The sequence below is a fragment of the Triturus cristatus genome, chromosome 10 (genome assembly GCF_964204655.1).
Source record: "Triturus cristatus chromosome 10, aTriCri1.1, whole genome shotgun sequence".
NCBI classification, from domain to species: domain Eukaryota; kingdom Metazoa; phylum Chordata; class Amphibia; order Caudata; family Salamandridae; genus Triturus; species Triturus cristatus.
In genome coordinates, this window is record NC_140593.1 from 1145219568 (window position 1) to 1145349842 (window position 130275).

The 130275-nt window shown below is 45.1% G+C and overlaps 1 protein-coding gene across 2 annotated transcripts; it reads right to left on the reverse strand.

The window, feature by feature from the left end:
- Positions 1 to 452: 452 nt before the first annotated feature.
- EARS2 (glutamyl-tRNA synthetase 2, mitochondrial) lies at positions 453 to 69893 on the reverse strand. Of its 2 annotated transcripts, XM_085629505.1 has the most exons (10): positions 69652 to 69785; positions 61061 to 61229; positions 47769 to 47924; positions 41562 to 41751; positions 32844 to 33316; positions 30562 to 30670; positions 28093 to 28246; positions 20953 to 21083; positions 18890 to 19022; positions 453 to 9958 (listed from the first exon to the last, which is right to left on the reverse strand). In XM_085629505.1, the coding sequence occupies exons 3-10, from the start codon at positions 47782 to 47784 to the stop codon at positions 9875 to 9877; spliced, it is 1290 nt and encodes a 429-aa protein (XP_085485631.1). In that variant the 5' UTR covers positions 47785 to 47924; positions 61061 to 61229; positions 69652 to 69785; the 3' UTR covers positions 453 to 9874. The 2 variants fall into 2 exon arrangements, with proteins under 2 accessions (XP_085485631.1, XP_085485629.1); XM_085629503.1 differs by lacking the exon at positions 61061 to 61229 and having other exon boundaries at positions 69652 to 69893.
- Between the last annotated feature and the right edge of the window lie 60382 nt (positions 69894 to 130275).

Below are 130275 nucleotides of genomic sequence, written 5' to 3' on the forward strand. Positions count from 1 at the left end.
GGGAGTCACATGTAAGTTAGCCAAGTGGCCGGTTTCACTGCAAAGCACTAGGTAACTGGGGCATTTGGGCTTCAAAGCCCACGGCAGAGGGCTAATTTAATGTTAGAGGTAGCCCTGTCAAATTGTTTAGTCTGATATGTTAACAGTGAAGCTAATGTAGAAGTGGTGCAAGGCTGCCGGTTAGTCCTCCTACCATGGTTTTTAAATCCCATGTGAACTGTGTAAAAGCTATGCCACATCCCACACTGGCAATTTCACACTTCTGTCACATTCTGCAATTTCCACCATGGACGTACTTAATTGCCAAATATGTCAACTGGTGGTTTATATGGCATGTTTTAGAACACAAGCATTCTTTTACTTTCAAGGGGTCTCAATATGCCAGATCTTAGATCAGTAAGAACGAGGGAACCCTGCAAATAGATGCACTTTTTTTTTAAAGCAGATTTTATTTCCTTTTCCATTTACACATACATTTTCATAGACATCATTTTTCTTGTCCGGTGTCAAATTATTGTCAACTGCTTACATATATTAACATTTACCTCACAAAAATATGCACTTTCCTACAGTTTCCAAGCAAATTAATACGTGAAATGAATATTGAAGGCTTGATCTAGTTAAATGCAGCAGTAATCTTTCATCATCAACGTGTGTGCTGTGTACTTTACAGAGAGACATCAGATGTAGCGCCTCTCTCATTGGAGGCAGAGCACACCATTTGGGGTCCATTCATTTTCTCTAGAACAGTGGTACTCACAGACATTTCCTCAGGGGCCGAAATGCACTGCCTGGGTTATCACCGGGGGCTGCACAGATGACTGAGGGGGTTTGATTTACGATCGGGCAGGGTGATTCAGGGGCAGAGCTAAGGTTGGTGTGACATGGCATGGCATAGCATCTAGGGACTTTGGTGGACAAATTGTACCATGTGGAGAGAAACCGTGCATGGAATTCACAAAGGTACTTTAAATAAACTGTTACAAAGATTCAGCAAATGCTGCATTGTGAAACAAACATGTGGATAGGTTTGAAATGTACCAATTCCAAAGGATGTTCAAGTAATTCATAGAAAATGTGCCCCTTGTGGTATAAATCACATATTGATGTTGGAATGATAAGCTCTGTCAATTGAACGTACATTCACCCCAACACTTTGTAATATGTCTTTATTCCGATAAAAAAAAAGTATCATTCAGATTAGGTACAGAATACATTCTGATTATTAGGTATGATAATCAAATTAATATTAAAAAAACAGGAAAGTAGCTGAGGTGTAAGTAGTTCCTTCATATCGCACATGAATACATTCAGTGAAGACATGCAGAGCGTTCTCCAGTGTGCGCGAGTTGCAGTACAATCTCCCAATCTGGATGCTGCATAAGGAGTGTTACTCCGATTTGAAGGGCTTTTAATGAATGCAAAACAGTAAGTACAAAGGCACACAGAATGCGGGAAAAGTCTTTTCCAGGACACAGAGTTTATGCACTAATTTTACACTTCATGTCCGCAATTAATTTCTTGTACTAAGGAACCTTTTCAGAAAGTGCAAGTCTCAGGAGGAGATCTAGATGTGCATCAGTCAGTTTGTTTCTTTGTTTATTTTTTACACCCATTGTGGAACAGGAACACTCGCATACATATGTGGAGCCAAACATGCAAAGAATTTTCAAAGAAGGTAAAAGAGTAGAGAATCTCTCAGAGCGCACACTTTACCAGAACTCTTCTGGTTCCTTCGCCAAAAAAGAGGACTCAAACACAGAGCTGCATTGCATATCTATTAGTGCCATCTCAGCTTGTGCCCTTTTCAAAAAAGGAAGTTCAACAGCTACAAGATTCCTTGCACTAACCATCCATGGATTTTCTACAAGTCTGAAAAGTTAAGTGAGAACTCTAAACTGAGAAAATCACCCCTTAATGTCCCCAGACATTTCCTCCAGATAAGCACACAGATTGGAACGCAACAACATTTCCTGAGCTTTTTCAACCCTCTGGGTTAAAGCCTGCAACCTGGGGAAGTGTGTGAGATCACCATCTTCCAGCTGCTCTCAGAACAGGTCAAGTTTACTTTCGAAGAAGTATATGGCACTTATCATTGAGGACACAAGTTTCTGTCTACCTTGATGTGCCAGAATGATAGTGTTGAAATGTGAGAACAAGTCACACAGAAAATGGAGCATGGTGAGCCACTGCAGGGTATACAATTCTAGGAAGGACTGTCCTCTACTGATTAAAAGTTGTTCAATTTCTGGAAGCAAAGTGATTAACCTTCCTAGAACTCTACCTTTGCTCAACCACCCTACTTCAGTATGTTATAACAGGTCTGCATATTCAGTGTCGGCATCCTTCAGCAATAACTTAAAGAGTCTGTGGTTGAGTGGTTTTGCTCGAATAAAATTAACAATTCTTACTACTTGCTTCATAACATCATTTAGTTGTCCTTGCTTTATTTTCACGCACAATGCTTGCTGATGGATTATGTAATGAGAATAAATGAACGTGTAAGATGGAATTGTTTTTCTCAATAGAGATACAAAATCCCTCTCATATCCAGTCATGGAGGGTTTGAAGATTGTTAAATGGCAGGTGATTAAATGCGAATAAATTACACCCGCTAGTAAAAACATCCTCTCCCCTTGTGTGTCCACGCAATGGACAAAGGTAGAGGAGCTCTTCCTTTGGAATGATTTCTTCTTACAAATACCTCACCCACATTACCTGAGCCATATCACCTACATCTGACTCAAACAGCAATGCTAAAGAAAGGGGACAGTGTGACCGCACTGATGGCCTGTGCTAGAACATGGTCACCCATTGATTCAATTCTATGTGCGCATGTGGAATCGGACAATTGTAATGCACCTATTTCCTTCATAATGTTGGATTTATTAGGATAGTTGGCAAATAAAACGTCTCCCGCCGAAAGAAAACATTTCTAAACCGGCTCTGCCTCAGTAAATAGTTTGTTTTACAAGCAAGTAGCATATGTGGAAAGATACCTCAGTTACAGCTTCAGATTCCTTAATCTGACATAGAAAGAGCTTTTGTTGGGATAGAATGGCTTGCTTCAGTGATACCACTTTGGCAGAACGAGGTTTTGAGAACACTGGGAAGTTTTCGGTGAAGTCAGAAAGGCGGGTTTTATAGTGCCGCTCCAGGTTATATCTTTTGAGGACATTGACCCTGTCTTTGCAAAGGAGACAAGTAGCTCCCTATTTTGGACATTCCACGAAAAGATATTCTTCTTTCCACAAAGACTGGAAGACCCCGTTTTTACTCTGTATGGATCTGCGTCTTTTGCAAACCTTTGTTACCAGGCTGTATGCCATTTCTGTTGGGTTCCTTATGAACACTGCAGGAAATTAGTATTTGAATTCATGACTGATGGCACAACCCTGTCTCACGACCGATGGCACCACCCAGTCTCACGACCGATGGCACGATCCAGTCTCACGATCGATGGTACAACCCCATCTCACGACAGATGGCACGACCCAGTCTTAGTTACAGAGCTCTGCACACAACCAACGAGGTGACACTTGACTTGAGTGCTGCTATTTGGTGGGGGGGGGTTGGGGGGTGCAAGTTTGAAAATACTTTTTGGTGTTAAAAAATTGAAAAACCCACATTCAGTCTTCAATTTGTGCGGCATGTTTCAACAGTACCCTATGTGGGCATATTTAGATGAATCCATGCACTTAAGCTTATAAATAGATATTAGTGCTTAACAAATGAAACATCTTGGTATCACATTTCTCATGCACAGCCATCCCTACTTGAGAGCATTGGTGCAATGAAGAAAGGAAGACCATGAGACCACCCTTTCTTAATAAAAATAAATTCACATTTGTACAGTGCATCCACTTCCTCAAATCCCTTCCCCCCCCAGACAGGTGAAATAGTGGCTCAGCAAAAAAGCCTGCCACTTCCATGAGTGAACTGAAGTCTAGAGGTCCTGGCAGGCCACATATGACTGCCATTTAACCGCATAGTAATATATACGCTCACCCCCACCTTCTCAAACATTACGAGACATTTTAGGAAGGCTGTGGGGGGGAGGGGGTTAAGATGCCTTTTTGGTTTGTTTTTCTAAAGAGTTTTAAAGAACACACTGAAAAAATACACAGAATGAACAATGAGGCACTTCTGAAGTTCTGCCAGTAAGGCACTCTGAATATATTCACACCCTTATATATACTCTTCAGCAGAGGCAAGAATTCAAATGTTTTATGAAAAGGTACGAGATATTACATAGCATGGACCCTTCCTTTACGCTTCAGGGCACCAAGAAATCTCAGCTAGAGGTGTACCCGCTTAGGATATTATACACTGTTCCACCATAGAACAGTGGGTGGAGGATCCACTGAAAGAGCTTCTGTTTCCTGGTGGGTGACCACATGCACTCATACAATGTCCTATCCTCACAGCTTCCATCATCTGAAAGACTATTGAGCAGTATCCAATCTGCCAGAGGGTTGTTTGACAAGGCAAAGAGAAAGCCATTCAGATATCTACAGATTTACACCAATATGAATACCTCAAGACTGTCACACTACAGAATAGAGATCAAATTACAGTATCAAACAATGATAGTGGTAAAAGTCCTTGAACCCAGCTCTTGATTTTATTCAGTGCCGCATAATTGCAGAAAAACCAGACTTGCCACATAATCATCTGCTACATCATTTGCAGGCATTAACAAAATCATTTTTTCTAGCTCAAACACATCAAAACTTCAAAAAACATTTCCACAGGTGTTGCCTGCAGGGGCAGTTTCGTCCCAAAGTTTGATGGGTCATCTTTCGGTTGCTAGGTTAGGTGTTAAACTGATGTGAAACCTTTGCCCACAGTGTGGACATGCGTTTCATCAACAAAATAGTGAAATAATACGGTCATAAAATGTGGCAGATCGTGCAGCACAATTTGCCTCCTTTGCAAAAATGTAGTCAACACTATTGCACAAGCAGGTCCTTCCCTGCCGCATAATTGCAGTGGTCCTGATCATAACCTACAAGCAACAATCGCGCCTGTCCATCTCAGACTGGGACATTGCAAAACCATCCGGATGCAACACGCATGAATGATGCCTTCCAAGGCAATGACAAGAAGTCTAGGAAATTATTACGTGAAGGTGTCCAGTTCAAGGGTCGCTGCGCACCGGAAAAGAAATGCAAGATTGAATCCGGACCCAAAGCCTGCCCCAAAAATACATCTACCAATTTGGTAAAAAAAAACAAGAGGACTCCGTTTCCTGCAAAGCCACTAGAATTGCTACCTGTAAGTGATTGACATCTCTGTAACTATGCAGTAAACAATAAAGGATGTGGCAACAGCTGCAGAAGATAAGTAAAGCAGGAAAGGACAATCCAGATAACTGTTATCAACATCTTCAGGGTCTCCCCGTTGGATCCGGGTCTGTGCTGACGCTTATCTTTGCCAAGACAAAGTTCTAGTTTAGCCTACTATAGGTCAGCATGTGTAGAAGACCAGGCTTCCTATGGCTCGTGTTTTGAACCCCTGAAACTTCCACCACAGGGTGAAAATGAAGAACAGGTTCTGCTTATGGTGGAGCACAACCAAGACTGAACAATGGTCTCTTACATGCACCAGCCAACCAGGTTAAGGTTCACTTATTGGTGCTGCAGTGAAGTAAGCAAGACACAATACAGGACTACTAGTCCCTGAAACCTACACACATTGTTCAACACTATCATAAGTGATATATAGTAGAACAAAGAGATACCATACTTGCAGGCGGTGGAACCTGATGTGTACAACTCTCCTCAAAAACAAACTTGCGCAATGCTGGCCCGTCAAAGTCCCTTCCAAACTCAATCATGAAACTGTGCTATGTATGTATAGATCTTGTTCTGTACCATGGCTACAGAAACTGTGTTTATAACAGATCAGCATTTTACAACTTGTAAGAGATGGTGCTGCTCCCAAAAACGACAACTTCACAGTACTGCTGCAGGAAAAATGTTACACTCCTAGATACGGGGAGCTTCAGCACTTCACCAAACCCTCTCTCCACCCTCTTCACTGTTACCGGGCGCCTCCCACCCCCTGGCAAGCTTACTTACCAAAGTGAAACTATGGCTGCAGATCCTCGGTGCGAGCTGCCTTTTCTTTTCAAGTGCCCTTCAACAGGCAGCTTTATATCAGAGTGGCTCAGTGAGGCAACACTGCGGGTGAGGCACAGCTGGCAAGGACGCGGATGAGGTGAGGCTGAGTGCAGGTACTTGCGGAAAAGACAGCCAGCAACCTGCGTGGCATCAGAGGGGCTCGGCGAGGCACAGCTGGCAATGATGCGGTGATGTGAGGCTGAGGGCAGGTAATGGTGATGGAAAAGAAAGGCAGCTACCTGCATGCCCCTTTTTAAAAGCTTCTTTCTGCCGCACCGGAAAGCAAGTGACGTCACTCACAGAGGCCAATGAGGGCGGGGGGCACAGGTGAGCATGCGAGACACTGATTGTCCGCGCATGCCCCTTTGATGCTTTTCAGACAAATGCGGTCCCCGAGGAATCACAACAGGCAGAAATGGCAATGGCACTGAATCCTTGACTGCTGTAGTTTCTAGAACCTAAATACAATCAGGAGGCAAGTCAACAGTGGAGAACTTCAGATGCAAGGTGGCCAACCTTAAGCATGTTACTGTGTAGTTAAATATTCCTGGATCTAGGAAAACAGAGTGACCCTTCATTAAGACATGTTTTGTTTACTTTCGTTTTAAAAAGTGTTCCACGTTCGCTTTTTCCAATCTTCAAGTCTAAAATACACCAAATTACTGTTCATCTAGACCCTTAACAATATTCCGCTCAGGCATAATGTTTTGCAAGCCAAAACTTCTGTCCCTATTTTACACGCTGAAGTGCATTTATGCTGGATGCTGGGAAGCCCAGACACTGTTGCTCATATGTGCCAATCACAATCCGCTCGCGCCCCACTCAAGGCAATATTCAGCAGCCAGACTGACCAACCGCTAGTGAACATATGACTGCATGGCCCCATTCTCCATCAGCTCTGCTGCATGCTCCTAAACGCAAGGCACAAGGTCACATTATGCGGTCTTGATGCCAAAACTTTCCATCATAGCAATACTCTTTATATGTCCGAACACTTATGCATCTCCGATTAACAAAGAAGTTCAGAAGTCAAATGTCTCCACGAATCAAGACCACCAAATTCAGAACATTTTGCACAGAAATGATTCTCAGTGGGCCCACAACTACTGAGTGGAACTCTTTACCCCCAAGTATCAAAAGGGACCATATCCTCCGTCTCTCCTGGGAACATTTACGAACCCGCTCTCTTCCTGGATAGGCCATCTATACAATCTCCCCCAAAAACCTATATATTGTTTCAGTCCAATTGATTATTTTTCTCCTCCACACTTCACTACTGCCGTGCAAATTACTACAAAAGATCCATATATTTGCTCATGAAATCTTCTACTCCTATTCAAATTCCCACTAATCCCATGCACTAGTTCTGAGTAGCTGGAACCGTATCATGAACAGCTGTGCTGGCTCAGCACAATGTTGGCGGTGTCTAAAGGTCATACATAGAACTCAGAATTTCGGCGAGAATTAGAGACACAAAACCTGCAGTTTCATACTCGTGTTGAACAGTGCATTTCATGCTTTAAGTAGGAGAAATTCTGAACTATATGTAGGAAATTTAGACAAAACAACTGATTTATTCAGATGCCATTGGCTCTGCACTGAGCCAGCCACAGCTCTTCATGATCCAGCCCCAAGTTATTTATTCTTTATTTTAGGGGAACTCTGTAATTCTGAGTAAAAACCCCATACACATTCTGAAGCAGGTGTGCTAAATTAGCCTTTTAAAAAACATGAATAGAAATTCAAGCAAATTTAGTGATATTTTGCAAATTGGTCCGGAAACATACTTTTACATTTATATTCAAACAAAAATGGAAGCGATCGCATAACACTGCCTTATGCGTCAATATCAAAGTCAGGCCGTGGCTAGCAGAAGAAAGGTGTAAGGATGGTTCCCGCGCCAGTAAATTTACAGTACTTTCACCCGAGAGCTCCGTTTAGAGAACGGCACACAAATTCTGGCAACTGTGCACTGCCCATTGTAGCCAACCAGCCAAACTCTGCAAAATCGTATTCCTTGAAGACGGGACTAACAACTTTGGCATTGAGAACTCACTCCTCTTGTTCTTCAAAGCAATCAGCAAATATTGCTCACTGTGGTGTTGTGTACCCTCGTTTTAGGATCTTTTTACTCCCAGCTGACTGGTGTGATTGATTGTTCTTTGTTTGTTGGTCTGAATCAGGACCGTGGGAATGCTTTTAAAGCGAGATAAACTGCTAGCAAATCCAACATGTTTAGATGTAGTTTGGTCTGCAGGCAGCCAGGTTACTTGGTTTCGATTCCTGCCAAGATGGCTTCCCCGGCCTTGGATGGAAGAACTTGGAAGAGCACACACTCGCATGGCATTCGCTCTTATGTACGACCACCACAAGGAATGTTCTGAGAAGTTCACAATCCAAGTCTCACAGAGGTTACACTTTCTGTTTGGAAACTAAATTATGTTGTCCATACCAGAGAAAGCCTGAACCGATGGAGTAGCTGTGCTGGGACGATAGATGCAACCCTCTTCAGTGATGCTTAATCTTCCTAGTCTACCATATAGGCGAGAATAGACGAAGCCATCTTGCCTCAGGGCATAACCACCGCCATGCATCTGGAGAAAAGAACCTGATTTACCAATGAACTAAAGCATCCTCTCAAGGTTAGGCGTTTGACCACATTTAAATCTTGGCGAGGCACTCAGCCTTTCAACCTTCCTCAGACAATAAACAGAGCAACACTGAGTTGGGTAACAAGAAACATCTGTTATTTTAGCGCCAAGATGTCCCAGTGAGTGTGTAAACACATTAGGTTACGGTACTTAGCAGTAACTTCATTCCTCCTTTAAATCGCAGTTGACCAGGCTGCTGTAGGAGTCGTGGCTATAAAGGGGCACGTCCAATTCCCTCTATGAAGGGTTTGTTTTAAAAAAACATAAAACAGGGAATTACATTTCTAAAATGATAAAATATTTTAATTGTGTACGTCATTGTTAAAAGTGTTCTGCATTCCACTGGAATATCTTAAGCCTCTTGAATTGGTATTGATTCCATAACACTATTTACATAATTCAGAAATGGCAGAAGGGTAGAATTAAACACTTTATAAAAAAACAGGTTATTATTATTATTAAAGTCGAACACAAAATAAATAAACAAAAGGAAGAAGAGGTGTTTGCAAAGAAGGTGAGACAGGCCGTTTAATGTAGCAGTGCATGTCGCACACAACTGTAGTGGCCGACACAATTTCAACGTCATGCCTTTGTTGATTGGCGAGATCAGAGACGCAGGTCTCCTTTTTGGGGGGAGGGGTGCAACAGGGTGGACTGCTGTACACTTTGGTGATGTAGTAAGCAGTACAGAAGCATTAGACAGGGGAGTAAAGACTGTGGAATAATTAAAGGTCTTGGAGCAGAAAGGGTGTACAGGATAATCCACGTCCAGTGGAGAGCAGGGTGAGATTTCTCTTCTTTCTTTTGGATAATGCTGTGGTGGATTACAGACTCTGAGTTAGTTCCACACATGGAGGCCTGGTGATTGCAAGATGTTTTGCCATTTCTGCATCCAGGAAGCTGTGATTGATACTCCTTCCAACAGATCAGCTTCTCATGTAATTAGATCTGTGCACTAGTCTCTCATCTTGGAGAGTGCCATGGAGTTATGCTCAGTATGCAAGGTCAAGATCAGTCGCCAGTCGTATTCCATCCACAGCCTGGGCAGTATCCATTCATAGGTTCATGTTCTGAACAGAACCCGGTTCTGTTGTCACACTAGCTGGACAGAGCCCTCTGTATTCGTTTGCAGGATTCACGCGGACCCAGGGATACCAGCATTTCTGCAACACTTGGACCAGCCTGAAAGGAAAGTGAGAGGGTAACTACACAGCCGATAAACCAATAGAAGGCAACAGGATCTCATTATCTAGAGGCAGCAAAAGACAAACAGAGTGATAACTTCAATTCCTAAATTCACCATATCTTCAAATTATTATGCCTAGCTCACTGGAACAACTTCAAGATTGTAGACTTACCACAGGACTAGGATATGCTCATCCTTTTAAAGCACTTATTGTAGATTGCCCGAGTTCCATACAATTTGTTCTCTAGGAGTCCCCACTGCACCGACGTGGATGAAGCGATAGGACCCTGTAGGTCCATCTTTGATTCCCAATGCAGAAGACAGTCACCATTTCTAAGGTCAGCAAGACAACACTCTGGCAACCAATGGCCGTATAATACCGTTAGAATACACCAATATATATTCTCCTCTCACTTCGGGATTTAAAAATGGTTACAACTTTGATCCCCTTCCCAATCCAGGTCACATCTAAGCTGGTACTTGTTCACACATTCTTACTGAAAACTTTCATTTAAATATGGATCACTGCAAAGAAACCCAGTCCTGTCCTTAGAGAAACCGCTCATTTACACACACAAATATCTTTAGCATTAGATCCACAGTCCCTGCCCTCCGACCCCACGCTTGGGCTTATGGGTTAATGACGCAAACTTACAATCCTTCACAAGCTATATGGGGAGATTCAGTTATACAGCTTCTTGTACCCCTTTCCAGCCCATTATACCACATTTACTCTAACCCCACCTTATTCAGGCTCTATGCCTCAGAATGAGATAAACGCCCAAACCTTAACAGTAAGGCTTATGTAGGAAAAACCTCAGACTCCAAGTCCCTTAACTCTTATGGGTTCTGGGTGATAATAGTTCCCATTACATTTAGACGGAAAGTTAACACTTAGGTCAGCACCATGAAGAAGTAAAACCTGCACTTTAGAAGTACTGAATACAATACCATAAGAGAACATAACGCAGAACACTGGGTCTCCTTGCAGGGGTCACAAACGCTGAAAAACTCTCAGATAATGGAAGAAGCTAATAGTTTGACCCAACATAGCACTTCTACCTTGCTCTTTCCCTGGTTCAGCTAATGTGTCCACATCCCTAAAAAGAAAAGGATTATGGTGCTATTTCCCAAAGCTTTGAGAGGTCCCTCCTGCACCCATTTATAGGGAACGTGTGCCACTCACCCGGACTCAGCCCTTTCAATCAGCTATGCACTTTCAGTTCCACCAAACCTAGTGGAACTAGATGGTAGGTAGAGCATGTGCAAGCTTTTCTTTTTATATGTCAAGCTCTTGGGACGAGCCCCAAGTGTGCAGCCATGGGCTTTTTCTTGGGCTCCTGGGGCAGTCATAAATTACTGGGCGATATAAAGTGGTTTAGCACTGGGGTCCCTGGGCCATATTAATGATCCACTGAAAATAAATAATAAGGTTACTCCTTTGCAGGAACTGGACTCTCTCAGTGAGCAGCCAAAACTTACGTCCGTAACTGAAGGAGTTTTGAAACTCAGAATAAAATAGGACACAATAAGTAACTCTCAATACCTTTAATTTTTACTCAGTTACTTACTCCACAAACAAAACTACTTTAATGAAAGTTACATACAATACTATACTGAAAAGTTGAAATTACAAAATAAAACCATTAACTCCTAGCATCTTCTAGCCCAAAATTGTAACCTCAAATGTTTTTATAACTCCGCCGCTAGTTAACAGCTTCCAGTTAACATTAAGCTCTAAGGGTGTGTCATCCTTTGGTGAATGCACTACATTGACTAAAGTTTGGTCTGCATTATTCTGTTCTTGCAAGTAAAAAATGGGGGTTTACAGGATTACTGTAAAGTAGCTACCTGTGCATTTGACAAAGATGCTCGGAGTAAAAGGTCTCGCCTAAAAAAACTAGTCCCAAGTCAATGGTTTAAGCAGTAATATCTAACAAGCATTTGCAATGCAATAGGTCTCGCATTTGCGAGGGTTGAAGCTATTGGCATTCTAAATGACAATGCCTTTTATGTATGTGTTTTAAAAACCAACACATAAATAAAAGGCATTGTCATTTACAATGGCAATAGTTCATACTTTCATAACATGAGACCTATTGCATTGCCAATACTTGATTGAGTTCTTGTCCGGCAGTAACCTGAAAGTTGCCTGCCCATGTTTACAACTAAGTAGCGTGCTTCCTGCTGCCACAGTTGAGCAACCCCATTCATTTAAAAAAAAGAAAAACAAAGTGCTGTTTGGGAATCACTGCTGTTGTCACACAGTAGAGTTAATGTTGTTCCCCCCCTTGACAGGCAGCAAAAAATTAATTGGAATCTTCAAAGTTTATAGGATCTGTACAATAAGTATCTGTGCTTGTGTTTACTGAACCATTATCAATTTCAGGGAGTGTTTCAAAAGGTGACAGCAAGTGAGGCAGTGCTCTGTGATTTTTTGTGACGGGCAGGGGTTAATTGAGTGATAAATACAAACAAACCAAATATTCCTGAATAGTGCACGCACGGCTTACCAGAGAGCAGGAAGCTTTTTTTTCTTTCTGTCAGCTTTAGGCAAGCTGCGTTGTGCAGAGGGTGGCGGTAGACGCAGAAGGAGATTAAACGAGGTCAATAAAAAAAAGGATACAATTGGGGTGAAGAATAGAAAAAAACAGCAAGGTCAATAGAAAGGGATTGTCGAAGGCAAGTTTGGTAAAAAAAAAGTAGAAGCTCTGAAAAAAGGGAAAATAAAACAGAGACAAGCCAGTGCTGAAGGTTCACTGCGAGGCAAAAGTAGAAAATCAACAAGCTCACCACCAAGCAGATATTTGCAATAAACCGTAGAGAAAAAAGTCAGAGGCAACTTGAAAAGAATTCTAGAAAGTAAGCATACCCATAGAGAGCAAAAAAAGGGCTATGACGCCGTCTGACGGAAACAAGAAATAGCAAATGAGTCTTGCAGCAGCAAATTAACCAAAGAAGATCACAACAACAATATCCAGAAGGAGGGCTGGGAGAAAGGCACACGGATGAAATGAGCCTGACTGAGTAGTGAGGAGTGTGGGAGGGCAGGATGGAGGAAGCAGTGAGGCAGCGGGGAGAGATGGATGAAAGGGAAAGCAGATAGTAATCAAGGTGAGAGGACAGACAGATTTTGAAGAGGAAAGGGGGGGCGAAGGGGGCCGCTGTTGAGTGTGGGTCAAAATGCAATAGACAGCAGGAGAAGGATCTGCGTGAATCAAAACAACGCAGAGTTGGAGACCAGGAGGAGTACAGGGCTGAGGGAGACTGCAGACACATGCACTGAAGCACTCTCAGTGCATTTGCAAAAGTAGATAAAAACAAGACGTGCGGCCGCGAACGGGAGTGCGCGCGAAAACAAGACGTGCGGCTGCGAACGGGAGTGCGCGCGCGCGAAAGTGAAACTGATCGCGGTCCAGATGGCGCTTTGGACGGTGAAAGCTGGCGGGTGAGCGCGCGTGAACGCAAGCGCTAGGCCATCATAAGCATGGGCTAGCACTTTCAAAACTCCACTTACTAAATGTCTTGCCAGAGCAATGCATGCGCTGGCTCAGACGAGACCTAAAAATGCTAATATGCCTTAACACAAAAATCAACAACAGAATTAAACAAAGCAGAAGGAATGTTTGGTGGTGTCCTTGGTGACCTGTTGTCTAGTCACTGGTGCCTAGTGGAGACCAGTGGCGGCTGGTGACATTTGAAAGTGGTGATGCGTAAAAGTTCTGGATGAGTGCCTTGTGGCGAGCGAACGCTGCCTGACCATCATATGGTTGGGAAATGTTTTTAAAGGGTGGGGAAAGGATGCTTTTGAAACCAAATTTGAGAAAGAAACATGGATGAATAAAGCAATTGTGATATTGTAGTTATAACATCAGAGATTTTAATGAGCCATTCCAAGGTCTCTGTGACCTTCATAGGGTGTGTGCGTGTAATGGTGGTGCAGCGGTCCCCCATTACACTCATGGACTGGACCCACCTCTTGGTTTCCCTCAACCTTAAGCCATGCTTGTGTAATGTAGGAGAAAGAGTGCCCCATATCACCCAGAAAATAGAACCATCGTGAGTGAGTGTGAGTGTGTGTTTTTTTTTCTTCCCCCAAATAGCTCAGGGAATTGACCCAGCTCCTGGTTTCCACGAGCCTTTTGCTGTACTTGTGTATTGAGGGAGCAAGGGTCCCCCATATCGCCCAAGAAATTGGGGCACGTCAAGGTCTCAATGCCCTTCATGGTGTGTTTGTTTACTGTGGGAAAGAAGGGTTTCCCATCACTCAGGAGATAGAAGTACCTTGGGGTCACCAGCTTCTTCTCATGTTTGTGTAACCTGGTAGCAACAAAGAACCCCTCAGTAAATGGTGAAACCTTGAGATCTCCGTGAGTTTCAAGGCATGTTGCTGTAATGAGTGAGCCAAAAGCCCCCCCCCCCCCACCCAATAGTCTAAGGTGGAGGCACCTCCTCATCTGCTCACAGAATCCTTTCAAGAAATCTTTCAGGTCTCCATAATCTTTAGAGGTCACGTTTTTACAATCTGGTAACCACAAAAGACACAACAGGAAATTAATGAGCCTCCCAGGTCACGGTGAGCTCCATGCCATGATGTGTAATCTACTCACGACAAAAGACCCGTCAAGATATGGTGGCACCTCCATGGTTTCCATGAGCTTCCAACACACCCGCAGTTTGTCGACCTGCACACAATGAGCCACTAAGATCTCTGATGATAAATATATTTTTACTGTTACACCCACCAGGAAAGCAAACCCTGAGATAAAGTAACCCCAAAAAATAAATAGGCCAAAAGAACACAAAAGTACGTTTGCAAATGCACACGGATGGACACGAGTGGCCAGTGGAGTTTGATTCTGTAATAAATCCTGTGTAATTGGACAGTCTGCTCTGCTGCTGGCAGTGCTGTGTCTGCAAAGAGGTACTGTATTTTATTACATTACCCCAAGTTCTCAGAAGCGATGAAAGCACTGCATCAATAGTCTTTATTGCTTTCTAATCTTCCTGAGGCTGCCCTCACCAGCTAGTATTTTATTACAAATCTGGTTAGAGTTTTTTTTCCTTGTTAAGGGTTTGTGTCGTATTTGCGTACTTCTTCTGCAGCTCATAAGGGGAGGAATTCAGGCTATGAAACAAGTGTAAAATTAAATTTAAAATAATTAAATTTCTAAGCTGGTAAAAAAAGCACCCACAGACGTTGCTATTCAGAGGAGGAGAGCGGCATGACTTATTGCAGGCGGGTGATGAACGGGTTGTGGCAAAGGCCAGGCTGTAGACACCTGTAGGCCTCTGCCTTGAGAGCAGGCCCGAGACGGGCAGTGAGGGTGTGGGTGGCGGGAGAGCACACTGGTCTGGCTCTCTAGCTGCCCATCGGATCCCGGCATATGCCTGGCGAATAAGATGGGCAATGGACACATCAGTGCACGTGCATCGCTGCAAGCTTCAAGTGTGAATCCGGTATCGGAGCTGCACGTGAGTAGTCTTTCACATGCATCTCTCTGGGCCAGCTTGTTCTTTAATAATCTTTTACATGCATGGCTCTGGAGCTACACATGTGCAAAGCGAGCCAATCACATACATGCCTCTGGGCCAGCATGTTCTGAGGGCCAAATTCACAAAATAATTGCACTCAAAGACCTCAAGATGACCTGCAAAAACTAACTAAGAAATTCACTATCCAGTCCCTCGTGCCTCGTGACTACCAGATTGGCCCTCCAGTCCCTGCCCCACCCCTGCGGCTCCTGAGTCAATCCTTGCACTACTCCCTTGCTGTTGATGTTAGGCAGCAGCATGAGGATTGGCTTGGGCAGGTGTGCCAGTACTCCTTAGGAGCCTTGGGGGCTGTGGCAGCAATCCCCCGGGCTCCTACATTGCGCAGGTAGGAAAGAGTTCAAGTGTACATATCAGGCTGGTGAGAGCAAGGCACCAGTCAAATCTGACAAGTGCACTTCACCCAAGGAGGCTGGCAGCTGCCCTGCGTCACTCACACTGTCAATCATCCAAGGAGGCTCCCACCCCCCACCCTCTTCCGCCGGTCCTCACTGACTCATGTAGCCATGCCGCGCACTGCAGCAAAAAAAATAATGGAATCGCCTGAGGATAACAAAACAAACAGGTGGACAACACCCCCATGCCCCAATGAAGAAACCAACGCTGGTGGAGACCGCAATCCAGTTTAGGGCCAAATTCCTTTAGTTGGAAACACGGTTATAAGAGTGGCCCAGTACCCATTATATGTCCATACAGGGCCTTTTAGTGTTCGATCCCGTATCTTGGGAACCACTCCTCACCATCAAGTTTAATGGGGCGTACACTGAAGTCATGGAGCAGACCAGCAGCCACTGGCAACTGCTCTTTTAGGGCATAGTGGTGACTGTGGCTTTAAGGCATCCCCAGAACCATAAAGTTAAGAATGACGCCTCAAAAAATGTTGCAGCTTCTGAAACCCCCACCCTGCAGTTGAAGAGGAATAGAACCCACAAGGAAACTGCAGACCGACAGTCTACCGGCCTAAGAGGATGGGCAGAGCGATATTTACAGGGAAGCTGTGGACACAAGAAAGGGCCAAGGATGATCTTGGTTTGACTCAAAAGGCAATTTAGCAGCTCCACGACCAGCATTCGTAAGGCTTCTCTTGGTCAGCTGGACTGTTGCCGCCTTGCGTCGCAGTTCCTTGAGCTGTCCTCATAACCACCCCTCCCGTCTGCTGGTCGCCTGGCTCTCTTTCCTAGGAGCAGGTCCCTCTTGGTAGACACAGGATAGAGTACACTCTGGCAAGGGAGACCAGCATTAAAGCTAAACGACTAAGCCGACAACGGCTCCTCACTCTCCTCTGTTTTATGGACGCAGACCAGTTAAAACATGGCGCCCAAGCGCACTGCTCTCTAGAAAACAGCAAAGGCCATGGGCAGCTCACAGAAAGCCAAGTTGAAGACCTGCCTCCCAACAGCCTCATGCCATTCTTCTGCCACAACCCCTTGCCAGAGGCCTTGCTTGAATTATTACTGTCAGACATAATAAAAACAGATTCCTATGAAGGTTATGTTTGGGGCCCGCCAACCAGGACCTTCGGGTCTTCCTTGCTCAACCTACTTTCATCCATCACTCCCATGTGTCTGCCAGTAAACCATTCACAGACCCAACCCTCCTCCACCCGGCATGTATGCTAGTCCTTGACAGAGGAACTCGTACACAAACAGCATACACAAAACACAAAGGTAAAACAGTCAGCCACTCTCTCTCTCTCTCTCTATCTCCCACCTTCCCAGTCCCAGTTTTATCAGCACTCACCCTCGCGTCACTTCACGCACTCTGACCAACGAAACGCCAAATCAGTGCAAACAAGCAAACATTTCAGCACTAGGAATTTCACGAAGAGACATACAAATCATGGGGCAATTCCATGCACAAAGAAAGACTTACTACATCAGGCATACATGGCATTCCACTTATTTAAAAACAACCGCATAAGGCTACTGATAAAAATCACAGAACACTAGATTACATATCAAGGGCAAAGCACAGCATTTAGCTTTCGCTTTTGTCCACTGTGCCTGGCTCAGGTTCCCGCTTGCCTTCTCTACAGTCAACATTTGTCAGTTCCTGTTCACAGGGGTACACCTTCACTTGTATTTGGAACTTGGCTTTTCAGCAAAAGAGCTCCATGCAAGGGGAGCCTGTATGTAATAGAACACACAGTATATGGTTACAAAAATGCAGTCTGCACAGTGCCCCATTAACACAGGAGTTTTATTCCTTAACACTGACAAATTCCCTAGTGACCACATAGTTGAAACATTTTTTTTCCACATTAACGCACAGATTATATGCCTCATGGTTTCTTTTTAAACCAGACCATATAACTAGATAACCTTTTCATTTTCAGAGGTGTGAGCCAATTTTCCATTTTTAGTTGAGTGAGAACATGATGGCTGGTTTTCAGGTAGGAACTGCTTAAAGCAATGAAAGGAGGGACATGAGATGCACGAGGCTGACCCATACTGGTCTTTTGAGCAGGGTCTGTCATTTAATATGGTAGTGACTGATTGGGGAGGAGGTCAGTCAATTGTTAGTTCAACTCAGCATACACTACTAGACGGGTCTGTTGCACTTTCCAAGTCGGATACGACTACCAGGCGAGATCACACTGACATACTTTGAAAATCGACTGATCCCAGGTTTTAGAAAGACTCTCAGAAGGTACAACTTGCTCCAAGAAAATTCTGGAGTTAGACTACCTGGTTGCTTCTCCTTGGTGAATAGAATTAATATAAAACCCAAAACGCCAAAGGATTTCTAATTAACTATTCACACTGGTGAATGATCAACATCGTGGATGGTGAATGATCATATTCCTGTATGGTGAATGATCATACTCCTGTATGGTGAATGATCATACTCCTGTATGGTGAATGATCATACTCCTGTATGGTGAATGATCATACTCCTGGATGGTGAATGATCATACTCCTGGATGGTGAATGATCATATTCCTGTATGGTGAATGATCATACTCCTGTATGGTGAATGATCATACTCCTGTATGGTGAATGATCATACTCCTGTATGGTGAATGATCATACTCCTGTATTTGGTGGGTGGGGCCCAGATGTTACTGTTCACTTTCAGAAGAAACAGTAGCAGGTATAAGGCCCACTTGTAACAGGTTTTGAACTAGCAGAGAAAGGTCCTCCCTTTTGATTTCAGTTACACTAAGTACACACAAACGCATTAATATCAGTAACTTACATTGCTAGTCTTAGTAGATGGGGGGTACAGAGGGCAGAACATGTATTCTACAAAGACAGAGCCGAATGAGCACTGACCCCTGCGCCTCTTCCCCCAGAGCACATTCAGCACCCCTGGTTTTGTATTCCTCAATAATGCTCTCTGGCCGGAAGTCCCATTCACCCTTCGTACTGTACCTGCTGCCCGCTCAGTGCCAGCCGGAGAAGCTTCATGACGTCACTGTACTTTGTCTGCACCTGTCCCTGCAGGCCCCTCAGGTGAGTGTTCAGCGAATCTGTGGTCAGATCCGCGGATCCTGCCTGGAGCATCCTGGAAAGAAAGAATGCATTGTTCAGTGTCTTGGAAGTGCCTGGGAGAAGGCAACATGCAAAGGAGCTGGGGGGGGGGGAATACATCCAGCTGCCGGCAAAGGCAGGGAGTGAAGAAGAGAGGGAAAGAAGGAATGAGGCTGAGAGGGATGGAAGACTGATAGATAGATAGATAGATAGATAGAGAGAGAGAGAGAGAGAGAGAGAGAGAGAGAGAGAGAGAGAGAGAGAGAGAATGCACGGCTCGACACAGATGCAATAGTTACAATCCACGTATGTGTTAATGGAGATTATTTCACACCTGTGGTGACCACATTTTCAGGATCCAAAAAAGTAACATCCCACAGAAATAGAGGCAGGACTACACTTCCGCACTATCTAGAAAGAACTGAAGTTAAGGTATTCAAAAGAGAATATAATTAACCTCAGAGATCACAACATTTGCTTTTTTCTGGTAATAATGCAGTAAAAAATAATTGCATACGTGTCATTCAAATATGTAGCCTAAACTAATTACAGGACTTGTGCGTCCATTTTGGAATTCTGCTTGAACACCACAGGGCACCCCACCCTAGGGGGATTGTTTACAAGCCAGAATGAGGCAGTGGGGCAGAGGACATCCTATTCCTAGGCCGTTCTGTACAAAGAACGTCACGGATGACAAAGAAGCTTTTTAACAGGCTTTCATGGCCCTCTCGAAACAAACACCAGCAAAGATATTAATTTAGATAAAAGTGTGATAGCACTGGAACATATGTGGAAAAACAGCAATAACCCAGCAAACTGGCAATATCTGCACCTTATGGCTTAGCAGACGACAGGTCAATGATCGGCACCCGAACACTGCTTTCTCATAGATGAAGCAAAGCATCCAAGGGTCCTACTAATATCTGTGGTGAAAGGGCACAGATTGGGTCCAGGAGGAATGCAGCCGCGACAGACCCACAAAGACCCCCCGCCCCCCCCCAAAGCTAATGCATATGTATTTGATGTGTGTCTGTTCTTTCTTATTTTCTGTGAACTTGTTGTAAAGCGCTCTGATACCCTCGGGTCCTGCCAGCACTACATAAAACTCTCCAAATAAATAAATGCAAAGGTCCTACTAACATCTGTGGTGAAAGGGCACAGTATGGGTCCAGGAGGAATGCAGCCGCGACAGACCCACCAAGACCACACCCCAGCCACATGCAAAGGGTCCTACTAACATTTGGGGTGAAAGGGCACAGTATGGGTCCAGGAGCAATGCAGCCGCGACAGACCCGCCGCGACAGACCCACCAAGACACCCCCCCCCCAGGCATTCCTGGAAATGCCACTGGACACTTGCGATTGTATGTGTGGCTTGCAAGGCTCCTGCATAATTACACTGATCAGGCACAGGGTATTGGCTCAGCTACAAAGAGACTTGGTAAGCCGGTATAAGGATGTCTAAACCTTTAGTTCATGTGGATAAAGCCCACCTCACGCCTGTTGGAGGTTCAGGAACAAACAACAAACCAAGCCAGGCTTGAGGCAAAGCATGGAGGGAAGACTGGTGATGTGTGCTTCGAATGACCCTTTAATCACAAGTGGACTGGAGGCAGCATTCATAGGAATCAGTGGGAGGAGTGATGGACAAAGTCTGAAAAAGAAGAAGAAAACAAACCTCCCCACAGAATAACAGTAGGTGTTGCGAGACCACAAAAAGTGAAATAGGATGGACATGTAGACCAATGCAGTGGACAGGAAACTAAAATACAAACTGACAGGACAAAACGGGTGGCCTATGGGAATGGGAGTATGCTTCGTCAGACCGGCCTTCCGCCCTTTGCGCATCAGCTAAGTGAGCACAAAACGCTGATAGCATGGAGTGTGAAACACATCAAACCTACAAACATGCAGGATTGCCAAAAGCCAACATCAACCTTCCATCTGCACTGCATGTATACTCACCCCACCACTAGCCCTGTGATCTTGTCTATCTCCGCGGAGATCGTCTCCAGCTGCTCTCTGGAAACCGAGGGGCGCACCCAGAGGTATGAATAGGAGGGCGACACCAGGTCCGTCAAGCGAGTTACGTGGCCCTGAAGACAAAGCAGACAATGTTACTCTTCTATGACGCAAAGTCTGCTATTTGCAGATGATGCAGTAATTAGGACAAGAACCACACATGGTCTGTTAGCGCGACTAGACAGATTTAGTGTGCCATGCAAGCAAGATCATCAATGTTCAACGAGGGCTAAACTAAACACATGGCATTCAACGCAGGAAAGGGCTCTCTATACCAGTATTTTGTTAAGGGGGGGGGTCAGCACTACAGGCTATAAAGGCATTCCATACTGTCTGATGTGGAAACAATGCACAGAACCATAAGACCACCATCCTTGAGTGATTCAGCAATTTCTGTGGCGGGTGCACTAATAAAAGAAACTAGAAGGATCTCTCTTACTGTTTGTATCAATGACTGTGGAAAGCTGGCATTTCAACGGCTTCACTCTTTCGTGGAAGAAGACAAAGTGCTTTGCCCAACTCAGGCAGGCTTTGAGTGCAGTCACAGCACAAATCAGAAGTTACCTCAGTTTTGGATAATTTGCATATGATGGCCAATGGCTTGTCCTCTCTGTCAATCAATCAATCATTTGTAGAGCGCACTACATACCCGCGAGAGTCTCAAGGCGCTGGGAGGAGGGGGAGGGGCGCTACTGGTCAAACAGCCAGGTCTTGAGTAGCCTCCTGAAGGTCAGCAGGTCTTGGGTCTGTCGTAGGTTCAGTGGGAGGGTGTTCCATGTCTTGGCGGCGAGGTGGGAGAAGGATCTTCCGCCGGTGGTTGTTCTGCGGATGTGAGTGCGAGGTCAGCGGAGCGGAGCTGGCGGTTGGGGATGTAGAAGGAAAGTAGTCTGTTGAGGTAGGCTGAGCTGGTCTTGTGGAGTGCCTTGTGTGCGTGGGTGAGGAGCTTGAAGGTTATCGTCTTGTTGACAGGGAGCCAGTGTAGGTTTCTCAGGTGGGGGGTGCTGTGGCGTGGTACGTCGAGGATCAGTCGTGCAGAGGCGTTTTGGATGCGTTGCAGACGTTTGATGAGCTTGGTCGGGGCTCCCGCGTAGAGGGCGTTTCCGTAGTAGAGTTGCTGCTGACGAGGGCCTGTGTGACTGTTCTTCTTGTGTATGTCGGGATCCACCTGTAGATCTTGCGGAGCATGCGGAGGGTGTTGAAGCAGGAGGAGGAGATGGCGTTGACTTGCTTGGTCCCCAGTGCAGTCGGCCACCAGGAGTCGTCCCGGGCTAAAGGGTTGGAGCAGAGGATGAGGACCTCCGTCTTGTCCGTGTTCAGCTTCAGTCGGCTGATCTTCATCCAGTCGGCGACGGCCTTCATTTCTTCGTGAAGGTTGGATTTAGCGGTGATGGGGTCATTGGTGAGGGAGAGGATCAGTTGAGTGGCGTAGGAGATTATGTTGAGGTCATGCTGTTGGGCGACGTGTGCGAGCGGGGCCATGTAGATGTCTGTAGCCTTTGACACTCGTGTCATGGCTGTTCTGTTCCTGGCTTTCAAGAATCAGCCTTTAGGTGTCTTGTATCGTTCTGCACGGTTGTCAGCGATTAGTTAATTTCCACTCTGCCTTATCCTGCATATTGGCGCGTTCCTTAATTTTCTATATTGACTCTGCTGTTTTTAAACCTTTGTAACCTCTCTGGTCACGGCGTAAATGGATATGGAGGTCCATTTCTATACATAGGTCAACAAGAAGCAAATTTTATTTAAACTCTACCCTACGACTGGACATTATGATTTTGTTGCAAATACTCCTCTGTTTAAGGCATTGTCTGGCTCATAACTTTCCTAAATTGAATCTGGATAAAACTGAGGTATTGGTCATTAGGAATTATATAGACATAGCAATCATTTTTTAGGCCTATCAGCTCTGCCCCACCCCTTGCAACATTGGTTAGTATTGTAAGGGTTCTGACAAACTCCAATTGCACCTTAATATCACAGAAAAACAAGGCAACGAGTACCTGCTTCTGGCAGCAAAAGATCCTTAAGTAAATTCTACCATTTATTAAGGTGGATGTACGCAAGCAAGCGATTACTACTTATATCCTTATATAGCTGTTCGACTGCGCCAACTGCTGCTATTTGGCTTTACTGAAGAAAAAAATCGTCATGAGATCGTAGATAACCCGTTATCACTGGCATTTCTTCCGGGGAGCACACTTCACCTATATGAAGACAACTTCATTGCCTGCCAATTCTCTTTAAATCCATGGTCAGGACTGTTCATAAGTGCCCCAAAACTACTGGCCCAAATATTCAGAGGGCATGCTTGTACACTCAATCTTTCTTCAGATGGCAAATTCTGGCTTTCTTTTCCTAGAATCCAGTGAGCCTCTTTTGGAGGAGGAGCATTTTCTTATGTCACCGCGGAAGAATGGAATCTGCTGCATGTTGAACTGTAAAGCCGAGCATCAGCAGTCCGGTTTAAAATAGAACTAAAAACTTTTTCATCCAAGACTGCTTTTGACACTTAGAGGGCATGTGAATTAGTTATCTAATGGTAAGAAGCTCCAGCATTCAGTTGCTTTACAAATAACTGAAATAAATAAATAAGCTGTAGGATTTTATTTTGCGGACGTATTTTACTTGTATGGATTTTATTAAAAGTATCCCTGTGTGTGTCATGACAGTTTCTTTTGAGTGGTAATACACAGCTTGACAAATGCCCGAGAACGCTAGCAATACATGTGTTGTAAAGGCAGAGAAAAAAAAAAAACACAGCTTTGGAAGGTTTTCTAGAATTTTGGTATGGAGATAATGTAATGTAATTTTATTTTTATAAAGCGCGACTTACACTCCAAGGAGCATCTTGGCGCTGACCACTCATGTCTAGGAGGTGTTTGGCCAGGGAGCTAGTGAGGCACCGGTAAGACAGTATCTGGTGTCTCTGAGGATTGGGTTTAGACTAGGGCTAAACAGGCTGTGTCTGTGAGTTTAAAAATCCATGTCTTTAGAGCCTTTCGGAAAAGGTTCTCTGACGGGATCTGGCGTAGTTGGAGTGGTAGTTTATTCCAGGCCCTAGCACCCAGTACTCCAAGGGATTTTCCTCCTTTCGTGGCCAGTATAAATTTGGGAGTCACCAGCAGGTTCAGGTTGGAAGATCTGAGTGAGCGAGAAGGCACATATCTTCCAACCCTTTTTGACAGGTAGGTGGGACCCAGCTGGTAGTAGGACCTAAAGATGATTACTAAGATTTTGAATAGTACCCTTTTGTGGATGGGCAACCAGTGCAGGATCCTGAGTGCTGCTGATGCAGACGACTTCCTGGGCCATCTCAGCACGAGGCGGGCGGTGGCATTCTGGACCATCTGCAGTCTATGCAGTACTGCTTTACTGGAGCCTGCATATAGACTGTTGCAGAGGTCCAGGCGAGATGTAATAAGGGCCACCGCCACCGTCTTTCTGGCTGTCAGTGGGAGAAGGTCGAAGAATCTTCTGAGGCCTTTGATTATGCTAAAGCAGGACTCTGCCACAGCACCTGCTTGTTGCCTAAATGACAGGGCCTCGTCAAACCTAATCCCAAGGTTGTGGGCCGTACTAATGGTGTTAGGGGGGGGACTTCTGCATCTTGTGGCCACCATGATTTGGGGGAGAAAAGGTTTTGTTGTCCGAATGGTAAAATTTCGGTCTTGCCCGAATTACATTTGAGATGATGTTTTCTCATCCAGTCGAATGTGGCGGTAAGACAATCTCTCAGATTTTCCTCTGCCTTTGTTGTATTACTGTCTAATACGAGGATGAGCTGAGTATCATCGGCATAAGATATAGTACTGATGTTAAAAGAAGTAATAAGCTCTATCAGGGGGGTCATGTACAGGTTAAATAGTACTGGGCTTAAACTAGAGCCCTGTGGTACCCCTGTTTTTAATGCTTTCTCCCCTGAGCAGTATTTCCCTAGTACCGTGACTTGCTTCCTGTGGCTGAGGACGTTTTTTAGCCATTCAAGAGCAACTCCTGCTATTCCTGATTCAGCTAGGCGGCCAATTATTACGGAGTGTGAGACCGTATCAAAGGCCGCCGATAGATCGAGCAGCACCAAAACAGCCTTTTTTCCTTGGTCCATGGCTGTCTTCAGGGTCTCCACCGTGTGTAATAGTGCTGACTCTGTGGAGTGTATAGCCCTGAACCCCGCTTGGTTGGGATGCAAGATATCGTTTTCCTCCAGGTACCTAGTTAATTGCTTATTCACTTCTGCTTCCGTAAGTTTGAAGAGAATTGGGAGCAGCGAAATAGGACGGAGGTTTGAAAGTATAGTGGGGTCTACTAGGGGTTTCTTTTGCAGAGGTTCGACAGCGGCTAATTTCCATTCAGGTGGAATGGCGGCAGTAGCCAGGGATGAATTAATGATGGCATTTATGCTCGGGTTTACTGTGTCCACAAGGGCATGTAGCAGCAAGGGAGGGCAGGGATCAAATGAGGAACCGGATTTGCTGGATAGAATAGCCTGACGGGTTTCTTTCAGACTGACATGGGTGAATTTGTTAAGGTGGATCTTCTCATTGTTAAGTCTTATGACTTCTACGAGGGGGGGTGCTGGTGGATCTGGGAAGTCTTTGGTGAGATCGGATATTTTCTGTTCGAAGTAATTAGCGATTGAGTTACATAATGGAAGCAAAGGGGGAATCTCTTGTCTAAGAATCCTAGGGTTCATGAAGTCATCGACTATTTTAAAGATTTCTTTTTGTTTGATAAAAACAGAAACAGGTTATAGTGACATATGGTAGAATCAAACCTTATTCAGATGGGGTTTAAATCATGCATTTGCTGGAATTGTTGCACTTGGTGAATACAGCATCTCCGTAATGTTGCTTCTGTTTCCCTTTCATTTGCCAACTTCTTATGCCTTGCTTGGAGTTCCTCCTCTGGTCAGAGACCTCATGATTGTTAGATCCCACTAACTGGCAATCATTGGGTAAATAAGTCACAGTGAAAACATTCAAACTATGTTTCTTTATTAATCCCATGTCCACCATGCTCAATTGCCTGTCACAGTGTCCCTACAAAAAGGGACTATCAGGGCAGAGATCGGGCACAAGAGTTGAAGAAGACTGCAAAGGCTTGTCACGTGAAACTTACCCGGCTCACAGATCGTCTCATCATAATGGCCAAGACATTTCTTGGTGTCATCTGCTACAGGCAGTATAGCACCCAGAACCACATCAACATACCACTCACCATACACCCATCCCCCACCAAATACAACAGTCACCTTCTTTTGCTTTAATGACACACATTCTGAACTTCTCCAGAATCCAGACATCATACACCATGCATTCAACTTGAATGCACACTTCAGCACAAAAACATAGATCACACCCACATCAGCATACATTTTAAGTAGGGCTCCCGGTTTTATGATATTTTTTTTTGTTGCCATTTCTGTCTGCATTTATCCATATTTATTTTTTGCAAATTTTAGCTGTATTTATCCATATTTATTTTGGGTTTGTGCAAAAATTAAGCTGCAATTAATATATTTACACATTTATTTAACCAATAAATTTGCACTTATGCTTGAATGTCTGCCAGGTTTCAGTGCTGTGAACACCCGCAGAAGATACATCAATGCACTTATATGAAAATATGCACATTTCAGTATCAACCTTGTGCAAATCTACTGCTGTTGAAGCCTCTTTACTAAAATGACTTTCTTTTTAAAAAGCCTGATCTATCAATCCACACATCTATTGGCCTGGCAGTCATGGCAGACAGTATTTAGAATTACTCACAAATTAACCCAATTTCCGTTTTTATCCACATTTTTAAAAATAAATACAGACAAGAAAATGCATTTTTTCTGTCTGTAAAAATCAGTCAAAACGGACCACAGGGAGCATTAATTTTAAGTCACCCTCATCCACTCGGGCTACAATAGCACAATAAAAAACCACAGTTGCAGCCTGGCCCACAGAAATGAACCCAGACTCCCATGATTAATTTGAGCCAGTGGTTTCCGGTGCTCAGCACCGGCACTTAATCATCAACACTGGCGCTTTTCATGAGCCTCAGTTAATGACACATTCATTTATGGTAGGCATGGGGAGATTAAGTGATTTGCCCAGAATCACAGGATGTTGAACCGATGCCGAGACTCTAACCTGGTTTCCGAGCTCAGAAGTCAGCAGCTCTGGCCATTACGCCACAACTTCTCTCCACTTTCATGGTTAGTACTTGGTTATGTTTTAGGCTGTGCCAACAGAAGAAATGGGTTGGTGCAAGTCGCCTTCTGACCAAAGCCCCGGCACTTATTTGTTTACAAATTAGCCTCTGCCAGACTGGTTCTTGCCAGTGCAACTTCCATAGTATTCACCTTGAGACATATATGTCCTTCAAATAACACATTACCAAGTAAACCAAAACGGTTCCCTACCACCTCTCCTTCTGTAAAGGGTGAAACCTGTGCTACCTCAGAGTTCTGAGCAACAGTCTAAGCCCTAGTCCTTTCTCACACGCACGGATACAAGACTCTACTCAGCACACTCCCTGCCATTTCACTGACCCCCACAAAGGCCTCCTACAAGTTGCAGCACATCTCAAATGCTTGATTTTTACCACATTCCCCAAACACTGAAGGAACTGCATCAGTTCCTGCTTCAACTCCACATCATCACGACCACATACATCACTTACAACGCCACCATAAATGCCAATGCTGCCTATGAAAATAATCACCTCAGGTGGACAATAAGAAACTAGATACCGAGACATCACCAGGCTGGAAATAACAAAATGAAAAACTGAAAAGATGGGAGGACAGGACTTTTCCAATAACACATCCAGAAGTTGAACAACATCCCCATCAATATCAGAACTTCTCCTACTCTTCCAAAACTCAGAAAGGAACTATAAAGACACACTTCTACAGAGATCATCTTCCTATAATTAAGAAACCACTTCTCCCTGAACAGTGTGCCTTTTCGCAAATGATCATGGTGGAGATCAGGATTTACAACCCCTGTTCAGTGCTCCGCTGCCTACGTAGGCTTGCCCTTTCCAAACAGCATTAAATTGTACTCAAATACAACTCCCCTCCACGGTACATACCTTCCTGAGAAGCAGGACGCGTTCAATGTAATCAGTCTCCAGCACCTCTCGGTCGGTAATGCAGTCACTGTAGGCCTTCTCCACTTCGGTCCTCAGGACTAAGCACAGCTCTACGCGCAGACCGGGATTAGAGATCCGACGAGTCAAATGAATCCTAAGGACACCAGAAAAAAAGTCTACAGTTTCTTTCTACACATATTGAGATGGAAGGATGGGCTGTACAAGGAGGCCTCTCTTGAATGAAGGTCAAACATCAGAAGTCAGACACTTTCACTGCCATCAAACACCACCATGTCAGACGATTGGTTCAGAAGGAGCCCTACAAAAGACAGTCCCAACTCCCAACACTAAAACTTATCATTTGGTAGACCATAACGACAACACAAAGACTCACCGAGCAACGAGGGCATGTAATGGTCAACTTGTTCATGAACACTGCTAGAACAAGTCAATGGAACAAAAGCAGGCATTCCCATGCCCAGCGAAAAACAGGAAAACAGCACTGTTTGCCTACAGTGGGCAGACAAATGCATATGGGAAAACACTTGGGGTTAATGTGGTTGTGTGGAACATGGGCTTGTGGTTAATGTTGAACTTGAAGATTAGATATCAGACAATTATATTTGGGTCATTCAAAGTAACACTTGCATTACCTACTGCATGACTGAAAGACCTTGCTTGGGAATCAGCATCACCCTAACCGAATCTGCTTTATTTATCCTCATATAGGACTCGGTCAGGAACAGAGGCCATGAATGAGCAGCTACGGTATCATCCTGAAAGTGTTTCTGTATGCTCAGTGCTAGTGGCAGGAGCCATACTTTAAACCCCAGTAAAGTTAGGCCTAGCTTTGGTCAGCTCATCACCCACTCCTCTTCCAGAACCCAAGTCATACTCCAACTCCAGACTTATAAGGCTCCCCGAAACACTAAAACCTCTACTCAAAGTAAGGAAATTTCACTGGCAACACGCTCGCACGTTAAGGATCAACACATTTTATAGAAAGAGGGCGTGAATGGGGGAGGCTCAAGAAAAAGGTGAGATAGAGAAACCCACCGACAATTGCTTCCAGGCAAACACTATCATAACAATGATTCACAGACCATGGGCCAATTTCTTTTACCAGCCCCACACCCAGATTACCATGTAGAACCTTTGGTTTTGCTTTGTTCGCCATAAGTTGGCAGGGTATGCTCAGACGTGAGTCCCTTGCTCACTTTGCCACTGGATTCAAGCAAGCCTGGCTGAAGACGGCTGAAATGCCAGAAACTGGTCCTAGGAAGCTTGTTTCCGGTCCAGGGAGGACCTGGCTTTGCAGTTCGGGCTGGACTGTTCCCATGAGGCACAGGGTCAGACTGATTTGCATATGGCCATGTCTGAACTAGGGTGGCAGAGTGGGCTAAAGAACGGTGGTGGATTAAACCCAGATCAGTTGACTGGGGGTGAGTGCTTGCAATGTTCAACACTCCGTCATAATTTCCTTTGGTTTTGCTTGGTTTACCATGTAGAACCATCACAGTGTGAATACTGGGAACTTTGTGCCCACCTCCCACAACACGGCTTGTTTTTTAAAATATATATTAAATTTGTTAACTGAGGTATGCAAGCACTCTACCTGTGTGTGAATTTTATAGACTGTGGAGAGAGCTTTCCCACCATTTCAAAAGAGGCGTGTGCCTCATTTTTCCAACATCAAAAAAACTCCTTGTTTAACTATGTGCTAGTGGAGACCAAAACACCGCCTTATTATTTTGCTGAAAATCGGAATCATTCTACCCCTCTTGGACAAATCCTGGATTGCTCTGAATACTGCTTTCAAAGAAGGAATTTAGAACAGTCAGGGGCACGCTTGCACAGGCTAGTGGTGTCCTCTGCCAAAGGAAATGAGACAAATTTATTTATAGGTGGCCGGGCATTCTTTTTATTGATGCAAGATGCCAAAATGCAAAAATAAAAATAGGGGGTTCATGGTGTGAGAGGTTCTTCCAAGAATATATTTTCTTTAATTAAACCAAATTCCCCTCATCATCAGAGTTTGAGATTCTCCATTACCTGAAAAAGATCTGATAGGGCTCGGCTTGGACTTAGCATTTGACTTTGACCACAACAGTACATCGGTTCAGAAAAAATGCGAGTAAATAGATTGAATGATTAGCCAATGTCTTTCCATCTCCTAAAGCACTTACTTGTTTGGTCAAAATACCAAACAAAAAAAGAAAAAAGAAACCGATAACCCTTGCATATAGGTCCCATAAGAAGAACACTGCACCTCTAAGATCTTAATGGTAGGCAATCTCCTGGGGTTCACACGTAAAGAGATTGCCAACTGTGCTGAGTGAGTATACTCAATCTTATCTATAGCACTGGATGATGATCACTCATAGGCAACACCTCTGACCTGGCTGAAAAAGGACCATATTGTGAGCGAAAGCAATGAAGTCTTCACACAGCCAGACCTGTTTCACTGACCTGTTCAATTCCGGCAGCTTCTCCAGATCCAGAAGAGCAGAGTGGCTCATAATCCTGCTCACATCAAACTGCTGAATGAGCTTCTCTAATGTTCGACCCATCTGGTTCTCTGCGAAGAAAAGTAGCTTTATTTACAACTGGCCATCTAGCCTCCTGCTGCCTCCCAAACCACTCCTTTTAAAGATCTATGGGGAAAATCGCTCCCTTCCCTCTCCTCCCCAAGCACCACTTGCACTAGTGCCCGAGGATTTCAAAGTTGAGTGAAGGAGACCGATATCTGGCTTGTGCTGTGGATTTATCATAACTTGTTTTATCACGCAACCCAATCCGGATTGAGACAACAATGAGTAATGCTCAATGGACTCCAGGGACAACATATACACAGCAGTACAAGTGAGTCAGAATCTTGCAGCACCAGGCGTTACTATGATTCTCTTGGATCAGCAACACAATTAAGCTCTTGGAATAACACAAAGCACCAATATCATGCTTGTGAACCAAAAGGGAAAAACAGTTCCCTAGACTTCCACGAAAAACGACAACACACTGCCATCATGCAAATGGATCGACAGAACAAAGCAGTGACCTCAAGCAGCTGGAGCGAGAGCCTGCAAACTACCATTACTACTCATCTACATCGCAAAGGCACATGAAATTGTTTTAACCACACAATTATCCTTCTACCTGACGTTCAGTAACCTTGTAGGTGGCGTACAGTCCTGTGTCGGCCCAGAAGGAGGGACAACATCTTCTCTAATGAATATCTATCAAGAGCTGTTGTCCTCCTGCAACCTGTGCACTGATATTTCCTAATGTCCATACAGCACTCAAGACCATAGAACAAAACGCGTGGTATGCTACCATTACGCCAGCAGCCTTACTTCCGGTGTTATTACATCGTGAGGTAGGGGTTCCCGCCATTATGTCAGGAGTCTTTTACATCGCAGGTAAGTCAGTACATTAATGTTTAGACATACTTGAAAATATATATCGGAAATTAAGTTAAGTGTAAATGTTCAAAATAATTTAAAATAAAGAGAATTTAATATTAATCAAATAACAAAAAAAGCAGTGTAAAGATACATTTTTAAGATCATTCGGGTATTAAGATTTTAATTAAATTTAATTGATAAAAAGAACCGAAATTAAAGTAAACTGATTATCAATTTAAACGTAAAATAATGCTATTAATGAATTCCAAAGTACATGTTCAAGATAATTAATTTGAAAATGTTATTTTCAAATATTGAGGAAGAATTGAAAACATGTTTAGGATGCTTTTAAGGTTTGTTGCTTATTCCTCAGAGAAGCCGTAAATTAACTGATTTTTAATTCGTAATGCAAGAATTTAAATATATGGCATCTTGTTAAGTCTTCTAGTGGATCATGTTTCTTTTTGGCAATAAAATGGACTGGAATTGTGCTGACAGGAAGTTTCCTAAAATGACAGCGATGAAAGATTGCACCATTACATACATGTACAACAATTGAGGTTTGGAATGGGCCCACTTGGGTAATACTAATGTGATTATAGACTTAATTAAAGTAGACATCTGATCGAACGCGTGAATATATTGGCCCAATGGGGCCATACCTATGAAGGGTAATGAATTAATATATTAAGTAACTGAAAACAAGGATGATAAAATAATTACATTAGTGTATTAACGAAGTAAACAAACACCGAATGGCAGTTTGTGTAAAATAAGTTAAACAGATCCTGAATCAATTTTTAGGATATGAGGAGGATATGAGGTTAACAAAAACTAAGATGATTTATTGGAAAGAATGGAGGGGGGGGCGATATAATGTGGATGAAAATGCACTTCATGAATTCCACTCCACTATGTATGCACTTTGTGCAGAACAAAAGGCACTGCTGTCAAGCTACAGAAAATAAAATGCTGAGCCAATGACACAACGCGTCCTTAGGTGGAACACTAAGCTATCAACAGACCTTTCTAAAAGCAAGTACATTCTTGGTCGCAGGGCTCTAGAATGATTTACCAAAGGAAATTCAGGATTGGAACAATTATTGAATGCATGTTATAAAAGCTATAAAGCCGTAGTAATCTAACAAGGCTTTTCTAGAATGTGAACAAATTAGTTGACAATAACTTAGTTCTTGCACTATGCTGTTATTGTTGATATGAGAAGTGCTGAGACACAAACAGAGAATAGGTACAAAAGTGCCTATTTCAATAAATAAAATAAAACAAGCATGGAGGCCTGCAAAATAGCCGTCCACAGTCACTGGTCGACCCTCCAAGCACTTCTAGTACCTGTGAATCCAGAGCCAGAGTTCGTGATGAGATCAATTAATGCTTCAGGCAGGTAACCACTTTTGACAAAGTGTTCCAAGAAAATGTCCCGCTGTCGCTTAGAGAGTTTGCTGCCATCTTTATTTAGTAGAAGTGGAAGGTGGGCGTATTCAGGAGGCCGCCAGTCGAACGCCTTGTACAGGAGAAGATGCTTTGAGGTGGAAACTAGCCACTCTGCCCCACGCAAGACGTGGCTAATGCCCATGGTGTGGTCATCCACCACGTTTGCCAAATGATAGGTGGGAAAACCATCTCCCTTTAGAATGACAGGGTCACCCTCCACGACAGCCACTTCATGCTTAGTCCAGCCATAGACAAGATCCTGGAAGGGGTCAACACCCTCCTCCAGCCGGAAGCGGGTGGCATAAGGCAATCCCTGGGCTAACTTCTTCTGCACCTGTGAAGGGGTCAGGTGTCTGCAGCGGTTGTCATACCTGCGTAGCAGAGCAAAGGAGGTGGTTAGCAACAACATAGTCTCAACAAAGCAGAGACATAATGTGAAATACAGGAATTGGCAAACAATGATTATATTCTAGCCTGCAGCAGATATACCAAACAAGGGTAAACACACAATGGCTAAATCAGTGTATGCCTCTGAAATGAAACACAATGCAACAAAGATCGAAAAGTTGCAAGCAGAGCACCGCCATCATACATCAAGATTTAGCACACAATGGTCACCATGATGCGACAGACGACAATTAAACAGGTGACATTACAGTGTAAACAGGAGCGACATGACACAAAAAGAAGGTTGTTTTAATCAAAGAGAACTAGTCTCTATAGACGTGATGGAAGTCACAAGGGTGTATGATTGATGATGTATGAGTAAGGAAAAGTGTGTTTTCTTTTTATAAAGCCCTCACCCACCAGCCTAGTTGGTGGCATGCTTCATCATCGGGCCCACCCGATTACACCGAGTGCGTCCCGGGTGTGCTTCTACGCCTGTTTACAGCGGAGTAGGTATTTTTCTGAGTGTGCAGTGTTAGTGACGTGAGAAGTGAAAGGTTTAAAAACTGTCCAGTGGTCCCATATACCCAAAAGGATTTACTTTATTGTTTGGGCCTCTGGCAGTGGTAAAAACAAGGCTTTGGACTCCACCTACATCCAAAGCCTTGTTTTTACCACTGCCATCCTTAATACGGGTGTTCTACATTTTATACGAAAGAGAACCTTGAAATATATAATGATCTACTATTCTGTTTAGCCTTGAGAAAGTCCTTTTGGACGAAACACGTGTCGGCTGCCTGTTTCGGATGTTATGGAAATCTTGTTTGATATGAAATAAAAGACATACAAAGGAAAATAGAGACCATTTTATGGACTTCCATCTTATATACTTGGGTGGCTAAAGCCAGCTGTACAGATTTGGACTTCTTTTTGTGTGCCTCTGCATTTGTGCATCTTGTATACAAACCTCCAGTGGGACGTCTTTCCACCTTGAGAGTTGATTTAGCCTCCTATTGGCAGCGGGAGGCTTTATGCTTGGAGACCACTACAGCATACCAAATTCCGGAGTAATCACTTTCCGACGGATGAAAGGGGTAGATGTGCATGTGGAAAGTGGCATTTCTGCTTTGTTCCTTTCTGTGTAATGATTTGAAGTATTTTAACATGGAGAGAGCACACAGGGCACTGGTCCCTCCTCCGCGACCTAGTGCACCCCTGTGAGCCATATTTGCACGCTTCAACTTTCAGGATAGAGACGTGATGTTACAGGCCACCAGACAAGAGAGAAGCGCCTACCTACGAAGGGCACCAGATTGCCATTTTCCCAGACTACACGCAATGGGTGCAAGACCAACGACGAACATTCCTAGCGGTTAAAAGAAGATTGAGGGACAATGGATTCAAATACAGCCTTTTGTTCCCTGTTAAGCTGAGAACGCAGCAGGAGAGCAATGTTTTTTCTATCGGCAGCTGAGGCAACAGACTGGTTGGACGGTCTGGGGAGGCAGGGCACTTGGAAGGGCAGAGTTTTTTAGGAATCAGCCCAAGCAAAGCCCACTGAAAGTCACAACTCTCAGGGCAGCATGGTCACAAAGACACAGCAGGCCTCGACGGTCACTTCGGGCCGGGTCCTGGTGGGTTCAGACGGAACTCTTTGTATGGCTGATCCCTTTTCGGAGTCTGATACATCTACAGAAGATCAGCTGGTGCCTCCTACGGACCTCCAATTGAATGTATGCTGAAAGGTCATCGGAGAAAGAAAAAGGACTCCTTATAATCACAGATAAGTCATGTGGGCTTGGTTGAGAAGGGGGTCAGATACAATGGAAAGTTTCATTATGCCATATGTTTAATGCCGACAGGGTGGACACGCCCCTTTCAGAGGTTGAGGCATGTATGAGGAACTGGAAAATTATGTCTCTCACCTTGACAATGGCTTGACCACAGGCAAACCACTTTAAACTCACAATTTCAAAGTTATATTGTACGATGCCAGCTGGTATTGTTGAGAGTGTTAATGTTTGTCCTACACTGGCTGGCCACTATCTTGGTAGAAATTGGGTGGGAAGGTATGGGGCGGGGGAGGCTGTTCCTGACACCTTGTCAAGGAAGCCTGGGGATCGCAGCACTACCCAAGGGGTGGGGGTTAAGAATGTTGGGTTTGAATGGGGAAGGTTTTCATGGGAGGGGGTGGGGACCTAAGTTTATCAATGGTTTAGTTGTATCAGCGTCACACTTCAGGAGGAGTTGAAGGTGAGCACAATGGACAAGTGAAAAGAAGTCCCTGTTACGGCAACTATGGCTCCCTCCTTGATTAAGCAAATTACATGGAATGTGCGGGGACTGGCGATGTTAAATAAGCGGAGATTGGTGCTTTCTTATTTAAAACGGTATAAAATTGCTGTTGCATGTTTGCAGGAAACATGTATGTGGGGGATACGATATCATGTATAAAATGTAGGTGGAGGGGGCAGCTCTACGTGACGTCCTATTCTGGGTTCACTTGGGGGGGGGGGGGGGCTCTCATCTGGATGGCTCCTGGGGTGCCGTTCCAACACCTACATCATGTTGTGGACCCGCAGGGTTGTTCTGTGGTCCTGCATGGAAGGCTGGATGGGCAGGAGGTTTGTATTGTTAATGTGTATGCCCCTAACTCAGACTGTCTGGTTTTCTTTCCAGCGGTGATGGCCGCAGCAACCCCATACCTACGAGACAGAGTGATTCTGATGGGTGACGTTAACTGTGTGCTTGATGGGGAGCTGGATCGGGAGCCCCCAGACAGAACACTAAACCAAGACTCACAGGCACACTGAGAGACACACTGCAGGTATTGGGGCTGCGAGATGTTTTTGGAGAGAGAGCAATCCCTTGGGGAGGGCTTTTTCCTGTTATACGCCCGCTTCCAACACACATAGTCTAATAGATCAGTGTTTTTTAACTGATGAGATGTCCACGGAAGACCAAGACATCTCATATTTACCCAGATATATTTCGGATCATTCCCCGGGGCTACTTACGCTGGATTTAAGATGCCCACAACCAGCAATACCGACATGGAGACTGCAGGTGGAAAGATTGCCGGACCCACCATTTGCCAAGACAATAGAAGAGGGACTTACTAATTATTTTAGGGAAAACTGGGGGACGTTGGCCAGAAGAGCTATGGAATGGGAGGCGATGAAGGTGGTAGTGAAGGGCCTGTGTATTAAAACTTCCTATGGAGTGAGACAGCATCTGGAAAGGGATGTGAAACTACAGGAAAGTGAATTACAGAGGCTAGAGCCCATGCTCCATGCACATCCCCAACGTATAGTAGAGTGGAGTGAGACCCGTAGTGTATGATGGAATCCCTTGAGCACCTAGGTGAATGTAATCGAGAGGCATATAGGCAGCGGCTCCACATGGAGGGGGACAGGTCAAGAGCGTTGCTTGCGAAACTGTTGAAAAACGAGAAACCTACACCCCCGTCGTTCAATTGATGGATCCAAAAGGGAACATGGTTTCCAATCAGGCAGCAATTTTGGAGGTGCTAACTGCACATATGGAAAAGGTATATGCCTCTGGGGTCTCTACCCCATTGGAGAGAATAAATGAGTTCCTCTCGAGGGTGGAACTGCCATGTCTGGACGATGAGGCGGGAGACGAACTAGAAGATCCACTCACTAGAGAGGAAATCCTGAGTGCGATTCAAAGATTGAAGCCTGCCAAAAGTCTGGGCTCGGACGGGTTACCATCTGAATTTTATAAAACATATGCTCCCCTTTTGGTTGACCACCTCTTGGAGGTATACAACGAAGCTCTGCAACAACGGATCCTGCCAGATAATATGAGGGAGGCTGTGGTCATCATGATCCCCAAACCCGATAGGGACCCCCACTTGGCAAAGTCATATAGGCCGATCTCGCTTCTTAATATAGATATGAACATTCTGAGTGGAGTGATGGCACAACGCCTTTTACCCCATATTTATTTTTTGATTCAGCCTGATCAATCAAGATCTACCCCCAAACGTAGCACTGCAAATAATCTCAGGAGATTGGCCCTGGTGTAGCAGTCTCCTAGAATTGAGGAGGAATATGCAGTAGCGCTGCTCGATATCGAACAAGCGTTTGATTCTGTGGACTGGAGGTACGTGTGGGCAACATTGAGAGCAATGGGGCTGGGTCCAAAGTTCTTACGTTGGCTCCAACTAATTTATATGGCCCCACAAGCTAGGATGCGCCAAGGGGGACCGATTTCCCGAGCATTTGAACTACAACGGGGTACCAGACAGGGGTGCCCCTTGTCACCTCTATTGTTTGCGGCAGCTATAGAACCGCTGGCAGAGACCTTACGTTGATGACTAGAGGTATGGGGGATACGACTGGGAGATACACACCATGTGGTGTCTATGTATGCGGACGACACTCCAGTATATTTGCATCAACCAGCCCAAGCAATCCCGAAAATGCTGGATATACTGTACCAATTCGGGGAGGTTTCAGGTTTAAAGACTAATCCTAATAAGTCCAGGTTGCTGCTGGTGGGATTTTTGACACAAAAACCGTGGGATGCACTTCAATAGGCGGGGCTCCCGTGGGTGGATTCTGACCCTAAATATCTGGGGATCAGACTAGTAAATGATCCCACGAGATATCTGGCTCTCAATACAGGGCATGTGATCGAAGGTATAAAAGGTTCAATTCGCTTCTGGCAACAGTTACCGCTGTCCCTCATGGGCAGAATTGCAATTATTAAAATGATAATACTTCCTCGATGTCTGTATGCCTTACAGCACTCCCTATATGAGGTACCAGCGCACTTTTTTGAGACCCTGAACGCATTACTAATAGAATTATTGCGGGGGCCCAAAAGGAAAAGAGTGAGTCTTGAGACATTACAGAGAACATGGCAGAAAGGTGGATTGGAAGTCCCACACTTAGAATTATATTACATGGCATCCCAGATTCAGCATGCAATACACTGGCTGAACGAGAGTGACAACTGGGAGAAAACATTACTGGCAGGCACATATGGAGGGCACTCATTGGCAGCACTATTGATGTTGGGGGTGGGCACCCCACGGTCCGTCCCATACATAGTCCCTCAAGTGGCACGGATATGGGAACAAGTAGTTAAAAAAGTTGTGAGACACGCCCCTTATGCCCCAGATATGCCCCTATGGGTGGTACAACCATTTGCCAAAATAGAGGCCTCAATGTCGATCCGAAGATGGAAGGAGGGCAGGTGCCCGACGATGGGGGATCTCTTCCACAATAAACAATTCATTACTAGGGGAGATGCGGAGTCAATGTTTGAGCTGGGGACAGGACAACATCTCCAATATGGGAAGATTAACAAAGTTGCAAGAGAGATATGGACTTCTACCCGAGATGAACCTGCGGAAACCAGGGTTTTACAGGTTATGCTATATATGGCGCAGGGGAGACGCTTCATTACGCACTTATATAGGGCGTTGCAAGAGGATCTGACAAATGCAGCCCTACCGGTTCAAGTTAGATGGGACACTTGGGGAGCCCCTGGCTGAAAAAGACTGGATTAAAGTACATGAAGGGGTCAAAGCTATACATTTGAATGTTAGGTTTAAACTAGTCCAATATAACTTTGTACACCAGGCATACCTCTCCCCAAAAACACTTAGTAGGATCTTTCCGACAAGACCTGATAGATGCCCCAGATGTGGAGCTGCTGACTCGGATTTTATCCATATGGTATGCCCGATGCGGTCTCAGTATTGGACTTCAATATTGGAGAAAATAAAGGAGACGATGGGATGGTCCGTGCTAAAGGCATACGGGAGGTGTTACTGGGTCTCCTTCCTGCTCCAAAGAAAAAGAAACTAAGTAGGAAATTCGTAATGCTTGGGTTGGCATTAGCCCAACGACGAATTGCTATATCATGAATGGGCACTACTCCGCCGCAGATTGAATCTTGGTTGAAAGATTTGGAGGAATGGGCAGCGGCGGAAGCGGTAAGAATGAAGAGAGTGAGACGTGATGAGAAACTGGAGGACGATCTGCGGGCTTGAGCAACCATGCTGGCAGATATAAAGGACTTACAAACACTGGCAATAACATCCCCTATACGCAATCCCCCACAAGACAATGACGCACTGTACCTCGTTAGACCTTAAAGAGTCAAAATAGGGAACACCAAGACCTAAACGGATATAAGGCATTTAAAAAGGAAGGTGAAGTTGAAAAGTTGCGGGTAATAGTAGGATGCAAGGGGGAGGGATTTGGGCAACTGGGTAATTGTATAGTTATCCTTGATTCAGGAAACGAGTTGGCATATCGGAACGCATATGAACCTGTTGTAATAATGTTTAAAAATGTAAGCGGACTGTGCAAGAAGTTGTACTAAATGCATGCAGATGTCTGATGTATGTAAATTAAATAGTGCAAGTTCCTAAAATGACAATAAAGAAATAAATAATAATTTTTAAAAAACCTAATCCCTAAAGCTTGGCCCCTGCAACCGATTTACTTACCTGCCATTAGTGTGGCTCCGAGCGCCCCCAGTCTCCACTGAAACGCATTCGTCCGAACTCTGATTTTGACCTCTGGACCAGGCCACCCCTGTGCCGCTGGTGGTGCAGTTTTGGTACTCACCTTACCCTTGCCACATGCTGACCTTTGGTCCCGAAGACTGGAACTCTAAGTGCAATACTTACCTTTTTAACCGCAATATTGTTTTCCTACAGGATAACATTAAACTGTTCAGTGCCGATTTTTGAAACTGAAAAGTATTTTTTTTTAAAAAAGTACTCAACTTATTACAAAGGTCTTGATCTTAATTGAGTACAAACAAAGCTTATTTTTCTAAAATTGATGTGGATCTCCTTTTTGAGTTGTGTGTCCATTATTGGTCTATGTTGTGCAATAAAGGTCTTACACTGCACTGTGTTAGGCCTAATGCTGCTGTCCACACTACCACTAATAGAGCACTTTGGGTTTTACAATGAGCCCTGTACACTTTTGGGGAACCCCTGGACTCTGTCACAGTATAACCACCTAGTGGCATACCATATGCAGAGCCATCTTGCTACAGATAGGTTGATGCATGGTGTCAGACAAGGTACATCAGATATTACCTAGGAGTGAGGGAATGCTAGAGAGGATGCAGGCGAGTGGGAGGCACTATATATCTGGTGGGAAGGCATCCAAATGCAAGACTATTGGATAGAAGAGCTGGCAGATATAAACAATCACGGGCTACCAAATAACAGAGGCCCATCACGGACAGTCATGGGCTGGAGATCAAGATCAAGGAAGGCACTGACTAGGAGAGAATGAAAATTGATGTTTCAATGGCTGGCATGTGCCAAATTGGTATCTGCAGGTTTCTGGAAACAAGTGACGGAGCCAGCAGTCTTTAACTGGCTAACCAAACTGAGGGTAATAATGGCAATAGAAAGAATTTCCAAGCGTATAACAAAGGACAAGGATACTTCCTTGCCCGTGTGGCAACCTCAGCTGGATGACATGGGACAACAAGTTTAATGCCGACCCAGGCTGCGAGCATTAAGTCTCTTCAGTTAGGTTCCATATTCCTGGCGACAAGAATGAGAACTAGCCAACGTGATTCCTTAAGAAAAACACAAGGAAAGGAGTAGGAAAGACCTAGCCCGATGAAAGGCACTATAAAACTGGAGTCTCTAGGAGAGGAGGAGGGAAGAGGAGTGGGATGGGTTTTGAAGAGTGGGATGGGTTTTGAAGAGTGGGATGGGTTTTGAAATAAGATAATTTATTCAAGGCAATGGACAAAAGAGGTGAGGTTCCTCGCAATTGAGAATTCTGGTGAACATATGGAATGTTGAATGGAAAAGGTTAACAGGTAAACTCTATGATATTTTCCTTGTTTATTAGATAGTCTTCCTCCCCTCCTTTCCTTTTCTTCTTCTTGCTCCTCCTTCCCCACAAAACAAAATACCTTTAAAAGCTTTTTTCCTAAGTACATTTCCTAATTCCTTTATGGCATTCCTTATATATTGTTAGACTTCAATGTATCTTGTTTTATCTCATTGCCTGATGATTTTCTTTTTGTATTGATGTTTTACTTGGATTATCATATTCAATAAAGCTTTCTAAACAAACAAAAAGAAAAGGTTAACACATGGTATTAGCACAAATCCATCATTTTGGATACTGTATATTAGTAAAGATGGACAATAAACAAGCGTCAGTCATGTCTTTGCTACCACACTTACAACACCCTGATCCTCTGTACCGTGGGGTCTGTCGGCTCCGGAGGGCTTCCCGTTTCAGCAGTTCCAGCCGCTGAGGGGTGCAGAAGCAGTGATAAGCATGTCCGCTCTTCAACAGTGTGTTAGCTGCCTCCTGGTACAGCTCAAGGCGGTGCGACTGGTGGTATGGTCCAGAAGGGCCACCTTGGCGAGGGCTTTCATCTGGTGGGATTCCTACAGAAAGAAACATTTAATGTACCCATAAATACAGCAAGCTTCATGGTAACAGACACCTTGAACACAACACAAGTCCTTGATTTTTAGACAAAAGGGCTGTTTTTGGAACCTCTAGCTTTACTTTACACATTCTAAGCCTGGGTCGTAATGACTAGAAGTCATCAAGTGTACCGCTGACCAAAAACTCAGGAACAGATTAAAGAATCACACAACATGAGTCCTACAAGCAACAATGCATAATTTACCATTATAAACAACCACCAGATAGAAAGCTACTGAAAATCTCTAGTCACAATGCTGCCATTCAGGGGCCATATGTGTGCACTTTAAAATACCTCTAAAAAATGCTTTGTAAAAAATTAAAGAAACATACATGTCCTGAATTTACAAGAGTAATTTGGGCATGCTCTTAATACACTCTTTTATTCCATGTCTACTGTTCAGTCTTTTCAAAAGTTTTCTCAAGTAGGATTGTGTTGATTGAGGAGCTTGGGGTTTTGGTAGCCAAAGACATGCTGGGGAAAAGTTCTTGTATAGGTGCTATTATGAGATCTGCACGTTCTATGTTAAATAAAGGAGTTCGGTTGCTGGCTGTGTGTCGGGTTACTTCGGATGAATAAAACTACAATTAGGGAATTCGTGGTGATTCAGCGTACCTGATTTACAACAGATTGCAAGGGGTAAGGGGTGCAAAGTCACATTCGAGTCCTGGTGCTTCCTCACTTGGCTAAATTAGACAGTCCTAGGCAAAACACAGTGGTCCTCATTCAATTCAGATTCTGATTCAAAAGCTAAAGGTGCATTAATAGCATTCTGTTTCCTTGCATATATTTCAGCAGGTGAAACCAGGTGGAACTGGTAACTTATGTGAGGAATACCTGGCACATCCAGAGTTCTGCAGCTCGAAGCGGGTGTAAACATACAATATTGCCACGCTATCCCCAATTCGAAGGTACAGAACTTGGAAAACACAGGACATAATGCACCCGAAAAATACTACAACCAGTACTATCGGGATTTACTGGTTTTGATATTATATCTCAAAATAACGTGCAACTCCTTTCTTCAGTTCACTTATCAGTCAAAACATGGGGGTGCCTAATAAGTGATTTAGTTAGAAGAGGATGGTGTGCTATACAGGAAAATGTATTCACTCAGTGTAGGAGAGTAGGATCTGCACTTATGTTGCCCCCACTTTTTTTCTGATGTATACACTGGTTTCTGGCTATAGTCTGGCTGGGTCCATGCTAATCAGGGCCCCAGTCTCTCTGTTCTCTCTAAACGACTTGGTGTGCATATTAGATGCACTAGTGATTGGATACTGTGGTACCTTATGAGCCCCTAGTATATGGTACCTTAGGTACCTAGGGCATAGGCACTTCACAGGCCTACCAGGGGCTGAAGCATGTATTATGCCACCCCTGGGAAGAAGACTCAATCTGACACCACAGGCCTGCTACTGCAGCCTGGGTGAGGTAGTGTTAGCACTCACTGAGGTATAGGTTCCTATATCTCACCATACACACACATATAAACCTATCAGTCACCCCTAAGGCAGGCCCTATCAATCCTGAGGGCAGGGTGCTTGGTTTACAATGTGAGGGGGTGCCTCTGCATGACCAGGACCCCTCTGCAGCTGGCAGAGTCTATTCTCTGTGGCTGTTTGTGGATGCGGTTAAACCATATACTCTTACATGCATTATAAATGCTAACTTTGGAATGACTGCATCAAAACATGTCGTGTTTGGTGTCAAACAACTTGGAATCATACCCCCACATCGGTCCATGATGTGGGAGCATGATCCCACCCTTCTAGAGGGGACGACATGTGCCTACTGTGGTAACACGGTAGAAATCTGAAAGAGCCCTGGCATCACAAAATAGATGCCACCAGCACAGACACTGGGCTGCCCTCCTGCTGCTGACTGAAACTCGCAGTGGAGGGGGCCCAACAATAGGCATCCTGTCACAGGGAGTTGTCACCACCTTCCAGACAGGATTTAGTGTATTGGGGCTGGGTGGGTGCACTCCTAGAGTGCTTTGAAGTCCTGCACTGGGGGAGCAGTAGTCTCCTCTGTGCATATGCCAGCTCAAACCGCTTCAGGGGCTACCTGTCCTTGCTCTGGCCCGAAACTGGACAAAGGGAAGTGGGTGTAACCACCTCCTCCCCTGACCCTCCCAGAGGAGTGGTCATAGAGCTAGTCCCTCCCCTATCTTCAGTATAAGATAGGAAACTTTGCCATTGCAAATCAGATAACCCTGGACAATGCTCTACAAAGAAGAATCCTGGCCCTTCGACGTTCCACTACCTTTGGAAGACGGAAGAATCTCCCTTGGAGTCAAGGAGTGACTCCCCTGCTTGGCAGGCACCAAAAACTTGAATCAACGGTCGCAAACTTTCCCGCTCCCGCTGGAGACCGAAGTCCCTGCAGCCCCGGAAGTGGATTTCCTGACTTCTCGACGGCCATTGTGAGTCCCCAGCAAAACTGTGGCGAGTCGACCCCACGAGTGACGAGGAACAGCAATACCCAGGTACCGTGCACTATTGTCTAGTGCAACCCCTTCACGACGTTCTACGAACTTGTGCTTTGGACCACTTGTGGCCCAAGCCTCCAGCAGGTTTTGCAGCGAAAATCAGAGGCCTACCCCGTCCCGAGTGACCGTGGGCTCATGTGAAGCATTTCCTCACGAGGCGTCTTCGCAATCCCTTACCCGTTGGCTTGTGGGTCCCCCGAAGACTTTATCGAACAAAAGAGCTCCCCTGGCTGCTCCAGGCCTGCCCTCGCTGGGTGAGTCCCTCAGACCTTGTTGGTCTGCACCATTGACTAAATTCACTTTCCACGAGACTTGCTGCTTCCAAGGCTTGTTGGCTCCAATCCGGTTGCCAACACCGCAGTCAGCTGCAGACGTTGTGGGACACTCCGAATCCAGCTGCTGGTCATCGTCGATCTCTCCTGGACCTCATGAGTGAAGAGTCAAAACACCCTTGATCACCTGAAATCACCCGACATCCGTGGGCATCCCTCTTCCTGGCCCCGGGTCACTGGCAAGTGACTGTGAACACTGGCCCTTCAATTTTCAGGTCATCTGCATCTTGAATCCAGCCTTGGATTCCACCGGACACTTCTCCAGTCTTCGCAAGCAGCAAATATTTTTTGGACTCCATAGAAAACAGCGACGCGACCCAACACCAAAAGACACCTATGCACCCGGCTTCCCTGGGTGAGGTAACTCGTGCACTCCGGTGCTCTAGTGTGTGATGGCCCTCCATCGAATTACTTACCTTGTAAGTGGCTTGATTGTAGACTTCCTCGAAGTACCCTTAAACTTTAAAAATCAAACTGCGACTTGCTCCATTGAAATCAATAGGGAACCCGCGGCTGTGTTCTCACACTGCATGCGTCTCCTGTGGGTCTGTTACTTACCTGCTTTTGCTGCATTAGTGAAGCCCCAGTGATTCTACAGGCCCTAGGCCTTGTCATTCTGCAAGTCGACTTTCCTAAACCTCTTTTTTAGTATATGGTCTAGTACGCCCCTAGGGCCCTAGCCATATTTGTGCTTAACTTATTGTGAATTGTTGATATTTGAATGTGTTCCTGACTTCTAATCTCATAAAGAGATCACTAGAGTGTGTCTAGAAATAAATACATATATACCTGTGTGGTGTCCTTTCATTTGGTAATTCAAGAGATTATAAGGTAAAACAAACTGCTTTACATTCCTCTGAGACTTAGCCTGAAGGCTGTTCTCCACCGCTACCACTAGGATAGCTTTCTTTAAAAGGTTGTCTTCCTATCTACCATAAGAGTCGAATTGGACTGGTGCAAGGTGGCCACTATAACTAGTGATAAGCATATGCCAGGCCAACTTCTCACACTCAGGAGTCAGTGCGATACGTCATAAGCGCTGAACAAACATAAAGCTCTTTACAAATTACTACCTTATCTGTGAAAACAGTGTTACACTGAGTTTTAAATCAAAGTAAAAAATAAAAAGTGCCTACTTTCATCCAGTAAACCTGCCCATTTATGCTGAACGTGCTTTGTTGAAAACGGCTTAAAAACGTTTTGACACCATGAAACATTTCTATCTGGACCAAACCCCCTTATGTCAAACTAATTTTCGGAGGTGTGTTTACTTCAGGTTTGAATTACAATTCATTCAGCAATACTGTGCATTATAATCTCATTCTTCAACTCATGTTCAAGGCTCATTCACAGCCGAGCACAAATTACCACTCACCCTGGGCTTTTCCTACCAATTTACCATTTATCAGAAAAAAAGGCATATGGCACAATAAGTATGTCAGCACAAGCGTTTCTGCACTTTTAACCATGGAATTACCACCAGCCATCTGTTATGCGATGAGGCCAGAATGCATTACTTATGTGGTAAAAACGTATCACGAAACAATTTTACTGCTAAACTGTGAAAGTCTCGAAATAGTTAAATAGTAGTAGCTTTTGTAGCGTATGTTTCTTCTCATTTTTTACAACATGCCTTGTACTTAAATGAGCTCAATTACGGATTTCTGCAATGAAAACCAAAGCCGAAGCGGTCTGATTTATCCAAGCAATTGCTAAATACATTACATTTGTAGAGCTTAAATGCGTTTTATTTTGACACATGTACAATTGTATTCGTTGTTCATATCAGATTATGCGTTTGGCTAGTAGCAGATCATTTTGGCATGGAAAAAAACCAGCAGTGGCTTCTTTCCTTGGAATGTGTAACTATAAAAGAACCTTCCAACACAATATATAAGGTAACTTTAAGGACTCGTGCACTTGTTACATAAATCTGTAAGCCACAAGTTGGGATTCTGCTAGGGAACTCTGCATCTCATCGTTCCAAAATGGCTCATAGCAGTAATTTGGCTACTAGTAACATCACATATTTACAGAGCTTGGACAAAGAGAGAACGCTGTGGTCGGGTTCTATATGAAACATCATTAAACACTTATTAAGACTGCTACTTAGCAGCCCCAAATAATTCTCCTGCATGATCAAAATGCCTTGTTACTGACATTGGTCAGTTCAATTTATGCTTGAATTTAAATCAGCAGCATTTTTGTGCAACTTTAGGCTATATTGTCACCACAAATACAGGCCAAGCCCTACAACATGCTAATTTTGCCCTTAGGGGAGAGGATGTAGAGCAGTCGACCTCGAAGCTGGGGAGCCGGGTTCGAGCCTTGGCAGGGACGCTCAACATCCTGTGATTCTGGGCAAATCACTTAATCTCCCCGCCGCTTAACAAAAATGAATGTGTCAATCTATAACGAAACTGGTGCTCATGTAAAGCGGTCTGATACCTGATATCTTTCAGTCGAAATTGCGCTATATACAACTTTTAATTAAAAAAAATAGATTCATTAAAAGGTGTCCAATAAGGAGCAGATGCTGTTCTTTTTATAGTGCGTATTTACTTTAAAGGAGAGAGGTGTAAAATTATAATAGGCTCTTCAACAAAACATTCCCTTACTTAGGGGTTCGATCTTGAGATTAAAACAAGCACCTCGCAACATTTCATTCCAGGTCCTATTTGCCTCCGACAAACAGTCCCTGCAGGGCCTATACTAGGCATGTCACTGGCGATTCTGCAGTATTGCAGTGTTTGAGCTCTCCTAGCTGTAGAGATATATATTTATAATTATTTGTAGAGTCCTTTCACAAAACACTGTAAATAGCAAGGATTTAGCATCACGAGTGGTGCATGAGAGGGTGGAGCACACCAGGAGCAGCCCAAACTGTGTAGAGCGGGTGGAATCTTGACACGCGTCCCCACAATAGCTCTCAACCCTGCAAGAAATAAATCTAACAAATAGACATGCAATCATCCTAACTGTTGGGGATGCAATACTGAGCAGTGGAAACAGAATTTATTTTATGTATCGTCCATAAATTTTTGGACCACACAAAACTAAAATTGTTTTGGAATGTTGCTGGTTTTAAATGAAAAAAAAGTATTGGTGAGACAGTCGCTGAGCTCCTGTTACTAAGTGTTAGAGTACCTGCCCATTCCAGCATATCTTCGATGGCCTCTGCAGCTCCGGGCACCAGGCGGCTTTGGTCTGTGTCTTCCAGTCGAAGGATAAAGCTCCCGCTCTGCTGTTTGGCAAAAATGTAATTGTAGAGAGCTGTACGAAGACCACCCAAATGGAGGAAGCCTAAAAAAAAAAAAAAAACAGAAATCACACATGGAGATTATTAGCTGCATGCCATGATCAAGATCCCTGCAAATATGTGGCAAATGTTGTAAACCCATAATTATGTGCAGCCACAGAATCACAAAAATCCAATGGCCCGCAATATTGTCCACTGTTTTGTCAATACTTTATTGATGAAGAGGTCAACCGTAACATTTTAATTTCAATCAGTGGCCACTGTTAGCTTCATTTTGAGAAAACTGTTTTTTTTCAAGCCACACTACCACAAAAAATAAATATGCAATTAAAAAAAAACATAATGGGTGCTCATGTGTGATATGTTCCTATATTGCCATCTCGGGGTTCTTATAACCTTGGCTGTTTAGTTTCCATGGTTACAATTATATATATATATATTTCAAATAAACGAGGACGACGCCTTGTGCGGTTTTAACTTTTATTTTCTGCCATTACCAAACGCGTTTTGACTGTCAAGCAGTCTTGCTCACTGGTAAAGAAGTTTAAAATGTGGCCATTTTTTAAAGTGCATAACGTGCAATAATACAACTACAAACGTGACTGACATGGAAAACAGACTCGTAGTTTGTCATGGCAGTTACATTAGATTTCTTTTCAGACTTTTGTATCCACAGTTCAAAACAATTTCTAATGTGCATTGAAAAATCATGTTATTTTGCATTAATCATGTTTAGCAATTTACATCACGTTGCATATTATTAATTCGATCGCTGCTAATGCGCTCTTTATTCAAGCTCAAGTGAGCTTTATTGACACCATCCTTTAGGCATCAACCATTATCGTATTCCAGCTCCAGTGAGCCTGTAATTATTAACTTACGCGCATTTATGCAACTTTACTAAACTAGATTTTCTGCATTAAACTCCTATCAAGCCCAAGTGGGCTCCAACGCACAGAGCTATCTAAGTGGTGGGAGTCCAAATCACTGCAGCGATATCTCGAAGTGCAGCGTGTGCCCAGAGGTCTAAGAATAATGGTGGCACCTAGCTATGAGGAACCAAATCCGGAGATGCTGAGGGAATGGGCTGCCAACAATAATGACGCCTCACGAAGGATGCTAGGAATACTCATCAAATACGCTGATATAGATAGAAAGAAAATCCTGGCGGAAATAGAACAAATAGCTGACGACTTAAGCAAGGAAGAGGATCAAGATACCATCAAACAATTCAAAAGTGAAATGAAAGATAGGCTTAAGAAGCTGGAAGTCTCTATAAAAGAACAAAAAGCCCAGAAGTTTTTACGAGACAAACAAGATTATGACAGAGGACAGATTTATACTTTCGCCAGGAAGTTTGATACTATCCGATAGCAAAAGTTGGGGAAGGCAAGCAAAGTGGGAGTGGAACCTCGCTCAGAACAAAGCAGCCTCCAAAGTTCAGAGGTTGACACAGATCTTGACGAGGAGGTCAATGCCCAGAGAGCGATACCATCAGTAATATTTTTTACGCGAGGAAAGAAAATACAATTTGCGTCAAAGGCCACCAACACAGAATTTAAGCATAGCAAGAGGAAGAGGCAGAGGTGGAAGAGGCAGAAGGGGGCAGCCTGTAGAAGACGTAGAGCCAAGGAAGAAAGGAATCAAGCAATAGAGGAGAATAAAGAGACAACAATAGTAAATTTGACAAACATCATTCTTACAAATGAAGAACAGGAAACCCTTAAATTAGGACTTTCATTCTGCCCGGAGGCAGATCTGGATTATGTGCAAACGAGCATTGACTTATTCAAATTCATCAGAATGTTAAAGCTAAAAAAGCATTTTTCATCTAATCCATCACTGAGACATACAGAGGCAGTGGGGGCAGTAGCAAACTGCGAAGGAAACTTAGCAGTGAGTGACATGAATTTAATGATGGAAATGAGAGCTATGGAAATGGAGAGTTGTGATGAGAACATCATAAGTGCAGCAGATGTCGCTCAAGAAGAAAATATTAACATTTATCAGGATGCACCGACGGGATTCAGACAGAGTTCTAAATTTACTCCAATGACAACGAGAGATGTGACTGATGTTTATAATGACTTGGTAATGAATGAACTAAATAAATTGGGACAACAATCATATCAGAATTGTAATAAATCAATTAACAGTAAACAGAGAACTTATCATGCATTGATCAAGAAATTGTCTGAATGTGATAATTGCATAGTGCGCAATGCGGACAAAGGGGGTATTATTGTCTTATGGGACAAGCAGAAATATCCAACTGAGGCATACAAACAACTGAACAATAAGAACTGTTATGTAAGAGTTGAGGAGACACTGATGTTGGTTAGCAATAGCCAATTCAATGACGAGTTGAAAAAGTAGTATGACCAAACCCTCTTGAATCATGATGAGTACTTGTTTTTAAAAATTGATCAACCAGTCACTCCAATATTTTACTTAATCCCGAAAGTGCATAAGGACTTAAAGAACCCTCCCGGCCGCTCAATAATTTCAGCTATGGGCAGTGCATTGGAACATACATCCAAATTTGTAGACTCGTTTCTGAATCCCTTAGTTAAAACACTTCCCTCCTATATACAGGACACGGGAGATTTCCTTAGGAGAATTTAAGATCTTCCCTGGGAAGATGATTACTTATTAGTAACCATCGATGTGTCAACACTCTACACTAGCATTAGGCACACAGATGGCCTGAGAGCAGTGGGGCACTTTTTGGGCACAAGATCTATTAAATTATGGGCCCATACCCAGATGATAATCAGAATGGTTGAGAAATGTCTGAATAGCAATTTCTTCCTGTTTGATGGACAACTATTTCACCAGACCTGTGGTACTGCGATGGGCACCTGCTTCGCCCCCAGCTATGCTAATTTGCATATGGGCTGGTGGGAGGAGCAGGTGATCCGAGTTCAGTACCACAGGGAATGGGACAACCATATTATGCATTGGAGTCGGTTTATAGATGACTTATTCCTAGTGTGGAAAGGCACGGAAGTCGAAGTAAAATCATTCATTGCTAAAATACAGAAGAATGATTTAAATCTCAACTTCACGAATGAAATCAGCAGTGAGAGTGTCAATTTCCTTGATTTAACAGTGTATATTGAGAATGGGAAAGTTGAAACTAAATTGTACAGAAAGCCTACCTCTGGCAACACTTTGCTGCAGGCTCAGAGCTTTCATCCAGTTAATTTGAAAAGAAGCATTCCGTATGGAGAGAGTTTGAGAGTCAGGCGAAATTGTAGTGTGCCAGAGGAAAGTGAGAAAGAGCTAGATACTTTAACGAAGAGATTCAGAAGCAGAGGCTATCCAGATGATTGGATTGACAATGGGATCAGCAAAGCATCAAGGAAGAAAAGAGAGGAGATATTATTTGATGCTAGCAAGAAAATTGGCAAGTGTAATGAAAATCAATGTAGATTTATTACTACATTTAGCAAACAGCATGATGAATTGAGAAGAATTCTTAACAAACATTGGCACATAATAAAAAATGATCCACTGCTAAGAAAACAGGTTACGAAGAGACCACAGATCACTTTTCGTAAGGTCAGGTCCGTCAAACAGGCATTAGTAAGCAGTACCCTTAAGAAGCGGCAAGCTAAAACAACATGGCTGAACAAAAAGCGAGGATTTATCAAATGCCTAAAATGCAAGGCATGCGTACATGGAATTAACACGGATCAGTATAGATTAGGCCTAACAAATATGATGAGAAAGATCAAGGGCAAATACACATGTAAAACCGATTATGCAATCTACGTACTGCAGTGCCCTTGTGGCCTGCGCTACGTGGGGAGCACGATCCTTAAAGTCCACAAGCGTGTCTTACAGCATTTAAGGACGATAAAGAATGGGGATAGATCTTACCCAGTGGCCCGGCATTTTGAGAAAGTCCACAACAAAGACATTAGAGGTCTGACGTACTATGTAATTGACTCTGTAACAATGAATGTAAGAGGAGGAAATAGGGTGAAGAAGCTGAGGAGACTAGAGTCTCGCTACATTATAGAGCTCAATTCAAAACAACCAGGAGGCCTGAATATAGAAGAGGACTTGCACACACATTTATAAGTACATTACAGTAAAGCGTCGCCCACGATTAGATTTTTATTTTTATTGTTGTTTTACAAAGGAATATAAGCATGAACAGACTCGATGTAATTATCACACAGAAAATGGTCATATATTTTGATAACAGTTATTTGTGGTGCGAATTGAGCCCACTTGGGCTTGATAAGAGTTTCATGCAGAATATCTAGTTTAGTAAAGTTGCATTATTGTGCGTAAGTTAATAATTACAGGCTCACTGGAGCTGGAATACGATAATGGTTGATGCCTAAAGGATGGTGTCAATAAAGCTCACTTGAGCTTGAATAAAGAGCGCATTAGCAGCGATCGAATTAATAATATGCAACGTGATGCAAATTGCTAAACATGATTAATGCAAAATAACATGATTTTTCAATGCACAATAGAAATTGTTTTGAACTGTGGATACAAAAGTCTGAAAAGAAATCTAATGTAACTGCCATGACAGAAACTACGAGTCTGTTTTCCATGTCAGTCACGTCTGTAGTTGTATCATTGCACGTTATGCACTTTAAAAAATGACCGCATTTTAAACTTCTTTACCAGTGAGCAAGACTGCTTGACAGTCTAAACGCGTTTGGTAACGCCAGAAAATAAAAGTTAAAACCGCACAAGGCGTCGTCATCGTTCATTTGAAATATTTATGCGACATCTCGAGGAGACCAATAGACGACGCAACTCTCGCTTTGGAGGGGCAAGGAATGCTCGAGGACAACGAGGGAATGTATGTGTGTATATATATATATATATATATATACACACACATATATATATATATATACACATATATACACACACACACACACACACACGTTGGCCTTGGCCCTTTTTTCATGGCTATCCGCAAAGTTTTTGCCTCTTCCTCCTATTTTTTCCTGACCTGTGGTTGTTGGCTATAGGACTCTGAGCACTTTACCAATGCTAATCAGTGCTTAAGTGCATATACTCTCTGTGGAAATTGTTGTTACAATTGGTTCTCCCTGATTGGCATATTTGATGATTTACTGGCAAGTCCCTAGTACAGTGCACCGAAGTGTACCAGGGCCTGTGAATCAAATGCTACTAGTGGGCCTGCAGCACTGACTGTGCCACCCACATCAGTAGCTATGAAAAGGTAACTCAGACCTGCCACTTTAGTAGTGTCTGTGAACAGTTGTTAACTGCCATGTCGACTTGCCAAGTGCACCCACTTGCCAGGCCCTAACCTTTGCTTTTTCTACATGTAAGGAACACCTATGGTAGGCCCAAGGTACCCCCTTGGGCAGGGTGCAGTGTATGTGAAAAGTAGGACATGTACTGGTGTGTGTGACATGTCCTGATAGTGAAATACTGCCAATTTCGCTTTTCACTATTGAAAGGCTATCTTGCCCCATAGGATAGCATGGGAGTTTATTTATAATATCTTATAAATATAACTTCCCATGGAACATGATGGAGAAATAAAGTTTAGGCTCTCTGAACTCAGAATTTAATAACACATATTTTAGTAAAGATGGGTTTTAAATTGTGTGCTTGAAAATGCCACTTTTAGAAAGTAGGCATTTTCTTGTTTAACCATTCTGTGTGCCTCTGCCTATTCGTGTATTGACTGTCTGGTTTTGGCGTGACAGGGGCTGGGGAGGTGCATTCTCTCAGACAGCCAGGTTATAGGTTACGTTTAGAAAACCACGACGTACCGCGTCCGCGAGTCATGGACAGTAATATTTGATGCAATTCAGATATTTGATATAAAAATAACCCGTAAATCGGGTAACACACGTTTTTGAGTCGTCACATGCACTCCAAAACTGGGCGTCACGCCCACGCCATGCCGGAAGAGAACCGTACAGACCCGGGATTTAAACTCGTAGGCTGATGTAGCCTAGGCACACCACTGCGATAACCACCCGTAACGGATATCGAGGAAATCAAGACGAATTCACATGAAATCTCACAGGTACTACACCATCGGCACGTCTTCGATGTGTACTTTAATCGTGACACCAGGGGTTTACACATGCTCTTGAAGATATATCGGCGTTATCGATTTATGCATTCATTTTACCACATATGTTTACTTTGATTTTCCCAAGCACAATCTGCCTTGTCCGTTATCGGCACGGTCTTTGTCACATGTCACACCCGTTTCACGCTGAGCAAAATTAACACGGTCCGGATGATATAACTTCAGTTCTTAAAACGATACCCACATCTATTTTCACAGTTTTATTTTTCCTCCGACATCACTAAGCACCTTGAATGAATTTATTGAATAGGCGTAAAAACCACTGAGCACCACTTTTATCATTGTACTGCAGTATTAATGAACTGACATTTCGCATTCAGTTGTTGTTGGATTGAGTTGGATCTATTTTGTTTACTTTGTTTCAGGGAAGACCACAGATGAAGGGCTGGTCCTGAAATGCATAGGGGAAATATATACTCTGTGATGGATTAACAAAATGTTTGGACTGTGGAAATGTGGATTTTCCTGGTCAGTTATGTCCCCTATCTTGGACCCCAACGGTTCTATGTGCATGTCACAAGTACATGTATGTTTCCCTCCAGTTCCAGTTATGAAGACGCAAATACATGTGCGTCCACCGTCAACATGTCCTCTGTCAGATCCGCCATGAATGGGCTGGATATTCGATTCCTAAGTATGAAAGGCCACCGACTTTTTATGGCTAAGTTACTCCATTTTTACAGTTCAGGCAAGTAGGCCCGATTCTGTCCTCAAAGCCTTTCCCTGCTCTCTGCCTCTGACAGCTTCAGCTTGAGCTCGCATCTGTATCCATGAACTTTGTCCTACTCCCTGTGCGGCTAACGGTGCCTGCCTCGGCCAGTTTTGCCTGCCTGCCAAGAACTGTATTTCACCTTCGAATTATCTGCTTCCCCCTCAGCCGATGCATTCCTGCCTAGTAGTTTAAGTAAACATTCTTCCAGTTACCAAGCAAAAGGCCCGGCTTCTCTGTCTTTATGCAAGTAATTCATAGCCCTGTTACCATGGAATATTCCTACCCCCTCGCATTTAGTGTAGACACTTAGACGCTTGTACACGCACACACAGTCAGTATAGAATAGATTCTGTCCGAGAGCCCTTCCCTTGTGGATAACACAGTTCTTTAAACATAGGATATTAGATATGATTTGGGATTAGGTTGACATAACCCCAGACTTTTGTCTCCACATGTAGAGCTAAATGTCAAGTCCCTTTCACCCTCTAGTTGCACGTCTATCACACGTCATGCTGCTGCACGCGCATCTCTGCCAAGTATTTCTGCTGACATTGCGAAATCATCTCCAGGTATCCACCCACACATGACAATTTACCCATTATCATCAAGTGGACGCCCACATGGACGCCCACCTTCACGCCTACTTACACGCCCACATGCTCTTATCTCATTCTCTCTTGCTCTCTTGCTTACGTACAATTGAGAAATGTATATATACTGTACTCTGTGAATAATGTTTTGAGAATATTGAGAATACTTTTCAGCCCCGTCCAGATCCTTTTTTGGTGATGGAGATATTCTCCCTTTGACTCGAGTTATTGGAATAAAGCCCTTTATGAATCTGATACCACAGACTCAGCCTCTTGCTTTATGCATGATCTTATTGATATCTGAAAAATTATGACAGCGTGATATTTTATTTACCACAGAATGGCGCCCGAACAGTTTAATCTCTTTCCCCACACGCCGGAGATGAAGGTCCAGTTTTGCCCCCTTCCATAGCCGTGATGGACTTCAAGCGTGCACGTCGCGGGTTTTCCCGCCAACTCCCTCAGGCCACCGAAGGGGACAGACTGTGACCAGGCATCCATACGAGGCGGTGAGGAACGCAGATTGTCTACCCAGAGCCCACCTGCGAGAGAGCTGCGTCCGAGGTATACAGAGGCCCACCAGGTTTTCAAAGTCCCGATGTCCAGAGGGTCCGATGTCCGCAGTCGTCGAGTCCAGTCCATTCTCTGAGGCCTTCCGTTTCAAGGAGCTACTCGGTGAGTACCATCGCCGGGGAGGCGTGTTGACGCGCACATAGGTTGTGCCGGTCAAGACGGATTTGGGTACACAAATCCGGTCTGCACTGTTTAGCAGTGTATATGTACTGTTTAGCAGTATATCAAGTATTCCGAAGTATCTAGTTATTGTCAAGAATTCTGCTTGGTGATTAGTTATGCAGACTGTCATCATTGTTGGTCATTTTTAAAGGTTAAAATGTTTAATGTTTAATGTTTAATGTGTTAAAATGTCCTGCATATTGTGGTATGAATGATTGTTCATTGTTGTGCTTTTTGTATTAAGTGTGTTCAAGATTAAGTATCAGATCAGTTGTCAATATGCCGCTCTTTTCGAAGTTAAGACAGATTACTACTAGAAAAGGGGTGCTTGAAGAAGCAGTTCCTATTCCTCCTAGGGACACTCCAGGGCACTTTATTTATCACAAGCATGGCTTAGACGCCATATTATTCCTTGATCTATGGGTGGACTACACCAAAGAGTTACCAGAAAGTCAGAGATGGCCCGTAGCTGGGACCTGGGATGCAGAATGTATCATGAAAGTCGAAGAAGAGTTGTGGAAGAGGAAAGCTAGACAGTCACAGAAAGACGCTGTTGAATTATGGCGTAAAGAATAGCATAGACGCACAGAGTAAGCGCTCAGAAAAGAAGAGAAAAGTAGGGAGGATTCAGACAAAGCCCGAGAAAACGTGTTAGTTGAGGAAGGTATCTGAGTAAAAGCAGAACAAGTAGACAGACAACGAAACACTCTTATGAAAGAGGAAATGTAGACCAGCTTGGAAGGATGCCATTGAGTTTTTGGCGCACGGAGTGACATAGAAGGACAGAGTAAGTGTTTCACGAAGCAGAGAGAAGTGGACTGGTGTCTGGAAAAGCCAAGGATGAGATGTTACAGGAGGAATTTGAGCTGGTAAAATGAGCGCAGGCTGACAGAAAAAGAAATACTGACGTTGCTGGTATTTATCCCGTCCTTTCAGAGGACCTAGCAAGAGTGGCCCCAGTAAAAAGACCAGTTATAATACATATATTAATTACATAGTAGCCCAAAGGTTCTTGAGCCCCCACCAAATGAACAGCGCATAGCTGGTGTTTACATGGTCCAACATTTGACTACGTTGTCAATAGGAAATTGAGAGGGGTGCAGCTAGAGAAGGAGCAACTCCTGTGATTTGATGACACCCCTAATGTACAAAGTGTTAACGAAAAATAATTAGTGACAAGTTTAGCTTGGAAAAAGAATTGAGGGTATTTCGAATTTGCAAATTTTTCATGAATACAGGTTTGTGTTCTTGATGGTCCAGTGAGCCAATGTGCTGGGTCAAGTCGGTAAGATTATGACCCCCTGAGTGCAAATTGTATGTAAAAATAATTTTTCAATTGAGCGAATTATTGCAGTTTTTATGGAATTGAGTAGTCTTTTTGTCTTTGACAGCTTCAGAGTGAGGAGAAGGTGGGGGCCGTGTAGAGCAGAATGTGATACAGAAATCGGAGACAGATTCTGACCTTGTAGCCAGTGTAGGTGGGGGCCGATGAGAGGAGCAGAACAGGGCACTGCTTAGAAGGCTTCTCTGACATCGCATCTGTGTAATGCCTGCAGCTGGAGAGCCTTGGGGCCAGGAGTAGGAAAAACAAAAAAAAGATGGCTGGCAGCCCAGGCTCAGGCCGCGCTGAGGGGCTATTTTTAACTTCTCTGATAAGACAGGGCAGCTGAGAAATGTAAGTCGAGAAAGATTCCCTTGTTCTATTCTGTGCAAAACAAGTGCCCCGAGGAAATGTCTATGGAGAAGATTTGTTTTATTTTTTAGCAATTGTTATATTGCTTCTGGTCAGAAAGTAAAATGTTGCTCTTGCTTGGAATTTTAAGGGCTATGTGCCTATATAAAAACGATTTTCAAATTCAGACATTTTTGAATTGTGGCCACAAGCTGCCACCAGTTGCATTGGATAAATGATCCAGTGGTTACGGGTCTGTGAGGAAAGATGTGGGATGCATCTTCGACTAGGACATGAGGGTACATTGTGTACAAAGATGCATAGCTCATTTTTATAAAAAAAAAAAAAAAAAAAAAAAAAGAGACAGGTTCGTGTGTTCGTCATTTTTTGATTATTGTTGCTGATCCTGTGTGTCAGACTTGACGCGGTCATCATTGGGATGACCCACTGCCAGATGGGGTTGTATAGGGCAGGTAAATAAGTTATTGATTATAAGCCTGACAAATTAAGCAGGCCAGAATGTTCGCATCTGAGCTGTAGGTACTGTAATTACGCATCGCTGCTCATTTATATATGTTAGTGTAATTATCTATGCTTTCTGTGCCCGGTATACTGATGGCTTGGCACAATTACTAAATTTCACAGACATGATATTACCATTATCATGCTGTCAAAATAGCAGACAACACGTTATCAGTGTATGTCTAATTGGTGTTGGAGATGAATGAAACAAAAGAAAAAGGCTCTGCAAGACTAAAATATTTTTCACATAACTGCCTTTCTCTTATAGACAGGCAGCCTCGGTCATATGTTTCCAGATTGGACATTAAGGAACAGTTATGATCTGTGCACTCGCATTTTAACTCTTGAAAGGCCTGTTTTAAATAAGGACTGCCACCACAGAGTGACAAATAAGGCTCGGTATTTAGGGTAATGAGAAAATATCTGACAGGATTTCCTTTTTAAAGTTTGCTTTAGTAAGCTCATTCTTGTGAGTGGTGGCCCCAAAAGTTGACTTGTTTTTGAATTAGGCTATTTATTGTATAGGTGGAAATTATTGCACATTGACTGATTTCTTTAGCAGATAAATTAGTAATTATCAACATTAACAACTGTTCTTAAACTTGGTTTTCCGAATATTTAGGTAATTTAGCATTCCTATTAGGGCCTCCTAGCATTAATATTGACTTCAGGTTGGTGTAGGTTCATGTAATAGGGACATTTGCATATGAGATGTCATTTGGCCAGCTTATGAGCTAACACAATGAGGTTTGTACATTAATTTGAAGGATTTCTCGCCGTTTCACATACGCTGTGTATCTCCTATAATTTTGCTTACGCCCAGTAGCTACACACAGGGATTAATAGTGTTGACAAGACACAGGGTTTGATAGTGTTTGACAGCAGTGAAATCTGTTTCAGATTTCCTCCTGTCAAAAAGGGGGGGAAGGAGGAGAATATTGGCTTTCTGCTGGCCCCTGAGGAGGTTCGCTTCCCGCTAGCCCCTTAAGAAATTAAGCCCCTTAGAAATTAGCCCCCTTAGAAATTAAGCCAAGGAAATAGGTATGGTGTTTTCCCCTTTTTCTCATGTTTTATTGTGATCTTTCAGGGGAATTAGTCCAAGCCCCTAATACAGCTTCTACTAAAGTCCTCCCTTGGACACAAGAACACACTGTGGCATTTGAAGAATTAAAGAGAGCTTTATGTCAAGCACCAGTTTTAGCAAACCCTGATTACAACAAATCGTTTATGTTTTTGTGACAGAACGGGATGGAACAGCACTATCTGTCCTAACACAAGATCATGCAGGAAAACACGAGCCCTGTGCTTATCTTTCTAGTACATTAGACCCAGTAGCACAGGCTTTGCCTGCGTGCCTAAAATCAGTTGCAGCAACGGCCTTAGCCATAAGACAAAGTGACTCGATAGTGCTGGGCCACCCTCTGACAGTACAAGTACCACACGCAGTAGAGGTTCTCTTGAACCGGACACAAACACAACACCTGACTGTAGCTAGACTGACGGATTATGAGCCAACGTTATTTCAACCACACATAGAGATCAGACGATGCAACATACTGAATCCTGCTACCCTTTTGCCCTCCAGTACAGAAAGCGTTTCACCACACAACTGTGTTGAAGTAATACATACCGTGACTAAACCAAGACAAGACTTGACAGATGTTGCACTCCCAGACCCCGAGCTAACACTATATGTTGACGGCTCATGCATGAGGACAGGGGCGGGAGAATTAGTGGCAGCATATGCAGTGACTACTGATACTGTAATAATAGAGACTAAAAGAATAGACATATTGTCAGCACAAGCAGCAGAGCTCATCGCCCTGACACAAGCGTGCATAAGAGCTAAGCACCTGAGAGTAAACATTTATACCGATTTTCTGGCGAGAAAGAGGTTTCTTGACCTCTCATGGGGCCAAGATACAGCATGGCCCCCTTATTCAAGCCCTACTGGAAGCAATACATTTACCAACAGCCATAGCTATCCTAAAATGTAAAGCACATACTAGAGCCACAGATACCATTTCCCAAGGCAATGATCTGGCAGACCAAACTGCTAAACAGACAGCTCAGACCCCACTAGACATGACAAAATCACAGATACTATCACTGTCCAAAGCCATGACAGTTAGGGATCCTTCCAAGGATGTACAAGACATACAGACACATGCTACTATGGACGAATTAAAGAAATGGTCGGAACAAGGAGGGGTACTGACTGATCAAGGTTGGATGACAAAGGGCAAATCCACATGGTTTCTTCCTGATACCATGGTACAAGTGATTATAAATACCGCACATAGTCCTGCACACTTAGGAGAGAAAGCAATGATAGATAGCTTACAGAATATATGGTTCAACAAGCACCTGCGTGCAGCAGCGAAACAAAAGGTCAGAACATGTATGATCTGTTGCCAATTCAATGCAGGTAAAGGCATTCCGATGGAACAAGGTGGATTCCATCCACCTGACCACCCTTTTGAAGTGCTCCAAATGGATTATATCCAAATAAACAGATGTAGAGGTTACAAATATGTCCTGGTACTAATGAAGCAGGTGTCCCTTCTTTTAGGGTATACCTGGAAATTCCATTGTGTGCGACATCCTGAAGCAGCAGGCCTTGTAGAAAGACATAATCAGACATTAAAATTTTGCGCAGACAAAGGTATAGACTGGATGGTAGCCCTGCCGGTTGCCCTCTTTTACATGCGAATGGTAGCTCATTCTAGAACAGGCTTATCTCCCTATGAAGTGGTCTTTGGTAGACCACCAAAATATGTGGGCACTACAATGCCTAAAAGATTACTTATGTTGACAGTAACATGCTGACAGATTACCTGGCTTCCTTGATGTCTGCACTACTCTCTTGTTGTTCGCAGGTTGCTGCCGCCTTCCCTGACAACACCCAGGTCAAAGAATACTCCATCGCTCCTGGATGACAGGCGCCAAAGTCAGTGCTCTGGACCACGGGGACGGCCGTTAAAGTCAAAGTGCACCTTCACCACTCTTTTACAAAGGAAAAAAAAAAACTTTGAACTTGGATTTTGAACAACATTTTCTAGAGGAGAATGCCCAGAAGTTTCCACAAAGCTAAACCTTGATTCAAAAAGTCAGAACCCGTTTGATCAATTAAGTCCACTAGGTGGTGAAGCGGTTGAACATGTATTCTGGCTCGCATAAGATCTTGGACAATAACAAAGCAAAAATAAGAGAGCTAGATAAGAAGCAAATAGATGTATAGTGACTGTAATTTTTCAATATCTTAAGAGCATCACGATAATATGTATCAGCTTAATACTACATGCTATTTTTCCTCCTATTGCCTCACTCTTATACTCCTCCACTAATGATACCATAAAGCACACCATAAAGCACACATTTAGTGATCTGCCATCCTATGAGCTATCATATCGACTTGCCTTACGCAACAATACCTTTATTCAGATGCTGCACCATTCACATCAGACTAGCAATGCTACAGACTGCTGGGTCTGTGGCCGACTCCCCCCCTATCAGAACTATAAGGGAGTTTTGCCCCTTTATTCTCTATCCGTTCACACACAATGGCTCCTGTGGAGCATGGTTTAGTTTGATTAATTCCCTAGATTCGAATTCCGCAGTTTATCAAGACAACTGGGTATGGGGAAACCTGAATTTAGTTTTTGCTTAAAGTCTGCTACCCTAACAAGGAGGGACTTCCCAAAAGAACAGGAACTGATCTAAGAAATGAAGTATATGGATTAGGTAATTTTACACTTAACCTCATGATCCTGAACGTTGAATCTGAAGCTACACCAATCTTGCCCGCCATGTCCGTATTCCCAGTAAAAGAGGAATTATGTATAAGAAAGAATGGCTCCATACACATGGGCCATAGTAAATGCACCACTGTAATAAAATTCAGTGATCAAGGCAAGTCTACATTTAGAGCTTCTCGTCATTCCTACTTTATATGTGGCCAGACCGCATATATACGCTTACCTCTAGATTGGGATGGTACCTGTTACATAGCATTCCTCCTACCACCTGTTTTCCTAGCTCCTCCTGATTATCATAAAAATACTCATTTAGTACACAATAGACAGCAGAGAGATCTCCCAATTGTCGATTACACTGAAGCAGCATGGGAAAAATACACAGATTTCAATAAAGGTTTCTTTCCCTATATAGGTACAGTTACCAATAGTAAGCTGATACGTAGATTAACCAGAACCCTTGAAGCAGTAGTGAACGAAACTATTTCCGCCTTAGGCAATTTAACAGAAGAGCAGTCTGCTATGCGGATTGTTGTGCTTCAAAATAGCCTTGTCCTTGACGTTATCCTGGCCGATAGGGGCGGAGCTTGTAGGGTCATCGGATCAAGCCATTGCATTTTTCATACCAGAAAATTCGCCATCTGTATATAAAGCCATAACTCGCCTTCATAAGATTGTAAGCCAGATACACCAGAATCCAGGCACCTGGACTTGGTCCGGTTGGTTTTGGAGTGTATTATCTACCTTTGGATGGAGGGTCCTATCCTTCCTAGGTATTGGCCTTCTCATACTATTCAGTTGCTGTCTATGTCTACAATGTGGACCAGCGATCTGTGGTCTGTGTGCCACATCGTGTATTCCACCACCAAGATTTCATTCAAGATCACGGAAGAAGAAAGAAGAACAAATGATGCTATATGAACAGATCAATGGATTGATGAAGATTGATATCTCTTGAAGGGCAAGTAGGGGACAAGGAGGGAATGTGGAAATGTGGATTTTCCTGGTCAGTTATGTCCCCTATCTTGGACCCCAACGGTTCTATGTGCATGTCACAAGTACATGTATGTTTCCCTCCAGTTCCAGTTATGAAGACGCAAATACATGTGCGTCCATCGTCAACATGTCCTCTGTCAGATCCGCCATGAATGGGCTGGATATTCGATTCCTAAGTATGAAAGGCCACCGACTTTTTATGGCTAAGTTACTCCATTTTTACAGTTCAGGCAAGTAGGCCCGATTCTGTCCTCAAAGCCTTTCCCTGCTCTCTGCCTCTGACAGCTTCAGCTTGAGCTCGCATCTGTATCCATGAACTTTGTCCTACTCCCTGTGCGGCTAACGGTGCCTGCCTCGGCCAGTTTTGCCTGCCTGCCAAGAACTGTATTTCACCTTCGAATTATCTGCTTCCCCCTCAGCCGATGCATTCCTGCCTAGTAGTTTAAGTAAACATTCTTCCAGTTACCAAGCAAAAGGCCCGGCTTCTCTGTCTTTATGCAAGTAATTCATAGCCCTGTTACCATGGAATATTCCTACCCCCTCGCATTTAGTGTAGACACTTAGACGCTTGTACACGCACACACAGTCAGTATAGAATAGATTCTGTCCGAGAGCCCTTCCCTTGTGGATAACACAGTTCTTTAAACATAGGATATTAGATATGATTTGGGATTAGGTTGACATAACCCCAGACTTTTGTCTCCACATGTAGAGCTAAATGTCAAGTCCCTTTCACCCTCTAGTTGCACGTCTATCACACGTCATGCTGCTGCACGCGCATCTCTGCCAAGTATTTCTGCTGACATTGCGAAATCATCTCCAGGTATCCACCCACACATGACAATTTACCCATTATCATCAAGTGGACGCCCACATGGACGCCCACCTTCACGCCTACTTACACGCCCACATGCTCTTATCTCATTCTCTCTTGCTCTCTTGCTTACGTACAATTGAGAAATGTATATATACTGTACTCTGTGAATAATGTTTTGAGAATATTGAGAATACTTTTCAGCCCCGTCCAGATCCTTTTTTGGTGATGGAGATATTCTCCCTTTGACTCGAGTTATTGGAATAAAGCCCTTTATGAATCTGATACCACAGACTCAGCCTCTTGCTTTATGCATGATCTTATTGATATCTGAAAAATTATGACAGCGTGATATTTTATTTACCACAGGACACAAATAATTTGTGGTTATAAACTAAATACCTACAAAACCTTAAAATGCAGAATTTATTCACAACTGTGATAAAAGAACTCTTTGAAAAAAAAATTGAGATTGAATACTTCAATGCTTGACTGGATTAATGTGGCAAAGCGATTCTTTCGCTGTGTGAGAGTCTGCAGGTAGTGACCCTACCCCGTAGGAAAGGGCAGCAACTTTGACTTTGAGAGAAATCACACATCCATAGTTTTCTATGGATCCAGTTGCTTCAAACCTTTTTAAAGTAATTTTAGTAATACCTGTATGTTGGATTTTTGTAGTTTTGGTCTTGTTGAGTTTAGATAAAGATACTTTCTGTTTCTAAACTGGTTAGGTGTCCATTTGTGGTGTTATCACTGTATTACTGTGTGTTTTGAGTACAAATACTTTACACATTGCCATTGGGATAGGCGCGTCTGCTCGTGCCAAGCTACCCAGGGGATGAGCAGAGGTTATCTAAAGTGTGTATTCCCCTTACCCTGACTAGAGGCAAGGGTCCCTATTTGGACAAAGGTACCTACCTCTGGCAACCAGAGACCCCTATTTCGAATATATATATATATATATATATATATATATATATATATATATATATATACACACACACACATATACATACACACACACACACATACTTCTATATAGCTATATATATATATATATATATATATATATATATATATATATATATATGGTTGTTTATACCAATAATCGATTTGAAGAGCTTTAAATTAAATTTTTTTAAATGGCACCAGTATCATTACCAAAGCTTATGCTGAAATGCGTAAATAACCTCAACGAATAAACACAAGTTGTGTGAAAATGTACTGCTGGAGTGTCAATCTCTTCATTTACGTGGAAGAGGTGTTTCTTTGAATTATTTACGCGCCGTCGATGATTGGGAGCATGCTGGCGACCCCAACATAACGGAAGGAGGATCTTTTTTATATATGTCACACACGCTCGCACATACACACAACTTGCGCAACCCACCATGTTGTTCTCTTGATAGCCATTTCGTTTGTTTCTGCACAAATGACAAATTGCTATGTAAGGTGTGTACTGTGTGCCTTGGTAACCATAACTAGTACATTAGAATTGAATTCTGCATTTAAGCAGAAACCATAATTTCGTTTTTAAATGTGTGTTTCCAGTGAATTCATTTTATGATGTACTTAATTTCCATAGCCAGCTGTGAATGGCCAAAAGAACTGAGCACAATTTTCTGAGGGCAGCCAACCCAAGAAATGTTCTCCTATCTCATTAGGTACGGGTTAAAAAAAAAGTCTGTTTGAGGTTTGTCCACACACAGAGGCATCAAATGCAAAAACAATGAGGTGATGGATGAAATGTTTGAATTAATCTCAGCCATTCGCTTAGGGCTGCATCCTAATCCATTGTTTTTCGCCCACCATGCCACCTCAGTTTGTTGCTGCAGTTGCTGTCCTAAGTGCGACGGGTATGCCCAGACGTGTGTCCCATCCTCACTGTGCCACTGAAATCAAGCTATACCTGGCTGATAAGGCCTTATGAGGGCGAAACCAATCCTATGTTGCTTGTACTCCGGCTCAGAGAGGACCTGGTTTAGCAATTCGGGATGGACTGTTCCCATGAGGAGCAAGGTCAAGGCTGATTTGTACATGGCTGGGTCCAAACTGAGGTGGCATGGTGGGCAAAAACAATGGATTGGGATGTGACCCCGGGCAATTGCCAGTGGCCGAGATTACTTCACGCATTGCATCCATCATCCTGTTGTTGATGCACACACAGAGGCAGGCATGTAGCAAGAAAAGAGGCTATGAAGGGTCTGAGAGAAAGCAAACAAGGCACAAGAAGCATTCTTTAGAAGTCTATGAGCAAATGGTTTAGGAGTTTATTGTGCATTATGCGTGTTTCAGAAAGATCAATGGGGAACCTGTGAAAATATGAGTTACTGAAGAAGCATAAAATGCTGGAAATAAACATGTGAGCAAGTTAATGCAGCTGCCAGAATGGTCACCGGAGTTAAGAAATATGACCACTTATCTCCCGCACTCCGAGAACTAAAATGGCTCCCAGTCGAAATGCGTGCCAGCTTAAGAACTGCTTGCCTCATGCACAAAGCCCTGCACACAGGGAAACCGGAATACCTGGCCTCCAAACTCAAGAAAGCCGGCCAGACAAGAAACCTCACGAGCTCCAATATCCTCTTACTCATCCCTATGAAAACACGCAAACAAAAAACCGCTGCACGATCCTTCGCTGGAAATGCACCCAAAATCTGGAACTCCATCCCAGTCAATATCAGGACTATACCTTACTATATAAAATTCAAAACACTTCTAAAAGACCTCTACCTCAACCATGCTTTCCCGAACCGAGAATCGCCACTGAAACGCACAAGCCTGAAGTCTGCAGTCACCTGACAATGTTCCTCCACAACCTACCTCTTCCTGCACTTTACAACCCCTTGGCAATGTTCCGCCACTACCTACCTCATCCCCACTCCCCTACCACCCTCCTCGTTCCCTCTTCCAGGAAGGAGGTTTAGCCCAAGACATTGTGCACTCATCGATGCTATCTCAGGACCGCCCTACCTCAATGACGCACAGCACACTGAGTCTTTCGAACTTTTACGTTTACCTTTGCCTTTTTAAATGTGTTTTCTGCTTTAAATCTGTTGTAAAGCACTCAGATATCCTCGGGTCTGGCCAGCGCTATATAAAACTCCTTAATAAATAAATATAAATAAATACACCGCAAAAGTTTCAAATGGAACATATATCGCATGCATGATTACTACAGACATTTATGTTATGATTTGGGGCAAAAGCAAAGAAAGTAATCCTGAGATGAAGAAAACAAAAGAAGCAGGTGTTCATTTATCACGGACTGCTTATCAGGAATATAAATTCTGATGGTGTCTTTGGGGCGATGAATGTTAAAATGTGTCCAGGTTCTGGAATGTGTCCAGCTTCTGGTTTAATACGATTTTGTAATAAAACGCTGAAGTCTTGCATTTGTCACCCTTTTATGAAACAATATGGTTTCAAGCATTCTCTCTGCGGATAAAACTAGTGCATTTTAAAAAGACAGCAGCCAATTTATTTGCCTTATAATAGCATTCACATCATTAATTCTTAGGGTTCGTTCTTCACATAAACACTAATTTTGTCTAGTTATCGCAGCACTGTAAGAAGTTTAATTCAAAACATAACACCCTTTATCGAGAAATTGAAATTTCTGCTCTATGTTATTTACAATTGAGGTGGTACAAGGTGGCTGAATTTTTGCTTTGGTAAGCCCAAATTTATGAAGCCTTTGCGATTTCCTTGTGTCATGCAAGGACAACACAAAAGTTTAAGTAATATTTACAAAGCCATGGAAGGCCTAATTAGAGTGGCCTTGTAAATAAATGTAACGCAAGGCAGCTGCATATGATAAATTACTTAAACTTAGGAGGCCTTCCATGGATGGAACATGGGCATTCCCATGAATCCACTCATGGATTTTGGCGCATTCCTAAATTTACAAAGACTTGTAATCCTGGGACTGTGTCAAAAATGCTATGCCTTCCCAAGTGAGGAGTAATAAGGAGAAATATCTTTATTTCTCCCCGCTATTTCTTCTTTACACCTGTGCTGCATTTTGCAGCAAACATAGAAAGAAGACGATGCCTCAAGGGTTTGGTTTTGTGCAGGAAGGTGCCCCTTCCTGCACAAAAATAATCTTGCCTCTAACGTAGGCACCCTTGCACCAGCATGCAAGGGTGCCTGTGTTGGTGCAAGGCAGCACACAGTGCTCCAGCGTAAGGAGAGAGCAGAAATGCTCTATATATTTGTAAATATGATGAAGCATGTCTGCTCGCTCTCTCCCTTTCACGCAACACAGCAACTTTTTTTGCAGTACTGCGTTACGTGAAAGATTAGTAAATGTTCCCCTGTGTCTCCACAAAGCTAGCAATGCAAAGCACCAAGAATCATACAGAGGAAATGTCCTAGAAAGCACCAATAGTTCCAAACAAACAAGCTTGGAAAATAGCTTGGCAGGTGACCGACAATCACATTTTTCACACAAAGTTTGCAGCATAAACGACAATGCTAATGGGCTCAGCTTCTACGTTCGTCCACAAACTTGAGTGACTGTGTCAAAACTTTACACATTGAGTAGTTTGCACACTTGCCCAAATTTAATTTACTTTGCCTAAGATTTGTTTGAGGTGAATTGTCCTGAAAATCTGCTTTTTTTTAAGTCTGGCGATATTTGTTTTTTGTTTAGTCAGAGAAGCAAAGCCCACCAAAACAACACCTGGCACTAATGTTATCTTTATTTTGCTTTTGAAACGTTATCCTCATCTTGATGGTACAGCTTCAGTTCCTGCAGGCTGTTTTAGCTGCAGCAAAGCCTCCCCAAACCTAAACAGCAAACTCCGACCTGAACTTTCAGTATATCAAGGCACCCTATCAGTGGCGTCTCTAGATATGATTTTTTGAGGGTGCGCTGAAGGGGTGACAGATAAAAAAAAATCGCAACAGGCACCTACTCATTAAGATTGTAAACAAGTGTGATGTGATATATATATATACACACAGTAATTTAAACTCTTTAAGCTGACTGTGAATTAAGCATTACTAGTTTGTGAAAGGGGCAGTGGTGTTCGGAGTGTCTCAACCACTTCTGTTCTCTTCACACCACTCTTCTGCAGCCAGCCTCTCTGTTAATGTTAAACACACTCTTTTTTCTCCTCATATGTTTCTGAAACACGCAATCGGCTTATCTCACATCTCTTCTCTCTCCTCGTCAGCATTTTTTTGTCTCTCTTGCAAGTACTTCCTTGCATCTCCTTCACTTCACAGACACACAACACACCCACTCACATGTAAGCACTGCATTTTCTTTCGCTTTAGCACTGCACATCCTTCGCACACATTTGCTTATGATATAATCACAATTCCAACTGGTACATGTGACCATTATTCTGTGCACTATGCAGAGAGGTTAAGGATTGGATGGGAATATATCCCGAACACCTTTATGATCCATTGACAGGCAAAGTGAGAAATTCAGATGATGCTCGACCTGAACTTAGCAGCTGTCAATCGTGGCCCAGCCACATCCCAAACTCATACAGCTACATAGAGGCAACTCGTTTCACACTACCCACAACACAGGAGTAATATGGTGCAAGAAAAAACTAGAGAAACGCACCATCCTGGTTAAAGCAAATACTGTTAGGGCATGGAAGAGTCAGGAGAATGTGGAATGTAAACAGGAACAGCAAACACTCTTCTTAGGCTGAGAGTGCAAGCCTGTTTTTGCTGGCAGTCACCGGTAGGAGGGATCAAGAGGTAGGACATATACAGATGGGGCACCAGTCCATTCCAACCTTCCTCGTCCACACGTCCGGCCCCCGGCTATGCCACTATCCCCATAACCTGCCCTCCTCTCCCGGTCTTTGTTCCGCTCGCTGTAAAAGCCCTTCCATACCTGTGGGGCTGGGAGCGAAGCGTACTCTCACAGCGTTGTTGGCAGCCACTGGACCCGCTGCATACCCCCGTATCACATGTCCTCTACATACAACCGCTCTCAGCAACCGACGAAGGTCGTAAGACAGAGGTCCCATAGCCCCGCACTTTCCTTACAAACGCACCAGGTCGGGTCACCCAGAACCTGCACTACAGACATGCGAGAGATTGTGACTTCCGGGAGTGGACAACAACTGGCCAATCAGAAATAAGCGCTACATATGTCTCCGCCCTCTTAAAGGAGCAGCAGTTGCTCCGCTACGTTATACAATGGTCAGAGGACGAGCAAAGAACTAGAGTGCTAACTTCACTTTTATAAATGCCAGCAGGCTGTAGGAAGAAGTCGCAATCCTCTTAGTGGAGTGCCAGCCCGCTGTGTTTGATCTGTTCGGCAGCATTCGTAGGCATTCATAGTGCTGTTCTTGCTTATTTATTATTGAGAACGCTCTGGTCCTCGGAATTTCCTGAAAAAGGACAAATTTCGAGTAAAACTCTGTTCCTTCCTGAGAGTAATTATCAGAGTTGCTTTTATGTCTGATATCACCCATGGGCAAGGTTTATGAGGGATACTAAATGTTTGCTTCCTGGGTATCTGTTTGTTTCAACACCTAGTCTTCCACGTTGATATCAGGTAATCGGGTTTAGCAACTGGCACTGACAAGGTCATAGTTGCTGCCTGTCTTCTAAGAGTGGCTATATCATTAGATGGGACTGAAGTCCATGTGGAATGATGTGGCATAATGTCAGTAACCTTCCTACTAATGCAGAGTTGCACAGACGGACATTCAGTGGTCTGTGGGGTGCCTTGGTATTCCATTAAGAACCCGAACATGGCACAATCTAGATTACCACCTTTTAAATATGTTAGACAGTATGAGATTGCTAATATTCCCTTCACGCAAGTGTTAGCGGCCATTTAGAGTGTACGTAGTGGGTGCTACATAGTTTGTCTTCCATATCAGCTTTGCTGAATGCAAAAGAAAAATGGCCCTGTTATTTTATTTCTCTTCATAATTCCCTCCCGCCCCCATCCTTCACAGGGTGCTAACCAGTCCAATGTCTCTTTAGAAACATTGTGTCTTTATCTAAATGCCCCGCATGAAATTTTACCCAGAACTTTGTTATGAACACAGTCAAGAGGCCATAAACTGTTAGGGTTTATCTCAGAATACCCTCAAAATGATTGAAGACTGGTAACCTGATGAAACACAGAATGAACTGCGTCAGCCAGGCTTTTACAGTAATCCAACACCATGTCATCAGTTATAGGCAACAGCTTGTTGACTGGTATGAACACGACGCATTGCTCTACCCATGATGATTTCATGGGGGCTCAACCCTGTAGTTCTTTCTGGAATTGATCTAATAGTCATGAGTACTAGAGGTAAGACATCAGGCGATTTCATACCCATGGCTAAACACATTTTCCCTATCCTGTTTTTGATAGTACCATTCGTTTGTTCCACCACACCAGAAGCCTCTGGGCGATAGGCACAATGTAGTTTTTGTCGTACATTTAATACTTCAGAAATCAATTTTATGATTTCATTATGGAAATGTCTTTCTCGATCTGAGTCAGTTGTTACTGGGAACCCGAATCTGGGAATAAGTTCCCTCAAAAGCAGTTTTGCCACTGTGATTCCATAATTTCTTCTTGTTGGGAATGCTTCTACCCATCTAGAAAACAAACAGACCATAACTAGAACATACCTCAACCTGTTACAGGGAGGCATTTCAATGAAATCTACTTGCATTCTGGTAAAAGGCCCTCCTTCTCGACCTATCGTTCCCAGACTCACTACTGTCTTTCTTCCAAGGTTGTATTGCTGACATATAAGGCATCTCTGACAAAGACTCTCTGCTACAAGTCTAAACTTTGCATTGTACCAGGTCTGCTTAAATGACCTGATCATGGCATCTCTCGCTATGTGTCCCTGACTATGATACATCCGTGCCATGGCAGACATCATGCTATCAGGTATAACTGGTCTTCCATCCCGATAGACCCACACATGGGCCTTTTCCCTTGGTGCACATTCTGCTTTTACCCACTGTTTCATTTCCTCATCTCCTGCTTCTTCCTGCAATCGTCTTACTTCTTCCCAGGTACTCATAATGTTAGTAAACATTAATGTGCAAGAAGTCACTTCTTTCTCCTTTGCCCTATTGATTGAATTCTGATTACGTGCACAGTATTGGGCCATATCATTGGCGTATTTGTTGCCGATGGCGATGTAATTGCCAGACTGACTGTGTGCAGCACACTTTACAACAGCCAATTGCCTAGGCAGCTGTGTCTCCTCAAGCAATTTTCCAACCACCTCAGCATTCTTAATGGGAGTTCCACTTGATGTCAAAAATCCTCTCTGTAGCCATATTTGGCCAAAGTCATGCACCACACCAAATCCGTACTGGCTGTCAGTTATCACAGTCACGCTCACACTTTTCCCAATCTTGCATGCTCTAGTCAAAGCAACAAGTTCAGCTACTTGGGCTGATTTTACTCCTTTCAGGTAGGATGCTTCCATTACTGCTGCAACTGTGCATACTGCATATGCTGCACTCAACATTCCATCATCTGTTCTCAAGCAAGAACCATCTACAAACATCACAAAATCCCTTTCTGGTAATGGTACACCTTTTATGTCAGGACGTGGTTTGGTACAGAAGTCGAGTACATCCAGACAATCATGATCCGCTTCGTCTCTGACTTCCACATTCTCAGCATCAGGCAATAACGTTGAAGGATTCACATTCAAGCATCTCACAAGACTCACATTTGTTGCACCTAATATGACTTTCTCATACTTAGTCAGCCGACTATGTGTCATGTACTGAGTGCGAGTCCTCGTTAAAAGGATTGCCACATCATGAGGTACAAACACTTTCACAGGATATCCCATCACGATTCCTTCACTCTGTTCCAAACTCCGACAGGTAGCAGCCACTGCTTTCAAACCCCCAGGTAAGGCTACAGCCACTGGGTCTAGCATTGATGAAAAGTATGCAATTGGGCTCCTCAGTTTTCCATGCTTCTGTATTAATACTGAAAGTGCACATCCATTCCTCTCACTGCAATACAACTCAAACTCCTTCTCATAATCAGGCATTCCTAATGCTGGCGCTTCACACAAACCATCTCTCAATCGTTTAAATGCTGCCAATTCCTCTTTGTTCAAATCAATGGGATCTCTCACATCACTTCTTGTCAAACGTACCAAAGGCTTTGCAATCAGGGAGAAATTGTTTATCGATTGGCGACAGTATCCAACCATTCCAAAAAACATTCTCACCTCTCTTTGTGTCATGGGAGCTCTCATTCCTTTTATGATCCTAATTCTGTCTATCGTTATCTTCCACAGTCCCTTTTCGATATTGTGGCCTAAATAATGTTCTTCTTTTTTGCAAAATTGTAACTTTGATGGTGACACTTTAAGTCCTCCATCAGCCAGATGATTCAGCAAGGCTATAGTGTCTATTTCACAAGCTTCGCGGGTTTTCGACGCCACAAGAAGGTCGTCGATATATTGGACTAACACTGAATTCTCGGGCATCTCTAGACTTTCTAAGGATTTCTTCAATATCTGATTAAATATTGAGGGGCTTTCTGTATACCCCTTTGGAATTCGGCACCAAGCCAAAATACGTTCGTCAAAACGAAACAGAAAAATCTGCTGGCTGTCATGGTGCAATGGAATGGAAAAGAAACCATGGCATAAATCAATCACTGTATACCATTCTGCATCATGGGGAATCTGATACAAAATCACAGATTTGGTACAATGGGACAACACGATACAACGATTTTGTTTATCTTTCTCAAATCTTGCACTATCCTGAACTTTCCATTAGGCTTTTTCAGTCCCATAATCGGGGAATTACATGGACTACTCATTATTTCTCTCAAAATGCCTTGTTTTATCATCTCTTCAATCACAGGAGTAACTCCTTCAATTATCTCAGGTGTCAATTTATATTGAGGGGCATTTGGATAGCTTATTCCTTCCTTCAATGGTATTTTTACTGGGTCTACATTTCTCATTAGTCCCACATCTTCTCCCGTAAAATCCCATACTTCTGCCTTTACAGTCTGTTTCAATTCTTTGGGTAATTCATCAGGGTTAAATACAGCATAGGTTTCAGTAACCTCGGTTTCTCTGTTTGCCATAGTCATTTTATACAGCACATCTTCATCAGGGGTTTCAAATGCTATACCATCAGGGGTACAGAAAATAGTGCAATTCATTTTGCACAGCAAATCCCTACCTAACAAATTCACAGGACTTGTGTCGCACACAACAAAGCGATGCATTTCTGAGAATTTCCCTATGCTAACTTTCACTGGTTCTGTAAGATAAGTTGTAATCTGTCTGTTGGATACACCAACTACTTGGATCGTTTCATCCGAGAGAGGAAGATTCTTAACATCAGCTGACTTAACAGTTGATCGAGTAGCACCAGTATCGACTAAGAAAGTAATACTTTCATTATTTATTTTTCCATCTACAAATGGGTCTGTCTGGTCTACTTCTAGAGTTGCGCCTAGTACGTACTCTTCTTCCTCCCTTCGGCACCGTCAATAACCCTCTTCCGAATCGCTCTCATCGCGTTGTAGCCAATACTGCGAAACAGCGCTAGCGTGTGGCAGCTTAGTTACCTGTTCTTCGTTGTAGAATCCTGTCTCATTACTGTATTTCTGTGAGTTTTTGCTTTGTGGAAAAGGCGGTTTTGGCACCTGATTCTGTTGGGTTACAACCTGCTGCTGTCGCTGCGGTTGACCACTCACCTCATTCTGCACATGTGAATTCAATGATGCATTTTTATTATTAGTACTTGGGGGAAATTTACACTCGGATTTCCAATGCCCTACTCTACCGCAATTATGACATGGGAATTTCTTTTTAGCTTCTTCTATATTAAAATTTCCCTTACCTTTCCCAGGAATGAATTTTGATCTGGGTCCTGTATTATTCGCTTGTTCCGCTAACTGAGCTTCCTGCCTCTCTGCCACTTTTACTTGTGCCCACATAGCTTTCTCTTTTAATTTACGCTGTTTTGCTTCAATTTCATCACTGAAATATTTTGCATGTCTCAATACTTCATCTATTTTCTTGTTTTGCCAATCTACAGTATGCTGTTTGATCATCTCACTAATTTCTGGACGTAAACCATATACAAATCTGTATGCAAAATGACTCAAATCCTTCTCACTCAAATTCTCATCACCACTGAACTGTTTAAAGGCCAAAATCAACCTTTCATAATAGGCATGTACCGATTCCTTACTTTCCTGATGAGATCTGTCAATTTTCACCCAATCTGTTTCTTTGGGAGGTACTTTATTTTTCAGAAAGGCAATAACCTGTTCATATTTCTTCATGACCTCTGGGTCAGGGGCTCCTGTCTTTGGATCCCTAGGCTATTCCTGTGTTGGCCACTTTATCATATGTTTGCACTCTGTCCATAAATCTGCTGGTACTATTATGTCAAATAGACTATTCAGATCAATCCATAATACTTTAGATAATTTCACAAATCTTTCCACTTGTCTATACCTGTGAGAAGTTGGCCTGGTATATGATGTTCACTAGTTAAAGTGACCACCTTGTACCATGCCAAGCAACCCTTATGGTGTGGTAGTAAGTCAACCTTTTCGGACTAGCTGCCCTAGTGGTAGCGTAGGCTAAGCAGTCTTTGAGGCTAAACTCGTTAAAGCGTGTTAAGCAGGCTGTTTTTCCAAATGTAACCCCCTTTTATACCAATGAAAGGACACCACACAGATATATATTCAAAATATATATGTATTTATTTCTCAAAGTAACCCCTAGACTCTTTATGAGCACAGGAGCACAAATCGTTAAACAAGACAATGTTATAATACACAGAAGTTGCACTTTATATGGATGGGCCCTGGTGGCCACTCAAACCATATACTAAAATAGTGGTATAAGTACCACGAACAGGAAAGGGAAAAGGCCTAGGGCCTCTAGAATCGCTGGGCCTACAAGGAGCTAAGTTCAGTTAGTGACCAGGAGGTCCACGGGTTGCGTGTGCAGTGAGGAAAGTCACACGCGTGCTCCCATAGGTTTTCAATGGGTGCGTAAAAGTTAAAAAGTTACTGCAGAAAGGGTCTTCTGGGTGGACTACGATCTCAAGATTCGAAACACAGACACTAGAGATGATTCTCTACACTTGGGCACCGGAGTGCCAGCTTTACCTCACCCACAGGAAGCGGGTGCATAGGTCTCGAAGTGCGTCGGGTTTCTTCTATCGATTCAATGGAGCCTGATGACAAAGATGCTGCAGGCGGTCGGTCCAGAAGAGCTGCGTTGGATCCCAGAGTGGATCTGAGTTGTAGAAGACCTGAAAGCAGAGGGGACAGTGTTCACAGTCACTAGCCAGTGACCGGCGTGGCACCAGGTAGGTGCCAGGCGATGTCGGGTGCAAACAGGTGGTGAAGTGTAGCTTGTCTCCGCAGCCACGTGGTCCCTGAAGGTCGACGACGTCCAGGAGTCACGTCACGAGCTGTCCCACGCAGGCTCTCGCTGTCGGCGGTGTCGGCAACTCAAAAGAAGCAAACAAGCCTTGGCAAAGGCAGGAGTCGTGGAAGTTCAAGAAAGCTGATTGTTCTGACCAGCAAGGTCAGAGGGGCTGCTCTTTTGGAGAGCAGCTAGGGCCAGTCTGGAGCAACCAGACCAGCATCGTTGATTTCAAAATAGGTCGCCAAAATGGCCACTAGCCAACGGGCCAGGGACCGGGCAGGCGCGTCGAGATGCAAAGTGCAGAGGGGCCCCACGCAGATCGTGGAGATGCTGGAGGGCTCACCTTTGGTGCAGATGCTGCTCGGTGGTTGGGCTTCTCAGGACCCAAAGCACAACTTGGAGGGAGCCTCTGTCGTTGCGCTTGCAGCTTGTCGTCGGTCTTCCAAGATGGCTGGCTCCATGTGTCTCGGTGCCTCCACGGGTTCCTTCTTTGCAGGGACTGTGGATCGGGCGGTGAGAGGTCTGGAGGTCCAGGTCTTGTCGGGCTCTGGGCTCGGGCTCCGGCAGGAGGCGGCGGCAAAGCAGACGTTCAATAGCTGGTTGGTGCTTGCGTTAGCAAGATGGTCACTCCCTGACCATAGGGGAGATTTCCTTCAGTCCTCTGTGCAGCAGAGCATCAAAGTTCCCGTCTTCTTCTTGTGGTTAAGTTGATTCCAGGATGTCTGAAGTCTTAGGACACAGCTCCTACCTTTAAGCAGATTAGAGGGCCGGACTACCTGCTAGGTCCCTCCCTAAGGGTGGGACCAGGAAGGGGGGTGGTTACACCCCCAATCCTTTGTCCAGCTCGCCCCAGGTCCGGGGCTGGTGTGACCCAGGACCGGTTTGAACTGGCATATGCACCGAAGCTCCTTGTGAGCCTCAGGCATGTCTGATTCCATTCAAGCCCTACCTGCCCAATACACAAAATCCTGTCTGGGGTGGTGCTCGCACCTCCCCTGGCAGGAAGCCCTTTGTCCACGTCTCCCAAGCTGGAAGGACTCCCAGCAGCAGGAGGGCAGACTTGTGTCTGTGGTGGCAGCATCCATTTTGTGGAGCTGAGGCTATGTCTGATTTTACCCGGGTTTCAGGTACTGTACATGTCATGTCCCTCTAGAAGGGTGGAATGCTAACCCCGTCGCCAGAATTGGCGAGGGGTTAGTATTCCAATTCGTATGACACCTTACTCGACATGTTTTGATAAAGCCAAACCAAAGATAGCATTTAACCGCGAGGTTCATAATGCACTTAAGAGTATATGGTATGACGATATCTGGAAACGGTAGAAGGAAGTTGTTCCGACCACTGCAGACAGGCTCAGCTCATGCCAGAGCACCATCTCACATGGAACCAAGCACTCTGCCTTCAGGATTGTTAAGGCCTGCCATAGGAGTGACTTATAGGTTAACATGTGTCCCATTTAAGGTTAGGTATAGGTATACTACACCTAAGTAAGAGGTGGTTACACTAACTTACCCCAGCTGAGTGATCAGCCAGGTGTGTCAAATTTGTTAGGCCAAGCCTGGGGTGGCATAATACATGCTTCAGCCCCTGGCAGGCCTTAGATACACCAATGCCCTGGGTACCTAGTGTATACTGGTACAGGGGCTCACAGGGTGATCCACTTCCAATTGGTTATGCACCTAGGGGGCATAGTGTCAATTTAGTTAGAGAGAACAGCAGGCTGGGGGTCTGATTAGCAGGCCCACAGCCTCGATATGTCAAACACCAGTGAAGCAAAAAGCAAAAATTTGGGGTGACCATAGGATAGCAGACCCTACTCTCCTACACAACCCCCCCCCCCCCAAACGCAGGGACATTAAACTAGCCTTGACCAGTCTCGTCTTCATGTCCTAAGTGGAAGTACCTGGAGAGACCATCTGCATTCCCATGGTCTGTACCTGGCCGGTGCTCCACTGTAAAGTCCATACCCTGTAGGGAAATGGACCACCTAAGCAGTTTGGGGTTTTCATCCTTCATCTGATTTAGCCACAAGAGGGGCTTATGGTCGGTCTGAATCTTGAAGTGAGTGCCAAATAAGTATGGCCTCAGCTTCTTCAGGGCCCACACCACAGCAAAGGCCTCCCTCTCAATAGCTGACCAATTCTTCTCTCTGGGGGTCAACCTTCTGCTAATAAAAGCAATGGGTTGGTCTTGACCATCTACATTAAGTTGTGACAGCACAGCTCCCACACCCAACTCAGAAGCATCTGTTTGGACAATAAACTCTTTGGAGTAGTCAGGACTTTTCAGGATAGGTGCAGAGCACATGGCCTTCTTCAGGTCATCAAATGCCTTTTGACAGCTTACTGTCCACTGAACCTTTTTGGGCATCTTCTTGGATGTCAGATCATTAAGAGGAGTCACAATGGACCCATAGTTCTTAACAAACTTCCTGTAGTACCCAGTCAAGCCCAAGAAAGCTCGAACTTGAGTCTGGGTGGTTGGAGGGGACCAGTCCTTGATGGATTGTATCTTACTCTCCAGTGGTTGAACTTGGCCTCCACCTACAAGGTGGCCCAAGTACACAACCTTACTCTGCCCTATCTGGCACTTAGTAGCCTTGATAGTGAGGCCTGCCTTTTGCAGAGCCTCAAGTATCTTCTTCAGGTGGATCAGGTGATCCTCCCAGGTGGAGCTAAAGACAGCAATGTCATCAAGATATGCTGCACAAAAGTAATCCAACCCAGTAAGGACTTGATTCACCAACCTTTGGAAGGTGGCAGGTGCATTCTTCAGACCAAAGGGCATCACCAAAAATTGATAATGCCCACCTGGGGTTGAGAATGCTGTTTTGGCCTTGGACTCCTCAGCTAATCTGATTTGCCAATAGCCAGCTGTTAAGTCAAATGTGCTCAAAAACTTAGCAGAAGCTAGTTTGTCTATGAGCTCATCTGCCCTTGGAATAGGATGTGCATCTGTCCTAGTGACAGCATTGAGTCCTCTGTAATCCACACAGAACCTCATCTCTCTCTTGCCATCTTTGGTGTGAGGTTTGGGGACCAGAACCACTGGGCTAGCCCAGGGGCTCTCTGAGGGTTCAATGACACCCAGTTCCAGCATTTTGTGTACCTCAGCCTTTATACAGTCCCTGACGTGGTCAGGTTGTCTGTAAAGTTTGTTCTTTACAGGCAGACTGTCACCAGTGTCCACCACATGGGTAGGTGTAGCAGTGTGCGACCAATCTGGTTTAAATCCACCACATGGGTACACCAGTCAGTTTGACTAGGTATCAAGGAAAACATGTGTTGAAATGATTGTAGAACCTGTCTACATTCCATCTGCTGATGATCAGTGAGGTTGCCTCCAAGGGTCACTCCTTCAACTGAGCCATCTTCAGGGTTCTGAGACAACAGGTCTGGGAGAGGGTCACTCTCTTCCTCCTGTCCCTCATCTGTAGCCATGAGCAAGCCCATGTCTGCCCTGTCAACATATGCTTTTAACCTGTTAACATGGAGTACCCTATGGGGACTCCTGGGAGTTCCTAGGTCCACCAAGTAGGTGACCTCTCCCTTCTTTTCCAGGATTGTATGGGGTCCAGACCATTTGTCTTGGAGTGCTGCTGGGGCCACTGGCTCCAACACCCATACCTTCTGTCCTGGCTGAAACTCAACCAAGACAGCCTTTTGGTCATGCCAAGCTTTCTGTAAGGCCTGGCTTGCCTCAAGGTTTTTGGATGCCTTCTCCATATACTCAGCCATCCTGGAGCGGAGACCAAGTACATAGTCCACTATGTCTTGTTTAGGCTTTTTGAGAGGTAACTCCCATCCTTCCTTCACTAAACACAGTGGGCCTCTCACAGAGTGCCCAAACAACAATTCAAAGGGGCTGTAGCCAACTCCTTTTTGTGGGACCTCTCTGTAAGCAAACAGAAGGCAGGGTAGAAGGATGTCCCATCTTTGCCTGAGCTTTTCAGGTAATCCTTTGATCATACCCTTTAGGGTCTTGTTGAATCTCTCAACAAGCCCATTGCATTGTGGGTGATAAGGAGTGGTGAACTTGTAGTTGACACCACATTCCTTCCACATAGCTGTCAAGTATCCTGACATGAAGTTGGTACCTCTGTCAGAAACCACCTCCTTAGGAAACCCCACTCTGGAGAATACTCCCAGCAGGGACCTGGCCACAACAGGAGCTGTAGTGGTCCTAAGGGGAATTGCCTCTGGATACCTGGTGGCATGATCCACTACCACCAGTATAAATCTGTGCTCAGATGCAGTGGGAGGATCCATGGGACCCACTATATCTATTCCCACTCTTTCAAAGGGGACCCCACCACAGGGGGCCTTTGTTGTGCCACCTGATTTACGACTGGCTTGGCAGGTCACACAGGAGCGACAAAACTCCTTTGTATCTTCATTCATGTGAGGCCAGTGAAAGTGAGGGACAAGCCTGTCCCAAGTCTTGTTCTGGCCTAAGTGTCCTGCTAGAGGAATATCATGGGCCAAGGTAAGAAGGAAGCCCCTAAATTGCAGAGGTATAACCAACCTCCTGGTTGCACCAGGTTTTGGGTCTCTAGCCTCTGAATAAAGGAGCCCTTCATCCCAATACACTCTATGGGTACCTTGAGCATTCCCAGCAGCCTCAGCAGCAGCTAGCTGTCTGAGGGGTTCAAGAGATGGACAGGTTAACTGAGCCTGCCCCAAGTCAGCCCTGGAAGGTCCCCCTGTCCCCAGAAACTCAACCTGATCAGGTTCAAGCTCTTCAGGGACAGTTCCTTCAGGGTCCTCTAGATCATCTTCCTGGGAAGGCTGATCATCACCTTGAGGCAGGGGGGAAGGCACAGCCTTTACCCTCCTGTTCTTCTTCTTGGTAGGTGCTTGGTCCATTGTTCCAGGATCCAAGACCTGTGGTTCAGTATGGCACTTTTTGGCCTGTGACCTGGTCACAGCAAGGACATGTGGTGATATACCTAACATCTCTGCATGTGTCCTGTACTCCACTTCTGACCATAGAGAACTCTCTAGGTCATTGCCCAACAAACATTCTACTGGGAGGTCTGCACTAACCACAACCCTTTTGAGGCCAGTTACCCCTCCCCATGAGAAGTTAACAACTGCCACACTATGTGAAGTAGTGGCATTGCTGGCATTGGTCACCAGGTAATTCTCACCTGGTATGTACTGTCCAGGATCCACAAAGCCTGGTGTCACCATAGTGACACTGGCACATGTGTCCCTGTAGGCTTGAGCCACTTTTTCATTAATTAAAGGAGTCTGTCTGTACTTGCCCAGGTTACTGGGGCTCACAGTCAGGGACAAATCCATGTCCCCATCACAGATCAAGACTGCCTGTGTCAGGGTTCTGTCTAAGTCAGAATCTCCTTCAGTTCCCATAGTGATTCCCACTACACCCTTTGTCTGGGGACCAACACTGCTAACAGTAGTACTGGGAGCAGGTGCCTTAGGGGCAACAGTGTTGGGGGCTCCACCCTTCTTACAATCACTAGTCCAGTGAGTTGTATTCTTGCAAAATTTGCACCAGGGTTTCTTTGGACCTTCTTTCTTCTTCCCTTTAGGCTGGGACCCACCCTCGTTAGTACTAGTTTGGGGCTATGTTGAAGACTTCTGGTCTTTAGATTTCTGATCTCCACCCTTCTGGTCTGTTTTCTTCTGATCACCCCCTTGGCCCTGGTTCTGGTTCTTTTGCTTAACCCTGGTTCTGACCCATTTGTCTGCCTTCTTTCCCAATTCTTGGGGAGAGGTCAGATCTGAGTCAACCAAGTGTTGATGCAGTTGCTGGTTCTGACAGTTATTTAAAATCTGTTCTCTCGTCATCAAATTGTACAATCCTGTATAATCAGATACCTTACTTCCCAGCAACCAACCCTCCAAAGCCTTAGTGGCACATTCAATGTATTTAGACCAGTCCTGAGTCTGTGTCTTCTGGGTGTCTCTGAACATTAACCTGTACTGTTCAGTGGTTAAGCCTAACCCATCAACTAGGACACTCTTCAGGACTCTGTAATTTCTGACATCCTCCTCTCTAACAGTGAGGAGTCTATCTCTGCCTCTTCCTTCAAAGGAGAGCCATAAGATTGCTGCCCACTGGTCTTCAGGAACCTGCTGCACTTTGCAGGCTCTCTCAAGAGCAGTCATCCATTTGTGGATGTCATCCCCACTCTTGTAGGGGGGCACAACCTTGGACAGGTTCCTATTGTCAAAGACCCTATCTTTGTCCTTAGGGACAATGCTGCCACCAGTGGGTATAGACCCACTCTCTTTAGGTTGCCTAGCCTTGTTCAGTTTCTCTTCCATCAGGGCTACCTCTAGCTCCTGCTTCCTGATCCTCAGCTGGGCTTCCTGCATTCTGGCCTCATGCTCCCTCCTCTGAGGGGTGGTCATCCTTCTCCTGGAGTGACCTTGAGAGCCTCTAGAGGCATGAGAAGCATTAGATTCACCTGAGTGATTCCTTTGCCTCCCAAGCCCCTGGTTAAGTCCACTGGGGAGATCCAATGGGATGATCCCATTGTCAGTCCCCAATAGCCTTAGGTTAGCTGGGCCACGTATTACACTTGGCACTGGGCTAGTTCTCCCTTCATCCTCACTACCTTCTGTATCAGTACCCTTCTCACTTTCATCCTCTGTAGTATGATTCTCATCTAAGGGGTGACTATTGGAAAGGGGTACCTCAGTAGCATCTTCAGAAGGGGGGCCTCCTGTTCCAGTCCCTAAGGGGTCTAACTGGGAGGCTTTCTTGAGAGCTTTCTGATTCTCATCAGCCTGTAAAAGCTCTCTGAGTTCAGCAGAAGTAGGGTTCTTGGGCTGTATAAGACCCCTGATATTTGCCAACTGCCTGAGCTCATTCTGATTTAGGGTAGCAAAGAGAGTTGGTACCCTCTGGGGGTCACTCTCGACAGAGATGGGTACCTTGGACCCCTCTGCCCCCTCCATTGCTCTTAAGTGTGGGTGGATGTGTTGCAATCTACCTACACTTGGGTCTATCTAGTAGTTGTAGTCAGGGTGTGCTACTCCCTTTGCTCTACAACAACTAAGTTCAGTAGAACTTAAGTATATCTATCTTGTTTTATATGTACCTACAGGTACCTATGTGATCTTTCAATTGGTAACCAAGAGATTACAATGGTAAAACACAGCAAGCTCAAATCCAACCGCTGCTCACCAATGTGAGAAGTTGGCCTGGTATATGATGTTCACTAGTTAAAGTGACCACCTTGTACCATGCCAAGCAACCCTTATGGTGTGGTTATAAGTCAACCTTTTCGGACTAGCTGCCCTAGTGGTAGCGTAGGCTAAGCAGTCTTTGAGGCTAAACTCGTTAAAGCGCGTTAAGCAGGCTGTTTTACCAAATGTAACCCCCTTTTATACCAATGAATGGACACCACACAGATATATATTCAAAATATATATGTATTTATTTCTCAAAGTAACCCTAGACTCTTTATGAGCACAGGAGCACAAATCGTTAAACAAGACAATGTTATAATACACAGAAGTTGCACTTTATATGGATGGGCCCTGGTGGCCACTCAAACCATATACTAAAATAGTGGTATAAGTACCACGAACAGGAAAGGGAAAAGGCCTAGGGCCTCCAGAATCGCTGGGCCTACAAGGAGCTAACTTCAGTTAGTGACCAGGAGGTCCACGGGTTGCGTGTGCAGTGAGGAAAGTCACACGCGTGCTCCCATAGGTTTTCAATGGGTGCGTAAAAGTTAAAAAGTTACTGCAGAAAGGGTCTTCTGGGTGGACTACGATCTCAAGATTCGAAACACAGACACTAGAGATGATTCTCTACACTTGGGCACCGGAGTGCCAGCTTTACCTCACCCACAGGAAGCGGGTGCATAGGTCTCGAAGTGCGTCGGGTTTCTTCTATCGATTCAATGGAGCCTGATGACAAAGATGCTGCAGGCGGTCGATCCAGAAGAGCTGCGTTGGATCCCAGAGTGGATCGGAGTTGTAAAAGACCTGAAAGTAGAGGGGACAGTGTTCACAGTCACTAGCCAGTGACCGGCGTGGCACCAGGTAGGTGCCAGGCGATGTCGGGTGCAAACAGGTGGTGAAGTGTAGCTTGTCTCCGCAGCCATGTGGTCCCTGAAGGTCGACGACGTCCAGGAATCGAGTCACGAGCTGTCCCATGCAGGCTCTCGCTGTCGGCGGTGTCGGCGACTCGAAAGAAGCAAACAAGCCTTGGCAAAGGCAGGAGTCATGGAAGTTCAAGAAAGCTGATTGTTCTGACCAGCAAGGTCAGAGGGGCTGCTCTTTTGGAGAGCAGCTAGGGCCAGTCTGGAGCAACCAGACCAGCGTCGTTGATTTCAAAATAGGTCGCCAAAATGGCCACTAGCCAACGGGCCAGGGACTGGGCAGGCGCGTCGAGATGCAAAGTGCAGAGGGGCCCCACGCAGATCGTGGAGATGCTGGAGGGCTCACCTTTGGTGCAGATGCTGCTCGGTGGTTGGGCTTCTCAGGACCCAAAGCACAACTTGGAGGGAGCCTCTGTCGTTGCGCTTGCAGCTTGTCGTCGGTCTTCCAAGATGGCTGGCTCCACGTGTCTCGGTGCCTCCACGGGTTCCTTCTTTGCAGGGACTGTGGATCGGGCGGTGAGAGGTCTGGAGGTCCAGGTCTTGTCGGGCTCTGGGCTCGGGCTCCGGCAGGAGGCGGCGGCAAAGCAGACGTTCAATAGCTGGTTGGTGCTTGCGTTAGCAAGATGGTCACTCCCTGACCATAGGGGAGATTTCCTTCAGTCCTCTGTGCAGCAGAGCGTCGAAGTTCCCGTCTTCTTCTTGTGGTTAAGTTGATTCCAGGATGTCTGAAGTCTTAGGACACAGCTCCTACCTTTAAGCGGATTCTAGGGGCCGGACTACCTGCTAGGTCCCTCCCTAAGGGTGGGACCAGGAAGGGGGGTGGTTACACCCCCAATCCTTTGTCCAGCTCGCCCCAGGTCCGGGGCTGGTGTGCCCCAGGACCGGTTTGAACTGGCATATGCACCGAGGCTCCTTGTGAGCCTCAGGCATGTCTGATTCCATTCAAGCCCTACCTGACCAATACACAAAATCCTGTCTGGGGTGGTGCTCGCACCTCCCCTGTCAGGAAACCCTTTGTCCACGTCTCCCAAGCTGGAAGGACTCCCAGCAGCAGGAGGGCAGACTTGTGTCTGTGGTGGCAGCATCCATTTTGTGGAGCTGAGGCTATGTCTGATTTTACCCGGGTTTCAGGTACTGTACATGTCGTGTCCCTGTAGAAGGGTGGAATGCTAACACTGTCGCCAGAATTGGCGAGGGGTTAGTATTCCAATTCGTATGACACCTTACTCGACATGTTTTGATAAAGCCAAACCAAAGATAGCATTTAACCGCGAGGTTCATAATGCACTTAAGAGTATATGGTATGACGATATCTGGAAACGGTAGAAGGAAGTTGTTCCGACCACTGCAGACAGGCTCAGCTCATGCCAGAGCACCATCTCACATGGAACCAAGCACTCTGCCTTCAGGATTGTTAAGGCCTGCCATAGGAGTGACTTATAGATTAACATGTGTCCCATTTAAGGTTAGGTATAGGTATACTACACCTAAGTAAGAGGTGGTTACACCAACTTACCCCAGCTGAGTGATCAGCCAGTTGTGTCAAATTTGTTAGGCCAAGCCTGGGGTGGCATAATACATGCTTCAGCCCCTGGCAGGCCTTAGATACACCAATGCCCTGGGTACCTAGTGTACACTGGTACAGGGGCTCACAGGGTGATCCACTTCCAATTGGTTATGCACCTAGGGGGCATAGTGTCAATTTAGTTAGAGAGAACAGCAGGCTGGGGGTCTGATTAGCAGGCCCACAGCCTCGATATGTCAAAAACCAGTGAAGCAAAAAGCAAAAATTTGGGGTGACCATAGGATAGCAGACCCTACTCTCCTACACAACCCCCCCCCCCAAACGCAGGGACATTAAACTAGCCTTGACCAGTCTCGTCTTCATGTCCTAAGTGGAAGTACCTGGAGAGACCATCTGCATTCCCATGGTCTGTACCTGGCCGGTGCTCCACTGTAAAGTCCATACCCTGTAGGGAAATGGACCACCTAAGCAGTTTGGGGTTTTCACCCTTCATCTGATTTAGCCACAAGAGGGGCTTATGGTCGGTCTGAATCTTGAAGTGAGTACCAAATAAGTATGGCCTCAGCTTCTTCAGGGCCCACACCACAGCAAAGGCCTCCCTCTCAATAGCTGACCAATTCTTCTCTCTGGGGGTCAACCTTCTGCTAATAAAAGCAATGGGTTGGTCTTGACCATCTACATTAAGTTGTGACAGCACAGCTCCCACACCCAACTCAGAAGCATCTGTTTGGACAATAAACTCTTTGGAGTAGTCAGGACTTTTCAGGATAGGTGCAGAGCACATGGCCTTCTTCAGGTCATCAAATGCCTTTTGACAGCTTACTGTCCACTGAACCTTTTTGGGCATCTTCTTGGATGTCAGATCATTAAGAGGAGTCACAATGGACCCATAGTTCTTAACAAACTTCCTGTAGTACCCAGTCAAGCCCAAGAAAGCTCGAACTTGAGTCTGGGTGGTTGGAGGGGACCAGTCCTTGATGGATTGTATCTTACTCTCCAGTGGTTGAACTTGGCCTCCACCTACAAGGTGGCCCAAGTACACAACCTTACTCTGCCCTATCTGGCACTTAGTAGCCTTGATAGTGAGGCCTGCCTTTTGCAGAGCCTCAAGTACCTTCTTCAGGTGGATCAGGTGATCCTCCCAGGTGGAGCTAAAGACAGCAATGTCATCAAGATATGCTGCACAAAAGTCATCCAACCCAATAAGGACTTGATTCACCAACCTTTGGAAGGTAGCAGGTGCATTCTTCAGACCAAAGGGCATCACCAAAAATTGATAATGCCCACCTGGGGTTGAGAATGCTGTTTTGGCCTTGGACTCCTCAGCTAATCTGATTTGCCAATAGCCAGCTGTTAAGTCAAATGTGCTCAAAAACTTAGCAGAAGCTAGTTTGTCTATGAGCTCATCTGCCCTTGGAATAGGATGTGCATCTGTCCTAGTGACAGCATTGAGTCCTCTGTAATCCACACAGAACCTCATCTCTCTCTTGCCATCTTTGGTGTGAGGTTTGGGGACCAGAACCACTGGGCTAGCCCAGGGGCTCTCTGAGGGTTCAATGACACCCAGTTCCAGCATTTTGTGTACCTCAGCCTTTATACAGTCCCTGACGTGGTCAGGTTGTCTGTAAAGTTTGTTCTTTACAGGCAGACTGTCACCAGTGTCCACCACATGGGTAGGTGTAGCAGTGTGCGACCAATCTGGTTTAAATCCACCACATGGGTACACCAGTCAGTTTGACTAGGTATCAAGGAAAACATGTGTTGAAATGATTGTAGAACCTGTCTACATTCCATCTGCTGATGATCAGTGAGGTTGCCTCCAAGGGTCACTCCTTCAACTGAGCCATCTTCAGGGTTCTGAGACAACAGGTCTGGGAGAGGGTCACTCTCTTCCTCCTGTCCCTCATCTGTAGCCATGAGCAAGCCCATGTCTGCCCTGTCAACATATGCTTTTAACCTGTTAACATGGAGTACCCTATGGGGACTCCTGGGAGTTCCTAGGTCCACCAAGTAGGTGACCTCTCCCTTCTTTTCCAGGATTGTATGGGGTCCAGACCATTTGTCTTGGAGTGCTGCTGGGGCCACTGGCTCCAACACCCATACCTTCTGTCCTGGCTGAAACTCAACCAAGACAGCCTTTTGGTCATGCCAAGCTTTCTGTAAGGCCTGGCTTGCCTCAAGGTTTTTGGATGCCTTCTCCATATACTCAGCCATCCTGGAGCGGAGACCAAGTACATAGTCCACTATGTCTTGTTTAGGCTTTTTGAGAGGTAACTCCCATCCTTCCTTCACTAAACACAGTGGGCCTCTCCCAGGGTGCCCAAACAACAATTCAAAGGGGCTGTAGCCAACTCCTTTTTGTGGGACCTCTCTGTAAGCAAACAGAAGGCAGGGTAGAAGGATGTCCCATCTTCGCCTGAGCTTTTCAGGTAATCCTTTGATCATACCCTTTAGGGTCTTGTTGAATCTCTCAACAAGCCCATTGCATTGTGGGTGATAAGGAGTGGTGAACTTGTAGTTGACACCACATTCCTTCCACATAGCTGTCAAGTATCCTGACATGAAGTTGGTACCTCTGTCAGAAACCACCTCCTTAGGAAACCCCACTCTGGAGAATACTCCCAGCAGGGACCTGGCCACAACAGGAGCTGTAGTGGTCCTAAGGGGAATTGCCTCTGGATACCTGGTGGCATGATCCACTACCACCAGTATAAATCTGTGCCCAGATGCAGTGGGAGGATCCATGGGACCCACTATATCTATTCCCACTCTTTCAAAGGGGACCCCACCACAGGTAGTGGTATTAGGGGGGCCTTTGTTGTGCCACCTGATTTGCCACTGGCTTGGCAGGTCACACAGGAGCGACAAAACTCCTTTGTATCTTCATTCATGTGAGGCCAGTGATAGTGAGGGACAAGCCTGTCCCAAGTCTTGTTCTGGCCTAAGTGTCTAGAGGAATATCATGGGCCAAGGTAAGAAGGAAGCCCCTAAATTGCAGAGGTATAACCAACCTCCTGGTTGCACCAGGTTTTGGGTCTCTAGCCTCTGAATAAAGGAGCCCTTCATCCCAATACACTCTATGGGTACCTTGAGCATTCCCAGCAGCCTCAGCAGCAGCTAGCTGTCTGAGGGGCTCAAGAGATGGACAGGTTAACTGAGCCTGCCCCAAGTCAGCCCTGGGAGGTCCCCCTGTCCCCAGAAACTCAACCTGATCAGGTTCAAGCTCTTCAGGGACAGTTCCTTCAGGGTCCTCTAGATCATCTTCCTGGGAAGGCTGATCATCACCTTGAGGCAGGGGGGAAGGCACAGCCTTTACCCTCCTGTTCTTCTTCTTGGTAGGTGCTTGGTCCATTGTTCCAGGATCCAAGACCTGTGGTTCAGTAAGGCACTTTTTGGCCTGTGACCTGGTCACAGCAAGGACATGTGGTGATATACCTAACATCTCTGCATGTGTCCTGTACTCCACTTCTGACCATAGAGAACTCTCTAGGTCATTGCCCAACAAACATTCTACTGGGAGGTCTGCACTAACCACAACCCTTTTGAGGCCAGTTACCCCTCCCCATGAGAAGTTAACAACTGCCACACTATGTGAAGTAGTGGCATTGCTGGCATTGGTCACCAGGTAATTCTCACCTGGTATGTATTGTCCAGGATCCACAAAGCCTGGTGTCACCATAGTGACACTGGCACATGTGTCCCTGTAGGCTTGAGCCACTTTTTCATTAATTAAAGGAGTCTGTCTGTACTTGCCCAGGTTACTGGGGCTCACAGTCAGGGACAAATCCATGTCCCCATCACAGATCAAGACTGCCTGTGTCAGGGTTCTGTCTAAGTCAGAATCTCCTTCAGTTCCCATAGTGATTCCCACTACACCCTTTGTCTGGGGACCAACACTGCTAACAGTAGTACTGGGAGCAGGTGCCTTAGGGGCAACAGTGTTGGGGGCTCCACCCTTCTTACAATCACTAGTCCAGTGAGTTGTATTCTTGCAAAATTTGCACCAGGGTTTCTTTGGACCTTCTTTCTTCTTCCCTTTAGGCTAGGACCCACCCTCGTTAGTACTAGTTTGGGGCCCTGTTGAAGACTTCTGGTCTTTAGATTTCTGATCTCCACCCTTCTGGTCTGTTTTCTTCTGATCACCCCCTTGGCCCTGGTTCTGGTTCTTTTGCTTAACCCTGGTTCTGACCCATTTGTCTGCCTTCTTTCCCAATTCTTGGGGAGAGGTCAGATCTGAGTCAACCAAGTGTTGATGCAGTTGCTGGTTCTGACAGTTATTTAAAATCTGTTCTCTCATCATCAAATTGTACAATCCTGTATAATCAGATACCTTACTTCCCAGCAACCAACCCTCCAAAGCCTTAGTGGCACATTCAATGTATTTAGACCAGTCCTGAGTCTGTGTCTTCTGGGTGTCTCTGAACATTAACCTGTACTGGTCAGTGGTTAAGCCTAACCCATCAACTAGGACACTCTTCAGGACTCTGTAATTTCTGACATCCTCCTCTCTAACAGTGAGGAGTCTATCTCTGCCTCTTCCTTCAAAGGAGAGCCATAAGATTGCTGCCCACTGGTCTTCAGGAACCTGCTGCACTTTGCAGGCTCTCTCAAGAGCAGTCATCCATTTGTGGATGTCATCCCCACTCTTGTAGGGGGCACAACCTTGGACAGGTTCCTATTGTCAAAGACCCTATCTTTGTCCTTAGGGACAATGCTGCCACCAGTGGGTATAGACCCACTCTCTTTAGGTTGCCTAGCCTTGTTCAGTTTCTCTTCCATCAGGGCTACCTCTAGCTCCTGCTTCCTGATCCTCAGCTGGGCTTCCTGCATTCTGGCCTCATGCTCCCTCCTCTGAGGGGTGGTCATCCTTCTCCTGGAGTGACCTTGAGAGCCTCTAGAGGCATGAGAAGCATTAGATTCACCTGAGTGATTCCTTTGCCTCCCAAGCCCCTGGTTAAGTCCACTGGGGAGATCCAATGGGATGATCCCATTGTCAGTCCCCAATAGCCTTAGGTTAGCTGGGCCACGTATTACACTTGGCACTGGGCTAGTTCTCCCTTCATCCTCACTACCTTCTGTATCAGTACCCTTCTCACTTTCATCCTCTGTAGTATGATTCTCATCTAAGGGGTGACTATTGGAAAGGGGTACCTCAGTAGCATCTTCAGAAGGGGGGCCTCCTGTTCCAGTCCCTAAGGGGTCTAACTGAGAGGCTTTCTTGAGAGCTTTCTGATTCTCATCAGCCTGTAAAAGCTCTCTGAGTTCAGCAGAAGTAGGGTTCTTGGGCTGTTTAAGGCCCCTGATATTTGCCAACTGCCTGAGCTCATTCTGATTTAGGGTAGCAAAGAGAGTTGGTGCTCTCTGGGGGTCACTCTCGACAGAGATGGGTACCTTGGACCCCTCTGCCCCCTCCATTGCTCTTAAGTGTGGGTGGATGTGTTGCAATCTACCTACACTTGGGTCTATCTAGTAGTTGTAGTCAGGGTGTGCTACTCCCTTTGCTCTACAATAACTAAGTTCAGTAGAACTTAAGTATATCTATCTTGTTTTATATGTACCTACAGGTACCTATGTGATCTTTCAATTGGTAACCAAGAGATTACAATGGTAAAACACAGCAAGCTCAAATCCAACCGCTGCTCACCAATGTGAGAAGTTGGCCTGGTATATGATGTTCACTAGTTAAAGTGACCTCCTTGTACCATGCCAAGCAACCCTTATGGTGTGGTTGTAAGTCAACCTTTTCGGACTAGCTGCCCTAGTGGTAGCGTAGGCTAAGCAGTCTTTGAGGCTAAACTCGTTAAAGCGCGTTAAGCAGGCTGTTTTACCAAATGTAACCCCCTTTTATACCAATGAATGGACACCACACAGATATATATTCAAAATATATATGTATTTATTTCTCAAAGTAACCCTAGACTCTTTATGAGCACAGGAGCACAAATCGTTAAACAAGACAATGTTATAATACACAGAAGTTGCACTTTATATGGATGGGCCCTGGTGGCCACTCAAACCATATACTAAAATAGTGGTATAAGTACCACGAACAGGAAAGGGAAAAGGCCTAGGGCCTCTAGAATTGCTGGGCCTACAAGGAGCTAACTTCAGTTAGTGACCAGGAGGTCCACGGGTTGCGTGTGCAGTGAGGAAAGTCACACGCGTGCTCCCATAGGTTTTCAATGGGTGCGTAAAAGTTAAAAAGTTACTGCAGAAAGGGTCATCTGGGTGGACTACGATCTCAAGATTCGAAACACAGACACTAGAGATGATTCTCTACACTTGGGCACCGGAGTGCCAGCTTTACCTCACCCACAGGAAGCGGGTGCATAGGTCTCGAAGTGCGTCGGGTTTCTTCTATCGATTCAATGGAGCCTGATGACAAAGATGCTGCAGGCGGTCGGTCCAGAAGAGCTGCGTTGGATCCCAGAGTGGATCAGAGTTGTAAAAGACCTGAAAGCAGAGGGGACAGTGTTCACAGTCACTAGCCAGTGACCGGCGTGGCACCAGGTAGGTGCCAGGCGATGTCGGGTGCAAACAGGTGGTGAAGTGTAGCTTGTCTCCGCAGCCATGTGGTCCCTGAAGGTCGACGACGTCCAGGAATCGAGTCACGAGCTGTCCCATGCAGGCTCTCGCTGTCGGCAGTGTCGGCGACTCAAAAGAAGCAAACAAGCCTTGGCAAAGGCAGGAGTCGTGGAAGTTCAAGAAAGCTGATTGTTCTGACCAGCAAGGTCAGAGGGGCTGCTCTTTTGGTGAGCAGCTAGGGCCAGTCTGGAGCAACCAGACCAGCATCGTTGATTTCAAAATAGGTCGCCAAAATGGCCACTAGCCAACGGGCCAGGGACCGGGAAGGCGCGTCGAGATGCAAAGTGCAGAGGGGCCCCACGCAGATCGTGGAGATGCTGGAGGGCTCACCTTTGGTGCAGATGCTGCTCGGTGGTTGGGCTTCTCAGGACCCAAAGCACAACTTGGAGGGAGCCTCTGTCGTTGCGCTTGCAGCTTGTCGTCGGTCTTCCAAGATGGCTGGCTCCACGTGTCAAGGTGCCTCCACGGGTTCCTTCTTTGCAGGGACTGTGGATCGGGCGGTGAGAGGTCTGGAGGTCCAGGTCTTGTCGGGCTCTGGGCTCGGGCTCGGGCTCCGGCAGGAGGCGGCGGCAAAGCAGACGTTCAATAGCTGGTTGGTGCTTGCGTTAGCAAGATGGTCACTCCCTGACCATAGGGGAGATTTCCTTCAGTCCTCTGTGCAGCAGAGCGTCGAAGTTCCCGTCTTCTTCTTGTGGTTAAGTTGATTCCAGGATGTCTGAAGTCTTAGGACACAGTTCCTACCTTTAAGCGGATTCTAGGGGCCGGACTACCTGCTAGGTCCCTCCCTAAGGGTGGGACCAGGAAGGGGGATGGTTACACCCCCAATCCTTTGTCCAGCTCGCCCCAGGTCCGGGGCTGGTGTGCCCCAGGACCGGTTTGAACTGGCATATGCACCGAGGCTCCTTGTGAGCCTCAGGCATGTCTGATTCCATTCAAGCCCTACCTGACCAATACACAAAATCCTGTCTGGGGTGGTGCTCGCACCTCCCCTGGCAGGAAACCCTTTGTCCACGTCTCCCAAGCTGGAAGGACTCCCAGCAGCAGGAGGGCAGACTTGTGTCTGTGGTGGCAGCATCCATTTTGTGGAGCTGAGGCTATGTCTGATTTTACCCGGGTTTCAGGTACTGTACATGTCGTGTCCCTCTAGAAGGGTGGAATGCTAACCCCGTCGCCAGAATTGGCGAGGGGTTAGTATTCCAATTCGTATGACACCTTACTCGACATGTTTTGATAAAGCCAAACCAAAGATAGCATTTAACCGCGAGGTTCATAATGCACTTAAGAGTATATGGTATGACGATATCTGGAAACGGTAGAAGGAAGTTGTTCCGACCACTGCAGACAGGCTCAGCTCATGCCAGAGCACCATCTCACATGGAACCAAGCACTCTGCCTTCAGGATTGTTAAGGCCTGCCATAGGAGTGACTTATAGGTTAACATGTGTCCCATTTAAGGTTAGGTATAGGTATACTACACCTAAGTAAGAGGTGGTTACACCAACTTACCCCAGCTGAGTGATCAGCCAGTTGTGTCAAATTTGTTAGGCCAAGCCTGGGGTGGCATAATACATGCTTCAGCCCCTGGCAGGCCTTAGATACACCAATGCCCTGGGTACCTAGTGTACACTGGTACAGGGGCTCACAGGGTGATCCACTTCCAATTGGTTATGCACCTAGGGGGCATAGTGTCAATTTAGTTAGAGAGAACAGCAGGCTGGGGGTCTGATTAGCAGGCCCACAGCCTCGATATGTCAAAAACCAGTGAAGCAAAAAGCAAAAATTTGGGGTGACCATAGGATAGCAGACCCTACTCTCCTACAATACCACTCAACAGGCTTTTCGCGTAGTCGAGGGAAATCATTTGTAAATGACAAAATATCTTGTCTATTCCATGGAACATGTACATATCCTCCTTGGAATTTCTCTCATGGGGCATTCTTTTACTACCTTTTCCTTTTCTCTCACCAGGAATGCTGCAAATTTTTTATCTGAGGCATCGTCTCATTTTTGGTACCACCTCCTTCTCCATTTATCTACATCTCCCCATTTTCTCAACAAAATAATTATCTCCTTAATCTGACATATCCGTCCTGTGGTATTCAAATTTTCAATATCTTTTTCAGTAAAACCTATTCGATATGGTTTTTGTAAGGCCTTCACCTTTTCAATATCTATACCCATTTCATTTGCAAATTCTTCTAGTCTTTCATGCAAATTTTTTGCACTCCATGTTACACTTTTGCACAAAAACAGTAATTCCTCATCCTGATAAGTTTTTAGTTTCTCTGTGGGGATAGTTCCTACTATTAACTCTTCTAGTACCATTCATAATTTGGCCACATCTATTGATTGGGATTCTTTGTCTTTTCTCTGTAAGCTTCTCAACCATTCGCTCAATTCTTCTGAAGATGGACCTACTGGTTTCTCTACATTACTTCGTTCTGAGTCCTTTTGTGTCTCTAATACTGATTCCATTGTCATTGTATGTCTTTCTGCTATATTTGGACCTATAAATGGGTTACTCGAAACATTTGGTTCGATCATACTCATTGTCTGTCTCCATGGATTTTTATTTAGACTCTGCTTTGGCTTCTCAGTCTGTTTATTACTATTATAAGGAACGGTTAAACAATGTTCACTATCTTTCTGTTTATCAAAAATAGGCATCACAGGGCCTATAGTCACTGGAACAGTTACTGCTTCAAAATTTTAGGTCAATTCCCTTATCTTTTCAGTTAATTCTAAAGTTGTTTTGGCTAATTCTGCCAAATTTTCACCATTCATTTTATCATCTGATTTTCTCTCTATCTCTCTGATGCCATTATTTTTCCCTAATTCTTGGGAAACTGGTTCAGTCTTAATGATTCGCAAAGTTTATCTCATTGGGATACTTGGTGTCAACATTTCAGATTCTGGTTGATACGGAGGTGGATTTTTATAAAACATGTCATCAATAACATCATCCTCAGATTCATTTACTCCATACCCTCTTGATTCTATATTATGTCTCTTTTCCGTACATTTTCTACCTCCAACTTCTTCAGCAGTTGTCACAGGAAACAGACCGTCAGTCATACTTGCATTCCGCCACCTTCTCATTCTCTCATCATGAGTGTCATGCCCGTATCTACCAAACATGTACTTATATCTTCCGCCACTCCTCTGCCTTTCTCTGTCATGCATTTCATCTTCCCATTCTGTCAATGCTTCAAACTGTCCAATGTAAGGGGGACCCCTGAGGGACGGATGGGTAGGCAGGAGGTGCAGGGGAAAATTAAACCAAAGTATCAACGAAAATTACCAACTGCCTACAACAGAGGGCTATAAGTAAGCCCAAAAATGGGTCTGGATTAAATATGCAACCACAAACCGCGACTGACAGTGAGATGCAGAGAAATGGAAATTCATAAGGAAGGGAAATCCACAGTATCAGTTTATTTTAATATAAAGGATCAGGATAATGATCAATAGAAAAAAATAATTACACAAAATAAAGATATATAGGTCCCACACTAAACAGTCATACAAACATTCATTCCCACAACATACTCATTTATTCAACAAACACATAATCAGAACAGATTGGTTCACAGATAAGTTAAAACAATCGAGATTTAAGGAATAACAGTTCCAAGGAATAACAGTTCCAATACTCGTGTTCTCCCAGTCGTATAGAGGGACGGGATCTCCAGATAAGCACGAGACAGTGAGAGCCAACGCATGTTTCGGTGTTGGGCCCACAGGGGGCTACACCTTCATCAGGGCAGTAGTTGTTACAATCGTGTGGGACACACAAATAGCACCTAAAGTACAATCAGAATATAAAAAGAGGAAAACTTAAATAGCACATAGATTTTATATGTACTTTGATGAATAATTAATCTCTGTCTAGCAAGTCAAACAATAATTGCATTGATAAACTAAGGATCCAAAGAGCTTAGTAATAATTATCTAGAATCAGTGTCAGTCGAGGTAGGGTTCAGATGCGGGGGAATGATAGTAACCCATATTAAATAAAATGAAGTGCACCAAGGGCGGACTTCACATAGATAGGAGGCCAAGATAAAAAGAAAGAAAAGACGAAGTCCAGTATAACACCCATGATACATAGGAAAAACAATAAAAAAAGGATGCAGGAAATCCCGAGAGAAAATATCGGGTGAAAAAAGAAGTTCCAGCTATTCCAAATGGAGAGAGGTCAATACCTTATTAGGGTGAGTGGCCTTGTAGTCACCCTCTAGTTATGGGGGTATTCAGGGCCTCAGGGGGCTCATAGAGGCAGTTCTATAGCAAAGATAAACATACAAGGAGGAGGAAATCAGGATGGGAGTCATAAGATAAACTACGATGAGTATCGCGATAGATATTCTGTTATGCAGCGCTTACCCAAGAGATTAATGATGCAGCAGGCTCAGAGTTCATAAACATATAAAGACACCATGCCGTGTGTTGAGAGTGAAAAACGAGAAACGCCAGAATTTAGTTCCAGTGGAGGATTTCAACTCCCCCAATCAGTGAGATTGAGCTGATTCCTACACAAGGCGAACAGGAGAATAAGATGAAAAACGAGTTGCGTAGTTGTATACATACGTGTTTATAGCGCTGACAGTCTGCTAAGCTACAGATAGCGCGGGGAGAGTATATAGGTATCCGAAGAACTAAAATGCATGCAACAACATAATTGCGCAAAAATTGCCACGGGGGCCGGTTACGTATACTAAGATAAATATTTCGGCCTCCCTGGAAATAGATTAACAAAGGGGCATATAGAGAAGCTTAAATGGGTAACGAGAGGGACGGAGCCAACCCGGGGTTTCAGCATGAAAAACCAGGATGTAAAAACGAGGGTTCTTACCGTTTGTCGTCTTACATCAATGCGCAGAATAAGGCAGCCGGATCGCCAGAACAGGAACAAGTGCTTCCGCATAAATTTCTCCGGGCGCCAACATTTAAATGCTATTTAGCGTCCTTAAACGGGACGATAGAGGGTCTCGCGAGGGCTCATAGGTAACGCGAGTCAGAGATGGAAAAAGGACATCTACATAGTGCGTCTAGTTGAATCAAAGGCGGCGGCCATATTATAACGGAGAACGGGGAGAGAGCTAGTCATAGGGAATAGAGAGGACGTAGACCTTTATTAAAGAAATTACATCAAAAACGGTTGATAAAAAACAGGGCTAGTTTACCCAGAAAAGGCCAATATCACTTTAGTCAAAGGAGAATTTAAGATCGTTGCAGAATCAGGTAATGGCATTTTCCCAGGGGCAGATTTCATTAAGGCCTTGGGTTACTGCGTTTAGAAAATAAATCCAAAAACCTCCCTCTTCTTTCTAATGATGGTAGGATCCTTACCAGTAGGAGTATGTATTTTTTCAAAAATAGACCATTTAGGATCATGCTCTGTGTGGCCGCATTCAGTCCAATGGGAGACCAGAGGGGCGGAGAGTTTCTTGATGCAAATATTAGACTTATGCTCTCCCACTCTAAATCTACATTCTATGTCAGGACAGGAGGCTCCGATTATGCTTTCTCATTTCTTTACTAGAAATGCTCAGCAGCCAATAAAAACACAGTATATGAAATGAAAAAACTACAATACCCATAAACACCAGGGTATGACGTATAACCATAGAGTCCACAGTATATAAGGTATTATGGCAAGTACAACATCCTCTTTCTTTGCTGCTCCGCAGCCAGTTAAGTGCTTATTTTCTTTTCTAATGCATTTACAGTGAATTGTATACCTGTTTGATACTGTAGCCTTTCGCTGCCAAGGTTTCATTGCATTGTAACGCTCATTGTTTGTGGAGAAGGAGACAGGGGCTCGGAGACTCGCGCTTGTGCTGCGAGTGCTCCGTCTTTCGAAATACTGGGCGGCCGTTACCGCGCATGCGCGGCGGCCATATTTGTTGATTGAAACAGGTGTTTCTCGCCTGTCAGAGCGGTCGCTTCGCGCCGAGAGCCCACAGCCTCAGTATTTGCCCCTATTACGCCCATTTTGCTATTTGAAAACGTTTGGGCTGTATAATTGTGCATAGGCATTGCCTAGAGTGCTAGTTTTTTGCTTACAGCAAGCCCTCCCTCCACGTTTGAATTTATTTACTTAAGTGTTCAGATTTATCTACACTTTGGCTTGCTGTGGGGTTTTTTCACTCCCCCCTGCATTGTGCCTTTGGCCACTATTGATTTAATTTTTATTGTGGGCATTGAATACTGTTACACTTTGTGTCAGGATGGAAGAATATTATGAAGAGGATTGTTATTATTATGAGGAGGATCCTTCTGGCTCTTTGGAGCATGAATTGGTGGAAGCGCTAGATCAAGGGGTGCAACACTCCGTGAATAAGGCGCTTGTGCACGCTATTAATCCTTTGAAGCGACATTTGTCTCTTTATGCACAGCAGCAGGGTTGGTTACCGTCACGTGCGTCAAAGTCCCCTGTCAACCCTCATAAGACTGATTTTCAGCGGTTGGCTAAAACACTGTCTTCGGACACGGCCTCTATTAAAGGGTCGGCTGGGACCTCTTTTTCATCCTACCATGATCCTGATGCTGATGATGCACATTCCTCCTCGTCTGAATTTGAACCACCTCCTCGAAAAAGGGCTCGCAAAGAGCATTTTGTTGACGCTCCTTCCAATCCTCCCATTCATACATTTGAACCTTCAGAAATTATGCATCCCCATTCCACTTCTTGGCTACCTTCACCAGCGGTGGCGGATTATGTGCAATCCCACATTCGCCAACCTTTTCCTCAGGATGCCCGAGCCCGCATGAGATCTGAATGTCCCCGTCCTGATCTGGCAGATCATTTAGCCGACACACCGGAGGTCGCCCCTACCATGGTCACCTACCTGAAGAAGTACGCAAGAGACCCCAAAAAAGGTTTGGATAGATCTTGGCGCTCCTGCCAGGATAAATTATTAGATTTATTGGGCCCACTCACAAAAATGTTGGATTTGGGTGTTCTAGCTAAAGAATCATCAGCTCTTGTAAACCCGGATTAACTCATTCAATGGGCTCAGAGGGCCATATGTCAATTGGGTAATGCCAATTGTGCGCTTTCATGCGAAAGACGCCGCTCCATCCTTCTCCCCCTGGATCCCAGGCTAGCGGAGCTCTCCTCTTCTGAGGCCGGTCCCTTGGCTCAGGGGCTCTTATTTGGTCAACCATTCCTCAAAGAACTTTCCAGTTTTGTGGCCACTTTCAGTGGCCTTGACAAAGCCCAAGCCTCGCTGCGGCGGGCGTTTCGGCCGGTTTTTGCAAAGGCCGGGCGTCTTAGGGGACGTTCGTCCGGCCGCGGATCCCAGCAAAATTCTCAACGAGGATTTCAGTCCCACAGTGGCGGTGGACAGGATTCCGGCTTCACCACCCGTTCAAACTTCTATCCCTCCCGCAAGGGAAGGGGACAGTTCCGGAAGGGTCGCTTCGGAGGACAGCAAGGAGGTCATCACGACTCCAATACTTCAGGTGAGGCTGATTCCTTTTTCCAATGTGGTTTTGGGGGGAAGGCTCCAGTTTTTTCTCCACAATTGGCAACTAATCTCCAGCGATGCTTGGGTTCTCGAAACTGTTCAGGGCTACAAAATAGAATTTTATCAGCCCATGCCTCAACCTCTCCTTCCTACCCCGTTGATCTTTTCTCTTCAGGATCGGGAGATCATTTCATCGGAGATCGTCTCCCTTCTTGCGAAAGGGGCTATTCTTCAAACTACCTGCCATCCAAGAGGGTTTGTGAGTTCGGTGTTTCTAGTTCCGAAATGAGGGGGCAGATCCCGCCTGGTCCTCAATCTAAAGGAGTTCAACGGCGGAGTGGTTTAACGACATTTCAAGATGGAGGGGATCCATCTTTTGCGAGATCTTCTCCGAGCGGGAGATTGGATGGTTCGTCTAGATCTCAAGGACGCCTATTTGTCAATCCCAATCTTCAAGCCACATCGGCGGTTTCTTCAGTTCCAGTGGCAAGGGAACTGGTTCGAATACCAAGTCCTTCCGTTCGGCCTCTCGTCGGCACCCTGGTGCTTCACGAAACTTCTGAAGCCAGTGGTGGAACACTTACGCGCTCGGGGTCTCCGCATGATTGTCTATCTGGACGACATTCTGATCATGGCAGATTGTCCTCACAAATTGATCCTGCATCTCGATTGGACGATCGATCTTCTCCAATCCTTAGGGTTTCTTGTGAACCCGCAGAAATCTGTCCTCCTTCCTTCTCAGGTGATGGAGTTTCTAGGTTTCCAGGTCAATTCTCTGACCTGTCAACTTCTGTTACCCTCTCAGAAGATTCGTTATATCAAACGGGAGTTGGTATCGATTATCTCCAAACGGATTGTGTCATTGAGATCTATAGCTCGTGTAGTCGGTCTATTGGCGTCCTCAATTCAGGCGCTTTTCCCAGGTCCTCTGCATTACAGGGCATTACAACGGTTGAAGATCCGTCATCTTCAGCAGGGTCTTCGCTATTCAGATCAGATTCCTCTGTCAGAAGAGGCGAGGTGCGAGATGCAGTGGTGGCTGGACCACATGGAGGCCTGGAATGGACGAGCCCTGTTCGGTTCTTCCCCGGAGATAGTGATCGAGTCCGATGCCAGCCGATGGGGCTGGGGAGCCCGGTGCGGTCCAATTTCAACGGGGGGTCGTTGGTCCCCGCAGGAGTTGTCTCTTCACATCAATTGTCTGGAACTCCTGGCGGGATCCTTTGCGATTCGTTGCTTCACGCCTCTTCAAGCCAATTGTTGCATTCTTCTCCGCATGGACAATGTGTCCGCGATTCGTTATGTCAACAAGTTGGGCGGCACGAGGTCCAAGCTCTTAGCGGAGATCGCCAAAGATTTTTGGCATTTTTGTCTGCAAAGGAAGATCACTGTTATTGCAGAATATCTTCCAGGCCGCAACAATCTGATTGCGGATTGGCATTCACGTCACCTTCGGGATTTCAGCGACTGGAGACTTCATCCTCGCATCTTTTGTTCCCTCCGTCGGTTTTGGGGGCAGAGTCACATCGATCTCTTTCCCTCTCGCCTCAACACGCAACTTCCCCGATTCTTCAGTTGGAGACCGGATCCGGAGGCTCTGGCCACGGACGCATTTCTCCAGACCTGGCCTGCCCTTCTGTGCTATATTTTTCCTCCGTTCATGATGATTCCAAGAGTCCTGGCTCGCACAAAGCGATTTCAGTCAGAGCTGATTCTGATTGCTCCTCTGTGGAGGGCTCAGGCTTGGTTGCCAGTTCTTCTGGAAATGTGTTGTGCGGTGCCGATCCTTCTTCCCCAGAAGTGGAATCTGTTGCTGGACCCTCTCGGGAATCCGCATCCCCTAATCCAGTCAGGCTCTCTCCGTCTTCTGGCTTGGCGACTTTCGGGGACCGTTGGTCGGTCCCAGGCCTTTCAAGCGACGCTTGCAAATTTATCAGTGAATCTTGGGCACCCAACACTCACAAACGCTACGCAGGTTCTTGGAAACGATGGTGTGATTGGTGTGTTCAACGGGAAGCTGATCCCGCTACAGCGGATGTCTCTCTAATTATTAATTTTTTAGCTTCTCTTGCCTCTTCAGGCTTAGCTTATCGGACTGTTAACAACTTCCGTTCTGCCATTTCGGCAGGCCATACTCCTCTTGAAGGTAAACCTGTTGGTGAACACCCTTTGATTACTAAATTGCTCAAGGGTATTCGCCTGGCGACTCCCCCTTGTCCTAAATACACTTCTTTATGGGATGTCTCCATTGTCTTGAAGTTTTTGGACGCCTGGCCTTCCAACTCCTTGCTTTCCCGCAAACAGTTGTCAGCCAAACTGACCATGTTGCTATGCCTTGTCTCTTGCAGACGGGTCTCTGATGTTCGGGCCTTAGATTTGGCTGGTCGTTGTTTTACTCCTGAGGGTGTCACTTTTCGACTTTCTCGTCGTACCAAAACGAATACTTCATTGATATCCTATCCTTCTTTTCCTCTCCATCCCAACCTTTGTGTGGTCCAATGTGTCAAGGATTATGAGGTATGTACTGCTTCTTTACATTCTGATTTACAGGGTCAACTGTTGATTGCTTTGCAGAAACCCTTTCGTCCTGTTACCCCAGCTACTTTAGCTCGTTGGGTTCGCTGGCTTATGTCGGAAGCCGGCATTGATGTGTCCATTTTTGGGGCTCATTCTGCACGAGGAGCTATGGCTTCTAAAGCTTTTTCCTTGGGTGTGACTTTGTCTGACATTATGAAGGCCGCAGATTGGTCTTCTGATTCCATGTTTAAAGCTTTTTATTATAAACCTATTGATCATGTTGCCTCAGTAGTGGTGGATAAGCTTTGAACAAGCATAATCGGAGCCTCCTGTCCTGACATAGAATTAAAAATTTGCAAACATTCGTGACAAGAATTTTCAATTCTATTAAGGACAAGGAGGCGAGGATTATCCCACCCATTATGTTTCTTCTGATGTATTAATTTGCATTTATACGGATGTTTGCATATGTACTATATATCTTCTGATGTTGTATTGCTCTCTGATATCCCCCCCCCCACCCCCCCTTTTTATATTTTATTATATTGGATGTATTTTACGGCAGTCTGTCTCTTTTCAGGATCTGACCCGAAGTGACAATGTTACTGCATTTTTTGGTTTCATCTGCATCCGATGGCTTTCGGCTACCAGAGTCCTGTCGCCTTCCAGTGTTGTGCGTTTTGCCTTATGGACTCCTGCGGCTTCTGATGGTGGTCCCTCCTGTTGGTCATCGTGACTCTTCATCTGTTTCCTTCTATTTGAACTGTTCTCCTCACCAAAGAAAGAGGATGTTGTACTTGCCATAATACCTTATATACTGTGGACTCTATGGTTATACATCATACCCTGGTGTTTATGGGTATTGTAGTTTTTTCATTTCATATACTGTGTTTTTATTGGCTGCTGAGCATTTCTAGTAAAGAAATGAGAAAGCATAATCCTCGCCTCCTTGTCCTTAATAGAATTGAAAATTCTTGTCACGAATGTTTGCAAATGTTTAATTATCTGCCAGATTCACTAATGTAGACCAGATCACAAGGGCAGAGGATGGCATAGATGATATTGGAGGTGAGGCAGTTAGTCATTTCGGTCAAGTTAATGACTCGTTTATTGATGTTAATGGTTTGCCCTACAAGAGCGTTGGGGCAGGCTTGACAGGAACCCCAGCGGTGGTTACCTGTAATAGGAGGGAGGCTGGTAATGGAGATTTGCCGGAGGGAGGGGTTGTCTGCAATTTTTCCTCGAACCAAATAATTTTTGAGATTTTTGTTCCTTCTGAAGGCAAAAAGGGGTTTGGACAATTTGTTGTCGTCATCCATGTTCAATAGGTACCAGAGTGAGTTTATGGTTTGCCGTATTTTGTGTTTAATATTGGAATGTTTAGTCACACAGACCAAGCAATCCAAATGTTTTTCTTCCTTCTGTTGAAACATAGACTCACGATTATAATAGCTAGCCCTCTAAAATGAGCTCTTGACCAGTTTGGAGGGGTAACCCCTGTTTAGGAGTTTGACCTTTAAAATGTCCGCCTGTAGAAGGAAATCCTTCATCTCAGAACAATTTCTCCGGAGACGGAGGAATTGGCTGAAGGGTATGCCTTCCCTTTGGCAGCGGGGGTGATAGCTTTCAAATTGAAGCAAGGTATTTCTCACAGTGGGTTTTGTGTATAGAGAGACAAACAGTTCATTATCTTTGTGCTCAATCCATACATCGAGGAATTCAAGCTTACAATTGCTGGAATGGACGGTAAATTTAAGGTTCTCATCAGCCAGATTGATCCATTGAATAAAATCGTTAAGAGATGCCCGATCCCCCTTCCAGATGAAAAAAATATCATCAATGAAGCGGGACCAGGGACTATCTAAGGGTATTGAGGAGGAATGGACTAAACTCCTCAATCTTAAAAAGAAATCCAAACGAACTGAAGCTCATGCCAACTTTATGTTGGAATATCTTAAATCTGGCACTATCCCTATTGGTCTAAGAGTCCGAAACATCCCTGGTCTCTTTATAGAACTGAGACATTTTTTTGAAAAATGGGCGCTAATCTCGAACCGGTGTTCCAGAGATTGGATGATGCTAATTGTTGAAACTGCGAGGGAAGTCCTAGCCATTTTAAACAGAGAAATAGAGGAAATTGAAGAAAAATTAAAAAAAGAGAATGCAGTTGAAATAGGGAAAAGAAAGCTGGAAGAAATCTCCTTAGAACTAGATTCGTTCTCTGAATATCTTCTTAAAAGGAAGACTGATAAATTCAGAAAAGACATCAGGCTCTTCTCTCAGGAGCAGGCTTACCCCTACCTTACACCCAATTTCTATACGACTACAGAGGATGTAAACTCAGGTTATTCCAACAATGCTGCTGCCACCCGATGGGGCAATAGACGTGTTGTTACTTTCTCAGACACCACGGACTCGTACAGTGAAGATCCCTCTAATTACAATCCTAACTATAACCCTACCTACCAGCCTAGACAGGAAACTTTTGAGAGGACCACCACTCCTAATCGTTTTTTAGGGAATCGCAGAGGGAATTTACGTCCCAGGAATCGGAATCCCAGACAGAGTGATTTCCGTCAGGATCAAAGCCAACCCCAGATGTATATACAAACAAGACAACAACAGTATTGGAAAACCTAAACACTATTCCAGTATTTAATCTATCCGCCACGACCATCAACTCGGAGACTGCCACGTTGCTATCCAGGGGTTTGTCCTTTGTTCCCTCTGCGAACTTTAATAAATTTGAATTTATGAAGGATCTCCATTCCTTCTTTCGAAAAATAAGACTTAAAAAGTTCTTTCTTTGGATTCGAGACTGAGCTTTACTCATAATCTGGACCCACCCCTGCAACGGCTCAAAACAGATGTCGTGCGCTGGAGGTCCCTTCCTCTCTCCATGTTGGGACGGGCGGTCCTCTTTAAGATGATGGCCCTCCCTCGTTTCTTGTATGCTCTCCAGAACACGATGGATCTGGTCCCAACTGTCTTATTTTAAAGAAATTGAGGGACTGCAGAGGACGCTCCTCTGGGATGGTAGGCCCCGGATCGCGTATTCAAAGCTGACCTTGAACTGGTATGATGGGGGTATCGGTCTCCCTGACCTTAAAAAATACTATTGGGCATCTCAGCTCGCGGCGATTAATCACGGGATATATTGTAGCCCAGACGACCCCGGATATGCAATGGACAAGTGGTTGCTCCCGGGGGGAGACTATACCAGGGCTTTGTATGCTAGACCAGGTAGATTCCCGTTGACAGGCCCTACAGCACATGCCGTCCAGGTATGGCATGCAGTCAATAAGCACTTGGGATGGGATGGCAGGCTTACGCTAGCCACACCTCTGTGGAATTCGGAGAAGCTGGGGAGCCTCTGGAAATCCAAGGGCTTTGATAAGTGGGACCTAATCGAGATTACGCGCGTCAAAGACGTCTGGGGGAAGGATACGGTTCTGCCGTTCGCATCTCTTCAGAAACAGTTTAGCATGTCAGACACTGAATACTATCGGTATCTCCAGGTCCGCCACGCGATAATGACGCATGTCCCTAGGGACAAGAAGCTACCGGAGGCCTCCCCACTGGAGGACAGAGTGCTAGATGGGCATGTCCCAGAGAAGACCATTTCCCTAATTTATAAGAAGTTAATTAACAATATGGAAGATCCACTACAGATCCTTAAGGGTAAGTGGAACAGTGCTGGATTAGAATTAGACGACGAGGACTGGCAAGAGGCGGTCTCCTCCCCGAGGGGAGTGGCGACCCAGGCCAAGTTGAGACTAGTGCAGCTTAAAATATTGCATATGACATATATAACGGGGTCCGGCCTGGTCCGCATAGGACGGGCGGAAAGTGGAGAGTGTAGGCGGGGGTGTGGAAAGTTGGGGACCTTTATTCATATACTGTGGAGCTGTCAGCGGATAGAAGGGTGTTGGAGAGGAATACATCGCACAATGCGGACGGTGTTGGGAGTTGAGTTGCAGCCGGAGGCGCGGAGGTGCCTACTGAATGTCTGGGAGCCTACGGACCTTAACACGTACACTCAGCAGTGGGCCACGCTGGCGTACATGATCGCAAAAAGGAACATTGCACAGTTGTGGGGCGCTGTCCGGGCACCCCTTTTGGGGAGGTGGAAAAAGGATCTAGACTGGTGCATGTTTAGAGAAAAATCGGTGTTTGTAGCTAGGGGGTGCCCCAGGAAGTGGAGCAAAATATGGGGAACCTGGAACCAATATAGAGGGAATATATGTCCCCCACCTTGCCAGCGAACTGAGGATGAGGCTATGGAAACCCCCTAACCGCCAGGAAAGATGCTTGTAATTATTCTTGAAATGTAGGAGTCTAACCTGATTGGAATTGATGTCGCCTGCTATTATGTCATTGATGGATTACAGTCGAAATGGTTCAATAAAAAGTAATATAAAATTCTTTTTTTTTTTAAAGTTCTTTCTAACCAGACCTCTCCTCGAGATTACCAACAATCGATCCGGATTAAGACCACCATCTGAATTCACTCCTACTTTGGACTCATTAGGACCAGAGGTCCAGATTTTCGAGAAGGCAGTACTCTCTAGAATTAAAAAAACTCTGAAATATGTCCCTAAACCCGCTGGTAACCTTCCGAAAGAAGAAATTGATGCTCTCCACTTACTTAGGGACAATAAACGACTCACCATAACACCATGTGACAAGGGAGGGGGTATTGTCATTTTCGATACCCCGGCATATATTGAAAAAATTGATAATCTATTATCAGCTAATAGACATTACAGGCGCATTATCATGAATCCTGAACCTGCATTAAAACACCGAATCTTGACAATGGTGCGAACGGCTGTCAATGACGGATTTTTATGCCCTAAGGAAGCTGAATTTCTTACACCTCTCTACACTCGACTACCCATTGTCTACCCTAAGACTCACAAAAATGTTTTGGATCCCCCACTGAGACCCATTATATCCACTATTGGTGCGGCCACTGAGCCATTATCCAAATATGTGGATCAATTTTTAAAACCCCTTGTAAACAACCTAGAGTCGTATGTCAAAGATACTGGCCATTTTATCTCTAAGATTGAGAAGATGCGTTACTTGAGCGATAGGGAACTCCTAGTTACATTGGACGTGGAGTCTTTATACACTAACATCCCCCAGGAGGGAGCCATGTCTGCTCTTCAAGAAATTCTACTCTCTGAACCTGATATCACCAATGCTCCCTTTATTCTTCAATGTCTTAATGTTATACTAACAGAGAACTATTTTGAGTTCAACAATAAATATTTCCAACAAATTCAGGGAGTCAGCATGGGGGCCACCTGTGCTCCTAGTGTAGCTTGCCTATACATGGGTACATTTGAGAAAATCAACATCTACAATTAAATGGCCCCCTTCTATGAGAACGTCTGTGCCTGGTCCCGCTTCATTGATGATATTTTTTTTATCTGGAAGGGGGATCAGGCATCTCTTAACGATTTTATTCAATGGATCAATCTGGCTGATGAGAACCTTAAATTTACCGTTCATTCCAGCAATTGTAAGCTTGAATTCCTCGATGTATGGATTGAGCACAAAGATAACAAACTGTTTGTCTCTCTATACACCAAACCCACCGCGAGAAATACCTTGCTTCAATTTGAAAGCTATCACCCCCGCTGCCAAAGGGAAGGCATACCCTTCAGCCAATTCCTCCGTCTCCGGAGAAATTGTTCTGAGATGAAGGATTTCCTTCTACAGGCGGACATTTTAAAGGTCAAACTCCTAAACAGGGGTTACCCCTCCAAACTGGTCAAGAGCTCATTTAAGAGGGCTAGATATTATAATCGTGAGTCTATGTTTCAACAGAAGGAAGAAAAACATTTGGATCGCTTGGTCTGTGTGACTAAACATTCCAATATTAATCACAAAATACGGCAAACCATAAATTCACTCTGGTACCTATTGAACATGGATGATGACAACAAATTGTCCAAACCCCTTTTTGCCTTCAGAAAGAACAAAAATCTCAAAAATTATTTGGTTCGAGGAAAAATTGCAGACAACCCCTCCCTCCGGCAAATCTCCATTACCAGCCTCCCTCCTATTACAGGTAACCACCGCTGTGGTTCTTGTCAAGCCTGCCCCAACGCTCTTGTAGGGCAAACCATTAACATCAATAAACGAGCCTTTAACTTGAACGAAATGACTAACTGCCGCACCTCCAATATCATCTATGCCATCCTCTGCCCTTGTGATCTGGTCTACATTGGTGAATCTGGCAGAGAATGTAGATTTAGAGTGGGAGAGCATAAGTCTAATATCCGCATCAAGAAACTCTCCGCCCCTCTGGTCTCCCATTGGACTGAATGCGGCCACACAGAGCATGATCTTAAATGGTCTATTTTGGAAAAAATACGTACTCCTACTGGTAAGGATCCTATCATCATTAGAAAAAAGAGGGAGGTTTTTTGGATTTATTTTCTAAACGCAGTAGCCCAAGGCCTTAATGAAATCTGCCCCTGGGAAAATGCTATTACCTGATTCTGCAACGATCTTAAATTCTCCTTTGACTAAAGTGATATTGGCCTTTTCTGGGTAAACTAACCCTGTTTTTTATCAACCGTTTTTTTATGTCATTTCTTTAATAAAGGTCTACCTCCTCTCTATTCCCTATGACTAGCTCTCTCCCCGTTCTCCGTTATAATATGGCCGCCGCCTTTGATTCAACTAGACGCACTATGTAGATGTCCTTTTTCCATCTCTGACTCGTGTTACCTATGAGCCCTCGCGAGACCCTCTATCGTCCTGTTTAAGGATGCTAAATAGCATTTAAATGTTGCCGCCCGGAGAAATTTATGCGGAAGCACTTGCTCCTGTTCTGGCGATCCAGCTGCCTTATTCTGCGCCTTGATGTAAGACGACAAACGGTAAGAACCCTCGTTTTTACATCCTGGTTTTTCGTGCTGAAATCCCGGGTTGGCTCCGTCCCTCTCGTTACCCATTTAAGCCTCTCTATATGCCCCTTTGTTAATCTATTTCCAGGGAGGCCGAACTATTTTCCTTAGTATATGTAACCGGCCCCCGTGGCAATTTTTGCGCAATTATGTTTTTGCATGTATTTTAGTTCTTCGGATACCTATATACTCTCCCCACGCTATCTGTAGCTTAGCAGACTGTCAGCGCTATAAACACGTATGTATACAACTACGCAACTCGTTTTTCATCTTATTATCCTGTTCGCCTTGTGTAGGAATCAGCTAAATCTCACTGATTGGCAGACTTGATACGCGTGTTGAAATCCTCCACTGGAACTAAATTCTGGCGTTTCTCGTTTTTCACTCTCAACACACGGCATGGTGTCTTTATATGTTGAATGAACTCTGAGCCTGCTGCATCATTAATCTCTTGGGTAAGCGCTGCATAATAGAATATCTATCGCGATACTCATCGTAGTTTATCTTATGACTCCCATCCTGATTTCCTCCTCCTTGTATGTTTATCTTTGCTATAGAACTGGCTCTATGAGCCCCCTGAGGCCCTGAATCCCCCCATAACTAGAGGGTGACTACAAGGCCACTCACCCTAATAAGGTATTGACCTCTCTCCATTTAGCTGGAACTTCTTTTTTCACCCGATGTTTTCTCTCGGTATTTCCTGCACCTTTTTTAAAATTTGTTTTTAAATTGTTTTTCCTATGTATCACGGGTATTATACTGGACTTCATCTTTTCTTTCTTTTTATCTTGGCCTCCTATCTATGTGAAGTCTGCCCTTGGTGCACTTCGTTTTATTTAATATGGGTTACTATCATTCTCCCGCATCTGAACCCTACCTCGACTGACACTGATTCTAGATAATTATAACTAAGCTCTTTGGATCCTTAGTTTATCAATGCAATTATTGTTTGACTTGCTAGACAGCGATTAATGATTCATCAAAGTACATATAAAATCTATATGATATTTAAGTTTTCCTCTTTTTATATTCTGATTGTGTTTTAGGTGCTATTTGTGTGTCCCACACAATTGTAACAACTACTGCCCTGATGAAGGTGTAGCCCCCTGTGGGCCCAACACCGAAACGTGCGTTGGCTCTCACTGTCTCGTGTTTATCTGGAGATCCCGTCCCTCTATACGACTGGGAGAACACGAGTATTGGAACTGTTATTCCTTGGAACTGTTATTCCTTGAATATCGATTGTTTTAACTTATCTATGAACCAATCTGTTCTGATTATGTGTTTGTTGAATAAATGAGTATGTTGTGGGAATGAATGTTTGTATGACTGTTTAGTGTGGGACCTATATATCTTTATTTTGTGTAATTATTTTTTTCTATTGATCATTATCCTGATCCTTTATATTAAAATAAACTGATACTGTGGATTTCCCTTCCTTATGAATTTCCGTTTCTTTGCATCTCACTGTCAGTCGTGGTTTGTGGTTGCATATTTAATCCAGACCAATTGTTGGGCTTACTTATATCCCTCTGTTGTAGGCAGTTGGTAATTTTCGTTGATACAATGCTTCAAACTGTGTCGGTCTAGGTCTAGGTTCATCATTCTTTCTCTCAAATTTCTCAAAACCGCTAAATTAAACGAACCGTGCTCTGGAAATGCCCAAACTCCATCGTTCTTAGTGTATTTTACCCAATTGTCTAACCAAATACAAGAATGATATCGGTATTTCGCAACCATAAAGGATGCGGGTGATTTCGGCGGGGGAGGGAACTGTCCTTCCCTAGTCACAATCGGTTTGTCCTTTTTAAACCATTTCTTGATTTTCTCAAACCAGGACTTTTTCTCCTTTTCAGGTGGATCGTAATACATCATTTTGTCTTTTGTGTGTCGCTAGTCTTTTCCTTACGAATGTTCTGCTATTTTAACCAATCGTAGACCGATTCACACTAACGCACCAATCCGGAGCGTCTACGTCACTTCTACAATTCCCCAATCCCAGCGCGTCTCTCACCTGCACACCAATCAGCAGCGTCTACGTCACCCTGTACTTCTCCACTCCTAGCGCATCATACACTAGCACATTAATCGGGCGTCCACGTTTCTCATTGACTAGCCAATCCCAGCCCGTCTCTTCTGAAGTCAGCTTTTCTCGCTGTCGCAGCTCCTGCCCCTGCTCCTGCTGACCTCTCCTTTACAAAACTCTCTCGGTAAGCTATTCACGTTCACAAATCTGTTAGTAACGACATAAAAACGCCACCATTGTCCGCTTCGCTAACCAAGGAATAGTTAATGGCCTTTCTCACAAGAATTCCGTCTTTCCCTAGAGCAGCGCTTACCTCTGCCCTACTACGGAATCGTTACTTCTGTTGATAAAGTAGCACATCCCTCTACCTTACCCTTCTAGCAAGCATTAGCTAACCGTTTCTCCAGAATTAAGACACCTAATTGGAGACTCAATGCTCCTGAGAAATAAAACCAGAGTTTCACAATCAACCTGAATGCTATTTCATTCACGCACTTTCATACGGAAAATGTAGTTCATTCACACAGAATTCTGTCTTTCCCGAGAACAGCTAACAGTCTGTCCTACTACAGAATTATAACATACATTAATAAAGTAGCACTTTCCTCTACTTTATCCTTCTAATAAGCTTAGGGAACACCTTTTACCTTTCCAGTGATAAGCGTTATCAGAGCTCCTTTTCTGGACTCCTGGTACCTAAGACCAAAATTTCACAGGTGACCTTCGCTATCATACAGAAAATATCCCTAATGGCAACACACGACGATGTTCCCAAATTGAACCCAGACAATGCGTTGTGCAACTCCAATCATCACACGTTTTTCCCTGTGCACCTACAGGGCAACAACAATTCCGTCTTTCCCGAGAGCAGCGCTTACCTCTGCTCTTCTATGGAACTGTTACAAACTTCCGACTTCCTACATCCCAGAAGCCGCCAAACAACATAGAACTCGACGTGACTCAACATAGAGTGTTAATACATAAACCAATACTAATCAATAATCAATAAGCAATTTTACATGCAATAATCACAAAACCAAAATAATAAAAATCATCATCTTGCTAGCAGGAAAACTGATGCAGCGCTGAAACCTGGGTAACGGGAATCAGGACAAAACCCCGTACCTAATATCTTCCCTTCATCACAGATCAAATATCACATTAACACATTCACTCCTACAATCATTGGTGGGGCCCATAACACCAGCATTCACACTTCGCTTCTCACTGGTCTGCACTTACAGGAGAAATGAATGTTCCAAGCGCTGACATGAAAGGAATACCTTATAACCTATAGAGAGAAAATTATTTACACTTCTATACACTAATATCCATATCTCTACACATCATAAACCTAAACATTAAGATACTCCTCCCACGTGATCAATGGATCATTTAGTTGGATTGATATTGATGATTTAGTCACGCTAAAACATACTCAAAGATCCTGATCTATCCTCTTTCAATAAACGACCACCACACATTTGCTTGTAAATCAATATTTTGTTTATCTAAATAATGCAAGAATTTAGTTCCATCTAATAAATTTATTAGTCATTACGCAAATCATAAAACACCATATTTACCTAAACTGGCTATCGGTCGTCCTCTAACTCATCCAATTTAGTCGTCAGCACGCTACAGTCCCAAAGATTGGGTCAAGGACCAGAGACGTGCAAGCATTGATCAGTGCCCATAGATTTTAGGAAGTCCTCAGTTCATCAAGAAATTGGGCAGTAATTCAGTCTGTCAAAGATTCAGGAACACAGCAGTCACGTAGCGTCACCATCGTCTCCGTCAGCAAAAGTGAAAGTACGAGCAAGAGCCAATCCTCTCTATTCTAACGTCATTTTATAATGAAAGTAAGGACAAGAAGATACATTTTAGAAAATTTAGGCTTATCCCATTGGTTAGTTGGGAGCGTCCGGTGAGGTTTCACACAGTTCAGGAGGTTATGTCACTATACATGTTCCATCCGGTTTTTTGTACAAGTCCTTTGTCAAGATATTTGGCAGACTTCCCGTCGTGACCTTGCTTGGGCACATCGAGTCTAGGGTCCTGTCGAGGCCACTAGCACATGTTGTTGACGCAGGCGCACTTCGCCCGAAACCTCATGGAATGGTGGCCATCTCGTCATATCAGTTTAGCGGCCATCTTGGTTTTAGGCCCAAAGGACAACTTAAGCGAAACAAACACAAAAAGTAATTAATACATAGAAATAATGAATAAAATGTTAAACCCTCACTAATTCCTCTATGTGCTTGTAATTATCTAGCGTATGGCGACATTTAAAGCGCTCATATTCACCCATTGATGTCATCTGGTGCGACATTACGATAACGTCACAAAAGCAACATATATCATGCGATATTCTATTTTTCCTAGTATTAGTATGCGTACATATGTTAATTACAAATTATTTTAGCCATGCAAAATGCAAATCCCACGTGTATTTCGTACATTAGTAATGTTGGTTAAACTTCACGCAAACACATTAATAATATTACAATGAATAGATTATTCTAATTAGTATAAACATGCAGAATAAGGGGGGGTATACAAAATGTTGTATTTCCCGCTCCATCATTAGACATGCACATCCCTTTACTTTCTATATCTCCACCATTTGTGTAAAATAAACCTCATCTCTTGCTTTTTCAGTGTTCTCTTTTCACTCTCTCCTGAATGCCCTTCCTGGCATCTCCGTCACATCATCACCCACAAGCACACACTAACTTGCAAGCATTGCATTTGGTTTACTTAACCTTGTCAGTGTTTAGACATCTGTGTACTTCCTTCATAAACATTTGCAAAGAATCATGATTTCAACTGGAATATGACATTGTTCTGTGCGCTCTGCATAGAGCCCAATGTTTGGATGTGCATGTATTCTGGACACATTTTTAACCCACTGACAGTGAGAAACTCACACTGCTTTCAGCCTCAACTTCAGAGCTCTCCGTCATGGCCCTTTATAAATACATGGCGGTGATTCAATTCAGAGTATACACTATACAAGAGTAATATGCTCTATGGAAAAATACTGAAACACAACATCCTAGAAATAGATAAGAGTCTTTGGGAATGCAAGAGTAAGATGTAAAATATAAACAGGAACAACATTACTGAAATGTATTACCTTAATGTTTTTTAATAAATTTTTCAGTAATCAATCAGTGTTTTTGCCATTAAACGTAATGACATAACTATAGGGCCTAATAGGGACCAGTTTCAAAGTACGTTTTTAATTATTACCAGGTCTGAGACCCAGAGGGACCCGGCCCACTTAAAGCTCTGGTTATCAGCAACTTGTTGTCATTGTGTATCTCCAGTAGATGGCAATGGCTTCTTTCCCTTCTAGTACTGTCACTTGACAGCTTGTTAGTAGGCACTGGTCCATTTCTAGTCAGATGCTGGTTTAAGAAAATCTCTCAGATGGTGTGAGGTTCCAAGTGAGCCAAATGCAGCAGGTCACTTCAGACACTGGTGATTTTAAAGCAGGTAACTTGATGTCTTATACTTTGAGGGGTTCTGCCCTTTAGTCGTCCTCCAGAGCTAACGGCTGCCCTGAGCCCACCCGAGGCTGTCATTGGTAACATCAATGATAGAGAGCAATACTGTACCATAGGACAGCACTTTGTTCTGATTCGATGCAGGCTGACATGTTAGTGCTCATGTCACTGCCTCATAAAATTGCCTCTTCCAACAAATTCTGGAGCTTTTGCCTAAGGAACCCAGTACTAGTGCAAACAAAAACCAAGATCTACTCATACCGAGGCCTATGACCTCTTACGCTAGCAGGAGTGATTGATGTGGTAGTACGGCATGGTAGTGGGAATCCTCTGCCAGGTTCCAAGTCACTAGAAATGGAAAAGAGACATAGTTAGGATGCCACATGGCAGAGGACATCAAACTGGTCTTCTTCGAACAGACCATCCATGATCTACGGATAGACCACATCCTTGAGCAGTTCCCCCAACTATTTCAAGGGATCTAATGTTTGAAAGGGGAACCAATCAAACTTCATAACGACAAGTCTGTTAAGCGGATGTATGATGTTACAACACGTGCTGTTACAACGCATGCTGTTACAACGAAACTGTTACAACGCAAGTGGATTTACAACGCATGCCATTACAATGCAAGTCTTTACATCGACTTGCGCTAGATGGCGTGCTAACATTAGAAAAGTGTAATTTACTAGTCCAACTCCAGTCCACTTAACAGTAGGGAAGGTGTTGGGATAGTAAACTAAAATATTTGTAATGTTAGCACGCCATCTAGCGCAAGTCGATGTAAAGACTTGCGTTGTAATGGCATGCGTTGTAAATCCACTTGCGTTGTAACAGTTTCGTTGTAATGGTAGTGCGTTGTAAAAGTTGCGTTGTAAAGGTTGTTCCCCCTGTTAAGCCAATAGCGCTCCAACACGAGAGGACCCTGTTTCATCTATGCTTTTGAGTAAAGTGAGAGCATGAAGAACTTGAACGAATTAATGTCACTGAAAATGTGTCAGGCCCCACCCTGTGAACCTCCATGATGGTCATAGCAGAGATATCTAAGCAGCCTGAGGTGATGAGACTCTGAACAGACATTTGTCTCCCCAATTAGGTGATTAAAAGAGACATATCACCACAGAGATGGATGATATAGTGGTAGATCTCAGCGGAGCCCTATGATTCTCTATGTTGGACCTTAATGCAGGATACCACCAACTGCTGCTAGAACCAAAAAGTCGGTACATCATGACCTTCTCAATACATCTGGTTTTAAGGAGGCATAAGTGGCTGAACGTTTGGATCTCATCTGCAGCAGAGGTCTTTCGAAAAGACCATCTGTCAAACCCATTCAGGCCTACAAGTTGTAATGAATATCAGTGATAACATTCTCATGTACTCGTCCAATCTGGAAGACCATCCTTGCCACCTGTGGGCCACACTACAGCGACTCGGTGATCACGGCCTAACACTGCATTTGAATACCAAATTGAGTTCTTCGTGGATGTGTTTGCAAAACATGGACAAAGGGTCGACCCCAGAAAATCCAAAGCTATTTAGCAGGCCAGGGCTCAGAGGAATGTCACAAACGTTCAGTTTCTTGGAGGGGGCCATCTATTACAGATGCTTTCTACGAAACCTAACAACACTTTAGAGCCACTGGGGGGCCCTGATGAAGTTGGACGTTCAATGGCCTGGGGCCCAAAGAGGAAGCAACCTTCAAGAGCATCAAGCAGGCACTGCTGAATAACACAGCCATGGCTTACTTTGACGAAGACAAGGCTACAGAATTGATAGTGGATGTCAACCCCGTCGGCATTAGTGCAGTGCTCACAAAAGCACGAGCACCGGATTGTTGGTTCCACCTTGCTTTTGCAAGCAGAGCCCTCACTGTTGTAGAAGCCAGATAAGGTCAAATCAGGAGGGAAGCCTTGGCAATCAAATGGGGGTGCAACCAGTTTCATCTTCACCTCTGCGGAAGGGAATTCAAAGTGATCACCGATCATAAGCCACTAGTTACCCAGTCCAGGAGCACTGCCCCTCACCCACCTCCGTGCATCGAGTGATGGGCAGTAAAGCTGCAGCAGTATGAGTTTGCTGTTGTATACCGACCAGGCACTAAAACCTCTGCAGACTTCTTGTCTTGTCTTCCTGTCTCACAACCAAAGTGCCCAGTAGTCATCTACAGAAGATTACATATGAATGATGAGCCAAAGCATGTGTCTGAAAGCTCTCACTACTGGTGAAATCAGTCGGATAATGCGGGACGACGAGGTTCTCCAGAAGAACATTACCACCCTCCAGGGAGGAACACAGGGAATATTCCTCTGTGATGCTAACCAGTGGGTGTCTGAAGACATGGAGCAGCTGTCGCAACTGTAGGGGGTAAGGGCGAACTAAGTGTGATGGCGGACAGCCTGCAACTGAAGAGTCAACGGATTGTGACATCAATGGCATTACACCGGTCAATGGTGGACTTAGCAAATGAAGGACACCAAGGGCCCCGAAAAACCGAGGCACGCCTTAGAGAGAAAATATGGTTCCAAGGGCTTGACACCATGGTCGACAGTGTAGTGACAAGTTGTCTGGCAAGACAGCTGATAGATAGAGCCTGTGTGCCAGCACCCATAGCCACAGAAGAACACTATGAAGCACCATGTAACAAGGTCAGTTTCGATTTTGGGAGTTTCCCTGATGGATGTCTAACCTTGGTCACGGTTGACTGATATTCTAAATATCCAGTGATGGAACTCAGTACACAATCAGCCTCCATCAAGGGCCACACAACAGGAAAATGGGGCCCTTGATGGAGAAAGTCTTTGCAATGTTTGGTCTCCCAGAAGAAATATGACTGACATTGGATCCCCTTTCCAAGTGGGAGAATTCTGGGACTTTTTCAAGCACCTGGGATTCAGTCACAGGAAAATCACACCCCAGTGGCTACAAGCAACCAGTGATGACGAATCCTTCTGGCATACATAATGGAATTGCCACCGTTCAAAGAGAAATATACCAGCCCTTTGTTGTTGTTTTACGAGTCTGCTGGAGTGATACTAAATAGGACTTTAAAAATATTGTATGTATTCATTTGTAACATGACTTTTCTGTCTTTGTATACTTTAACTAATAGTCATGGATCATTAACGCAGCTCTAGAACACATTTAAAAGTGATTTCTATTTAATTTTCTATCTAAAGTATGTACAGATAAGTGTTAAAAATACCGGTTTTAGGTGATTTTACTTATTTTTGTACCACCGGGACATCAAAATACTGGTAGTGTAGGTAGAAAACTGACCAGGTTGCAACCCTAACCCTTAATAAGGCCACGTGCATCGCGATGAATGAAGGGTTGAATCCTGAGGCAAGCCTTTGCGATTCCTGCGAGCATATAGGAACACCCCCACTGAACTACAAAGTGCTTTCCATTGGCAATGATGCTGGACGCTCACGCCAGAATACCATCCCAATGAGCCCATCGTGGCAAGCCATGTTTTTTTTACCATGATAGTAGCCAAGACAGGAGGCGAATGACCAACAACCTGGCCAGTTGACACCAGAGAGACAAGATGTCTAACATACAGCCAGGGGACCATGTCCTTATACGACACTGACACCCAGGATGGAAATTCCGCACTTCATATGAATGTGGACTGTGGACAGTTACAGCATTATTGGCACCTTAGAGTCAGCTAGCCGAACCACTGAAACTGTGGCTCGGAATATGTCATGGTTCAAGAAGATGAAGGTCAGGTTGATGTTGCATGAGAGGAGGAGCTGAGAAAGTGAACTAGGTACCTGGGTGAGTCATGAAGGTGGAGAACAGGTTACAATGCAGTGCCATGCACTCCAGCAAGGGACGCCCGCCATCGCATCATCAGCAACCTCCAGCACACCGGTGATGGAAGTAGCTGAGGAGTCTGCGCCAACTGCTGAGTCAGAAGTATGACATGCGGCCAAACCCTGCTCCCAGCCAAAGCCTGAAAGACTTTGTGTCATACAAGCCAACCCTCCCATTTAAGACTGTAGACTACCGATTTCAAGGCTAGTCTCCCGCCTACCGATTCCTGCATCTAGAAACCCGATTCAAATTACCGAATCAAGTTCTGCTGGAAACAAGGCAGCTTGAGCTTTGAAATATATATCCTGAGGCAGTACGCTTTGCCCATAATTCTTGGAGGGAGATATATAAAGGGTGTTGTAGAGAGCCACTCGGGCTCTTCAATACAGTGTTGCCATATACACGCATCCCCACACCCCTCGGGGCGGGCTCGACCCGAGGGGATAAATAAACGGCAGGAGACCGCACGGGGTCTTCCGGCCACGATAGTAAAAGTAACTGTATCGTATCTTCATTTCTGCGCAGTTGAGGCCTAGTCCCTACCAAGCCCCGCCGCGCTACAGGTGTGACAGGTCTCGGCATTTAATTTTTAGCAGTTTTCCATAGCGCACATTGAACAAGCATTTGCAATGCAATAGGTCTCGCATTAATGAAGGTTTGAGCTATTGGCGTTGCAAATAATAATGCAACACCAATAACTCAAACTTTCAGTAATGGGAGAACTGTTGCAAAGCAAATGCTTATTTTAAATGAGCTGCAGCCGCGTCCTGACCAGGCTGCTCAAGACATACTTGCCCTCTTCCAACCACCGACAACAAGCACTGGCAAAGCCAGCAGGTTACGCCTTTACAAAATCTATTGGCTCTGTCAATTGTTTTACATATTACACAGCACAAGAGCTGCTGCGCAACATAGCTTATGGTAAAAAAAAAAGCACTATAACGCAGTCATGGTGCGCGCATCATAGCCCTTTTTTTTTTTCATTAAGCCATGTTTCACAGAAGCTCAACTGCTATGCATTATGTAAGAAAAAAAAATATTGCCAAACCCAATTGATTTCATATAGGCGAAACATATTGCCTTTTGCCGATGCAGGTTGTTCAAGTTGGCAGGTATGATGGCCTGCGTGAACTTGTTCTCCCTGTTCAGCAGGAAGTCACTATACCGGTGAAAGGGCTTTAAGTGGAATGAAAAAACTTGTGGGGGCTCCCAGAGGGGCGTGGTCAATGTAATGAAGGGCGTGGCTTAAAAACCCAAACTGAAAATCCATGCTCGGCATAGTGTGTCGCCCCACCGGTATTTTTGCTGCTTCGTTATTCCATCCATATACAACAAGTAACATTACATCTACTACAAGCCAGGACTATTGGCTTTGTCAATGGTTGCCAGTTGCATAAGATAAATATGCAACAGCGATGGCTTCGATGTACATCATTTTGAAAATGCAAGCATCATACTGCCCCATCAAGTTTTTGGCCATGCGCCAAGATAACCATATTGACAGGTATTGTCTCATCAGGTTTGTCCATTCAGCTAAGGCCAATAGCCCAAGAGGTAGACCCGCAGCATGCATAAGATACCAAAATCATCCCAGAGAGCAGCTGTGGCTGCTCCCATTAAAGCTAATTCCAATCTAATGATTAACTGTGTTGAGCACACATAACAATATATCATACTTTACATATGGTATTTTTACATCATGCTTTTGTGGCAAGCAGTAATCTAGCGCTTTATATTTGAGAACAACTTGGTTCACATCAGAAAACGGTACAAAAGGGGGTGGTGATGGACGGAGCATCAGAACCAATCAAACACTCACACCCAGTCAACAGATCTGGGTTTGATCCATCACCGTTCTTTAGCCCACTCTGCCACCCCAGTTCAGACATGGCCATATGCAAATCAGTCTGACCCTGTGCCTCATGGGAACAGTCCAGCCCGAACTGCCAAGCCATGCCTTCCCTGGACCGGAAGCAAGCTTCCTAAGACCAGTTTCTGGCATTTCAGCCGTCTTCAGCCAGGCTTGCTTGAATCCAGTGGCAAAGTGAGCAAGGGACTCACGTCTGAGCATACCCTGCCAACTTATGGCGAACAAAGCGGTACAAAAGGGGGTGGTGATGGACGGAGCATCAGAACCAATCAAACACTCACACCCAGTCAACAGATCTGGGTTTGATCCATCACCGTTCTTTAGTCCACTCTGCCACCCCAGTTCAGACATGGCCATATGCAAATCAGTGTGACCCTGTGCCTCATGGGAACAGTCCAGCCCGAACTGCCAAGCCATGCCTTCCCTGGACCGGAAACAAGCTTCCTAGGACCGGTTTCTGGCATTTCAGCCGTCTTCAGCCAGGCTTGCTTGAATCCAGTGGCAAAGTGAGCAAGGGACTCACGTCTGAGCATACCCTGCCAACTTATGGCGAACAAAGCGGTACAAAAGGGGGTGGTGATGGACGGAGCATCAGAACCAATCAAACACTCACACCCAGTCAACAGATCTGGGTTTGATCCATCACCGTTCTTTAGCCCACTCTGCCACCCCAGTTCAGACATGGCCATATGCAAATCAGTCTGACCCTGTGCCTCATGGGAACAGTCCAGCCCGAACTGCCAAGCCATGCCTTCCCTGGACCGGAAACAAGCTTCCTAGGACCGGTTTCTGGCATTTCAGCAGTCTTCAGCCAGGCTTGCTTGAATCCAGTGGCAAAGTGAGCAAGGGACTCACGTCTGAGCATACCCTGCCAACTTATGGCGAACAAAGCGGTACAAAAGGGGGTGGTGATGGACGGAGCATCAGAACCAATCAAACACTCACACCCAGTCAACAGATCTGGGTTTGATCCATCACCGTTCTTTAGCCCACTCTGCCACCCCAGTTCAGACATGGCCATATGCAAATCAGTCTGACCCTGTGCCTCATGGGAACAGTCCAGCCCGAACTGCCAAGCCATGCCTTCCCTGGACCGGAAACAAGCTTCCTAGGACCGGTTTCTGGCATTTCAGCCGTCTTCAGCCAGGCTTGCTTGAATAAAGTGGCAAAGTGAGCAAGGGACTCACGTCTGAGCATACCCTGCCAACTTATGGCGAACAAAGCGGTACAAAAGGGGGTGGTGATGGACGGAGCATCAGAACCAATCAAACACTCACACCCAGTCAACAGATCTGGGTTTGATCCATCACCGTTCTTTAGCCCACTCTGCCACCCCAGTTCAGACATGGACATATGCAAATCAGTCTGACCCTGTGCCTCATGGGAACAGTCCAGCCCGAACTGCCAAGCCATGCCTTCCCTGGAACGGAAACAAGCTTCCTAGGACAGGTTTCGGGCATTTCAGCCGTCTTCAGCCAGGCTTGCTTGAATCCAGTGGCAAAGTGAGCAAGGGACTCACGTCTGAGCATACCCTGCAAACTTATGGCAAATAAAGCGGTCCAAAAGGGGGTGGTGATGGACGGAGCATCAGAACCAATCAAACACTCACACCCAGTCAACAGATCTGGGATTGATGCATCACCATTCTTTAGCCCACTCTGCCACCCCAGTTCAGACATGGCCATATGCAAATCAGTCTGACCCTGTGCCTCATGGGAACAGTCCAGCCCGAACTGCCAAGCCATGCCTTCCCTGGACCGGAAACAAGCTTCCTAGGACCGGTTTCTGGCATTTCAGCCGTCTTCAGCCAGGCTTGCTTGAATCCAGTGGCAAAGTGAGCAAGGGACTCACGTCTGAGCATACCCTGCCAACTTATGGCGAACAAAGCGGTACAAAAGGGGGTGGTGATGGACGGAGCATCAGAACCAATCAAACACTCACACCCAGTCAACAGATCTGGGTTTGATCCATCACCGTTCTTTAGCCCACTCTGCCACCCCAGTTCAGACATGGCCATATGCAAATCAGTCTGACCCTGTGCCTCATGGAAACAGTCCAGCCCGAACTGCCAAGCCATGCCTTCCCTGGACCGGAAACAAGCTTCCTAGGACCGGTTTCTGGCATTTCAGCCGTCTTCAGCCAGGCTTGCTTGAATCCAGTGGCAAAGTGAGCAAGGGACTCACGTCTGAGCATACCCTGCCAACTTATGGCGAACAAAGCGGTACAAAAGGGGGTGGTGATGGACGGAGCATCAGAACCAATCAAACACTCACACCCAGTCAACAGATCTGGGTTTGATCCATCACCGTTCTTTAGCCCACTCTGCCACCCCAGTACAAAGAAAACTAGTGTGTTATGTAGTGACATGGTGACAAAAAAATAGCACCAAAGGTGCTTTGTCCTTGAGGCCAGACTTTAAAAGCAATGTTGTTCTGAGTCAAAAGCAAATCTAGGGTATTTATATGCATTCCAATATGTGTCAGACTGAAAACGTGTTGCCAAAGCTTGAGAGGGGTGCTGCTAAGGGTGAGAGGGCGCTGCGAGGGGTGAGAGAACTGTAGCTGGTGTGAGAGCGGCGTTGCGAGGGTGTGATGGGCGCTGCAAGGGTGTGATGGGCACTGCGAGGGGTAAGAGGACGCTGTGAGAGGCGCTGCTGGGGGTGAGAGTGGCGCTGCTGGGGATGAGAGGGGCGTTACTAAGGGTGAGAGGGGCTCTGCTAGAGGTGAGAAAGAAGTCCAGGTGGTGTGAAAGATGCACTGCTCGAGCGAGAGAGGGCCTGGTGGGGGTAACAAATGTGCTGAAGAGGGAGCGCGAAAGAGCACTGTAGTAGACAAGCGGTATTTCAGGGGTGAGAAGGGTACCAAGGGGTTCAGGGACAGGGGCTGCAGGGGGCACGGGATGCCCTGCAAGGGGGGGAGAGGGTACAGTGCTGGTGTGAGAAGGGCACTGACGTGTGCCTGGGAGCTGTGCACGAGGGGATCGCTGCAGACTTCATCGAGGGCATTGAAAAGGGTGAGGATGGGGGCATTACCAGAGTGAGGAGTGCCATGGCAGCGGCTAATAACAACAAAAGGATGGAGCTGATAGTGTGATAAGTGTGTAAACGGGCGCTCCTCAGGTGTGAGATTGGATGCCCCACGGAGGGAGGCCGGGCAGCGCGCGACTGGTTGAAGGTGTAACTCGGGGAGTGATCAGAGGTGCGCGTCTGGTAGTGAGCCGTCACAGTGAGATCTTGAAAGTAGTGAGTTTGTATGGGGGGAAGTCCCTGTCTACCGGGACTGTGTGCGCACGTGTGTGGCTGAGGTGTGAATAGGGCATGCACTGTGGGGAGAGTGGATGTGTGCACGGGTGATAGTGAGTGTATGGAATCACTGTGTGAGGGTTGCATCTGTGCAGGTGATGAGGAAGCAAGGAGAGGGTGAGCCAGTGCGTGTAATGACTGTCTGCTGGCGGGCTGTGTGCAGCAGTGGGGGGCTGCTCGGTGAAGGTGTGAGCAGCGTGATTGTGAGGGGACAGTGAGTGCAGGTAGAAGTCATTGCACGGAAAGTGTGTGCCTGATGAGTGCGTGCATGGGTTCACAGCTAGGAAGTCACTGTAGGGAGTGTGTGTGCTTGCATGGGGGGTCACCGGCTAGGAAGTCACTGCAGAGAGAGTGTGTGCAAAGTGAGCGCATGCATGGGGATCACCGACTACGAAGTCACTGCTAGGAAAGTGTGTGCAGTGTGAGTGCGTACATGGGGGTCACCAACTGGTAAGTTATTGCAAGGAAAGTGTGTGGCAGGTGAATGTGTGCATGGGTTTACAGCTAGAAAGTCACTGCAGGGAGTGTGCATGCAGGGTGCGCGCGAGCATGAGGCTCACCGGCTAGGAAGTAGCTGCAAGGAAAGTGTGTGCAGGGTGAAAGTGTGCATGGGGGTCACTAGCTAGGTAATCACTGCAGGCAGAGTGTTTGCAGGGGTTGCGTGGGGTTCACCAGCTAGGAAGTCACTGCAGGGAGAGTGCGTGCATAGTGAGTGCATGCATGGGGGTCACGGACCAGGAAGTCACAGCAGGCAGAGTATGTGTGCAGGGTTAGTGCATGCATGGAGGTCTCTGGCTAGGAGCTCACTACAGGGAGTGTGTGTTCTGGGTAAGCACATGCATGGGGGTCACTAGCTAGGAAGTCACCGCAAGGAAAGTGTGTGCAGGGTGAGTGCGTGCATAAGGGTCACTGGCTAGGAAGTCACTGCAGGCAGAGAATGTGTGTAGTGTAAGTGCACACATCGGGGATCACTGGCTAGGAGGTCTCTGCAAGGAGCGTGTGTGCAGGGTGAGTGCATGCATGGGGGTCACTGGCTGGGAAGTCACTGCAGGCTGAGAATGTGTGCAGTGTGAGTGCACACATTGGGGGTCACCGGCTGGGAAGTCACTGCAGGGAGAAAATGTGTGCATGGGTCGGCACAGTGCAGGTAGCCCCAGCAGTGGTGTCCAGTGGTCAACAGTGTAGGAGTTACTGTTTGGAAGGACAAGGTATGCATTAAGAGTGTGCAGGATGTACGTGTGTTTGGAGAGTGCCTGAAGAGGGTAGCACTGTGCGGGAAGATAGTGTGTAAAGTCTGTGCTCAGACAGTGCTAATCGACCCATAGGTAGATGCAATAGAGATGGGATCTTGGCCGGGGAGGGATGTATGGCGGAGGGGCAACAGTTTGGGAAATACAGGGAAGCTAGAAGACGAGCGCGGGGTGTTTACAAGAGGTTTATTCTGGGGGGGGGGGTGTGAGGCGGAGTGACATCCTGGTGAAAGAGTCTTCTGGGAGGGGGTGTGAGGCGGAGTGACATCCTGGTGAAAGCACGGAGGTGAAACAGTACACTAACAGCTGTGAGAGGTGGTCTGCCCTCTGAGACCCCAGTAACACAAAAGATTTTAGTAGTGTCAGAATACTGTAACCCACAGGATGCAGTGGAGCAGTTTTTAGGTCGAGGGACCATCCGGTCTGCCGAAGGCAGAACCGGAAGTCCGGAGATCTTATGTTTCTTAGAGTGGCTATTTAGCCCGCCTCTCTTTTTGCCTCTCCTCCATTGGCTGGCTTCCTAAACGGAGGCCAGCCATTGGAGGAGAGAGCCGTCCCTCCAAATAGGCTCCGTCTTTTTCAGATTCGGGGGCGTGTTCCGTGCTCTTCTTTCCACTTTTTAGCCACGCCCTTTTTTAGGCGTGTTTTTCTCTCCTCCAGCCAATGGCAAGAGGAGTGAAAAAGAAACACGCCCCCGAATCTGAAACCACCGCTGCGTTTCTCCGAGGCATTTCTGCTTCGCCTCGGAGAAAGGCGGCGGTGTGGGTGTTTTGGTCTTACTCGTGACTCTGCAAGTTGTGTTTCTTTTCTGTAAGTATTGTCTGGAAACCAGAGTTCGACCCTCGGGGTCGCGTCCACGTCTTGTGATCCTGGGTAAATCAGTTAATCCCCTCGTGCCTGAATGTGCAACGTAACCGGCGCGCATGTAAAGCGCTCCAATACCTTCACAATGTAAATGAGTCTCCCCTGAGCGGAATGCTAAGTGGGCGCCATTGGTGCGGAGGGCGCAGGAGTCAGAGGAACAGATGCAAGGAGTCTCTGGGCTGTGGCCTCAACGTTCAGGTCCCTAAAAGATTTGCCAGGACCCACAAAAGGAATGGCACACCTTTGCCCATCAGAGCCGTAATGTATGCAGCTTGGCCCGCCCCTCCTGCCCGAGCCCGATAATCACTGCCCCGGCAGCATCTGTGTTTGCTCCTGTGGAAACCCTGGTTCCCTGGACTCGTGTTTCATTAACGCACTAAGCACTGGTGACAAAACCGTGACTCGTCTCTCATTTCTAAGGCACAATAGACCAGATCGGGGCTTCTTAGCTGCGGACATTGCAATTTTTAATCTCCCCGTGCCCGAATGTGTAATGTAAATATTGTGCCTTTTTTCTCCTGCTGTCCCCTTTGCTGCCCCCGTGATTCTGTGCCTTTTTTCTCCTGTCCCCTTCGCTGCCCCCGTGATTCTGTGCCTTTTTTCTCCTTCTGTCCCCTTTGCTGCCCCCGTGATTCTGTGCCTTTTTTCTCCTGTCCCCTTTGCTGTCCCCGTGATTCTGTGCCTTTTTTTTCTCTTTCTGTCCCCTTCGTTTCCCCCAGTTACCCTTTCCCCGGCCTGCAGACTTCCAGTAGCTGCCCCGGTGTCTACCCCATGGGGATGTCGTTCATTTGTTCACCTCTCGTGTGCGCTGTGAGGGCGCCCCTCCACAAAACGCTTGAAGTTGTGGGGTACTGGATGCCATTATACCCATCTGATAAAAAACATAATGAGCAATACCAATAGCTCTACCTATAATATTGCAGAGACCATTGCATTGTAAATGCTTGTTTTAGTTGTGTGGCCTACACTGTCATCCACTCGAAAGGATGTTCTGTGCGCATGTGTGGTATACGAGGGTCCGGGTAGGATTGCATGCCGTGAGTCAGCAGGGGGCAGTGATTCCGCAGCTGTTTACTCCTGCCGCTTGCGAGGATTCTAAAGTACGGGTAATCCACACGCACAGGGGTGTAATCACTCAGAAAAACACAGCAGGCGGCGCACGATGAATACCACTTTAATTTGACAAGTCCCAAAGACTGCTCTGTGATCAAGAACAGAGAATGGTGCGTGTGTGCGTGCGTACGTACGTGTATGGGGATTCTATGTCAGGACCGGAGGCTCCGATTATGCTTCTCATTTTCTTTACTGAAAATCTCAGCAGCCAATCAGAAAGAAGAAAAAACACAACAAGTACTACAATACCCATAAACCTAGTGGGTATCACGACATAACCATAGAGTAGTCCACTATAAATGCAGCACAAGAGAATACCACTTCCTCTTTCTTTGCTGCTCCGCAGCCAGTTAAGTACATTCACCTTTTTTCTTACGAGTGTTTCAACTATATTGCTTTGCTTACTTGGCTTTGTGGTTGCGGTGCGCGCTGCTCGCATTGTTATTTATTCATGTATTTGTGATCTTCGGCGGTCTCCGCCTCCTTCCCCGCGCACCTTCGCACTTCAAGCAGAGTCGGTGTTTCCTGCTTCGTTGCCGCTTGCGGGTGCCTTGGGACCGCTTACGGGCGTTTTTTCGCCCGTTTAGCTTACAAGTGGAGTGGGAGCAGGGGGAGTGAGGACACGCGCGCGTTGCAAGCGCAGTCCTTTTTCTGGCTTGTTTTGGTCGTCCGCGCATGCGCGGCGGCAATATTTGCATAATTGCTTTACCGGCGACTTTCTCCTCACACAGCACCGGTGTTTGAACGCAGGGGCAGCGTTCAGTGCTCTATACCCACAAACTTGCCAGTTTTTCTCCCCAGTGATGTCCAAGTCCACCAGAGGGCTTGGGCTGTATAATTTGCATAGGCTTTGCCTAGAGTGGCATTATTTGGCAAGCCCTCCCTCCACATTTTAAAAAATGTGCATATTTTTTCACATTGGAATTTCCTCATTCCTCTGTGTTTGGCTTGCCTGGGGTCTGGCCACTCCCCTTATTTATCACTGTCTTTATTGATTTAACAACTTGAGACCTCTGACAGTGCATATTACTCCTGTAATTTCCTCCTGTGGGTAGATTTGGTCACTTTTGGTGATTACAATGTCCGAATATTATTATGATGAGGCGGACTATTTTGAGGAGGAACCCTCTGGGTCTTTGGAGTATGAGCTCGTCGAAGCTCTTGATGTGGGAGTTCAGCACTCCGTTAATAAAGCGATGGTCAGGGCTATTGAACCCTTGAAGCGCCATTTATGCAACTATGCCTTACAGCAGGGATGGCTTCCAGCCATTTTGCCCCGCACTTCTTCTGGGGTAAAACGCAAGAACCCACATTCTTCAGATTTTGCAAAACTCGCAAAAACCATGGCTTCAGACCATTCCTATGGATCTACGTCCAAAATTACTCGTTCTAGCTCCCCCCCCCCCGGAGATGATGGTAATACCTCCTCTGGTACTTCGTCAGAGTCGGAGTCTTCTCCTCCTCCTGCAAAAAAATCACGCAAAGAGCGCTTTGTGAACGCCCCCTCGCATCCCTCTTTATTGACCTTCGAGCCTTCTACAATTGTTCATCCGAACTCTTCTTCATGGCTCCCCTCAGATGAAGTTGCGACCTATGTCCATTCCCACTTACGTCAACCTTTTGACAAAGATGTTAGAGCGCGTTTGCGTTCTGAATGTCCACGCCCAGACCTAGCAGACAAGATAGCTGATACTCCTGATGTGGATCCTTCCATGCTTACTTATCTTAAAAAATATACAAAGGATCCAAAGAAAGGTCTTGATCGGGCATGGCGATCCTGCCAAGATAAGTTGCTGGATTTGTCCGGCCCCCTCACAAAGATTTTAGATTTGGGTTACATTGCCAAAGCCACAGGGAAGATTATCAACCCTGATGATCTAATTGGTTGGGCCCAACGGGCAATATGCTTCTTAGGCAACGCAAACTGTGCCATGTCCAGTGAGCGCCGCCGCTCTATCCTTTTAAAGCTTGATCCCAAGCTAGCTGAGTTGTCTTCCTCGGAGTCCGGCCCTTTGGCTCAGGGTCTCCTTTTAGGTCAACCCTTTTTAAAAGAATTGACTAAGTTTGTCGCAACATTCAGTGGTCTGGATAAAGCACAAGGCTCCTTAAAGCGGGCTTTCCGCCCGGTTTTTGGAAGGGCCGGACGATACAGGGGGCAGTCGTTCGGCCGAGGTTTCCAAAGAGGCACCCAGCGAGGCTATGATACTCAACGTGGGAAGTATCAGGAGTCCACTTCATCCGCCAATTTCTACCCCACACGGGGATTCCGTAACTCCAGCAAAAAAGGACGTTTTGGAGGCAACCAAGGAGGTCACCGCGATTCCACACCCTCAGGTGAGCTTAATTCCCTTTTCAGAGGTTCTCTTGGGGGGCCGACTCCAGTTTTTTCTCCACAAATGGCAAGAGATCTCGCAGGATGCGTGGATCCTGGATACGGTGCAGGGATACAGAATAGAATTTCTTCATTCCCCCTCTCAGAGTCTTGCCCCCCGTCCAATGGTTTTTTCCCATTTAGATCGGGTCTTCATTTCCAGCGAGATAGATTCGCTTCTCCAAAAAGGGGCCATAGAGCAGACGGTTCGTCACCCTCAGGGCTTTGTCAGCAACGTCTTCCTAGTTCAGAAGAAGGGGGGTGGATCCAGGCTTGTTTTAAATCTCAAGGACTTCAATGGATGGGTCGTATATCGTCATTTCAAGATGGAGGGGATCCATCTTCTTCGCGATCTTCTTCAGGAAGGGGACTGGATGGTCCGTCTAGATCTGAAGGATGCTTATCTGTCAGTACCCATCTTCGGACCTCATCGTCGTTTTCTCCAATTCCAATGGCTGGGTCTATGGTACGAGTACAAAATCCTTCCTTTCGGCCTCTCGTCAGCCCCTTGGTGCTTCACGAAGCTTCTGAGGCCTGTGGTCGAGTTTCTTCGGGTCAGGGGCGTTCGCCTCATTATTTATCTGGACGACATCCTCATCATGGGTCAATGTCCTCGTCTTGTCTTGCAACATCTTGCCTGGACCACGGATCTCTTGCAGAATCTAGGTTTCTTGATCAACCCTCAAAAGTCAGTGTTGACTCCATCTCAGTCGGTGGAGTTTCTGGGCTTTCTTGTCAACTCCTCTTACCCCAACAGAAGATCAGATCAATCAAGAGAGAGTTGAGGTTGATTTTGAACAAGCAGACTGTGTCCTTGAGGTCTGTAGCCCGGGTCGTAGGGTTGTTGGCTTCGTCTATACAAGC

What these genes read in the sequence shown, in the direction of transcription:
- EARS2 (XM_085629503.1), bottom strand. Translation starts at nt 69,787, where the DNA reads ATGGGACCTCTGTCTTACGACCTTCGTCGGTTGCTGAGAGCGGTTGTA. An exon ending in CTTCGCTCCCAGCCCCACAG is followed by an intron (nt 47,925 to 69,651) that starts GTATGGAAGGGC and finishes TTTTTTTTTTAG; the next exon opens with GCTTCCTCCATTTGGGTGGT. An exon ending in ATCACAGGGCTAGTGGTGGG is followed by an intron (nt 19,023 to 20,952) that starts GTGAGTATACAT and finishes CTTTCTTTCCAG; the next exon opens with GATGCTCCAGGCAGGATCCG.